The sequence below is a fragment of the Ptychodera flava genome, chromosome 1 (genome assembly GCF_041260155.1).
Source record: "Ptychodera flava strain L36383 chromosome 1, AS_Pfla_20210202, whole genome shotgun sequence".
Lineage (NCBI taxonomy): Eukaryota > Metazoa > Hemichordata > Enteropneusta > Ptychoderidae > Ptychodera > Ptychodera flava.
In genome coordinates, this window is record NC_091928.1 from 28,549,848 (window position 1) to 28,672,487 (window position 122,640).

The 122,640-nt window shown below is 39.7% G+C and overlaps 1 protein-coding gene across 4 annotated transcripts; it reads left to right on the top strand.

Moving 5' to 3' along the window:
• The first annotated feature begins 16,685 nt into the window (after positions 1-16,685).
• On the top strand, positions 16,686-113,168 carry LOC139134538 (ras-related and estrogen-regulated growth inhibitor-like). Of its 4 annotated transcripts, none has more exons than XM_070701420.1 (6): positions 16,686-17,033; positions 54,063-54,302; positions 95,978-96,582; positions 108,699-108,755; positions 110,643-110,716; positions 111,205-113,168. In XM_070701420.1, exons 3-6 carry the CDS (start codon positions 96,444-96,446, stop codon positions 111,622-111,624), a joined length of 690 nt encoding a protein of 229 aa, XP_070557521.1. In that variant the 5' UTR covers positions 16,686-17,033; positions 54,063-54,302; positions 95,978-96,443; the 3' UTR covers positions 111,625-113,168. The 4 variants fall into 4 exon arrangements, with proteins under 4 accessions (XP_070557521.1, XP_070557527.1, XP_070557545.1 ...); XM_070701426.1 differs by lacking the exon at positions 16,686-17,033 and adding an exon at positions 39,890-40,046; XM_070701444.1 differs by lacking the exons at positions 16,686-17,033; positions 54,063-54,302 and adding an exon at positions 92,524-92,734.
• The last annotated feature ends 9,472 nt before the right edge of the window (positions 113,169-122,640 follow it).

Consider the following 122,640-nt stretch of genomic DNA (forward strand, 5'->3'; position numbering starts at 1 on the left):
GCATTTGATTAACTGGTTATTAAACGAAGCAATGGCATGACAACGGCAAAATATGTCTAGCAACTTTGTGGAGTTTGAGGCAGGGGTTCTTTATTTATAGTGGAAACTCCTTAAATATTCAAATTACAGCAAATTTCTTTTGTTCTCGATGGTAGATGTCTAATATTTAGATGGGCATATTTTGATTTCTACCCTATAGTTATCCCTATATACCAAAAATCGGACATCCAGCTCTTTGGCTTGCTCAGAATTAGATATGCTGCTCAGAATTAGATATGCGCATAATTAATGAGTACAATATGTGGTGTCATAAGGTGTCCATCATACCAAATATGAAGGGTGTAGCACTTGTGGTTACTAAGTTGTGGACAATATATATATTTGAGGTCAAAGGTCATTGAGGTCAAGTGACATTTTGTCAAATAATTGTATTGCTAAGTTATTCCTATATACCAAAATCAGACCTCTAGCTCTATTGGCTCGCTCAAATTAGATATGCACATAATTAATGAGGTACAATATTTGGTGTCATAAGGTGTCCTATCATACCAAATATGAAGGGTGTAGCACTTGTGGTTACTGAGTTGTGGACAAATATGTATATTTGAGGTCAAAGGTCACCAAGGTCACATGATATTTTGTCAAAATGTCTGAGATATCTGCGTGAACCGATGGACTCACTGATGGACTCACGGACGGATATGACCCAATCTATAAGCCCCCTGGACTTTATCCGTGGGGACAAAAAACTGTGTCACTGCATCCTTTAGGCAATATGAATACGATGAGAAACTAAATTTCTATTTTTCTTGGCCTTATACATGGGAGTCTATGGAGAACTGCCTTATACATGGGAGTCTATGGAAATGTAAACTAAAAAGTCCTCTAACACGGCCAATTCGATCGCATTGTGTAACAAATCGACGTGTATCTGTATGGGGTTGGGTACTATTCTTGTGCAAAGTTTGAAAGAAATTGACCAGGGCATGTCTGAGATATCTGCGTGAACGGACGGACGGACGGACTGACATGACCAAACTTATAACTCCCCCAGGACTTCGTCCGTGGGCACTAAAAACAACGCAACAGTTATTACAGCTACACCGGCGGTAGGTTTATATCCAGAGCCCCGTACGGTCTGCCGCCGTCGCTTGAAAACAATCTCATAAACCTGGCCATATCTGTGTATGGGCAGCTGGATGCTTGACTTCCCAGAGAAGTCGAACTGTCACGTTCAAGCTCAGGATTATTTGTCGATCAAATTTCAGTAAATTTACCTTACCCTAGATGAAATTTTGTCTATAGGCTGAAATTTCGCCGAAGTTTGACAAAATTGCATCGATTTTTCAGGTTCATATCCGACATTTTTGAGTTTTGAGTGCAGACAGAAATAAGTTTTGAGGCAACATGGCTGCGACCCCATGTTGACCCCTAGCCCTGCGTATATGTGCTACAGCTAACACATAGCATCGTACGCAGGGCTAGCGAGAGAGTTGCCGACATCGACGGTTATTTATGAGAAGTGAATAAAAGACTGTCATTTTTGGAAGCGATCGAGTAGCTGAGGTAGGCTGGGATACGACTTGGGCCCAAGAACGCTGAATTTCGGCAGTAATTTGGCTTTTTACGTCAAGTCCCAAAATGGATTTGAAGTCACCGACCCTACGTACGGGTCTTTGCTGGGCTGTGGTGGAACACACAGCATCGTACGCAGGGCTAGTTGACCCCAAGTGAAAATGTGTTCGCGATCAAATCTTCCTATATTTTTTTCAGAATTTTCGACAAAATCATTGCTTCTTAAATCTTTTTGTAAAATATAAAATGCTAAAATAAAAATGCGATGTGCCATGTCTCCAGATTTCTAAATATCGTTCGTTGACCGTTCGACGGAATACTCATTTCGCAAACTTGTGACGCTGTTGAAATTCAATACTGACCGCCAAATAATCTTAATGAGACGAGATCATTCTAGACATCCTCCAAATTATCCAACCATTCGCGTTAGAGTTCAGCTCGCTTAGAGTATCATAACATTCTTCGGCCTTCGTTTAGATCGACCCTAATCTCTCCCTTTTAGGAAATAAATACACAAGCTACCTTGACAAAGCTTCGTGCACCATCCAGGACCAAACGCACTACAAATCTGTCTTGACGTCATCATCTCCTTACATGGTAATCGGCATACCGTATTTTTTAGCAAAGGAGACACAGAATACGTCGGAGTATTCAGTTTCAAAACGTATTACATTGTGTGATGTTGTCAAAAAAAGGTAATGTTACTGCAGTGGTATAAATTACAAAACACAAAAGTTCAAATCAGTTTATTTTGGACTGGCTTTACCCAACATTTCATATTGTTTCTTATGCCAGATTTGACCACGTGCTTACTGGCGACCCCTTTACATGCAAATTTTGTGTCAAATGGTGTGTTCTCCTGGAAAAACAAACGTACGATTTCTATATGAAGGAGGCGAAATTTGCCCTCAAAACTCGAAACCACCCCTTTTATATGGGGTGTACCTAGCTATTTTGAACGAGCTTCTCGAATCTGCAGCTCTATTTCGAAATGATGGTCTGGTTTTCTCAGCTCAAGGATAAGTGTTCTCCATCGCTGTGGGCATTACTATTCTCAACTGGGGGTACAGTTTCCAGTCGTAATGTTTTTCATTGTGTCCGGGATATAAAACCTTTCCTTTTCACAATTTTACTTTGATTAACACTAGTCCACATCTTGTCAGCGATTAAACATGTTTCAAGTTTAAATGTTAAATTCTGGTCTCGAGCCCTCTTGTTCGACCAAACTGAAATTACCCCTCCCACTTTGGCTCGTCCAGTGGGTGTAGCAAGGGTCGTGCCATCGCCTAGGAAACGGAGGGTGCATTAATTGTTGCATTTCGATGCACATTTTGATTATATTCAGAAGATTTTGTGGCAAAAACTCAGATACAGAAGCATTAATATTCACATCTCACTTATTCAAGACTGGCTGAGAGCAGCACTTCCATTCAGTTAACATCATTACGCCATTTATTATGCCAAGAAAGACGAAGCCAAGACATTTTGCCCTCCCTGGTCTCAGCCAGAAATGGTTATACCTTACAGAATTTTTTCCCACGGAATGAAAACAAATGTACTTGGGCTGAGGCCCAAGTACAATAATAATAGCAGAGCCCTGCGTGAATGTTAAATAAGCGTAAAAGTGGAGGGACGGAAAGAGAGACAGACAGACAGACAGACAGACAGACAGACAGACAGACAGACAGACAGACAGAAGGCAAAGACAAACAGGCAAACAGATAGACGGAGACAAACAAGAGGGACGGAGAGAGATCGACGGACAAACAAAGGGAAAGACAGGAGGGAGCAGCGTAGAAGACGTACATACATACATACATACATACATACATACATACATACATACATACATACATACATACATACATACATACATACATACATACATACATACATACATACATACACACATACATACACATACATACATACATACATACATACATACATACATACATACATACATACATACATACATACATACATACATACGTAAGTACATACGTACGTACATACATACATACATACATACATACATACGTACGTACGTACGTACGTACGTACATACATACATACATACATACATACATACATACATACATACATACATACATACATACATAAATACAAACATACATACATACATACATACATACATACATACATACATACATACATACATACATACATACATACATACATACATACATACATACATACATACATACATACATACATACATACATACAGACAGACAGACAGACAGACAGACAGACAGACAGACAGACAGACAGACAGACAGACAGACAGACAGACAGACAGACAGACAGAAAAAACTAAGAATATAGTGAGAGATCAGAGATAATGAATGTGTTGACAAGGAGGAAAAGATAGGCTGACGAGAGAGAAAAACATGCTGTCATCAAATTACAAACAAAGTGCAAGTACAATTCTTTCGCTTCTGACTGGCATGTTGATAGTACCAGCAGATAGTAAACCCTAGACCTTGCTTTGAGAAGTAATATATGCTTTCTACTCTATCCCGGATGAGTATAATATGTCTCAGTAATCTCTAGAAATTAGAGGGATTAGCCTTGTCAATTTGACAGCTTGTTCTCTTTCCTCAAAGCGAGATGCATAGACTTCCAAATGACCTTTAACTATACAATCTATGTCGATGTACTTTCGCGTTTCGCGAAATGATTCGTGTCCAACTGCAACGGGGAACGCGGATACGAAAATGCACGTAGGGTATTTTAGCGCCGTACCAACGCCATTGTAGAGCCAATAATTTCATAAACTTTAACGTTTTGCTTAGTATTGGCGGGGGCGGGTGCTAAAAATAATCTTTTATTACATATATTTCCTGAAAATTTCCAATCGCACGGGAGCAATGGGATGCCAGATGTTGGAAATGCGTAATAAATGCACAGAGCAAGGGTTATCTTTCTTATTCAACATCACGATACAATTGCGCTTCCTTAACTACCCAATATTCCGTAGCTAGCGTGAAGCGTAAGACTTGTTTATTACTGATGTCGCCGAACATGTTTAGTTTTACTTTTTATAAAAAAAAATCCTTGTCTGACTTGGATTATTGAATCAAAATGCGGTCAGTATTAATGATGGAAATCTAAGAGCTTTTGTATGATTTCAGTGGCTATTTTCCTCAACGCACAGCAGGAGCGTTCTGTTGAATCTCAGAAGTCGGACATTTTTGTATAGGGAAACCGAACATTTTCTTTTCAGGCGGGAAACCGCAACTACCGCTGTCGTCTGCTCACTCGGTTTTCCATGCGTGGGCACGTGGCCTGCCTCAGGGTGTTATACAAGCCTCGGGGTGTATTACTCTGTATTAAGCTTATGAAATTGAGCTGGACTACCGAGCTTTCGTTCCCATTTTCAATCGGAAATTACAATATGGAACATGTTAAGCTTGCTGACGAACCTGCATTGAGGTTATATGTTGATAAAAAGGAAGCGCCCATTCATGCTCACACGGGAGAGTATGTCAACTTTGGAAGTAACTTCTACTTCTATTTTCAATGTTTCTAGGTCGCGACAGTGCTCCTAAATTTTGTGATTACAATTAAAGTCATGTAGCAAAGTGCATGCAAGTGAATGTTGTACCCTATGAAAGGAACAGTTGTTTTTTAGCAATTTGACTATTAATAGAAATTACTGCTTTTGTTCTTGGTATAATTCCCCTCGCTTGCGCACAAGCTATGGGAGCGACCTAAGCTACCCAGATTAAACTTCTAAAGAGATAATGAGTAAAGTAAGCCAACGATTTGGCTTGATATTGACATGGAGAGAACTGGAAAAGTTGCAGTAAATGTTGTATTTGCTGTTGCCCCTGTCAATGCTCCAATACTGGATTTAATGACGTTGGCAAATTTGGCTGTGGGTGATCGTCTAAGACGAGGATGTAAGGAGCAGGAGTTTTATGGCCTCATTCTGGAGTTTCAATCAAGAAATTTTGCTATGTACAGCCCTACACAGTTTCAGGCTTTTCGGTTCAAAGTTCTATTGTATCTTTTACCCCTTTTTTAACGTTTCAACGATTGGCCAAGTCGCGGTGATAGCACATATAGCCCAAGGTTATTTACATAGAAGGGATCCGAGCAAATATAAGAACCGTCCGACTTGCCTCGAGCGCTAGATCTGAAATAGAATGCCCTACGTTGATTTGCCTGTCTGAACAAAGATGAACTTTCGTTGAGAACGATCACGGATTAACTAAAAAGTTGTGTGTGTACGTTTGGAGATCATGGAGAGAGAGAGAGAGAGAGAGAGAGAGAGAGAGAGAGAGAGAGAGAGAGAGAGAGAGAGAGAGAGGGGAGGGAGGGAGGGAGGGAGGGAGGGAGGGTGATTGTCCATTAATTAGATTGATTGAGGCAACACGAAAGTCAACCTGAGGAAGATACATCGGAACGTCGATGGATTGTTGGAGTATGTATGTCTCTATGTCTCTGTCTGTCTGTCTGTCTGTCTGTCTGTCTGTATGTATGTATGTATGTATGTATGTATGTATGTATGTATGTATGTATGTATGTATGTATGTATGTATGTATGTATGTATGTATGTATTTATCTATGTGTCTATGTATGTAGTATGTATCTATATGTTATGTATCTATCTATGTATACCGTATATCGATCGAGCAACATATCTATGCATCTTTCTAAATAATATTATTATAATACTTTCATCCATAGATAGATAGCAAGATAGATAGACAGACAGACAGACAGACAGACAGACATATAGTTAGGCAGATAAACATGAAGATATACCATTGAAAGCAGACACAGATGTAGATAAGCAAAGCCTAATTGATTCAAATGCACTGAAGAAAAAAGTTTCCACCCGCTGGTCCCATTTAATCCCGCTGAAAACACATCCAATATTATGATTGATTACGCCAGAGGTGTTATTCGCATGATGAAATTTAAATGCCACTGGCACTGCACAAATCACGGCGTTCTTTTATTACGCCAAAATGGGAATAAGAAAGAAAATTCCGTAGTTTTGACTGAATTGAAATTCAGCCATGGCATAGATGGGAAATGTGGACCACCTATGGAAGGAATAACAAGCGCCATGAAGCCTTGGATACCACGGTTCCCTAGGCAACGAAATACGCTATCCGGACGAAATTGTACATATTATCGCGCTATCTCAGCGAATTACATAAAAGTGTCCTAGATGTATTTTTTGCGGTCGAGACCAGAATGTGAGTGCTCTGGATCGGCGAAGTGAGACAGTTAATGCGCATGACGATGTGGGCAGCTGACTGTGTTATGCTGGAGAGAGCAAAACATCTCAACAACCATACGCGATTCGATTTATCACTCACCAGAAGCGTCGGCGTTATCGTCGGCGTAAAGCTTGATTTGGTTTTCTCAAAGGGCGTGACCTCGCAATCATGTGACCACGCCAAGGTGTTTAACTTCATCACTGTAATGTCAACCTCGATTTGTTCTCACTTTGCGAAGGGCAGTGACGGCATTTTTTCTCATCCCCATGTGGTTGTGCAAATCTGTGTTTCTGAAGTGATACAACTCTTCTGACATTTCCCATTTCGCGTCTCGAACTATCTGTCTTAAAGGCGGATGATTGACGCAATCTTTCGGATGTATACAAATTTGTAGAATTCTAAATGGGTTAATTGTGTCGCTGACGCTGACAAGTTAATGCAAGGCCAGCCTTAAAGTTCGATAATTTGTACCTTCAAGTGATAACTATATATCTATCTATCTATCTATCTATCTATCTATCTATCTATCTATCTATCTATTATACATTTAGTAGACAGATAGACAGATAAATATATAGATGATAGATTTAAAGCATCGAGCACTGATATTTAAAACAAGGACACACACACACACACGCACACACACGCACACACACACACACACACACACATATATATATATATATATATATATATATATATATATATATATATATATATATATATATATATATATATATATATATATATATATATATATATATATATATATATATATATATATATATAATGGACACACCGCGCGACCCGAGCAAACGGCGGAAGGTGAGATCTTGGAAGGAACGGCCAAATTAAAAACGGAAATGGTATGAGGGACTAAACATTTTTTATATCAAAACATAGCTACTTCATCTGAAGAAAACATTTGAACTGCCGGAGAGTTTGAAAAGTGAGGAAGGGGTACTGGGTCTGAGGATGTCCCTCAGAATGAGTACAGGCTTGTCATATCAAATCGTCTGATGTAAAAATATTATTATATTAACTGGTGACATATATAGCTACAACCTCCGAGAAAGTTCCCCATTTTATTGAATTTCTCCATGTTGATAATAACAAGGGAAATGGACTATCTTTTGATACTTAGTAGAGCACTTTTGGGATAAAAAAGTTTAAAGGCAAATGTAAGACACCTCAGACACTATATCAGCCTATTTGTGATCAAGGTTGCATATAACAACTCTTCCAATTTCATTGTGTTAGACATACTTTGTAGAATAGTTAGGCTTACACAGGCATATGTCTCATGCAGTAGAGGTTTTCAAAGCTGGCGTGGCTATATTTTGTCATGGGCACACGCTAAGCTAGTACATTTGTCCAATTTCATCTAAATTATGTCACAAATGGAAAATTTATGACGTGCATTTTCGGATCCTGAAACGTGCGTTAACGTTAAATAAGCAACCAAATGCATGGACTGAAATAGACAGCAGTAAGGGTGGCAACGCGTTGGACGGTGCAATCGTGTATGAGGTTACCTTGGTAATGGAACTGTCGTGGCGATAATGGAGCCAAATCTGCAGTGCTTTCATACTTCCATTAACGACATTTTCCCGTCCGCATTAAAGACGAACACAGACAGCGAAATGGAGAAAGCGTCAGTATTGTAAAGGAAGAAATCTGAGAGAAAGAGACAGAGAGAGACAGTACACGGAGTGTTTCCTGTCTAGCTATTGACGAGGCCATCTAGCGTGTCACTTGCAGCTTCCTTTTCGGAATGGAAAATGTAAGAAACGGTGAGAGGGGAAAGCTAAGTGTTATGAAAACGGAAACCCTCACCTGACAGCTGTTCAACTCTGTTTAGGATATGTTGTACAACACCCACGTAAAAGACACGCAAAACATTTTGTTTTTAAGACAGTGGCTAAAAACGTAAACAGCAAATAGCAACAAAACTGCAAAACGCATATTTTCCGACCATAGAAGTCTATCGCGACGCCGACTCGTGGTCAATTTTTGCTTCTGGAAATGCAATTTCCTTATAAACTTCACTTCTTACCTTGTCAAAGCCAGCTTAACTAAACAGCACCGCAGCTTAACTTCACAGCAATAAAGCAATTAAGAGATGGGCTTTTCGAACTTTTGGTTACCGCGAGCAGTACGGACAGTAACAGCCAATTTGAGAACCTTACATAAACAAAATACCGTTCCCTGTGTCAGTGAGGCGAAGATCGGTTTACATTTTGTCCATTCTTGAATATTAGAAGTAGTATGCAGTTACACTGGTCCAAATGCCTTTCTCACTGTTTTAATGCTTCTGGGATGGAAATTAGATTATTTTCGACCAGGCATCTTTCGTTCATGAAAACATGGGACACGGAATTAAATCGAAACAAACCATCTCTTCATCCAAGTGATAGATTTGTTTATGAACACTGTCGGCACCAGAGTGATTCTTTCATATTTCCTCAACATTTTATTAAAGTCCTTTTAAAATAACACGAGCAGAGTCTTTATATATATCCATTGAATTTGAAATGCGTGTAAATGATGGGAAAAAGATTTGCACATTAATTTTGGAACAAACTCTTCAAATACATCAAGAAACACCAGGTTTCTCTTTGTTGAGAAGACTTGTCGTTGAAAAAGTACATTTTAAGTATGTTTCTTCTCATTTGAATAATCGTGCGATGTCCGTGAAATAACGGGCGACGCGCTGACCATTAACGTTTATTTGTGAGCAAGGGCGAGAGGAAAGCCAAAAATTAACGGGCGAGGCTTGCCGAGCCCGTTAATTTGGCACTGTCACGCGCGCTGTAAAAAGTTGGCAAATCCGGAGATGTTTTCAGAAAAAAGTATCTCAATTTGACCTACAAGTGCTCCATTTTATTTTGTGATTGATTATGATTTACGTTTGAGGTGTAAAGTTACGATACTTTGAGTTGTTAATCTTATTATTCATATTCACGGGCATGTAAACAAACCATTACTGTGTATTTGTGGTCAGTCACGTGGTTCAGCTCGACCAATCAAAATGCGAAGGGCAGGGCATGGTAATGTATTGTGGAGTAAGGCCCGTTTCAATACAACCAACCCCAGTGACATTTAGAGAGAAATCGTCAAATAATTTGAACTGTAAGTTGGTAAATGGTTAAAACGTTGTAGGAAAAAAAATATAACCAGAAAATATGTCGATATCTAGACTCAGTTCAACGGGTTAAACACTGACAATAGACAGTAGGACTTTGAGAACAATGAAAAAAAAACCAGGAGTGGTTCAAGTCTCCAGTAACCGGTAATTCGTAAAGGTATTTGACTCAAAACAGAGATCACAAGATCCTTTAGTGATTCGCTACTTCTGTTGCGTGGGAGGCAAGACGTTAGCCATTGTCATGAAAGTCGATGTGAAATATCTACAGTGTTGCGTAAAAAAATTCCGAAGAAGAGCGTAGGCTGTCATTTGCCCATGTCCCAATTATTCTGTGTCTGAACAATGATTTTACCTACACAGTTGCTTGTCTAAGGCCTATAACAGTTGCTTGTCTAAGGCAGCGTAACGACAAAGTGTACATACCATAGCGTAGGGCAAAATACAACAAAATGATACAATGAAACCATTGACTGTAGAGTTTCTCTAGGGTCTATGATAAACCCCTGCTCTTGCAACTGCTTAGGATATTGTGTCAGAAAACAGAGTCAAGATTCATCAATCAGATCTCGCCGATGCTGAAATGATGACCTGCACCCTTTAAGGTAGAATGCGCCTCGGGGGGACTATAAAATTTTTACAATGATTATCTGAACTACCGCTTGTATGGGCTCGTTTTGGATCTCTAAGAGTAAATGCAGTTTTCGTCGTCTCATTTTCGTGAATATCTAAAATTTTCTCCATGGACTTAACACATGGATGGCGGTCACTCTGATTTCAAATATCGGTAAATTTAAAAGAATCAAGGTAATTTGTTTCCCTAGAACCTAACTTTGCACTACCAAGATTTTTATTTAAGGTAGAACGAACCTCGGGGACAAATATTTTGACTCTCAAACTTTTCCAATTCTTTTATGATCTACCACTTGTGGGGGCTAATTTTAAAGCTCTTGGTGTAAGAAAAATATTTACCTGCTTAGTTTTCCGAAATTCGCAGGAATGGCGGCCATTTTGAATTTTAAATATCGGTAAATCTTGGGTACTTTGTTTCTCTAGTACTAATATTTGCAAGGCGACTCCCGATTTTTACTCTTGATTTTGAAAGCGAATGGTTGAAAGATTCCTTGAGGAAAGTTTGAGCAAAAGTTTAAGTCTTTCACTTTAGAGGCGCACAGACTTGATTTTGAAAGAGAATGACTGACAGTTTCTATGTTGAAAGTTTGAGTGAAAATTTAAGTCTTTCAATTTCTAGTCACATACTATAAAGTTTATCGGGTCTACCATCTTGTTACTAGCTTGCATTCATGGCAGGCAATAGGCTGTGATTTTACATTTCCTGACATGGCGAACGAGGCTCCAAGATTACAACGTACCTCGCGTAAACACCAACCTTTGGCCCACGGGGAGTAATACCGTCAGGTCAAGGGCACACTATAAGGCGAGGGTCACGGTTACGGCCCAGCGGCGTTTCCTGCCAGCAGTCTGTACCTATGTCAAGCTATTTCCGTCCATGTCGTAGACCTCCCTAGCTGTGAAACGTCAAAACAAAAGCCACGCCTCCCAGACACAGACATCAGCTGCACCAGTGGTCAGATTACACACGTCCGTAGCTTTTTACAGCAGGATTTCATATCAAAATATTTCTACCGTGTAAAAAGCATATTAACAATTTCTCTTTTCGCTCGAGGGTAAACCATAAACTACAATAGAAAAATTATACTCAACTCTTCTTTAAATTCGAAAAATGTCAATTATAATAATAATGACAGTGTTTTTAGGCGAATGGTTACTCTACGAGAAGACGGTGGTGGGGAGTGTGGCGACAACAACTACTACCGAATCAAAAAATCGCGGCAGTAAGTACAGGACGGACACACAGACACAAATAAGGCGGCAATAAAGAAATATATTACATGCCTCGATGTGAGTGAAAATCAGTGCATTGATTTGAATAGGAACATCCGGGATGTTAGCGGGCCGGTGAACGATGTACTGACCGGTTTCCATGGTTACCCGGTCCAGTGAAGCCTTTCGACGTTTTCGACGTCAAAATAGACGCTTAACGCTAGATGTAAAATATCCATGCGCGCACTGCTATTTGACTTTCGTTAAAATCTGTTTGATGCTGGTCGATAATGGTAAAATTGTTTGAAAATGCCCTGCATGTAACTAAATGTCATATAGCATTAACTGTGAAGAGGCATGTAATAAAAATATTATTGCCTGAATACATGGGTTTATGTGCCCTCGCAGCAGGAGACAATTTGCCCTCCTGGCGTCGGGCAAATTGTCACCTGCTCTCGGGCACATAAACCCATGTATTCAGGCAATAATATATAATATTCAAATAGTGAGAAAAAAGTGTATAAGAGTTGACTCTTTTGGACCGTTTCATTTGATGTCATGAAGGTGAGTTAATAGTTGTGAAAATTTGACAAAGAACAACCTACAGGGTGCTTATCGCACAACATGTAGGTCTATAGGGATAAATCAGAATAAAATCAAATACTTACGATAGATTCTCCAGTTTCCTTATCCGAGCGAATATTGTTTAAAAGGACTGCATAGCTAAAATATTTCATGATATTTTCAGCATTCATGTTCTAAAGAAACACTCTTTTCGTTTTCCTCTCCTTTATTACAGGTAGTCAAAATTGAAATACTTAAACTTTCGCTTAAACTTTCAGTGAGAAACTTCAAACCATGATTCACAAGAACGTATAGCAGGGGTAGAAATTTTTACCACAGAAACCACCCGCTTACTCCAAAATGGCCGCCATCGCTGTGTTAACTCCCGGGGGCGGCTAAATCTTCGATTTTCGCAATAAATGAGCCAGTGAAAACTATATTTTGCATGAGCTTCAAAATGAGCCCCCACGAGTGGCAGACCGAAATAGTAGTGTGAACGTTTGATGGTCCGAATATCTGTCTCCGAGGCGCACTTACCGTCCTCAAGTATTCAATCTTGTACTTGTGGATATGTGCGCTATATATAAGAACCCAATATATATAAGTATGCTAATATATGCTAAAATAATAAGCTCTGCTTATACGTTGCACCGCGTACAATATGCACTGCTATTGTTTACACATACAATCCAGTCCGGACCGACAACATTGCATATATACACGCTGTCCTAATAACTGGAACACAAGGATATTGACACGATTTTGGAAGTAGAACAAGAAACTGTCTCTGACGCAGACGACAAGGGTGCTGGAAAACACATCAACAGTTGTAGCTTTTATGGAACCCTCAGGACGTCTATCGGGTCCGACATTGGGGTCAAAGGTCAAGAGAGCGAGTGGAAACATATCGTTAAAGTTAATGCCACTTTATGCGAAGAGGTCGTTCTTCACTGATGTGAATTGAGAAACAAAGAGTTCCGTTGTATTTGCTCTTATTAGATGTGTTAGACGAGTAGCGCGCCACTTGACATCATTTTCTACTTCACGATCAGTGCCTTGGAGATAGTTATGCTAAACCAAATACTGTGAAAAATTACATTGGAATGAAATACAGGCTAGAGATTTCACCTCATCGCATCAACGTTCGTTGAAAAATTTCCTAAACATATCAAATGCTAATTAAATAAAAATTCACGTGAATTCCAGGTATTCTATAAATAGAAACGAGGCTCCATATGGAACTGACGAATCTGATACGAATTTTGAAGTCCGATCTTCCTACAATAACAGCGAATTCACAAACTGCCGCGGGATGGCATTTTGCATCAGTATTCCTGCCTCGAGGAGATAAGCTGCCCTGCCGCTGTCCAGCTCAAATATGTCACCGGCGCGAACTCTGTCTAGCTGTCATCGAATTAAACTGAGAAATGCTCCCTTGAAGCCGATGGTATGTCTGCTTAATGAAAATTGGCAGTCGCGTTGCTAATGTTTACTGCATTTCCACGAGGAAGAGCTAATAGCTTCTGGTATAGCGGCGGCCGCATGGGACGCTTCTCGGCGTATGTGTTTCTCTGGGACACCGGAGTTATTGCCATCTCTCAACACACTCTGCAAATATCTTTGATCCGCTGTCATGATAAGTGGACAGCTAGCAGATTCAATTTAACAGACACAGTTAGACGCTACAGTCAGCGGGTCGATGCAAGCCAGAGTTGAAAGCGCTTTCACCATGAATTTCGAGCAGAAAGGTATTGAGAAATTTCAAGTAGTTCTTGTATAAATCTTTTGAATTGATAAAGAATGTAATCATCACATACCTACGTACTTACCAACATACTTACCAACATACATACATACATACATACATACATACATACATACATACATACATACATACATACATACATACATACATACATACATACATACATACATTGTCGCTATTCGTTGACAGATTTTCTAATCTTCGACTTGGATGAGTCCAACAATGTTGTTTTATGATTTCAATTTCGCTCAACACAATTTCGATTGTCTCGCATCCATTCATTTGTTCATCCATCTATTCATTCATTCATTCATTCATTCATTCATTCATTCATTCATTCATTCGTTCATTCATTCATTCATTCATTCATTCATTCATTCATTCATTCATTCATTCATTCATTCATTCATTCATTCATTCATTCATTCATTGGATCGTTCATTCATTCATTCATTCATTCATTCATTCATTCATTCATTCGTTCGTTAATGGATCGTTCATTCATTCATTCATTCATTCATTCATTCATTCATTCATTCATTCATTCATTCATTCATTCATTCATTCATTCATTCATTCATTCATTCATTCATTCATTCGTTATTGGATCGTTCATTCATTCATTCATTCATTCATTCATTCATTCATTCATTCATTCATTCATTCATTCATTCATTCATTCATTCATTCATTCATTCATTCATTCATTCATTCATTCATTCATTCATTCATATATCAATCCACCCATTTGTCTCTCCTCTTCCATTCCCCAGTCTCTGCCCCCTCTTTCTCCCTTCCTGTTCAAGAAGTTGTCCACACTTCACCTCATCTTGCCTTTTCAGATCATACACTATGTTTTATCTCAGTTCCTGATCCCATTTGTACCGTACAGTGTATGTTCTTTGATATCTTATCGAACTAGCCGTCTTTACTACTTAGCCCGTCGGACTGGCTGCCGCATATGTATTATCTCCAAGTCGTTGTCCATTCCATTCGCAGCCAGTCTTTCACGGATTTTTTTTACTTATATTTTTGTAATACCCTGGCAAGATCCCTGGCTACATCGCCGTACACGTACGATCAAAGGAACCGAATTGATTGCTGATTATCAGTTGGGATCGCCCTGGCAGTGATTCTGTATTCGACTCACCAACTGTTTCAATTTTCTGGAATGAAATGAAACGAAATCAAATAAGAATCGTCGGGAAACCCTCTTGTGGGATATTTAGCCATTACCCAAGTGGTGTCTAAGATGTGTTTGCGAATCAACGCTGTTATTCAACCGTGGTCGACGGTCTGCTCAAAGTGACCGAAATACCTATATGCGAAGTCTTCTGCATGCAAATGTTCATTTTTCGCATCGATATTATTGTTCTACATATCCAAATCCGTCATATCGCGAGGCATTGAGGCTGACATGTGACTTGAAAAACCTGCGACTGATTTTGACTGCACGAATGTAAAATGCTAAGGCAAGCTGGACAATTTAAATTTTATAAAAGATGGTAAGCGTTCAATATATAAAGGGCTGATTCCCCCTGAGGTTTTTTTACAGGGAAAAGAGAACACTGAGGTCAAATTATTCCGTGAAGCCAAAGTAGTTTGCCAGCGAGAGCCTTGATGAAATTCATTGATTGCTTGTGTCCTCAACAAGCGACACGTACACATAGTCTTCACCTCAAGTACACTCTACTGGTGTTGTTGCCCTGCCGCATTCGTTTTGTCAGGTCATCACCGAGTGGGTGGCCGATTTTGGTGGTTTGGGCAACGTGTTTTGATTAGCAACAAACAATAGCTTGCATTGACGGAGATGTCAGTCCAAATCAGGGTCTGGAACTGTCTTGACTTCCGATCATTTTCTGAAAAGTTCCGCATAATATTCAAAATTTCAGGGACGGAAAATATCGTTTGTTTTAACGAGAAGATAGCTATAACGAGGCATTTCAAGCTTGTGTAGTTTCAGCAAATCTTAAAAATATGAAAAAATGTGATATCAAAATTTGATTTTTGATAAACGTCAAAATCTTCCATTATTGCTTTGGTCGTTTTTACCACATTTGCGTGTGTGCGTGTGCATGCACGTGAATTGCGCGTCACGCTGATCATAAGAAACATTACTATTGCAATACCAGTGCGGCGCGCTCTAATCTCAGACCACGCGTGTGGGCCTTGCGGTTGGATAAAGAATAAATAGAGCTATGTTGTCACCGCTATGTTCTTTTTAAAAGTCACGTGGTCGTTTTGAACTGACAGCGTCTTACGCGGTTAGATGTCTTTCGAGACAGTAAAGGCAGTAAGAAATGTTGTCTTTTGGGTGTCATGAAATCGACATGTGACGTCATCACGTGAACCGAGGGATGGATTGTAAAATTTCTTTAATGTTCGGTCAAGGCTTATCAATCACAGATGAAAGCTAGATTTAATTTACTGATTAACGACACCAACTCCCGGGGCAGCCGGCTTTGCGCTGTTGCCATGGTGACAGCGCTCCGCGCCCTTGAGCGATTGGGTCGCCCGCGTGAGTGGATCGCACTTTTAAATCTCATTGTTGCTAATCAGCGACAGTACATTTTGCTCCGGCAAACATACCGAGTCTCGTGTACCGAAGTAATAGTCGGGACCCTCCTGAGTAGAAATCAGCGCGACCTGTGTACACAAGTTCATTCCGAGGGCAGTTTGTATAGACAGTGCGGTGATGTTGAAGCAATTCATTGAGTCTGCGTGCCGCTGAAGAGGACGCATCGACCGAGCATAGTGTGTGTTTGCGTGTTAGCATTGTCAACGCAGGCTAAACGCAATCTGCTTGTCATCTTTTCATCGAGAAAGACCGCGACGACAGAATCTTTTAGTAAGAGCACGAGTTGACTCCATAAGCAAAGTAAGTGAGACGACATTTTTCCATTTCCGTAATTTGCGACAAAATTCTAACCGTCGCACATCAAAAAGTTCGTGTTTTTTCTTTTGTCGCTCGACGATAAAATGGTACAGCAACCGATTTTTCAAAAGTAATTGCCACATCCATGCATTTAGACATACATGAGTGTATTATATACGTTGTTGTGGACTCAAGCACTGAATAAAAATCTCAGAAAGCTTTCAAAAAGGACACTAGCTAATAGGTAGTTTGAAAGCTACAGTACAATGTTGCTGCAAATTTACGAACACAACAAGATCAACGCACGTTCACGAGCAGTCTAAAAGAAACGCTACAGGCGAAAGTTATTTGAGAAATCCCGTTCACGGAACCCATTCTCCTGAACAGATCGGTACAGCCGTGTTGTATGTTGACCTTTCACCGTAATAATTGTAGCCAGTTGTTAGAAGCATTTTTATCGTTTTTTCTTCTTTCCAAACTTGTGCGTATTAATGTTGAAAAAAAACGTGGCTCTTCCGAAACACGTATCACATACGAGTTGCACAGGTTCAACCACGGAGAACGAGTTTACCAGTGGCTGTTGCTAACGGTTTCTTTAAACGTATGTTATTTGCTAGACTGGGCAACTCTACACTAAATCCCAAAAAGATCGCCCCTGGCTTTTTTTCAACGGAGCTTTGACTGTTGGCGTCGGGTTTTGATGAAACGAGAAAGAACAGACACTTTCATCAGCTCCATGACAACTGCCCGGGGATATTTGTTTCCTCCACAGTGTCAATACAACACCTTGTCTGAGTGTATAAAGCAGAATGGAAAAGGTGCGCTCTTCTTGTAGACACGCCTAATAAATTAATAGAAATGAACATGGCTGAACCACGCAGCAATGAGATATCGTCGCGAGTGGATCCTTCCTTGTAAAAACCCGGGCGGCGCCAAAACAGGATGAAAGTGAAAATTTGACAAGCAGTCGCTTAGTTACGGCAAAGACTTGATGGCGCTACGTCTGTAGAGAAATTAAATGATGTTGAATGGAGACATCTTTGTGGAATAGTTCGCAAAGATAGTCAAGAAACGTTATAAAAAAATATTTTGACGAAATAAAAGACCGTACATTAATCCATGGGGGCTTTAATTAAAGAATGCAACTCGAAAGTGAAAGGCTTAAACTTTTGCTCAAACTTTCGAAATCTTGAAAAGATCATGGGTCACCGTGCAGATTTTCTTACCAGAAAAACGATCCGCCTTAAATTTACGGACTATGGAAATTCAAAATGGCCGCTATCTCGGCGTTAACTCCTAGGATGGGGTTAATTTTTTTGATATTCACAACAAATTATACGTTGAATTTCATCCAGGAGCTTCAAAATGAACCCAAGCAAGTGGGCGGCTAATAAAGGACTGTCGAAAATTTGGCGTCCGAATATCTGTCCCCGAGGCGCAGTCTATACCCTTAATTTTGACGTTTTTACATAAAAGAACAGACACGGTCGCACAAATGTACAAACAGAAGTTACGGGGTTTATGATTCGCAAGTATACGGCATTTACCCTTGAAAACCACCTCTCCCTGCCTAGCTTCGCCAGCTGCAACAATAAATTGATCCGCGCCACCTTTGCTTTAGGCGCGTTGACAGACTGATTTCTCTGAAGCGTAAGTTAGCTTGCTTTACAAACTATCTCGTGCAGATGGCGAGCGTGAGCGAATTGCATGTCAGATGTAGATTTGTATGTTTTGGACGGTGCTGCTTGAGTGTCGTGCGATTTTCAATCAATTTTATTGAATAAGTGTTAAATCTGTGTAAAGGTCCGAGGATAAACCTATGATGCGCATGCGAGCGCGCGTTAGAATGAGAGAAAGCGCGGGAAATCGCCGGATGTACGATACAAGTTTTCGGTATTTCACCGATGCGTGCGTATGTATACGTATGTGTGTGGTGCGTCTATGAGAAGAGAAATATTCTTGAAGCTGTAATTCTATAAGGTAACGTCTCCATGACGACCAGTTCGGGGAATACAACTGGAAAAGTTCCATATCCAGCCCTCAGAGTAGAGCCAGTGTGATAAATTCCTCCATGTCCATCACACTCCGTGACTGGTGCCTGGTAACTGCAAAGGTGACACCCAGTTATGCAGGATGCATTTTTGCATTGTCGAAACCTAAGTGAAAACGGATTGCCCATGCATCTCACAGCTTTACCCCTTTGCGATCGCCATGTCGCCAGAAATTTTCCTGTTATAACCTTGTCGAAATTGTCAATACCGCTTCGATAGTAAAAGTAAGCAAAACTAACGAAATTGAAGTGACTATATCGAGATGACGTTGCCACGTTAATGATGCACTGCGACGACACAACGACACGAAATACGCGCGTTGCCAGTGCAGGCTGTTGATTGCATGAAATTCTCGGGTCACGGATACCGCGTGGCCGAGCGGATGTCCCCATTAAGCCACCACGAGAATGTCCCTGTAAATACCTATCGTCAAACAGGTTAATAAACTCCAGATTACTTTATCGATGTGGTTGGAACAAGAGTGATATTTCCGACATTGCAGTCCACCGATCTTCCTGCCCATTTTCGCCGTCGCAAATGAGGGCAGCAGTGATGGCCATTAATCCAAAGTATCTTCCCAGATGATGACGGGCCTACTCAATTTTAATGGCGGGACCTTCGTTTATTTGTATAAATGAGAACGGAAGATATCGTCTGTGTTGGTAATTGCATTTGCGCGCGCTCTGTGACGTCAGGAAAAATTGCTTTGCAGCCATAATAGGTACATAGTCATACAGCAGGGCCATAATCGACTACAACTGACGAGGTCACTCGAAGGCGTATCGTTTTGAAAGAAAATAGCAACTTTCAATATTTCTTGCAGCATTTTCTGCACATTCTGTTGAAGATTTCACATATTTGTATCGAGGCTATTTGATTGCTAAATATAGTATCTAAAATCTTGTCAACAGCGCTTGCGCGTACGTGGTGGAGTTGTGCCAAAACTACTTTCAGCTTAAGTATAATTGTACACTGAGAAACAAGATATTATGTGAAGAAAACATAATTTACGTGGAATGCGTTTAAGCCGTTTTAAAAGTTTACGCAATATCGTTCAGGGATTTCAAAATCAAATTAAAGTGGTACCTATAATGAATAAAAATACTTTCTGTAAATTTTATTGCCTACTAACGTTTTCAGCGATAAAATCACATTTACAACCCTCACAGCTAGCGGCAACTTTTCCGATTTTCCCCATGGCTGCACTCGCTATCTGCCTAACCATCAAATTCGATAATACGCCTGGCTTTGCGAAAATGAGTTTCTAGGCACTGAACATTTTGAATAAAATTTATTCATGACGTATTTTCGCCCACTTCAGATGAGCGAACGATAAAATTTGGCGCCCAGCGTCATTTGGCGGGAAAATAATTTTGCGTGTCGTTTGGGCGAATGGTTCTAATAACTTGTAAGATATTCGAGACGACATACATGTGCCGGGCCTGCTTGAAGGCATCGATAGTTATGGAATAATTTGTATAGAGAGATTGTTTTAAACCCCATTCCGAAAAGAGCAAGCTGTTTCTGGGGAACAATTATGCTTTCCTCAAAATAATCAAAATGTCTCATCGAGATGCGTTTTCTGAAACTCGGACACTTGCTGGGAAAGTAAGGCTGCGACTATATATATACTATACACGGCAGCCACATTTATTTTATTTCAATCAGAAATTACGCAGGCTCTTTCGATATTTTCAAACGTTGGCCGCGTTTATTGGTTCATTCCCGCTCGACGCCAGTCTTTGGCTTAAGGGTTAGTACAGAAAAGTGCACAATATTCTTGCATGAAATTATTCTCCATGTCACTTTAAATTATTATGTCATTTTTTGGAGTCTGTCTGGCCGTCTCTTTTATTCACATCATCATCGTCGCCGAAAACTGGAAATCGGAAATTCATTTTGGATTGGAAACACGCCGTGACTTGCAGAGTGTTTGATTATAGAGAGGCAATTCAAATTCTTTATCGTCCCGTGTTTCAGTGACTAAAGAATGTGAAAACTGTTGAAAGCGATGCAGTCGTTCGCAACGCTGGACATCAAATCAAATATACAATACGACATATTGTATATGTAGTCTGCGTTGAAAAATTGGAATTTTACTGCTTGAATGGATTTTTGCGTAACCATATGCAATACTTTCTAATAGTTTGCATTAAATCCACCGCCGTCTGGTCTTCATATGCTTATGTCATGCGTGCAATGGAGTTGCACCACTGAACACTATAACATAGTTTTCCCAAACTCACTCGTCTCACAAATTGCAAATATTATTGTGGTATTGGGACGCGATGAAATATTTGGCGCGATAAATTTCCCGCTCAATTTCCTACAACACCGTGAAATATGTTTCAGTTCGTCGGAAATGTGTTTTCAGGTCAGGCCCTCAACGTTTGTGTGGACCTCGCGGGCTGTCCGTTGGTCAGTGAGTGGCACGTTCGTGTCGACAATACCAACCCCTGGGAGCGGGAATAGCCAAGCAGGATGAAACCAAGAGATAAAACGATCAACCGCAACATTTCAGTCGATCTCAATATTCCCCTTCAGAACTTTCCAAACGACGCGAAATTTTAAAAGTTTCGAAATATCGAGATATCGAATAACAGTTTAATCTCCCTACCGGGCTGCCATATTATTCACCGACGCACATGCGACTGATTGCATGCTTGGTGCATTTTACGCTTATGAACGCAAAACATTGTTCCGAACAATTGTCAATACACTCGCATAGAGTATAAAAATGTTCAGACATTACTGTCAAAAATACACGGGAAACAACATCTAAACGAATAAAATTTGCCATGTTTTGACGTAATGTTTGTCGCATTTCTTGTAATTTTACAAGTGCTTTGCACTCTATTTCAAATTTCTTACCTGTCGGCCGTCATACGCCTGCTGTAATTTCGCCTGCACTTCTAAGCATAAACGTTCCGGCCGGTGACGTAATTTTTGGTACGCACTAGAAATTACGTCATAGGAATATTTACATACTGATCTTTTTGTAACAGGACGTTAGTAAGCGTGGATTTTTTAACTGTGGCATCTATAACCATTTCTATGAAAAGAATGTCATACAAATAACCTAAAATATAAAAAAGTAAATATTGTGCTAATAACATGATTAGATAGCGAGTCAGTCTTGCAGCTAACGTGCAAATTTAGATAGATGAAATTGATTTTCAGCATTGGATTTGCGAGGGTAACTTTTTTCCGAAATTTGTCTTGACAATGTTTTTAAGACTAATAGCATTACTTCTATTAGTCAGACAGACGAGCAATTTCGAAAATAGTCCGATACGTTTCACACTCAGATGTGACAATTAAAGCAGATTGTGAACTCGTAGCCACGGTAAATAAAGAAGTGATAGTAATAAAACGCAATCTGTTCTCAGTGACGTCAACTCCGTACCTGCAAACAAGCTGCAATCAACGAGAGATCGGCGCTGTACCGATGAGATGGAACGTGTTGCTGCCGAATCGCCTATACCTTGTACATTAAGGGGCAACATCAAAAGTTCAACATAATAAATCTAACTTAATTGCTTAAGTTTGGCCTCAGACCCCCCCCCCAGCCCCCCTTTTTAACTTAACTGACCTAAAATTGAAAAACATTGCGGACTCATACCCTGTACTAATTCTTTCAAACGACGTACCAATGTACCGTTGAATTAAATAAAAATTGAAAACCATTATAAAGTAACAAAAATACGGGTGACTGGATCGGTTTTAGCGTACAAAAAACAGCCTTGAAATCGTAAAATTTGCCAAAATATACGTTAAGTCGTTTTTTGACTGCACAGAAATTATTTGGCCTAAAACCCCCCACCCCCAAACTAAGGCAATTAAGTTTTTTTTCAAACATCGATCTTTTGACGTCACCCCTAAGTCCTTTGGACCTAAGGTCCAATGGACTAAATCCACGGCTTTTTGCATGTCATACGCTGTAAGCGGGGATACCTAAAATGTGTTCGGTAACTTTTGCTTACACTTGGTGTGACGGTAACTCGTCAATTCAATTATCTCCGAACGATTATTTTTCATTTCCTTCATTGAATCGTTTAAAAGTCACTTTTCAAGGATTTTAGTCAATATTTATATTTTCAACTTTGCATCAAATCACTCATTTGATCGCCTTGATGTCACTTGAGTAAAAAAGATGTCAGAATATTGTTCATTTTGTTGCGATGCTTGTCTGTAACATTTTTAATCGTCCATTGTTTTGCAAGTTTAGCACAGTTAGACATAAACAAAAATTGACGTGCTCATGCGTGGCTGAGTTAGGCAAAAATGTGTGAGCAGTTACGCAAATAAACACTTGCCAGATATATGACAAACTACATGTTCTTGGGCATACCAAAGCCACTATAATGTTGATAATATTGGTTAAACAAATGTCCTAAATTTAATTTTCAGCGTTCGAGACGAGGTATACACAAGTAGATTGCCCAGCGCAAGGTCAACTCTCAAAATGCATATGAGACAGAAAAATTTTACTTATTTTGTTTTCTTTACCAGTTTTATTTTGTTCGTTACTAATTCTCTCTATAAAGCTTGTAATCGGGCTGCTATCAACCTTGGACCGCCATGAGACCATAATATGTTACCAAATTTACGAATGACCTTTGACCTTTCCCACATATGCCATCGTGGTTCATATTTGTCTGAACTTTTTATGGGTATGTGGTATATTTGTCTTAGATAGTGATAGGACACTCCAAAGGACTTCGGTGCCCCTGGGCCCCATGTTCAGCTGATCTTGTTTTACGGTCATATTTGTTGAATTCCGTAAAAGTCACAAAGGTAGATTTGAAAATAATATTATGTCTTGCATTCGACATTTCTTCAACTTGTTTATATATTAGCTTAGAATATTTTACAGGACTGGTATTACTATAGAGGTGATGACGTTGCATTGAGTGAAATGTTTTTTTATGCTTTTAGCGAAAATACGCACATCTTTTCTTAAGGTAGTTCGCGCCTCCAAAGTAAAAGACTTAAACTTTTTCTTCAAACTTTCCTTACGGAATCTTTCAACCATTCTCTTTCAAAAGCCAGAATGAAAATCGGGGGTCGACGTGCAAAATTTGGTACTAGAGAAAGAAATAACTAAAGATTTAAAGATATTTAATGTTCAAAATGGACGCCATCCCTTTGTTAACTGTGTGGAGAAAAAATAAAATTTTCGAATTCGAGAAACTAAGCCGATGAAAAGTTTTCATACACCAAGAGCTTTAAATTGAACCCTCATAAGTGGTATATCAGGAAATTTGTGACCCCGTGGCGCGTTCTACCTTCAAGGGGCAGGCGATTTATCATCTATGTCTGAACGCAAATGGATCAACTTGATTAAAACTTCAATGGAAAACAAAAGGCTACAACCATGTAAATACCCAGATGTCAACAAGGACTAATGCGAGAACCGGGGATTGAGGGCTGCTCGTTAAATCATTTGCATGGGCTGAATAATATGACTCGAACCAGATATAGTAATATGCTCGAAAACAACAAATAATAATCGAAGAAAGAAATTCAAACGATTTTGACAAGAATAGGAAGAGATTTGTATATTGTCGTGTCTATGATGACAAAAGCCCGCCGGGAGATGAAAAATAATTATATCAGCCGTCCGAAAGGTCAGTAATGCTATTTTTATTATATTTTTCATTATTTTTATTCAATACGTCATCTGCAACTTCTTATTCTACTCCGAAAAGAATGTTGAAACACCCACTATTTAGCTTGATGACTTAGTGTCTGTATGTGTAGATGCATTATTATAGTTTACATTTGATTTCTAGTCCAGATCAGAATTCACTTTTCAACAATAACAATGCAGTTTACGGGCTAAGTTGACAAGCTGAATACTTAGTATATCAACGTGCCGTGGGGATTAGAACAAGGAATTACGGTTAACATTCAAAGCAAAAATGGTGAAAAATTATCAGAAGTTAGCGTTATTAGCCCTTTAATTAGTGACAAACAAAGTTTTAATCGTGTTGACTGTCCTGCAAAGGATGTTGTTAATTTACTGAGTACGTTTTGATGGATACACGCAGTTCAGGTGTTACATATATTTTCCATTCCCTCAATTAAGTTTTGATCAGACCGGATAGCTCTTGTGGGTCAAATTGACGTTAGGAAGCACTCACCAAGCATTGCAACAATAATATTTTCACAGAAGCCGCCGAACACCTGGTGTCAGTAACCCCCAAGATACGTTCATATCTTCCAGAAGCGATCTCCAATTTCCGTACGAAAATGCCCCTAACACTGTACAAAACAAAATTATTCATCTTCAATTTCCGTGTGGAAAACTCAAACAGAACTGTACAAAACAGAAGCATTAGTCTTGTCTTCGGACATATCTGTCTAAGCCGCGAAAACAGATCATTTATATCAATGTACCGACGTCCCTACGGAAGAGAAAACACAAAAAGCAACGTAATGTGATTTCAAGTTCTCTGATTTGAAAGTACGAGCTGGGCCAGACACAAACAGGCAGACACACAGACAGACTGTCTGGCTGAGGGTGAGATGTAATTTCACCCCCCCCCCCACACACACACACATAAATTGGATATTGCATCACTCAAACGATCTACCTATTAAAATCTGTCCGATGTGGTTGCTTCGAATTCACCAGCTGTCTGGCCAGCTGAATTGGACGAAAACGATCGTACTCTATGGACATCGATGTAAAGCATGCAGGGGTGACACCTTCAGATGTATTGTCGTAAATTATGAAAATGTTTTCATTTTGAAGACTTTATTATTGCTCATGAGGACCAGACAATATGACAGGCGTAGAATTTGACAGAATCATATAGCGACCGGACACAGTTGCACAAACATGGGCTATACATACGTGTATTTGACATAGGTTACACTCACCTTATATAGATAGATAGATAGATAGATAGATAGATAGATAGATAGATAGATAGATAGATACATAGATACATACATACATACATACATACATACATACATACATACATACATACATACATACATACATACATACAGGCCTAAAGTACCATATTTTCAATTCGAAACCAAGAGCAATATTTTATAAGAAAAGTAAGTCAAAAGCGTTACCTTGCAGCTGAACATCTACGATAATAACGGGAAACATACAGCGCTCTTAATACACTACTTAAACTAGAATTCATCTTGAGAAAGTATCAAATCTTTTATCAACAAAAACTGTTTACGACTGTTCTCTTGAAAATGTAGGTTCACGAGAGAGAGAGAGAGAGAGAGAGAGAGAGAGAGAGAGAGAGAGAGAGAGAGAGGAGAGAGAGAGAGAGAGAGAGAGGGGGGAGCTGAGATATGAACAAGAAAGGCGCGGATAGAGAAAATCGGATGGATGGATAAAGATGACAAGATTAAAGAGAATGGAAAGTGTTGACAACCAGCATTAAGTAAGGGGCGACGTCAAAAGTTCAATGTAGGATAAAAAACTTAATTCCCTTAGTTTCTCCCCAAACCCCCCCCCCCCACCCCCTAGAAACTTAATTGACTTATATTGAACCTGTTGCCAGGCTCTTTCTATGTAAAGCAAAGCTAAGGATCAGTCAATTTAGGGGTGAAATAAGTAATGCATCGTTAAAGCTCCACTAGCTGTAACTCTTGAAATTTGTCGACCTCAAATTATCTACCTATTCTCTCCTTTCTGAAATCTACCCTCTGAAGAGATATGAACTTTTACTGCATTAGGAAACCATTCCTTTCAGAAACATTTCACATGTAAATTAAAATTTTAACGATCATTTTGATTTCCTGGCATTTCAAAAATTGGTAATATTAAAAGGAATCAGAACATACAATGTCATAGTTGAAAACATTCACCCTTGTGCATTACAATTTGGACTACTCTGTGCAGTTTATGTGAAGATTTCAGTGCAGATATGCATAGTATCAAGGGTTTTAGCTTTTCTGCATGGGGCTGTGATTTAATGTTTGGGCGAACATTTAATCGCAGTGTAATCTTTATCTTGTTCAAAATTGCATATATAGCCCCGGCAGGTAGTTATAAGTGTGTACACAGACCTAAATGACTACATTGTCACCAACTTATTTTAGTTTGAAAGTAAAATCATAAAATAATGCTAAAAGATAAAGCTAGTGGGGCTTAAGATTGGGACACACTTTGTGTTTCATCAAATGTAAATACAACATACTAACAACAAACTTGAAGTTTATCAATGAATGAACAAGAACAACAACAATAAAGTCCAGGTTTCTCCTTCCAGAGGTATAAAAACTATCTCAACTGTCCTGGTGGTTGTAACAACTCAGTTCACACTACTCCATTCAGGCGGACTACACGTGCACCAGAAATGTAGCAAAATACAATTATAAATTCCGAGTGCAACCATATAGACAGTAGAGAAACTACCGTCTATGGTGCAACAGAGGCCAACAGCCTGCATTGTTTACACTAACTAGGCCAGGTGCAGCTCTGCACCGTGTTAAAACAACTCCCTCCGCTGGCTTCAACACGAAAGTGTGCATTTCTGCTCTATTTTTTCAAAATATTCATTCCCCTGGCAATTTTTACCTTAAATCGATTTGTAGGATAGAAACTTTTTTAGGTCAAACCCCCCCCACCCCCAAACTAAAAGAATTAAGTTTTTTATCCTTCATTGAACTTTTGACGTCGCCCCTAAATAACGTGTCAGCAATAATACTGCAGAGTACCAATTTACAGCTGCGCAGTAGTTGATCGATTCCCTTGGCAAACTTCTAATTAACAAATGTGTTTTCCTTCGATTTCCAAGTCAAGAATAGGTCAGTTCAAGGTCTGGTCGCCGGATCTGACCGCGGGGAAAGTGCGAAGGTCGGGGACCGTTCCCCAGGCGACTCTGTCCTGCCTCCTTTGGAATTTCTAAAATCCAGTTTAGAGACAGAAAGTTCAACACATTTTGTTGTCTTAGGCTACCTCCTTTGGAATTTCTAAAATCCAGTTTAGAGACAGAAAGTTCAACACATTTTGTTGTCTTGCGTGCGTGTGTTGACACCAAAGTCTAAATACCGTTCGGGAGTCACGCGCGGAATACACAAGTGTAAATGGTCACGGGATGTTTTTCGAGGAAGTGCATCAAACGCACTTAGGGTTGAAGTTCAGTGGCAAGGATATAGCTTGAGACAGATTGTCGGGCAAAAACGGTCTTTTTCATCTTCGCCAATCATTCCTATTCATTCATTCATTCATTCATTCATTCATTCATTCATTCATTCACACATTTAATTTATATATTAAATACATGGGCCGCCAAAGAAAACGAGCGGACAACGAACACAGGCGGCGTATTCTCAAGTGTCTTGGTACAATAGGGGATAATTTTATTCAAGAAACTTAAACTACAAAACCAACAGGTTACAACCCACAGTAAGGGACCAAATGCTCCCATTGTAATGCAAATGCGTAATGAATATGCAAAATAAACGGCTTGATTCAGGGAGAACGCTGGAACCCTTCTAACCTACACACTAAAACTATACACTAAATGACTAATAAAATCTATCCCCTGAAACACTACTTATAAAACTAATCACGGCAAACTAAAAGAAATACAAAGTTTAAAGGATTAAATCCTGCAAAAAGTTAAAAATTGTAAAAAGCCAGAACCACACTTTGAGAAACAAACAAAAGGGCGGGTAGGTGAGGAAAACAGGCTGTCTTGCACACGGGCCAGCAGCAGCACACTTAAACATTTTGTAAAAACTCCCCACAAGAAACTTCTGTTCCCATTATGCAAAATTGCAGCGTGACCAAACAGCATATCACATCTGTGGCATACCCATGATCTTTGACATTGAATCCAGCTGCCCTGCATTTAAAATCAGTTAAAAGAATTTAACTTTACCTATATATATATATATATATATATATATATATATATATATATATATATATATATATATATATATATATATATATATATATATATATTATATATATATACCAACTGAGTTGATCAGGATAATCTAAAATATTACATTTCCACTACAAATTTGTTTCGTATAGGCTGCAGAGCGCCTACACTCACAACTCAGTTGTGTGTTTAGCTCTACTCTAGTATTGAGCACTCTACTCCAGCTGATCTTGAACTAAACAAGTATATATATATATATATATATATATATATATATATATATATATATATATATATATATATATATATAATATATATATATACATACACACACAAAATGTATACAATGTGCCCTCCCGGTATCACCATAATGGCTTTATGGCAACCTCTCAACTTGGGCACAGAGAGTACGGTAAGAGTACGGTACGGTGAGCTTTCGGTAAAATTAGTTGTCCATCGAAAGTTAGCATGACAATTCATAACTTTTGTTTTAACCTCATTTTTGTTTTAAATGCTGAAAACACAAGGAAGTTTCGCCAAACAAAGATTTTCATTATTTGGTCAATTCTACGTTCCATACTAAATCTAGATGTATATTGCGGAAGCAGCCCGGGATCCATCGCGTATGCAAATATCTGCAGACCACGATAAAGTGCCGCCATGCTGGTATGGAAACTGTACATCTGCCTCTCTGTCGTTTACACAGCAGTGGAGTTGAGAAATTACAATCAGTAAGTTAACGATCATCTGTACATGCAGATTACAGATAACCAGGTGCTGTAATACAAGCCGACTTGGTTGCACGTCTTGTGATGTTGACCATCTGTGTGTATGCCACTGATATCACACATGGTGACAAAATTGTAACATTCTTGCATCAGAATTAACGCCACAACAACTTATAAATAGAAGTTTGGCCCTAAAGAAATGTGTGACGTCGACTGCCTTTAAGTAGTATGCGCCTCGAAAGTAAAAGACTTAAACTTTCGCTCAAATTTTCCTCAAGGCATCTTTCAACCATTCACTTTGAAAAATCAAGAATAAAGATTTGGGGTCACCGTGCAAATTTTGGAACTAGAGAAACAAATTACCCAAGATTTACTGAAATCTGAAAATCAAAATGGCCGCCATCCCGGTGTTAATTTTATGGAGGAAAATGACATTTTTTGATTTTCGGAAAACTAAGACGGTGACAAGTTTTCTTACACCAAGGGCTTTAGAATGAACCCCCACAAGTGGTAGATCAGAAAAGAATTGCAAAATTTTGAAAGTCCGAATATCTATCCCCGATGTGCATTCTACCCTAAGTTGGCCAAGGTCTCGCCAAAAAGTGGACTGTGAGTTGGCATACAATCGTTACAGCGGGGTTGAGGGATTGACTGTGATTTATTTTAATAATGGAATAACGTCGGTAATAGCGTCTGAAATCTTTTAGAGTTAATAAGAGTAACGAAATGCAATTAAGGAAAGGAGCACAGACTTGTAAATAAGGAGGTCCAGATTAAGAGACACTGCCATACACACACAGCCGGACTCAGTGACAGACATGCATGTCAGACAGACAGGCGGACAGAAGGACGACGGGTAGAAAGCTGCACAGGCGACAGACAGCCAGACAGACTAAATGACAGACGTACTGAAAGAAACCATTCGGTAAAACCTTGCATATCTCGACGAGTCGAGCGGATAATTAACGCCAACTTCCTCCGATATCATTAGAAGTTTGCAGTGTTCAGACTGTCACCGACGATAATTTCCGCAGACGCGATCAGTTAGTTTCAGACCGGAATGACATTTGTATTAATGAGGTTAACACAAGACAAAAACCTCATTGAAATTCTAGAATCCAGATAATTTCTCTCTGGAATAGAGCCACTTCTTAAATTACCCACCACCACTTGTGCGAAACTACGCAGTCTCTCTATCTGACAAGGTGCTGGCTTCACGTCGGAAGTGTAATTGACTCCGATGTCAGTGACCTCGTTGCCACTTCACTCAAATGAAATGAAAGTCTGCCTTTACGGAGTGAATGTATCGCGTGATTAAAAGTGGGGCGAATTGACTGTTAGTGAATTGTTCATAATTGCGCAACCCTTGGGTTTTGATTAATCACGTGATGAACAGTCGGGAGTTTTGGGGGAAACAAAACAACGTGAGCGCCAGTTCGATACTTGCGAAGCGAATGGTATCTGTGAGTGTGTCGACAAGGTTGGACAGTGGACGAAATATCGCTTTGTTGATAAACTCTGGAACTTTTTTATTCAGCAGAGGACAAAAATTACAACGCATCCGCGACATATCGTGAAACAAGTCCGGTCAGCCCGCGTTCGAGTGTGAAATGGGCATGGCAGGAAACGACGCAAACTGGAGATATACGGACAGGGGAATTTTGCATGGACGGCAAAAGTGGAACTGGTCCGAAGAATTAGACAATATAAAGTAGACCGATAGTCAAACTGTGAAAGACAGACCGACAAGCACGCCGGTATACATGCTTGTCTGGAAAGTACGCCTGGAAACAGATTCTGAATAGGTGAAATATTAGCTTTATTATATTCAAGATGCCGAAATCTCCTCAGTCGTATAGATTAAACTTCTAGTAGCGACGGCTTCAATGCGCACTAGGTGCAGAGACCCGTCATTCGGGCCTTTGAAATAAGTAGCGATCGCAAAAAAATAACCCCACGCTCTAATTACACTCGCGGAGCCACCGACTTGCGAAGCAGCCTGATTACCGCCATCTCAATTACCCGCCATGCACCGCTTCGTTGGTTACTCATGTGCGAGATAGTCAGCCGTGCGTGTAGTGGAAAAGATGATGTGCTCCCCCACGGTTCAACCTCGAGTCGGCCAAATAACAAAAAACGCAACAATACATCATCACTCTCGTTGAATTCACCGAGGGAGAAAATGTGCGGTTGTCAGATTTCCATGTACATTTTTGCCCCGCTCTGAGTCTGTTTACATCACGCAATTTGTACACACAATTCAAGTGCGTTGATTGAGATGTGTTCTTAATTAAGATATTGACAGTTGCTGGGGCTCCTGACCATTACTACGTGGAGACATTTTTAATTTGCAATTGCATTACTGGTGACAAATTCAAAGAGTGGTGCACATATGTTTGGTATAAATGACGGTAATACTTTAAGATAACGACGTTTTTAGATTTCAGGGAATGCGTTTGTGATATCGAAATGCGTAATATAATATAATCATTACAATGAAAATAAAATCAGACATAAATGTACATCCCTCCCTCCATCCATTCCTACCTAGATAGATAGATAGATAGATAGATAGATAGATAGATAGATAGATACATACATACATACATACATACATACATACATACATACATACATACATACATACATACATACATACATACATACATACATACATACATACATACATACACGACATTGAGGAAATGGAACAGTCTTACAAACTTTAGAAGGCCGGTAGCGTTAACTTTTGTTATTTTTTTCACAACAACGTCAACTACAGTTTCTTACAGTACTCCCCACAGCATATTGAGATACACAGTATTCAGCTTTTCAGCTTGTGGAAACTGTGTTATTTAAATGTCGACAGGTGAATTCTGGTCCGGACTAGAATTCAAAAGTGCACAATGACAGTGCACTTTGCAGATATAGAGGCTGAGTTGGCCAGCTAAATATTAAGTGTTTCAAATTGTTATGGGAAGTAGGAGAAGAACTTGCAATTGATATACAAAACTATAGTGAGAAAAAATCACCAGAAGGTATCGTAAGAGGTTCTTTAATAAAATGTATATTCTGGGTAATACTTCTACTCGCCGGCTACGTTTTACCTTGAAAACTCATGACAAATATTATCTAGCTAATATACAGTGCCGACATGCTTTGGAAGTAGATGGAATGAAACGCGCCGACTGTACTTTTCATCGCTTTTGACCGCAGCGCCGTTCAAACTGATGAAAGTACCACAAGGCATTATCAATACTTACGACAAAAGGTTTACGAAAGTCGAAACTGAAAGAGCGCATTGGCGTGATGACAAAAACATAGATCTTTGATCTGGATCTTTAATAAATCTCAAAGATGCGTTTTTAAAAAGTGTTCCCTTTGCGCAGGGAGATGAAGGGTTAACGGCTAGCTCCCTGATTTACAAGTCGTTCTCGCATTTAGATGTTTCATGGGATATCGATGCGTTCACCTCTCAATGAATGTTTGATGAACGCTACTTGAGAGTAAAATGCTATCTCCGTAGACCTTTTCACAACGTCTCCCAATCTCCCACTCGGCCGTACTTGCGACTGCACGCAATATATCGTGCAAATTGGTCGACGAGGGAGCGATCGTAAAAAAAATACGAAATATCCTCGTTTTCGCTTTATTGCTGGTTTTTTCGCTTACTGTAAAATGTCAAGTACTAGAAGCTAGGGATAATGAGAATGCACTGAAGTATTTTTTTCGGTCGAGAATGAAGAATTAAAATGCTGAACATATTGTAGATTTGGTGAAATAAAACTGCGAAGTTGGCTATTCTCGAATAGGTCTGGATCTGTGAATAGGTCAGACCGTACCATTCTTGTAATGGGGGTTGAATCGGAGCCTTGACGATCTGAGAGTAAAACCTTTGCCGAAGGGAATGCAACTGTCACCTCGCTCTGCATGATGTCCAGGGATAGAGTGTGCTTTGTGTAACAGATAAAGCCTTCTGGCCAGGCGTAGATTTCAATGTGAAATGAAAAATTGGATATATTGTTGATTATATGCGAGTTTATGATATCCCACAAATGTAGGAATACATTAGTATAATTAAAAGTATAAAATCAGATTCCGCACATGAGATACCGTCGATGAAAATAACCATGAAACGTACATCGGAAAACACAAAATATTTAAGAATTGACAATAAATGATAATATCTCTTGAAATTTCTATATGTACACGAGCGAGTGGGTTAGTAAATTATTTTTTATTTGAAACTTTTATGATGGCTAATTCGTTTGATGATACAGAAGTATCAGAAGCAGTAAGTGGATGCAACAAGGAGTTGGGAAAAAAGCTGATTTAGAAGCTGATTCAGATTCGGATACATTTAGAAATGTATACGACCCAACTTACGATATATGATCCAAAGCAGGGTGGACATTAAAAACAAAAGTACTGGATCACGCAAAATAAAATTTGCATACAATCTTAAAACGACTCCTCTCCTGTATAACCCTATTATTACATTTATGCAAATATTTGTTCCCCGGTGAAGTATGAAATTTACCCTGGCAGAGGTTTCTCTCTTTAGCAGAAGAGCGTCTTCAAGATTGATACAGTGAAAGTACAAAGTTTTCATTAAGTGCAATGCGGCCATTACTTGCAATGTTGATATCGGTTTCACGTGAACTTGAACTTAGATCATGACACCGGATTTAAGTTAATCGAGAAAACGGAGCCTATCGTGGGATCCATTAAGAGAATTCTCTCGAAGGACATTGTGTGGCCTATCAAATATATCAAATTAAGTGCAATTTTACAAAAGCCTAGTTTTATCGACTGGAAAACACGGAATTGAAAACAACAACTGGTACTGTTGCCTCCCACGACGAAGACACTTAATCTGAGTTTCTCACGAATTTCTTCGCGACTAATCTTTTTTTATTGAGGAAGAACACTTTGATTTCTGAGACGAAGGAAATGGGCATGGCACCCACCAATCTCTCCATTCCGTCACCGTGACAGCACTTTTTCCTGTTGTCAATTCTGTATCATATTGGTTTTTTCGCATGCAGAAGCAATGCAGGTAGGTGGTAGGTAGGTAGGTAGGTAGGTAGGTAGGTAGGTAGGTTGGTAGGTAGGTAGGTAGGTAGGTAGGGTAGGTAGGTAGGTAGGTAGGTAGGTAGGTAGGTAGGTAGGTAGGTAGGTAGGTAGGTAGGTAGGTGGGTGGTGAGTGGGTGGATGGGTGGTTGGTTGGGTAGGTGGTTGGATGGGGGTGGGTGGGTGGGTGGGTGGTTATGTAGGTAGGTAAATATGTGGCTAGGTAGGTAGGCATCTGTCTAACTATTACCTATATATCTTGAATTTATCTATGTGAGTAATAGTATATTTATACGTGGCTCCTGTTGTTCTGATATTAATCTTGGGAGATGTTACATTTCAACTCACTCACTAACGATATTCTCACATAATGATAAGACATTTCATTTCAAGGAAGACTTTGAGATGTTTATCGTACTTCATTTTTACAAACTGCAGGAGCGAAATAGGCAAAATTTGCATGTTATATTCTTCGCCGAAAAGGTTTATTCAGAGTTAATAATATATATATATATATATATATATATATATATATATATATATATATTATATATATATATATATATATATATATATATATATATATAAGACACGTGCCTATAGCAAGTTGAAGTATAAGTTGAAGAAACAAAATGTGGGGAGCGTAGGTACAGAACGATTTAGCACATTTGAAAAAATAATCCTGCCGGTCTCCAGCCAGGATCTTATGGAAATTGCAGATTCTGTTTTAGGGAAATATTGATTTTGTTGTAAATTGCAGCTCTCACTTACAGCAAAACATTCATGCTATAACACATCCTTCATCGTGAATTTGTGTCAGCGAACAGCAGAAGAGAGCGAAAATACATATATCACTGCTCTAAAAACACGGTTCAACGGAAGTTCAAGAACAAGACTCGGAAATTGCCAATGGTTCGCGTGTTCCCGGGGGAGCTGTGCTAGCCGAAACAACGTTTTGCATTCCACCGATGGGAATATATTTTTTTCACAAAACGACGGCGGAGCGCGGCATGTAGAGCTTTCTAAGTAATTGAAACGAGGTGTGAGTTACGCTGAACAACCGCACGCGCCGCCAGCATCCTTGGTCATGGATGATCTGCGAACTTGAACTGAAGCTGAGCGGTGCACTTGTGCGTGACTATGAAAAGCAGTCACTGACCGGTCAATGTCGACAGGGCGGCGTTCAGCTGAACACTGTCCCTTTATTTGAAGACGATTTTTTGAATAGAACAGACGAGAATGATGTCCGAATGCACGACTTTTAGCGATCATTGCACGATTTTGACCGATTATTGAACGACTTTTACCGATTATTAAACGACTTTTACCGATTATTGAACAACTTTTACCGATTATTAAACGACTTTTACCGATTATTGAACAACTTTTACCGATTATTGCACGATGCACATATATGTGTAAACCATTGACTGCAAGCTCCAGCCCACAGGTATTCTCAATCTGTACCGATGCCTGCTCCGCTCTAAAGACAACGAGTCGTATCGGACACTCGTGCCCGAGTACGATTGCCTGTGCCCCAAGCCCCGCACTAATACGACATACAGTACAGCGTTGATCAAGGTCACTGTTAACACTGAGAGTTTTCAAGCGATATTTTCGACGAGGCCGCGTGCCAAAAAAAAAGAACAATGTCAGCACACTTTGAGGTTTGACCTTCGGGTATCAAGTACACTACTCGATAAATAAATACAGAAACATTGGCGTATTATCAAACATTGGCGTATTATCAAACGCCTTCGAACTAAACTCAGCGACGGCCTTCAGAAGTGAAGTGATCGCCCATACCACAATGCAACAACCATGGTTTTGTTCACCGTCATGCAAAAAGCTGCGATATGCAAATGCGAATGCAGTCGTTTGACCATCTGTGTGGGTACATTTTGATCTTTCCTGCTAAAGGCAAGGATATCTTCGCTTTTATACCTTCTCAATCGTCTATCGTATTTTCTTTCAATCCGCTGGGTCTTTCTCCTATCCCCCGTCTTTCATTTGAAAACAAAAAATGACTTATTTTTAGGGCCTCGTGATTTTCAATATCCCACCGGGATTCAAACGTTGTATGCCTTAACGGTTATGGCTCCCTGCAGTGTGTAATCGAGCACGTTTGATCGTTGTATAAATTCAATTACCCAATGTCCTCGTGTCGGTTCCGTGATGTTCTGAGAGTCAATCACGTATATCGCATTAAACTTGAGGACGCCCTGCATGATCTCGCTACTTCACACTAAACAGTTATATACACAAGGCGAACATTCTGTCCTCCTCGGTCCTTCTCGCCTCTTTGCGTGGTTTCTGTAACTGGTTTCTTATCTTTACAGCCTCCTTCCGTCACGGCCGTTGGCGGCTCGTCCTTACCAAAGGTCGTGAGTTTGTACACCCATGTGTTGTACGCAAGACACTCGAGTCGCTATGGTGATATGAACGATGAGCTTGTACATCCAAAGGCCTATTTCTTTCAGGGCTCATTTGCGTCTTCGCGCGCAAGTGTTCTGCGATTCTATGTGGTTGAAATGTGGGATGTTTTTCGCTGGCGTCAGGTAGATCGCGCGTCGGGGACAGATATTCGGACTCTCAAACTTTCACAATTCTTTTCTGATATACCACTTGTGGGGGTTCATTTTAAAGCTCTCGGTGTAAGAAAACTTTTTACAGACTTAGTTTTTCGAAAATCGAAAATTTTAATTTTTTTTTCATAAAGTTAACACAGGGATGGCGTTTTTACCGTGACGCTCTGCCAAACTGTCCCCTGAAGTAATGTAAATTGTAAGTTCGATACTTGTGATTTTGTTGACTGCTCGAATTGCGCACTGTTCTGCAGCAATAAGTTGAAAAATCGTCATTTAGCGAATCGGTAGCAGTTCAGCACACCTGTGTACGGCAAGGCAAGGCAAGGCTATTGGCATGACTGCTTCATGCTGAAGTGTGTATCTTGCCTCGCATAAGTAAACAGTGTGTTTCGTCCGTTTTACTTTACTGAAAATAACAAATATATGACGTAATCGTTACGCTCTCCGTTGTCAGTGTCCTGTTTTCTGTGCAGTACCTTGAAGTGCGCCCTCTACATCGCGCAACATTGTGGCAGAGTGGAGCTCCGGGCATATTTTCCCAAGTTCGGGCCTACAATCTTTATACAACAATGTTGCCGGTCTTAAGTTTGTCTCCACTTGTTTTGATAATTTAAAGACAAGTTACTTTCATCGATTTTCCTTATTAACATCGAAAAGTAGTTATTTGTCTAAAATGTCGACATAAATAAACACGGCTATTCTGAATTTCAAATATCTGTAAAATTGGGCCGGGCAATTTTGTGAGGTGACTTTGACATTTATTCTTGAATATAAAGGAATAATTTTCCAAGATTTATGTTGCAAATTAGAATAAAAATTTAAAACTTTCGCTTTTAAGGTGACTGTGTATCATATTTTGTGTGGTGATTGGCTGCGAGCATGGTCAAACGACGTTAGCTATACTTTTTGACTTAGCCTCGGAGCATGCGCATTGAATATCTCAGCTAACCGGCAACACACCTGCTACATGTACGTAACATTTCCATCCCCGTCAGCTGCAGTGTACAGCCATTTCTAGTCAATTAATAGTCGGTAAATTACAAACAAAGTCTATGTTCTCCAGGCCACATCCAATCAGACCAGCGTACCGACTAGAATAGACTTGGGTTCGCAAATACGTGACGTCACGATGACGTCAGTAACATCAGCCAGCATGAGAAATTATAACATTTTGGTTATCAGTTATGCAATGTCATCAAATTAACTATGGACGTAACAACTGTTGTACATGTGGTGTCGTTGAATGCGATGCTCTGACCAGCGTGAAGATCTCACCATATTTCAACAGTTTCTAAACCGCAAGGCTGCCTAAAACTATTCTCTGCGCGCGATACGGAGTGGATCATACCATTGATTGTAATTTAAGGAACCCGGAGACAAGCCATTAGGACGCTTCTAGTCAACAGCTGTGCCCAGAATTAACGGCAGAGTAACAGAGTGCTCTGACTACAGTACCACATTACAGCCCCTTAGACATCCAGAATGATTCAGTTTTGTTAAGTCTGTAATTTATGGGTTAGTTTGTGTGTGTGTGTGGATGACATCAGCAATATATGAATTCTTTATTCTGTCTGATAAAGTCATTACCGCCCAGATGAAGTCCGGCCCTACCAAAAGCATGTGAAAAGAAAAGAAAAAAAATCTCTTCCCGAACACACCCAAAATTGCGATGCTCTTTACAGTCCTTAATAACATGTTCTAATGCACGTAAATTGCTGAGTAGCAACATGTCTTGCGTACTGTGTTCTGACATTGATGATCTCTCGTGCCATCCGATTGTTATATTCCCTATCTCCGTCCAAAATATAAATGTCTACTCCAATTCACACAACGCGCGGCTGTTGGTATCCCATGTCCGTATCAGTTGCACGAGATACGTGTGAAATTTGACATCACAGACAATAGCTCATACTTCACATAATATTTATGAAATGATAAAAATAGTGGTATTTGATCGCGCCATTTTTATGTTAATATTTTCCGGGAGAGTGATACACATTTCTCTTGATTTTGGGGGGAAGAGTGCCCAGGGACGTCGGCACGTGGTTCGGGCTATCGTTTTGTCGTTATCCGTAACGCCCATTCTCAAATAGAGCGCACTAGAAGAACTAGAACGACCTCGCATTGAAAAAAACACAGCTAACAGCCAAGAAAGAACATATCATTAGACTCCGAGCTGAAAGTGAGGACGCTCCACGAGCCTTGAGTCAACTTTTCTGCCTTCGGTCATCGGGGAATGCACAAATTTCTTTCATGTTTTGTTATTCTTCGGACCTGACCGCGAAAAGAACAAAAACAGACCTGGCCTGGCCAAGTTTTGACCGTGAACTGTAAAGAGGACCGTTAAGCGAAAGGAGCTAATTATACTGTCGGAATTTCACTTAGGCTGGATTAAACGAGGTACATTTTGTGTCCGCCCTTGGGGAAACTGTTTGCGCGCAATATGCCGACTTGAAGATCACGTGACGTTGGTCTAAGGAAATCAACACTGTACACGTCACGGCGAATATATGTACCTCGTGACCGGCAACAAAAGATCCTATAAGTTTACCTCGCCAAACGAGAAGTTACACGCTCTTTTTGAACTGCTTGGAATAACACCGAAAAGCTTGTACAGGTGAAATCTACAAACCCATTTCGTTGTGACGCAATCGACATTGACTATTCGCAGCAACCATACGGGACACTCAGTGCAACGGTAAGCAACCATTCATGTACTTTATCATTAACTCAGAATAGACTCGCTCATACATTAATGAACTTCACAGACGCATTCATTCTCGTCGTTAAGCGCGTAACGCAACAGTTCACGGACAATGTCAAATTCAAGCATGAATGTCATACAAAGTGGGTCCAGTTTTCAACTTTTGGTGACTTTATACAATATTCATATTTTACCATGAAAGAAAGTAATAAAGCAGGTGTAGCGCAATTAAGGGATTGTCTCGATCATGAAAGTTGACGCGCAAGAAACGTATTTCCTGAATTTCACTCCAAACATGTCCTTCACGGACACGTTATGCAAAATTTACTCATGGATATAGATATCAGAGTTCAAATTATGTTTTTTGTTGTTTGGGCTGTTGTAGTTTGTGTCCCATTTTTTTTTCCATGAACGCGGAGATGGTACTTCGTCGGAGCCGTGAGTGACTCGGAGTCCACGCGTTTAAATCCACGCAAGGACACGTGTCCCGTGTCTATTGTCATGTTTTCTCTCCTGTCGACTTTCTATCTTCCGTTCTGCTTTCATGTGTGGCACGTAAATACCTATTTATCGACGCGTAGTTTCATGTTCTGAATTCAGTTTGTTTTATATTTTGTTACAGCGGAATCCTTATTGTAATTTTATCGCACGCAAAACGAATTGGGGTCTTACCCCTTCCCCCTAAATTAAGGAAGTACGTTTCTATATTGCGTCAACTTTTGTGATCGACGGCGCGTAAGTATTAATGACTCTCTAAATAGTAGGAAATGTTACTCGGACGAAATTCGATTCGGTCGACAAAAGTAAAGTTTATGAAAGAAAAAAACCCGCTACATCTGATATTAGTTTACAACAAATCGCACAATGACTTCCTGTTCACAAATTTTTGCGATTCCAAATAGTTTATTTTTTGGCATATGTACAGATATGACAGCGATGTTTCACTGTAACACATTATCCGGGCAACCAACACCACAGATTTACGCCGGTATGTCCGATATGTAATTCGCTCCTGAATTGTCCGCACTCATTTATCGGGCTGGAGAAACATTCGCGCTCACTGCAAAATCACTTTACGTCCGCGCTCTTTGCAACTTCACCTCGGTTGCAATTAGCCGATACGAACATGTTAGTGGATGTGGTGAAATCAAAGGTTTCAATTTTAATGGCTTCCGCCGACATGTTTTCGCTACGTTCAATGTAATCTTTTAACCTCGAGTTCAGCCTCCTTCGTTCTGATCAAACTGCCGTTACGACCTCAACCTATTCGTTTTCACATTCACAAATGAATACTTCACACATACATACAAATTAAATACACATGTCCACGCGCAAACACATGCATTTGCGCACACTGGTCCACATAGATAGATAGATAGATAGATAGATAGATAGATAGATAGATAGATAGATACATACATACATACATACATACATACATACATACATACATACATACATACATACATACATACATACATACATACATACATACATACATACATACATACATACATACATACATACATACCTACATACATACATACATGCATACATACATACACAAACACGAGACATATACACACAGCCAAACAGATACACAGTGCACCTTGATTTCTACACTAATTAAATCAATGGCTCTCCCTTAACATCAAATCATTTTATCAGCTGATAATTATCCTCCTGTCAACAGTAGTGGATCACGTGAATCTCACTTAGCAACCTTTCTTTTGTGTGTGCGACTATGGGTCCCCATAGCGAAGGTCAGAAAGCTAACGCAGTGTTTGACCTTTGTGAGTTGAAATTTAAAAGGGAAAGCAGAACATACCTAGTGCGGATGCCGCTGAGTTGTCTGTCTGGCGCTATATGATTACACTGCTTTGTCCTTCTGCCTGTGACTCTACGGCACTTCCAATGTGTTGTCTATTGTCTTTGTTTTACTTGTGAAATACAGAGTCCTTTTTTCCATATTGATTTCCCAAGGCTGTAAGTGTGTTCTATCCGGACCACAAGTCACTTTCATCGGTCGACGAAAACATCGGCGGCGCACCTAGTGCTCTATGCGTATATGTTATACTTTATATTTTAACTTACCTTAGAGGGGAAGAAACATTTAATAGTTTGTACTTTTTATGTAACAAAAATATATAAAGTTCGGTCAAGAATAGTGGTGCCCATCACCAATATCAATGGGACGCTCTTCAGGCAAACGGCGATGTTTGATGTCTTTTGTGCATCTATCCGAGCGAGCGTATTCGGCTTGCAAGCGTTCCAGAAGAAGTCAATAAAGCCTTTTACACTTTTGATTGCAATTATTTGGAGTTCTTTAAATTTGAAAACCAGAAAAGAAAGTAAGACTCCAGGGTTAAGTAATCTGTCGTTTTGCGAAAATCAAACATTACGGGTCAACACAGCATGGCACTGAGCCCGTTCGACTGTCACTCATCTTTTCAGATTTTGATGTAAGCGTTTCAATTACCAAACTAACCGGAATTTTGTCACCAGGGTTAAGCGTTGGATGAAAATGCACAGAGCGGTACATACAAGCATTAAATTATTTTATGTGTACATTACCCGGTGATCGTGTTACTGACTTAAGTTGTGCTGATTATGTTACGGCAATCAACAGATATACACCCCATTTATACTTGAAGTATTTAAACCTTATGATCATAACTCTCTAACTTCGCAATTTCAACGCTAAATACTAGTTTCGTCATATCCCGTGAGTCATATTTCCGATTGTCATAACAATTCGCTTTCAGTCAACAAAAATATAAATTCTTCTTAAGTGCATTTAATACACTGGGTAAATTACAGTCTAAGCATACCAAGGGAATAATGTTAAACGTGAGATAGTTCAACGAACGTTCTTTGCACTGCCCTACTTATCGAAAAGGTCCTTTGACCGACAAATCATTTCAGCGGAATCTCCACGACCTCCCGTACGCCGAGAATAAAATGAAAATAGTAAAGAATGTGAACGCAGGGGAAGGGTTCGGCCTGTTTATAAAAATATCATCGCGTGTATTACTAGATTGCTGCCCCCAGCGTCGTTGTCAATGGCATTTTACCGGTTTCTTTACACGGTATTGAATAGTTCACATAGTCAGTGTGTTTGTGAATTGTAGGTTATGAATGCGATTATGGCTGGCTGAGACTGCAAGATATGGTTTCACAGCGTCATTGAAAACTTCCTTCAGGAGGTATCTACGCCCGTCCACGGTGAGGTGTAAGATGCGTTTGAATTTGTAAACACTTTTTAGGGGTTCTTTTAAGGAAGCGAGAATCTCGGCGATGAGAGGAATTCATAAAGCAACCAACTGTTTACTCGAAGTACGCTGTATCACTCCTAATGCCCTGCTAATGGATACTCAATGATCCAGTACACCGTTTCTCAACCACAGCGACTCCAACAGCGCCCTCTACGACAATCCTGACGGCGTATTTTCCCAATGACTCATGAACCTAATGGGATAGTAGCCGTACCCTTTGATATTTTCATTTCGTTTTGTTCAAGTCTTGGAGAACAAAAACCAATGCGGTAGCCTGACCAAATTGCGGGGGTGGGGGGAGGGCCCAGCTTATCTTCGTTTTGGGTAATTTACATAAATTTACATGTCTACAGTGTGGAAAATTCGGAGGGTACATGCCCCCTGCCCCTCCCCTCCTCGCTGACTAAGTCCCTGAATACGGTTTTATATTTTACTCCCCGAAGCATTTTGAAATACAAAAATGTTTTCCTTTATCAACACAATACATTTTGTACAGCGTGCAATACACAACTGTTAATAATGAATTCTAATACAGACAATAAAAGTCAGTTTTCAAGAGTAATATTATTGGACATCAGACAAGCACAGACGTTGTTGATAAGTTGAATACTCGCTATTCCGGCATCATTGTTTGGGAGTAGAACTCAAGAAACTAAACGGAACTTTGATAACAGAAAGTGCATGCAAAACGGGCAATGGAGCTTCAACGACTCGGACTTAGGTAAATGCAAAATCCCTGCTCGTTGTTACACAAAAATTACTTCATTAACTGAATTACTTCATTAACGAAATGAGGTCGTGCTAAAATCATCTCGGGGCCGATGGCACGATGACGATGTCACGGATGACATGAAGAATGTCCAGTTTGGTTCAATTGCCGCAAAGCAAAGACTTACACCGAAAAGTGACAATACACAAACAGGTAATTTTGTTGATATGATAGTATAGTATGGTCTATGTACATTCAAGTTTTGTGTGGTCTATGTACATTTCAAGTTTTGCTTGTTCTGTTTTTCACAAATGACGACATCCATTTGATCCAGATAATTCGGTTTCCATACCGTGACCTCGTTTCCAGTATCGTCTAACATGGGTGGAGTTCCATCCAAATGTAAACTTTCTTTGAACTAACAAGTGATCAAGTTAATAACCTCGAGTACTTCGGACTACCCACAATACAGTCTGATGCGTACAAAGTTAAACATGGACTGCTCCATAAAACAAAGGGACTCTTCCCTGTGTAATTCGCCGAGGCGCTTTTTAATGCTACATTTTGGCCAACATTTTTTTCAAACTCAAGTTTGAATAAATTTGAAATAGTTTTTTTAAATGGCACAGGAATTTCGAGAATCTTTGAAGTGATGTTGTCGAACGAGGATGAGAGAGCCGGCAGGCTGTTACAGACCAAAGATGAGACGACAAGGATTTCCTACAATCCCCGACAACTATAAAATAGTTCTTGAAGCAGAGTTGTCAAATCTGCAACACACGAGTCCGTTCCACTACAGCGACATCAGACGTCACCGCGCTTGTCGGTGTAAGACGTGTCGTGATTAGTGAGATCAGCAAGCGAACTTCAAACGATGGTAATTTCATCGGACGGCCTTGGAGAATTAGACCCAACCGTGTCGCTTCTCGTCACAAACCTCACCGTGATCGCTGTGATGACGTTGACAACAATAGGTGTGAATCTATTAAACAAGCCGAATTCATGTACAAATCGGGAATTAACTGTTTTAAAGTCAGACAAGAACGACAATTTTTGTTTACTTTCAGTGACAAGAAACATCGATAATAGTAGATAATTTCGCGTTAAATCTATACAAGGCACCAAATCGGTCGAAACATCATGAAAATCATGCGCTTTTGTTTTTTGTGCTTTATAAGACACGGCGGGAATGGCAAAATCAGTTTTTTTTATTGTATGAAATATTTGATGAATCTTAAGTCAGCTCCATCGACAAAAGCTTTTTTTCTGAATATTTAGCCCAATGAAATCAACTCAAAATCAAACCAAATCAAATTATAACATGGTAGAATAGGAGATGAGAACTGTAACCTTGTCTGTGGTCACGGAGCTCTCAAGCCCGTCAGATCTGATGAGGGACAGTGCGCCCGCTAGCGCCAATCTGCCCAACATGCAAGATGTTACACGATATTCCTTGTCGTTGGCTGTGTCTAATCACAGCGGTAACCCAATCTGTTTTTGTCACAAAGTTCAAAGGTCAGTTACGACTTGACGCATTATACCTCAGTTGGGCGCTAAAGTAACGACGCCATATTACATATCATGGTTTGACTGTCTCCAGGCAACGGATCCATGTCAGCCTGGACTTGTTCACAGTCCCTCCATGTGGAGTTACCGTGATCTGTTCAATGCTTGGGGCGACATGAGAACTTGACAAGCATACACACAATGATTTAATCTCCATCATAATGAACGGGTAACTGTTCCTCCTGTGGTTGACACAAAAAACAATTGACCTGTTAATACGACCACGTGGTCACGACGACAACTCTTGCATGTTGTGAACTGATCTGTGTAAAATTGAATTCAAAAATACACCGAGTAAATGACGTTAATTGCGCAAACATGCTCATTAGAGGATCAATTTTCGTAAATTGGCGAATCCCCTAAACAATTGAAATCACTAATTAAGGACTCTTGAGTTTTACATTTTTGACTGTAGCTAATTTACCGTACAAAGCGACGGGAACCCGGAGTTCCGTCCTCGCGAAAGTTTTCGATAGGGTTGCTTCCCTCATTAGCGACAATTCACGCGGAACAACGGGTGTTGGGAGATGGGGGCGGTAGTCTTCTTCACGGAACGATTTCTGTTAGCAGTTCCATGTCAATTAAATACGCCTAGGGACAAATCTTGGAAAAGTCCCAAACCGAGAACATCTCAGATTTCTTACATATTGTTGTTTTTTACGGTAATTTGACGTACACCACACAAACAAATTGTTAATTGTAGCTTGCAGGCGTCAAGAAAATGATCTGTACGATCGTCAAACGCTTCTGCACAGATCAAACTCCGGTTTCATTTGTGATGCTATGTTCTATATGATTATACGACTCTAAGCAGGCGACATGGCTCTCTTTCCCGTCACGGAAATCTAAATTTCGAAACAACTTTTTAACAACATTTTAAAAGTGCGCAAACGAAAGCAGTGTAGAACGCTGTGAGCAGCGTGTACATGCGCACAAACTATATACATCCGCATTGATGCGACCTACATTTTTACTTGAATTTCGCAACATTTTTCACACCCTAAAAAATCCATAAAGCTGCGATTTTTGCCCAAGACTTACGATTTTAAACGCGACAAGAGCCGAACAAGATTTGGTTATCATCGCAAAGACGATCCAAGTACCTCCTGACGCCATTGTCACAACCGTAAGGGGGCGTTCAGTTACAGCCGTTGGTAAGCCAGCAAATTCTTCCCTTGCCGGCGTCAAAAGCGGCAAATCCGCCCACAAACAATCTCCCGAAAAAGAACATTTCACCCTCTGGACACAGAAGAACACAACGCAAGTTTTCAGGACCCCGTTCTTCTTCAGGATCTAGCACATACAGTGTACAGTATCGTGGAAACGTCATCAACTGCACCGCTGCAAAGTTCAATTCTTTCTGTGTCATCATCATCTTCACTGGAGTATGTCTCTCGCTCTGACTTGCGCTCACTTTTAGTAAACACTTCGCTTCATTCGATCAGATGCGCTTGCCACGCGTTTTCTGTTGTTTTTAATCTCGATATGACAACAAACTGCAAAAAATGTAAGGTAAAGTAGGGTTAATGAAAATTTCCATGTTGCGCCCTTGACGCACGACAGCTTTCGTTGACTTTGCTTGTCCATTACGTCGGAGCAGTGGACCCTTGGCCTATGAACTTGGCAATTTTCGTGACCCCTAATTATGCAATTTAAGGTACAATGCGCTCAGGGACAGAGGATCATATTTTCAAACCTAATACAATATTCTTTTTTTGGTCTACCACTTGTGAGGGCTCATTTTGAAGCTTTCTGGAGACAAAGTTTTAATTTCGCCGGCTTGTTTTTGTGAGAATCGAAAATTCGTCTCCCCCATATAGGCTTCACACAGGGACGAACGACGGCCATTTTAAATTTCAAATTTACGTCAATATTGGGTAAGTTGTTTCTCTTGTACCAGATTTTCGCACTGTATTCTTAATTTTGAAATGACATATTTCAAGTTTCCTTACGAAAACTTTGAGCGAAAATCGTTCAACTTCGTGGCGCGTACTACATATGGCTATGCCTTGGATTTTGCCGCGATCTGTGCAGCTGGCCAAAATAGTTGAAAGCTCTCTAATTAGCTCGGTTTTCAAAATCCTGACAAATCCCTGTCACGCATGCGAATTATTTTTGGATTATATTCAACACTGCAGGGTGCAATCTTGAAAGCAATTATGCCACGCTGTTCTTGTCGGTGCGCTTCTCAGAATTTGCTAAATAGAACATGGAAAGTTTGCACCATGAATTTTTTACTCCATCAACAAATAATATGTTATAGTACTGTGGCATGCGTGTAACCTTTGAAGGCACCAGGTACAACAGGATAGCTCTGATTACGTCAAACCAGGCCTTGGTCGTGTCTTCAAGCACAAGAGATGTGTGACCACGGCCTTTGCCGGCTTCCAACCATCGATGTGTTTTGCCGTCAGTCTGCGATCGTGGTACAATGACAGCCGCGAAACAAGCGATGTTTTGAACTACGAGAAGTTTAGCAAGGTCATAAAATTATCCTGTGATGTGTTGACGAGGTAGTCTGCTGAGGGGGGTCGATAGATAATGATAACGATGATGATTAAGTTGATAATGGCGATGGGGAACTACTGAGGAGGGTCGATAGATAATGACATTGACGATTATGATTGAGTTAATAATGGCGATGGGGACTGTGATGATAATGATGACGACAACGACGCAAGGTTGAAGGTTTTGGTGTTTACCGAAAGAATTGGATTGCACACAGTCACGTTGATTGCTCTCTTTTATGAATTGATCAGTGTTCAACCGTTGATGCTTGACAGAATCCCCAATATGCATTGTCAAGATGTGGGCGAGGTGTCGTCGTTAGTGCCGTGGAATTCAATTCTTGTCCTCTTCTTTACAATCATCAGCTGTTGTACAGAAAAGAATAATTAAGGTAGAACGCGCCTCGGGGACAGACATTCTTTCTCGGAAACTTTTACAATTCTCTTCTGATATACCACTTGTGGGGGGTTCATTTTAAAGCTCTTGGTGTAAGAAAACTTTTAACCGTCTTATTTTTTCGAAAATTTTATTTTTAGCCATAGATTTACACAGGGATGGCGGCCATTTTGAATTTAAACTATCGGTAAATCTCATGTAATTTGTATTCTCTAGTACCAAAATTTGCACGGTGATCCCCATTCTTGAGAAAAGTTTGAGCAAAAGTTTGTATATCACTTTGGAGGGCTGGCGCATACTACCTTAAGGGGAGGCAGTCGTCGGAGCTCCGCTCAAAGGTTGTCGGGGACCCCTCCGACAGATGTAAACACTGTATCGAGGGTACAGTGGCGATTGATGAAAGTTAAAACATGTTTGTTAACAATGAATATCGTTAAATTTAAATGCAGCTATTTTGACTTGATGCATATAGATATTATACATGAAATGCATTGTTTGTAAACAAGAAAGTCGCGCACGCGCAGTTCTGACGGCTGTCTCCCTTTAAGGTAGTATGCGCCGTAAAAATGATAGTCATGAACTTTTGACCACCTTTCCTCAACGAAACTTCCGACTTTTTGATAAATAAGACGGTGAAAATGTTTCTGTCTCAAAGAGCTTTAAAATGAGCTCCCGCATACAAGCGTTAGACCAAATCAGCATTGAAAAACTCTGAGAGTTCCAATATCTGTCCCCGAGGTGGATTCCACATGAAGGGGAAATTGAAATTGTAACTCTTATTTCCAGTTAAGCAACCTTGATAAGTGACATCGAAATTCGGCATACGGATTTAATACATAGGTTGCGAGAATCTAGAACAATATGTCTGACACTAAACTGCCTGAACCTAGGCTGCTAACCGGGATGCGCTGGATTCTGTGAACTTCTGGTCATAAATCACTGTGAAAGGGCGTTTGTCTGGAAGGGTAGCTTGACGTGGCTTAGCGCAACACCATCGCAACTGTGAGAGCTTGATGCTGGATGGAACACGTGACCAGAACACCTTTCTCTTTTTGGCGATGTAATGATATGCCTTATCATGGTTTCCGGGCTCCGAAATGTATTCATCAGTGTTCAAGCCGTTGTGACAGACACTACTGATAACCATGAGAGAGAGAGAGAGAGAGAGAGAGAGAGAGAGAGAGAGAGAGAGAGAGAGAGAGAGAGAGAGAGAGAGAGAGAGAGAGATTTGAAGGGTACATATGCCTCCAGCTATGTATGTATCGCTAAAGTCTCTTCCACACCTATTGTCATCGTATGTTTGTTGTTTTTGCTGTATGTTTGTTCGTTTTCGATGCCTCTTATAGCCAGTGGTATCCTATTGTGTGTCACTCAGTAGGTTGTCGTAGCCTCTCTGCTTGGCGATGATTCATACGAATTCGTTTCTCTCTCACATGAGATATAAATATTTGATGAGCAAGCATAATCAAGCAGTGAGTGACAAGATTCAGCTCATTTTGGAACAGCGTACAGAATATTAAGGTAGAATGCGCCTCGGGGACAGATATTCTGACTCTCAAATTCTCTCAATTCTTTTCTGATCTACCACTTGCTGGGGCTCATTTTAAAGCTCTTGGAGTAAGAAAACTTTTCACCGTCTTAGTTTTTCGAAAATCGAAAATTATATTCCCCCCTACAGTACACACAGGGATGGCGGCCATCTTGAATTTCAAATATTGGTAAATGTCAGGTAATTTGTTTCTCCACGACTAAACTTTGTTAAGCAAACTCTGCTTTTTATTGTTGAGTAGGTATGAGTATGGGTGAAAGTTTCATTGAGGAAAAGTTTGAGTAAAAGTTTAAGTCTTTTGCTTTCTAGGTGCGTGCTACCTTAATGTAGATCTTGCTCGCATTCTATCGGGGTCCGTGAAGTTACACAAGACAATGCAATTGTTTCTATGGCCGTTCAAGATCAAACAGCTGCGTTTGTGAACGCGTTTTCTATCATTTGTGCTCCCTTTGCAAACCTCTATTTCCTATAAGAGCACTACCCAACAAAATCACCCCGTGTTCAACTCGTCCACGCAGAATACATGTATGTGATGTCCCATGTTATGGATTCTTGTCACGACTAGCAACAATGATGTTGGGTAATGTGTCTTACTTGGAAGGCTAACACTTTGTGCTTGAACATACTTTGCAGAGACGAGCAAGAAAATGTCCCTTTTGTGAACAATGAAACGATGAAAATATAAGAACTGTTGTACCTTTGAAGCATTGTACACGCGTTGGTGTGCGTGTCCCTGCCTTTCAAACTGTAACAGCAAACGAAACAAAGTGAACTTGTCATCGTCAAAAAGTCAAATTTGAACAAGGTTGACAGTCAGTGGCATGTCGGTACAGTGCAACAAAAATGCGTTTGAAACATGAGACACACGACTTTCTGGGTCACTTTTAGGATCTTTTGTAATTCACAAGGTTGAGTTGCGGTAAATTATCGCCGTAGGCCATAAAATACAGCGAAGCAGATTACACTCACTCATGTCTGTCGTGTATTTGAATACATCCGCGGCAAGGTGATGGGGATCGCTCAAACCGTTCTCCCTCCCACAGGCCCAGAAACACGTCAGTCGGGTTTCGTCTTGACTGCGAGCTTTTGTAAACACCTATCAGTAATTTAAACGCGCCAATTGTTTTCTCGTGTTGCTCTCTGCCTTCGTCCGTGGTTACGTACATGGCGGAGTCTTTAAAACTGTTAAAACAACGAGGTCTCTCTTGAATGTCACCATACAAAGCCACTCACGTGTTACTAATGACAACAAAGACAAGCTGTAACATCATCTCATGGTGTCGCGACACAAAAATAATACTGGTCGGCGAGGAGTGTTAAACTCTGAAGAGATGCCATCTTATGCTTTGCTTTTGTGATCGAAATTGTTAGACTAGTGACTCGGAATACCCCCCCCCCTCTCTCTCTCTCCTTTTCCACACTGTGTTTGGAAACTCAGGAGGCAGACTAATATTTCCGATATTTTGTGTCTTCTGTATTACAGGGCATCATGACTCTATGTCATACACATGCATGCATGTCAATTTGTTTTGCGATAAGCTCCAATACAGCCGCAATATCTCATTTTGAATGCATATAATTTTTCAAGTGAAATTAAATGATGTGCGTGTATAGATGCCCTAGGAATGCTTAATTGGGACCTGGAGTCTGGGAGTAGAAACTTGCATTGAAGCCCTTCCTTCTTAAAGCCCTGATAGCTGCTAATTTTAAGAATTATTATGATGATTTTATTTTCAAACCAAAGTTGGTTCGTGTAAACGTGCTAATTGAAGGACGTGTATAGAAGTATCACTGCTCGCTGATTTGAACCATGCCTTCACGTTTTCACAGGCTGAAAAAGAAACGGGTGCCGCACTCATAAAATGGCGCCCCCACAGGAAAGTGCACAAAAAGGTATTTCCTGCACGTACACATCATGCTCATAAAAGAAACAAGCATGACGCCATTTACTTGAATGCACCTCACACCATGGCCAACATTTTGTTGTTGTAATCTTTATTTTCTCTGTCATATATTGAAGCTTTAACTGGCCAAACCACCTTAAGATTTACGGGCCTTTCCTCAAATTCACCAATGTGTTCAGTGCTCACTGCGGAGAAGAAAGGTGATTTTGACGATGATGGTGAAATAATACCCCGACAACAACAACAACAACAACAACAACAACAACAACAACAACAACAACAACAACATCATCATCATCATCATCATCAACATCATCATCACCATCTGTTTTGACAGGAAAACAAAAGTCCCTTTTCACGAGTAATTAAATTAGGGAAACGGCCAGAGTGGTAAGCTCTACATTCAGACACAGACAGACAGGACTCAAAGATTGACATTCAGACACACACACAGACAGAGCTCACAGATTGACATTCAGACACACAGACAGACAGAGCAAAACGAAAGAGAAAGGGTCAGACATATATGGAATAAACAGAAAGTTCTACAGACATCTGATTTTGTTAGTCTTATTGATGAAGTAGACTGGATCAAAGAAGACAAACGGACGGACATATAGGTCACTTGCTTCGAGCAAACGAATGTCGAAAGACAACAAGAGCATTCGTCGCATTACTGTCGGCTGGTGTAGAATTATTCTGGCACAGCAATACTATGTCACTCCATGACCCTTGGAAAAAATGAGGTCTGTGGTTACACAAGCATTATCGTTAACAAGGCTATAGTTCAAGTTGCAATTAGAAAGCGTCATTATAACGCGGCCATGTCGGGCGCGTATTGTTTTTTAAATCTTGCAGACCTTCCTGACATCCCCTGTCCACATTGAGAATTGTAGGTAACCCTCCTCTTGCCCTTTGAAGAGAATTTTACTGCCCTCCCTCCCCCATGGTTAATGCAAAAAATAATCGAAAACAAAAGATCTACACACTGCAAAAAAATCAATATCAACGAGAACCATTGCAAGAAGCAATTGAGATTGTGCCTCTATTAGTGGATTTGCTGTCCGTTTTACATCGGTAGCATTCGTTACATCTTATTCGTGTTAAAGACGCCAAATCAGAGTATATTTCTCTATTTTAAGGATGTTTGTATTAATGAAACGTGATGATAAACATCGATGTTAAGCCTTACGAGATTCGCGTTCCGTATTATCCTATATTTTTGAGCCCCCTTTCAGCATAGTTTGCCAGCTTTAGTAGTCCCTTTCCTTGTGACTCCCTTCTGACCTGAAATTCCCGTGCTTCCCTTAGACCATGAATAATGACGGTTGCCTAAAGGGGTTTGAGATTTCTAATGGCGACAATGATACCAAACAGGAGTTGTTTCTTCGCACTCTGCCACCTTGGCAACGATGTTAGTCCAGTGATAACCTTGACAGTGGACTTGTGGTTTGTTTTGCTCGATGGCAAAGCAGGCATACATACATGTCTACCAGGCTGTTGATCGTAGCCTAGAATTCTACACATCCTCTTGCCTCCGTACCCCCGACCCACGGAGGTGTAGGATTCTAGGCTAGTTGATCACGATATTGTGAGATTAAACTTTCCTGTTCATGAAGGATTTCAGTTCTCGGTCGGGCAGACGGGGGGGGGGGGGGAGGGGGGTGGGGGGCTTAAAGAAAGCATCAACTATAAGATGTGCCTCTTTCATTCCAATCACACAATAAATCGTATTCGGCCCACCGTTGTTTTCCAACTAGATTGTTGCTCGCCCCTTATAGTGATGGCACATTACAGTCGACAACCGCTTGCAAATACCAATGAGTAGTAATTGTTGCACATGGCCAAAACGTGGTCTATTAAGAACACATGTCTGTCGGCATGTGTAAGAGGAAGATACCATTATTTTGCCTGGAAGGTCACCCACATCAGACATCTCACATCCTGTAAATTTGCCAAACCTGGAGTGCTCTGTTTAAAAGCACTGACAGCGTTTTAGTTACTTTACAAAACCTTACATTGGTGATGGTTGTCTTCCATAACTTTCGTAGAGACCTGATTGGTTGAACTCACGACTGCAATATCTTCAATCCCTCTCGGCAGAATTGAAGAGGCCATCAGAAACTGGAAACCAGAAATTAAGAAGGCCACAGACGGACGGAATCGAGAACCAACAAAAACTTCCTGTCAGCCACCGATCTCCAGTAGCTTCCGGATAAAGTTCGCCGCCCGGCCGGATAAAGCTTGCCATCCAGCCATATTCAACAAGCTCAACAAGCCTTAAGCGGGAAACTCTGCGATCAGGCCAGATCTGTAGCCAAGACGACGCCCGTGTATTTACAGGTATGTAGAAAATCGATCCGCTGTAAACGCACGGCTCAGTGCAGATCCACTCGATAAACAGTTAGTGGCTCTGGGCACATCACAGGGTCACGGTATTTACACTGGGAATACCGATGAGCTATCACCCAGCCCAGGGAAACACCTGCGTTGTCGGTTTAATCAAACACACCGACATAATCGCATCAGAACCAACCGTCCTTATCCGTGGGCGACTGTTATTTATAGACTTGAACGAAATAACTAAAAACAGGTAGACTGCTCCTTACATAACATTTAACTGTCTCGACTCCTTTTATGTGAACTTTGAAACAAATGCCTTCTCTGATGGCATTGCAACAGTATGCATTTATAGTGAGAAATATAGTTGGAGATTAAAATGTCGATTTATGATGGTATAAAAGATAGTACACGTTTGCCCATGGTTAACTGCCCTATTGAGCGCCCTAATTATTTCTGGGTACACATGGCCATAAACTTGTTCAAAGTGTGCGTCGGGTTCGCCAACTGGGCGTTTTAACCCCATAGGTGCAAATCCCATCCTCTTTTAGCGAGTCGTTGTTTTAGAAAAGTGTTTCAAGCGTCTGTCAAGAAATTCAAATTGTGTGCGGTCGTCTTTTTAACTGGGGCCAACTTATAGCTTGGAACCTGGACTTCTATCACGGCAAACCAAAAGAGCGGCAGATGGCGAAATTTCAAACATGAGGCAGAGGTAGGACGACTAATTGTGAGAGAGTTGAGTGGAGCTGTGTTGATCTACAGTACAACAGTCGATCCACAGTGTGCTACCCTACACAGTGTTGGTAATTGTGTGTGCGTGAGAGAGAGAGAGAGAGAGAGAGAGAGAGAGAGAGAGAGAGAGAGAGAGAGAGAGAGGAGAGAGAGAGAGAGAGAGAAGAGAGAGAGAGAGAGAGAGAGAGAGAGACGACAGACAGACAGACAGACAGACAGACAGACAAACAGGCAGATTGGCAGAGAGACAGAGAAAGGCAGATAGACAGAAGGACAGACGGATAGACGGACTGATAGACAGACAGAGACAGAATGTTATATTGAAAATGATGTACGAATATGTTACTAGTTCTTGAGCCGCAGTATAATTTAAGACCAGTAAAATGTCCGGTACTGTAAATCTCTCCCAAGGTCAAGTTGCTCCATCGTAAGATTTTCGGAAGTGATTTTTGAAAGGAACGCTGACCAATTTATAAGAAACCAGACCTGTGTGTAAAGCGATATAAAGCCATTAACGTTGTCGCGTAATCTGCAGTGTTTGCAAAATTGTAAAATAGTTGTCGACTATCTCACGGTTCTCTTTACTTTTGAGATAGTTTCATTGTTTTCGATAACCTTACGCCGTGATAATGACCATGGTATGGTGTGGATGAACTTTGAACTCGAGACAGACCGTCTGCCTGGCTCAGATGAATGTATTCCACTCAATAATGTAAAAGCTAATCGTATTCACAGCAAACAGATGTTATCCTAAAAACCACACCGCAGAAGGTCATTAAAATTACCGGGTTAATTATATCCAGGTTAACAAATTGAGGTAGATTGTCTAAACTTTCCTCGGTGAAACTTTCAAACCACTCTCTTACCAAATCAAGAATAAAAGTCAGGGGTCACCGTGCAAAGTTTGGTACTACAGAAACAAGTGAGCTAACACTTACATGTGAAATTCAAAATGGCCGCCATTCCTGTGTTAACTCTACAGACGAAAAGATGATTTTTCGATTTTGTAAAAATTAAGAAGGTACAAAATTTTCCTTCTCCAAGAGCTTTAAAATGATCTCACATAAGCGGGAGACCAGAAAAATATTTGAAAAGTTTGAGAGTATGAATATCTGTCCCCCCCCTCCCCAGGCAGATTCTAAACCTGCTTTTCTCAGTTTAATAGGCGCGCCCCTCGGTAGATCTGTCGGCTTGCAACTGTTCGAAGAATATGTACGGCTTTCAAGTTGTTAAATGAACAATGTCTTGATATTTTCCTTAGGAAACTGTTAAAATATGCCGTTGTTGGGATGCCTACATTAGAATAGGCAAAACATGCACTTAGGTTTTTGGCTTTTTGTGTGGTTCGCAAATAATTTTTTTCAACTTATTCACTTTTGCGAGAGCGGATTCCTTAACGGTTAGGCCTGCCTGTAGATACAGTTTCTTAAATAGATTTTCCTTTTTCTCAGCGTTGACTTTTTTTACAGAAACGACGACATATGGAAGTAAACCACATCATTCAAAAAGTTTGAAATATACTGACCCTCCAGTTGGCGCAACGTCACGCCGTGTACAGGCCAGAGGGCAAGCGTAAAAAACCGCAGAGCCACTATCATGAAAGTCGACACAAACCTAATTCCGAATAAAACGCCACGAGTCAACCTCTGCACCGAGAATATGAACCAACGAGAAACTTGCTCAGTGTACTATTTTGCACTGAATCATGTCTGAACACGTGGAGTTGTGTGATTGGCTGATAATAATTACCGCTTTAATTTTCAATTAAGTGTCGAGTGAATACCCAAGTAAAAGAAAAAGCAGCCGGCAAGGACATTATCGGGCACATGGGAGATGAAAGTTGATGGGATGTTTTTTCACTGCTTGATTCATAGACACAACAGTTCTTAACAAATCGCCTCCTCTAACAATGCAACTGTTTTGTAATTTGTCGCCCGGTAGCCTTAGTTGCTATGGTATGTTGCTACCACCGGCGGTCAATTTTGAGATGGCCTCTTCTTTCAGAAGTACCTTATTCTTGTCTTATAATCAGGGTAAGCCTGAATAGATAATATGGTTTTTCCAATGTCTGCGAAATTCTCTCAACTTGTTGTCTCACTTCAGATTATTCATTTTGTATGGCGCCCATTATGTCAGCTCTGCCATTGCTGACTTAAGGTAGTATGCGCCTCGAAAGTGAAAGACTTCAATTTTTGCTCAAACTTTCCTCAATGAAACTTTCGAACATTCTCTTACCAAATCAACAATAAAAATCAGGGGTCACCGCACAGAATTTGGTACCAGAGATACAAATTACCAAAAATTTCGGGCTAATGTGCAGCATCTCGGAAGCTGTTGTTTAATTGGTCGGCTGAATCTTACAGTTATGATTGAATGAAACAAATAGACTCCCTAAGTTGCCGTGAATAGTGACAATCGACCAATCAGATATAACCTTCCGAGCATGCTGCACATCAGCAGGGATTTCCCGATGTTTTGAAATTCAAAATGGCCGCCATCCGTGTTAACTCTATTGGGGAAAAATAAAATCTTCTTACTTCAGTAGCTTTAAAAAGAACCCCCACAAGTGATAGATCAGAAAAGAATTTTGAAGCTTTGAGAGTCTGAATATCTGTCCCCGAGGCGCGTTCTACCTTAACATTTCTTTGTGAGCTATCAGTTCACGAAACATCATAATATTGAACAAAAACAAACGTTTTCGTACTGCCAATAAAACTGTCGCGCTGTCATCAACCATAAGACCTGTATTGCAGGACATTGTTGAAATAGGTGCAGATTATAAGTTTATACGTAATTTGAAGTGAATGCGCTTAAGATGATGAAAATACAGATTTCGCCGACTCTGTACCGTAGGCGACAATTTTTCACCGTAATTCTAGACACTCTCTTTCAGTGACACATAAAGTTATAAAATTACATTCATTCATTGAATTTGAATAAGTAGTACGCAGTTGAGTTGAATAACCTAGGGCAATGTAACATAACCTGAGTTTGAAACTGAAATTCCTGAAATCAGTATCGAAACAACCTCCCCACAGACTTGTTTAAGTTGTCGCTTGTCCTTGATATGGCCATTGGAAGCTAGGTTTGTACAGACCCCCTCCCCTCTCTCCGAGGGTAATAACATTCTGTGATAGTTTTAACTATGTGGTATTTTTTTCTCACGCAAATGAAACGAGGTTTATTTGATACACGGTTCATTGACAGCATTATTGCGTACATTGACTTCGACATAGACTTGGTTCAAGTCGGTGAATTTAAAAAAAAAAAATCATTTATAATAGTTTCTCTTGTGTCCCTCCTATTTCGTACAAATTTATTTGGAATGTGGTAGCCCAGGCGAGGTTTTCACGGCGATTGAATACGTTACCTTTGAGTCTGCGCAGTATAGTGAGTTAGTTTCTGCCGGATTCACTTTTATTGAATGGGTTAGGAATCATGAGTGAAGACATTACTGCGCTCTTGTGAATGGCAAATGACGTATGACTGAATTGATAAAGATTTGAAAATTTCTCCGATGTCCTTTCACTTAATAAATATCATTTGGACAGACAATGTTTCCAACAAATTTTTGACACTAGTTTAACAACAAGTATATACACAGTATGTCATTACCTTAGTGTAAAACAAAAGTCAGTCATATTCCTAAGATTGGGCATAAAGCATCGTTCTAATAGCATGTCCCTTTGATGTCGAGGAAGGTCAACGCTCCCTGCAATTTTGAGTTGAAGGCTTAACGCGTGGTGCTGTGAACTCTGCAACCAAATAACCGCCCCTTAATCTCTTCAGAACGTGTTTTTTCACTTTAATTTCCTATTGCACTACTTGAACATGATCAGGTAGCTTCCACGACAAATTACGTTTGACAAGTAAACGATCGATTGAACCACCAAGCAATTTAAGGAAAGGTCACGTTGATAAAAGTTCTGTTGCTTTTCAACAACTGGCGAATACTCCCTGCGTGAGCATCGTATGGTATGGTATGGTATGGTATGGTATGGTATGGTATGGTATGGTATGGTATGGTATGGTATGGTATGGTATGGTATGGTATGGTATGGTATGGTATGCGAGCATCACAGAAAATTTCAATTTTTAGTCCTACAAGTCTTTTGACTGAAATTCACAGGCCATAAAGTTTGTGAATTGTTCAAAGACACGTAGGTGAGTGAGCCCTGAACAAACAAATTGTAAATTCTATGGAATACTTTTAATCATGGATATTTTATACTCATGATCAGGGCTGCTTCGTTTTCAACAAAATTGATGTGCATGTATGAAGCATCACACGCACATGTTAGACCTATATTTTTTACCATAATCCCCTGGGCCCATAGATTTCTCGCGGTCATTAAACTTTTCCTTTCGTGTCCGTCGAAGCGACGCGACGCCTCGTCGGATGCCATTCCCATCGCAGATCGACTTCTATAAACACACCTCATGTAGATGTAACGTAAGAAGTCTTGGTTTCGCAAGAAGAAAGGCCGCATCCTTCAAGGTTTGAATTCGTTTGGTCTCATGATGGTACGCCAACGATTTCAGACAGCGTGGAGAAAAACGTGACTGTATTAAATGATACACCAGGGAGTCGTTTGTCGTGCGTGGTTAACCGCAGCAAAATCATGTAATTCGCAACGGGAATTAGGGAAATTGGTTAGGGGGCTTACCTTTTAAATTTTGTGTTGAACGGACACAAACAGCACTTTTCGTTTTTTTAAAACTATTCATTAAGGAAAGGAGAATAGGAATCGCGCATGTCAGAATTTTTTTTTCTGTTTCCGACCACACTAAATCTTTTAGCACTTTTCCATGATATCTGTCGCACTGGAAACTTTAGACGACTTTCGTAAATTAACCAACGTAATAAGGCTGGTGTGAGCCCGGCGCAAAAATTGCATTAGTGAGATAATGAGCGGCCAGTATATGATATGGCCGCCTCGCTTTGGTTCTCGGTTCAGTTGCCCTCTGTCTTGCTGAAATAAACAAATCCAAGAGACAAGATGAAACATTTAGATGTATAAATTGGTAAATAAATGGACTAGGAGCAGGGGAAAACATGATTAGAACGCGGCACATGTAGTGAACACCACATCAATGCTATGTACGACTGAAATGTATTGTCACTTAGGTTTCAAAAGTTAAAGTCTCCGAAGTTCGAACATTTTAACACATTATAATTTGTTTTCTTTTTGGGTCCGCTATGGTGTTCCTCTAATGTTTTTTAAATTTTTAAGTATCGACCGTGGAGATTCGACCATAGCCAGACCAAGCCACATCTTATTGCTGTACCAGTAGATTTGGCCATACATCTTCCCGTTTGCTGTTTACATCTTGCGTTTTCAAGTTATGCGACAAGAGGAATAATGTTTATCATATTATAATTTTGTGTAGGCTGTGCTTGTCCCGAACAACAAGGTACAGAAAAGGGTGTTTGTTGACGATATTACGATATTGGAAATTGTAATAAGAACTGAAGTAGACGCTGAGCACACACAGGTGAGACATGCATTGGAAATCAGGAAATACTGCAACCCCACAGTCCCACTCACTGGAGTGTGAGGGTGAGGGGACGGTGATGGCGGAGGTGGTGGTGGCGGTGGTGGTGGTGGTGATGATGATGATGATGATGATGATGATGATGATGATGATGATGACGACAACGACGATGATGATGATGATGATGATAATAATGATAGTGACGGTGATGATGGCATGATGGCATGATGGATAACGACGACGACGATGATGATGATGATGATGATGATGATGATGATGATAATGATGATGATAATCGTCCTTGTTACCGTTACTGGCGTAAGCATAGAAACTAAATCAGTGCTTGCAGGAACAACTTAACGCCCTGCCGGCATGGCTGTACATGTCATAAGGACTGACAGGCTGTTTCCTGTGCAATCATCAGTCAAGTCCATCAACAAAAGGTGACGTAATCAATCAGTCACAGAAAAGCCTCCATGACAGCGACTGAGACGCCTAATGTCTGCAGCCTTCGTGTATTTTAGTATCGGTGAACAGATCAAATTTTAGCACCTAACTGAAAGCTATAAAAATCACTAAAGAGTATTTAATGCTGTAAAACAAATCATTATGTCGCTCAACGTACCGTAACATTAACAATGCTTGTGTGGAAGCGTAAGAGAAACGCAAACGGGTTAAATGAGGGAAGCGATTTATTACTGTCGATTTTTTTCGTCAATAAACATGACCTGAATAAAATCTTGAATGGCAGTTTCCCCAGATGGTGAACATCTATGCACTTCGAACAACATTAAACAGAGATGTTTTTCTGCGTTCTTCAACGTTAATTAAATTCTCGGCATACTACGTACTCGGTCGAACAATAGGCGGGAAATTTGGACGATTCGATGCAAGTGATATTACTGCGCCGTAAAGTATATGTCTAACACCGGACTACGGGGAATCCAGTTTGTTTTGACGGCTCACGCTCGTTAAAACTCTGGCTAGGTAATTGGTTGTTGTCGTTTTGTCATTTTCACTTACCCCCTGGGTTGTGCGTCGCTACATTACAGGAAGTTTTAATGGCAGCGGTGAATAGCGCCATCTTTGAACTGCGGGACCCGTGCTGCTCCTGTTGCTTCCGATTCTTTGATTCATATACAAGGGGCTCAGTGTTGTCGTTATCATCATCATCATCATCATCATCATCATCATCATCATCATCATCATCATCGTCATCATCATCATCATCATCATCATCATCATCATCATCATCATCATCATCATCATCTTCATCATCATCATCATAATCATCATCATCATCATCATCATCATCATCATCATCATCATTTTCATTATCGTCGTCGTCGTCATGATAATGATGATGATGACGATGATGACGATGATGATGATGCTGATGCTGATGCTGATGATGATTATTGTTGTTGTTGTTGTTGTTGTTGTTGTTGTTGTTGTCGTCATTGTTTATACCGTCTATGTCGCTAGTTGCTAGCTATTTTTTATTTTTTTTCAAATAACATTAATTTTTGTGTTACTGTCTTTTCAATGAAATCGTTGTCGGTGCAATGAGATGTAAAGGGGTCCGAACACCACAGTCTTTAGGATCTCAACAGCTATAACTCACTGGGGAGATACTTAACTACACGGTCGAACGTTACTCTTCACACTATGTACAACGTGTAACGTTCGGCACTGTAGTTAGTACTCCGGGCCATCCCGGTATTTACAGCTTTGCAAGAAACAGCTATTTCGTGTTGACCATCACCAACAATTCGGATACTTTCAAGGGAATGAATGTGCCTGTGCGATTTTCTTGTTTACAAAGAATTTATTTCGTGCACCATATCTAGGTGCACCTCATCTTCACAGCTACTACATTTAAATTATACGACGTAGATTATGACCGGCATGGTTTAACTTTCCTCAATCGCCATCATAGCTTGGATACAGTGTTTACATTTTCGTATGCGTCCCATATGATCTTTGAGTATTGTTCCGACAACCCCCTCCCCTTATTTTTGTCAGCACATGACAATCTAAAAATAAACAACAAGATCACGAAGTTCGCAATGATAAACAACATATAAGAAACTCCTTGAAGTAACTAGTCAACGAAATCGAATGTAAGTATAGGCTGATCGGGCGTTGTCAATTACCCCAATACTGATGCTCAATATCAGCATCTAGTGTAGTTGTAGAACAGTATTACTTATTTGGAATAAATAAGTCCACTTTGATTGTAGCATTTCGCAATCGATATGTCTCCATGGTTACAATGAATTCCTGAAAGAAAGAATCATCTTACGAATTTCGACATTGTATGAAAATAAATGATGGAGTTGAAGAGAAAGGTTAGAATGGAGGGAAAAATAAAATGAGAGATTATCTAGATATTGAAGACGGAGATATGATTTTGGACACACTCTTACTACAGGAAGTGACGCAAGTCATCCTTTCCCGCCAATCATCGTCGTTCAGATGTCGTTCAGATGAGCTGTCGTCTGTATCAGAACAATTGTGTTTCGTAACTTGTCAATGAACCTTGACTTTCTGCATATCATGTACAGATGTCTGTTAATGTATCGATGACAAATGCGCCTGATCGATAAACCATTAACGTGGTACAGACCTTCGCAATCACGCAATGAAGTGTTGTCCGATAGGGCTAGCATGACACCGCTGTCTGTCCCACAGGCACTCGTAATATTGCTGGTATTAGCGGTTGGAGACGGAAGCCTTCGGCCGAGCCCTAGGGTCGAGGTAATACCATTTACAAGAGAGAAAACATGATATTTCTCTCCAGTCATTAAGTCTTGGTCCTTGTCCTCGCCTACGGGCTGTTGCTCCAAACTGCTTGTACTTAATGTTTGACATTAGGAGAGCGACTGTTACGAGAGCGATTGTAATCTATCCTTGTCCGCAATCGAGCGTTTCCTTCCTCTGAGAATATAGGGGGCCCTTTCTACACGGTGTACGTTAAAACGTTCCTGACTTTCCCCCTGAACACATTCAAATTGAACATCTGCATTTTTTGCTCACGTGTTCACACACGTGAGCATATGTCGCAGCGATGTCTGTCTGTCTGTCTGTCTGTCTGTCTGTCTGTCTGTCTGTCTGTCTGTCTGTCTGTCTGTCTGTCTGTCTGTCTGTCTGTTGGTCCGATATCTCAAAAACGGCTGATCAGATCAGAATCAAATCTGGTAAATAGATTCAGTTAGCAAATGGCAAGAACTGATTAGTTTTTGGTGGGTGTGGCTTGCATACTTTTTGCTCATTTGCATAATTAATGATTTTAGATAAAACGGATATACATTAAAAACGACTGCACACAATTTGACGAGATTTGCTACAAATGTTGATCACACCAAAATATATCAGTAGTGGGAACCATTAAGGGGTGACATGAAAGATAGTTGGTAGTTTGCATATTTAATGAACTTTCCTAATTAGGGATGTATATCTGATTTGACTCGATCAAAATGGACCAAACTTGGTATGTATATTGAAGATACTATAATTTAACATTCTTGAAAGTCATCAAGCATTTTAACTTCACCCAATTCCTAATTTACATATTTAATGAACTTTGCTAATTAGGGATATATATTTGAATTGACTGGAATGAAGTTGATGAAACTTGCTATATGTATTGAAGCTACTGTGATATAACATCCTTGAAAGTTATTAAGCATTTTTACTGCACCCAATTCCGAATTTGCATATTTAATGAACTTTCCTGATTGGGGATATATATCTGAATTAACTTGATTGTAGTTGTTGAAACTTGCTATATACATCAAATATACTTTCATATAACATTATTGAATGTCAAAAAACATTTTACTTCAGCCAATTCCTAATTTGCATATTAAAGTAATTTTCATAATTAGGGATATATATCTGAATTGACTTGACCAAAGTTGACAAAACTTGCTACATATATTGAAGATACTATGAAACAACATTATTGAAAGTCTTTAAGCATTTTCTCTTCAGCCAATTCGTAATTTGCATATTTAATGAACTTTCCTAATTAGGGATATATATCTGAATTGACTTGACCAAAGTTGACAAAACTTGGTACATATATTGAAGATACTATGATACAACATTATTGAAAGTCATTAAGCATTTTTACTTCAGCCAATTCCTAATTTACATATTTAATGAACTTTGCTAATTAGGGATATATCTGAATTGACCGGACCAAAGTTGATGAACCTGGCTATATACATTAAAGATACTATGATACATTATTGAAAGTCATTAAGCATTTTTTCTTCTGCCAATACCCAATTTGCATATTCAATGATCTTTTCTAATTACGGATATATAGTGGGATTTACGTGATCAAAGTTGGCAAAACATGCTATGTACATTGATGACTATACCAGGTTAAAACAATACCGAAAGTCATTTCACATTTTCATGTCGGCTATAAATTAAATTTATAATTTGCATATCTAATGAGTTTTCACAGTTCGGCATATATGGCTTGAAGGACTTGGCCAAAGGTAATTACACTTGCTATATAAAGTGGTAATACAATGAAAGAAGTCAAAGAACTTTAATATATTTATTTCAGCTAATTACATATTTGTATACTTCATGAACTTTTAGAATTAATCGGCGGTGAATATTGTTCATCATACTGATCATATCACTTCCAATGAAGTTGCAAACATGTGGCAAGGTTCACATTTACATGTAATGCAATATATAATAAAAACCCGTGAGCATTTTCAGTTCATATCTGGTTTTTCATGGTCGCCATATTATGACAGATTCCGGAGGCGCCTAGGAATTCTTGTGTGTGCTGGCATGTGAAATTTTTTCTTGTCTTCATTCTTTCGCATTACTGAAGTAACCCGCGACTCTCGGGGAGATTTTCGTGGCAGAGGGCGAGAAATACTTGTTCGTGTCAGGTCGTTTGATCTTTGGGTCACTTTATGCATCATAGAACGAACGAATTTACAGGAGAGATAAGGAAGTTTCCAAGTAAAATTTATTTAAGTAATATGGTTTGGTTATTATGCATGAAGTCATATGTTCGTTCATTCATACGTACATTCTCATTTTAAGCCTGCGCGCAGAACCGAGCTTTTGCCGAGAAGCGCACAGTCAGTCTCAAGGTTTAATAGAGGAATTGTACAGTCGACAGCCACAGATCTAATCTGGCGTCTCTGCCGCGCGAGGCGCACTTCACGGCGTTGACAGGTCGATCAACCAAAAAGGTGCGACCGAAACCATTGTCCAGAATATTCTGCTTTGAAACCGCTTTACGTAACGTCTTCATTGCTTTCAGCTACAGCTCGATCACAGACTTTCTGTTCGTTGGTCAAAACACTCATCCATCACTATAAACCTTAACGTGTTTAGTTTTCTGTTCGATGTCAATCTTTCGACGGTTTCTGTAAAAGTCAAATTCTTAAATGCAATAAGGAAATAATAAAACTGCAGACAAATGGAAGTCATACAAAAGGCGAGAGAAATCTCGGGTAATTTTTTTTCTCTCAATTTTGAGTTTTTATTGGATTATAGTCTTGATGTTTACTCCAGTCTGTCGATCTTCGTATATGTTATCTATTGCGTCAACAAATGCCAACCTACTCTCTACAATAAAATAATTATTTTACCAACAGGAAATCTTTCGGGGTTTCTTGCGATACAAATTAAACATCTTTACGTCACAACGCCCACACCTCTAAATATCACCAACTGAACAGTGAACACAATGTTTAAATGTTGTTGTTGATGAAAACGGACACCCGTTATATTTTGCAATCGGAAATTTCACACGTTTATGACGAAAATGCAGATAACACGAGATGTGCGCATGCCCAGTGCGGACGAAGAGTATTATTACCTTCGATCGACATGGTGCTTTTAAATTGGAATTGTTCAACGGCTCGACCTTTCGAACTCAGTTCGGGTATTGAACTCTGGTATAGACAGTATAGCTTACAAAGTATTTAGACTTCCCGCCCTCTTAATGTGACGTAATCGAATCATCATGAGAGACGGGGGGGGGGGGCGAAAGAAGGGGATGTGGGAGAGGGGGAGGGAGTGAGGAGAGAGAGGAAGAGAGAGGCGGACAGATGAAAAGACGGACAGATATGAGCGACAAACAGATATATGCAGAGGGGGCCTTCTCGGTTGATAAATTAGTTAATAAAAGTGTCAATATTTTTGTGTAATCGTGCTTTGAATAATATAGTGGTACTGTGACCAGAGCGTCAATTGACAAGATACAGAGGTCGCACTGCTTGAGATGTTAAATACCGCCTAAGAAGTTAATATGACAAGTCTTAGAAGTTAAACCTGTGGTGCGTTTCGATAAAATAACCCTCACTCGATACATGTCCGAGTCCTCCGACATGAGAAAGAAAAGGTATGTATTTGATGAAAATATATTTCTGAAATATCACAATATCTCGCCTCTTCTCAGCCACATCTGATCGAGTCGCGGACAATTTGATAAATTGTATAAAGAAGCAGTATTTTTGATGTGGTACAAAGAGACATGTTTTTATTCATGTGCTTGTCTAGTCAAATTGCTTTGATGTTTGGAAATAAATTAGGAGGGGGTACTTTTGTTGTTGTCGTAAATTAAACTGTATTCAGGGACATAAGTTGTCCAATGATTTCAGAAAGATGACCTCCGATTTTGAAATTTGCTCGGACTCAAATGAAGAGGAACTGTAGCCACGACCATGACAAGATATAATCGTTTACTTATTCGCGAATAACTTATCAGCACATGCGATGCATGGAATTAGTCGGAAATTTCCGGTATTCTTCTACGTCAAACACTTACACCATTTTTCATTAGAATTGCGCCTGTGACGCCATTTTGGCTTTGTCAGTGTGTTTTCCAGTAATTCAACATATGGACCGGAATACGGAAAATGGAGAGAACCGCATGAAAGGATCGGGTTAATGACATTTCAATGCGTGACAACTCACTGACTAACGTAATCGTTATCTACAAACAAGGAAGTAATCCCGAATAGAGTCATCAACAAGTGGTTTAGTGGCTTCCCGCGCAAAATGCTTCAATCTTGTTGTGTCCTGCAGTTTGTTTGTCTCAGGTATCTATGGAAAGGCAATTTTAATGAGCTACATGTAACTGACGCCTCGGTGTCGCACGCAGTAGTTTGACAATGTAGACAGTTTGTATCCAGCTCATGACGTCACTGTGGCGCGAACGGTTGCGTCGCGGTCATCACTTTCCGATGCAATCTTTGCTGTATACTTCTCCAACAAGCAAACGATAAATTTCAATGGCGGGAAGTTTCTCCTATAAGCAATATACACGTCTAAAGTTATTCTTTCTAGCAATAAGATGGTCAAACTTTTGACATTACAAGTTACAATGAACAGCAATTTCCTCTTAAATGAATTGAAATGTTTGTCCGACTATAAACGTACCGGAGAAAACGCCAGGAAATAGCTAGAATTTCAACTCCGTGTTCTAATCGACCAAAGTTCCGACAGGGCCGACCTTCGGGGCACATTACATCACTTAGTCATCAGAGCTTGGAATTTTTCTCCTTTTCAAATACTTTAAAAACCTTTAAAAAAACCTTTGTACGTGTCATTTGCTCAGTGACTGACAATACGTCACCAACTTGTGACACCCGATGCTTCCTCGGGAGAAGGTGGTGAAGTGGTGTGACTGTCGCAAATTAACCATAATGCTGACAAGACAGTTTATATGGTGATTGGAGGCAAGAAAAATCTAAGAAAATTCGAAGGTTCACTTTACCTGAAGGGTATTGCCTTAAATGAAGTTGATTGTACATCTTTTGTTGGGGTCAAAATGGACAACCAACTGAGTTGAAAACAGTATGTTATTGATTTGAAAAAAAAAAGATTTTGTAGATTAACTGGTATATTTTATAAATTGAGGTTTATAGTTCCGCAAACAATTTTAGTTATGCTGTATAATGCCTTCCTTTTACCTCACATTTCTTTTGGTCTAGAGGTATGGGGTAGTACGTTCAAATCATATTTTTCAGATATTCTTGTTATTCAAAAAAGAATCGTGCGTATTATATCAGGAAGTAGTTGTGATGCTCATAGTGCCCCTTTATTCAAGAAACTTAAAATTCTTGCTGTATATAAACAATTTAAGCTTCAGGTCGCCATTGTCGTTGATGATGTAGTTCAAGGTAAATCTTCCCACGCACTTCAAATCATATTTTTCCTCAATTGATCATGCCTATAGTACTCGATCAAGAGATAAAAATGTTTTTCATCCACCGTAATGTAGAACCAGTTTAGGGCAAACTTGTATTGAATTCACTGGTACTTCGGTATGGAACAATATTCCAGAGGACATAAAACATATTTCCACGAGACACAGATTTAAAAAAGAATTGAAAATTACCTGTTAGATTTGTAATTTTGCCGTTCGTGGCTATAATTTTCAGCTATTTCTCATTGTATGATGTATTTTTTGTGATATCATGGAATAGTCGCCATTGCATATACTGACTGTAAATTAATATATTTCTGAGTACGAGGCTGAACTCGATTAGTGCCTATTTTAAGACTTTTTCTCACATGAAATTTTGTATGATAATGGCAGTGTATCCTTCGCCATAATTTGTATATAGTTGACACGAGAATAATTGTATATATATATATATATATATATATATATATATATATATTATATATATATATATATATATATATATATATAATATATATATATATGCATATACACCTTACCCTATATATAGGTAGCAACGAGCCCGCCAACATCACTCCTGAAGATTGCCAAGCACATAAAACAGTCTGTAGAGTAACCACGACAAGTTCCACGCCTATATATATATATATATATATATATATATTATATATATATATATATATATATATATATATATATATATATATATATATATATATATATATATATATATATATATATATATATATATATAACTTTCGAGAGTTTGTGGTGATCATAGGATATTAGGATCTAAATAAGATATTTTCAGTCGTGACGAACGTTTAGTCTCGTACGGTTTGTTTGTTTTGTTTGTTTTTGAGGTGTTGGTTCAGATCGAAGCAAGATTTGTATGTTGATCGTTTCAAGTCATTGGTGATCAAAAATGACTCTTTTTACTGTTAATTTTCGATACATTTTTGAGAAAATGTGAAGTTTAAATATTGCAGCAAAGTGATATGGCTGCACATCATCGTAAGCGATGTTTAACGCTACTTGATGAAGCTTGGTGAACCGCCCATGCATTGTGCGGGTGCGCTCAAATCTCTCTGTAGCCATGGCGACGATTCTGTCTATAATACGCCAGCTATGGGTCAAGCATTTCCGCTGTTTTCAACTTCTATGGTGGCTCAAAGGTAACAACAGCGCGGGAATTATCTCCGCAATGAAAGGGACGCTATGTGTTCCACAGACTCATTACGCCCAAGAGATCACGTGATGGCGGTACAACCAAACCCAAGTGTACAAGCGCGTTTGGAAATGCATGTATTTCTGTGTGCGATTGCGTGAGTTTGCTTGTACTACTATCCATTCGAATTTCCGGGTTTGACCTATTGTACGACTGTTTTGTTGCCATAACAATCAGCGCTAGGGGGACTGGAATTGCGAAATTGTCATGATTAGTTGGCCCCATCAATGCCATCTTAAAATAGCCGACGACAAGGCGTTACTTCAAAATGTCAATTTATGTTTTTCGCAAAAAAGAGAGATGTATGACCAGCACGCACAGTCGTGGAAAGATTTACGTAAATAAACAATATGAACGAGGTTTTTTTTCATAACATTTGGCTCAAAAGTAAGATGATGACACAAAGGTATCAAAGAGCGTGGGAACAATCTGTCTTAATTGCATATTGTGCTGTGTTGCCGTCGCGCTCAATACTGGAAGGGTCAGAAAGGCGCGATTATCATGATTCGGTGGCGCGGTAGGCCTACCAATGCCATCTGAAAATTGTCGGCGATCGGGTGACCTTTTCAACTATCAATCCATCGGTTTGGAAAATAGCAACGTGTTTGACATGTACGTAAAACTGTTCTAGAATTTCAGATGCAACAAAACCACGTGAATGAATCAGCTGTTAATATTTTGCCTTCAGGACGGCCTTACTGTTTACCATGTTCACCATTACTTGATTAATGAGAATTGAATTTAAAAATCTCATTTCTCCAAAAAGCCTTACAAATGAATTTCAAAGGAGTTAACGGAGCGCCTGGCAGTTGATTTTAGCCTCGATGACAAACGAATTTAGGTAATGAAGTTCTCCTACCGTTCCTCTCTTCCAACCCTATCTCCTTGAAATTGTCACGAGGACGTCAAATTGTTTTGAACACGATTGGAGCTAATTTGGTATAATTGGATGGTTAAGTAAGGTCAGTATAATCTGCAAATGTAAACTCATCTGCTTTTCTTTTTAAGTTCTTCATTTGTTTTCTGAGTAATTTGTAGTATTGCAATAGTCAGATTTAGGGCACCTGGCACTTTTGAGAAATTAGAAAATTATAAAGATCCAATTGTCCCAAATTAGTTCCAATCGTGTTTTTTGTTTTTAAGGTGGAATGAGCATCTGTTGGCAGACTCTCAAACTTTTCAATGCTTTCTCGGTCTTCCGCTAGAGGGATTCAATTTTAGGTTTGTGGATTGAGAATAGTTTACGCTGGCTTATTTTTGTGAAAATCACAACTTTAATATTATTTTTTCCTCATAGAGTTAACTCAGGTGTGCATGGCTGCCATTTTGAATAATGATCATTTCGACTGTCGTAAGTATTAGGTCGTTGTTTCACAACAACCTGATTTTCCACGTTGTCCTTTCATTTTTTATTCTTTATTTTCGAAGATAAAGGATCAAAATGTCTTTTAAGGGAAGTTTGAGCAAAAGTCTTATATAATGAGATGCGAACTACTTTTACCCACCCAAGTACATGGGCAAGAATCTACAGCTGGTTGAGGGGTGGTTCGCCTTGCCTTACGAAGGTAGCGAACTACTTTCAACCATCCAAGTGCATGGGCAAGAATCTACAGCTGGTTGACGGATGGTTCGCTTTACCTTACGAAGGTAGCACTCCCTCCATGGTCATGACCACAACAACGCTGGAGATTTTAAACTTGTGTTTTAATCATTTTGAATGCATCCACTGAATCCAGACGTGATATCATTAGGATATCTCAGCAGGTTGTGATCGACTAGCAGGAACGATACAAGAACTTGAATTGTGACACCTTTCATGAGTAAGAGCAGAAAAACGTGTCACTTGTATAATCTGCTTTCGTAATAGTTCCCGCCGGAAAAGTAAAAGCTATTTTTGGTTTACCGGTGAAAAACGACGCTAATCAAGGACGGACGTCGCCACCAAAAATAAACGCGAATGAAAGCAGCGGAAGCATACATAAAACAGAACAAAATTATACACGAGTCTAGAAGATACATCAAAAAGCTTTACAGCCAATTGAGATTTGAGAATTCATTCTCCTGAGTATGAATAAGAAAGTCGCACATCCTGGTTCATGATTGTGACAAGATGAGAGAAAATACGGTCCGCGTTCGCGCTTAAGGACTATTGATTCTTCTGTCCCTTAGTCAATTATCGATATGTATCACCATCTGGGCCCAGGGCCGACCTAATCACACACACACACACACAACTTTGGCGCGGTCGCAAATTAGTGACCTCTCTTAGCCCACTACTCAGATCCGGAATAAATAAAGCCGGTCCAAGGTCGACATTGCGTGTGAACGTTTTGTTATTTGTTTCGTTTTTGTCGTCCGATTAAATAAATGTAAAATTATAATACATCGTGGTTTCGGTAGTATACACTTTATAGGCAATATCATAGTCCAATGTATTAAAGTAAACAATAACAACAAGAAACCTGTGCTGAGACCAAGACACCCCTGCCCCCACAACCAACCCTGAGGCGGATATTTTCGCTAGGCCTTATGCTCAAACATTAGACCACAAACAAAATTATTTGTCTGTAAGTAGACAAACAATTCTGTAGTAAGAGTACATTATGACAGTTTTTGGTCTGCGATTTATTTGGCAATACAAGACAAGACTCTATGCAATGATCCTTCTTATCTAAAGAAAGGTGTTCTATAAAATGAGCATTTGTCGTGAATTTGTTGGAATTCCTCCGTCCCGACAAAACTATATGACTTTAACTCCGTCAATTAGACGATAAGTTCATTTTTGAATTCTTTAATTGGGCGATTGTATGTCAAGTTGTTTTTAGGGGAAAATGTAACGATTTTGCAGACCAATTGCTAAGACCATGATTTTTTTTTACTTTTATATCCCACTTTGCTGTATAGAACTTTGCCTGTCGATATGTATATATAGGCTGTTTGATTTGCATTGTCGCAGTGACGTCACGGCGTACAATTTACATCGCACGGAGAACCTTCAGAACTGACGACCAAAGCGAATCGCAGGTGTGTCCATGGTACATATAATAACGTTCATTATCGTTATTGTGCAGAAGCTTAAAATGGCGTTAATGACTACCACTACCGGAGATTAACGACTTCGGCAAAACTTGATTTTAGGATTTTAGGAAAGTTCAAAGGTCGAGAGGGCACTTCCACTTCCTACTTTCCATCGGAAGTCCCTTGTCGCGCAACAGATGGGAAATATTATGAACAGATCTTTTCATATAAGGAGGTGAAAACTGATTTTAAAAAGTTTATCAATCAAGGATGCCTATAGACATGATTTCATCCCATTTAGGTAGTATACGCCTCGAAAGCGAGACTTTATCTTCCGCTCAAACCTTCCTCAGTGTAACTTTCAACCTTTTTTACCGAATCAACAATGAAAATCAGGGACACACCGTGCAAAGTTTGGTACTACAGAAACAAAACACCCAACGCTTACTGATCGATGTCATTCAAAATGGCCGCCATCCCTTTGTTAACTCTATGGGGGAATACAATGTACAATTTTCGATTTTCTAAAAAACCAGGAAGGCGAAAATTTTTCTTACTCCAAGAGTTTCAAGATGAGCCCCCAAAAGTGGTAGATAAGAAAAAAAATTGTGAAAATTTGACAGTCTCAATATCTGTCCCCGAGTAGCATTTTATCTTCAGTTAATTTCCTTCGAAGAAGTCTTAAAGAGTCACTCTACTTTTCAGTCAATTTCCTTCGAAGAAGTCTTAAAGAGTCACTCTACTTCCCACGCCAGCAGTATGCCATAGACATCTCATTGGTGCGGACACGGAAATGCCACGTACGACGACAGGGATCATTGACTAATAATTATTTGCTTTCACTGGCCAACCAAATAAGCCTGGCCCACGTCTTCGTAAAATGTCACAATATTGTCAGTCATACATTAAAGTTCTTCCAGACTCAGCTAAATTTATTCTGTTCGAGGCACTTTGTCCGATTTTACAAATCTATATGCAATCAGAGCATTTTCAAGGGCCCTCCAGACTTAAAACTCTCACATCGAGGAAGCAATCATATGAAAAAAGTGTGATAAATTTGAGAAAGCGAGGGAGTACGCATTTTTACCTCTTGCTCTTTCAAGTTTCGAACACGACTTTGCTTGCAGGCTAAAGTTTATGTTTGACGCTGTCGTTAGTAATCGGATGAATTCCGATTGTATCTGCGTTGACCTGAATACGACCGATCCGAGCTACCCTAGTTATGTACGCGTGGTGCTGATTTGCACCATATAAGAGTGTACTCATCGGCAGAGATGGGAAGGAAATTTCCAATATAATCCTATTTGCTCCTTTTTTACACAAATTTTCGTTTTCCACCGTTTTTATAGTGTAAATATTAATTTAATCTTCCGTTGAGACAGAAAAGAAACTACGTTTAATATACATTTTCTAACTCGATGAAAAGGTCTGAGAGACTGGCAGACAAATAAATGGCGGAGTCAAGTGAAAATATAAATAATGTACTTGTAGGCAATATAGACGGGTATTAAAATTAAAAAGGAAATCTCGGCCTGAGAGTGAAGATATGAAAACGAAACCTCTTGGACTTTCAAACGTGTCTTTATCAGATACACAGCTCGCAAAAATTGACCAAATGTCGCGACAAAGTGTAAACTACTGCCGATGAAAGCGTCGACATGCTGCATTTGATTTCGATTCTGTACATCACACTAAACACCCACCCCCGCGCCCCCGCCCCGCCTTGGCCCGGTATTCAATCTCTGCTCTACTCCACATCCGATACAAGCGTTGGATCGGCGTACACGTGTTTCGCGCGAATCGTGCACCGTTTACTAGTACGCCCACGCCATGTCGTCGACCTCGCGAAGAGGCGTCTACTCGTCTAGGAGGATGACAGTTGTTACAAGTGACATACGAGTTCCAAAACAATGGTTTGATGATGAGCTTCGGGAAGAACAGAGATGTGCATATCGATAACAGTACTCTTATCGAAAATCAAAACTTTGATTTCGACATATCCTTCATAAGCATATGTGAATAATAGCAAAGGCAACGCGGAACACGACTAGCACAGATTGCCACCAGAGGTGTTTTAAAGCACCATTGGCTTATCTTTTTGCATTTTTAATGTGATAGTTTGAAATTAAAGCAACTCGTGTAAAAATTCTGGCCGAGGTGTGAGCACAGACAGTTTTTCAAAGATGAGCGACAAAAGGACAACTCCGATTTCGGCAATTACTAATCATCGATTAGCAAATCAAATATGGCCGCTGAGAGCGAGAAATTGACTGATAAAATCTCTGAACGATCGACGGATCATTATACCAATGATTGAAACAGACACATTTTCAAGACAATGTTGGTTATCTCGCCGGAGATAGGATACATGCATTGAGATGCTGCTAACAGGTTTTAATATTTGCATATATTACAGCTCAAAAATCATCCTTTCCACCCGGCCAAAAGATTTTTTCCATTTTTTGTCTCCGGTAACGCTTTTATGTTACAAGTGAGCTAATAGAGGTTAGCTTTGAACTTGCTGATGTTCAAATGTATATAAAGTTGGTTCCCGAAAAGAACAACATGATATATATATATATATATATATATATATATATATATATATATATATATATATATATATATATATATATATATATACAGGGTAGTTTTTCAATTTGCAGGCATTTAATGTCCCCCTTAATCATTGAGGGCGTGCGGTATCGTTTTTGCTGGGTCACTTTTCGACGATGTATGTCGACTACATTTTATGTACTTTGAAAGTAACCCGCTGTTTATCATGTGTTGTAGTTATGCGAAAAGATACAAGTTATATCGCCTAGACATCGCCTGCATAGACGTTTACGCTTATCCAAAGGTAAAGTCTGTTTACCATTATAGCACACTAATCAGCGTTGTTCCCTCTGGTCTCTTAGCAACACGTCCGCTCACCGGAGACAAAACACCCATCTAACACGGGATATGATGCAAAATGGAATTAATAATTGTTGAGACGATAGTGATTGGTTTTATAATTACGTTCTTCGAAACAACACGCGTGAGTGACAACGTCGTTAACGGCGAACGCGTTGTAATGGGAGGAAAAAAAAACGGCAAAAGACCTCTGCAAGCAGATTACACGGTAATACAAGTTTCTGAAATAACATTAATATGCGCTGTTTTCTTGAACGATTGATTCATGATTAATGATTAATGATGTATCATTCACATCCTTCAAGGTAGCATATGCGCCTCGAAAGTGTAAGACAAACTTTTGCTCGAACTTTCCTCAATGAATCTTCCAACCACACTCTTTTTAAAACAAGAATAAAAATCAGGGGTCACCGTGCAAATTTTGGTACCAGAGAAAGAAATTACCCAAGATTTAACGATATTTGTCATTCAAAACGGCCGCCATCCGTGTGTTAACTCTGTGGAGAAAAATAAAATTTTCGATATTTGAAAAACCAAGACGATGAAATTTTTCCTTATTCAAAGGGCTTTAAAATGAGCCCCCACAAGTGGTAGATCAGAAATAAAAGTTTGAGAGTTCGAATAAATGTCAAGTTTACTCTTATTTCCCTCGCCTAGGTGTGTCACCCCCAGTGTTGTGTCATTAGGAATGAAATCACTGACTCAGAGGAAAAGACCCATGTAAAACTCAGATCAGCGTTAGGTTGGGTTGGGATGGGGGGGATAGAGCAAAAACGTCATAAATCATTCTAATGCCCTGGTTTTGAACATAGATGACGTCAAAACTTATCTTACTTGGTAATAAAAATTGTCCGGGAGCCCTACAGTACATGTATTTTTATCAGTTCTTAGTACTCTTGACTATCAAAGTCAGGCCAATAACACACCGAATGATAGGTCAATAACACATCAAAGGTCGGGTCAATAACACCAATTTGGAATTTTCCCAAATATCGTCTACTCGTACAAAAAACGCGATACCATTTTCGTATCGGCGGTGATATTGACTCCCTAGCATAGTGTTGCCAATGATCTGCACTTGCGTAACCGTGCACCAAACTGAGCATGCAGTCATATCCTCTCGTCAAATGTTAATGAATCGGAAAGTTTGATCTATCTAGTAGCCTGCGAGCAGCCACTATGGTGTAAAATTAGATTATAAAGCCTTATCTATACTTTGAAAACTCTCGAAAGTCACTTTTATCCTTTGGATTTTACCGGCAGCACCTTCCATCGAGCACGTTGCTGCCGGCGATTGAAAATGTCAACTTTCTCATCATGTCCGTCGGTTCGACTGTTCATTCAAATTGTACGTATACTGTCCTGGGTGTATAATCTTTCAGCGTGAATGAAATCTGATCTTGATTCGGAAAAGATCGCCACCGCTAATATTGCAAAAGTACAAATGACGTCACTCGTTGTAACCCGGGACAGAAACTAGGGCGGGAGATCATTCATGGATGCTTCTAATTGGAACTTGAAACAAGGAAAGGGCATCACGGGAAGTGGGTCAACCATGTTGCAATACTCACCGAAGCCTGCACTCTCGAAGGATGCTCACGACGCCGTTAGCCGTTTAACAGCACCCCGGGGTATTCGTACGTGGCACTGAATTAACTCTGTTGAATGTTGTTAGAACTCGTGTCTTTCATTTACACGAAACAATCCATCGGCATTTCAATGTAACAAATCACGTATTTACGGTAGAATGCGCCTCGGGGACAGATATTCGGACTCTCAAACTTTTACAATTCTTTTTGGAGTACCACTTGCGGGGGTTAATTAACATTTTAAATAAAGTTTACACTGTTTTTTTTTGGTGAAAATCTAACATTTAAGCCTCTTAGAGTTAACACAGAAATGTATTCAATCTGAGTGTCGGTAAAAATTGAACTATTTGCTACCCTGACGCCAAATTTTATACGATAACCCCTCGTGTTTCATCTTGATTTCGAAAGGGTGATTTAAGCTTTCCAAGGTTTGCGGATAGTTTGGGCAAAAGTTAAAGTTTTATTTTTCAATTGTACGGCTCGTCCTTCTTTAAGAACTGTCCAATTAGTGCTTTTGTTTTTCTTTGCTTCAATTCTCTCAAGTAGCGCTGTGAATATGAACAATAGAAAAAGAGACATACGTGTTTAACATACCCTGGTTCTTGGTCAGTGTACAGAGAAACGTCACATAGATAAAGCTGGCATCGTTTACTCGGGGAACTTTGAACCACGACGGAGGATATCTCTCGACTAACGCTTCCTATCGCCTTAAAACTTTGTCTGATCTACCCGCTTTAAGGTAGAACGCGCCTCGGGGACAGATATTCGGACTCTCAAACTTTTGCAATTCTTTTCTGATCTACCACTTGTGGGGGTTCGTTTTAAAGCTCTTGGCGTAAGGAAACTTTTCACCGGCTTAGTTTTTCGAAAATCGAAAATTTTATTTTTTTTCTATAGAGTTAACACAGGGATGGCGGCCATTTTGGATTTCAAATATCGGTAAATCTCTAGTAATTTGTTTGTCTTGTTCCAAAATTTGCACGGTGACCCCCCGATTTTTTATTCTTGATTTTGAAAGAGAATGATTGAAATATTCTTTGAGGAAAGTTTGAGCAAAAGTTTAAGTCTTTCACTTTCGAGGTACATACTACCTTAATTTCAATAAGCAGAAAAACATTGTGTGTACTTTCTATAATTTCTGCATGTTTGCAAAATGAATTTTCTCTTTTACACTTAAAATACTTAAAATGCTTGCTGATAAACGTATCAACACAGTTTGCATCTATGCAATTCCAAAGTGATTGCTTTTTATTTTTATAGCTTTGACTTTGATGACGTCATTCTACTATTCACTGTCATCGCAAAAACTATAAAAATGATAGCAATATTGTACCTCTTCGTGGAAACAAGCGACATACAGGGCAATATTGTAAGTCTAGAGCAAGATCAAATATGATGTTGGGGAATACTTTTATGTGTATCGCACGATACCTGAAATGAATGTGATTGACATGACGTCACAGATTTTGTCGAAAAATACGATTACTTGAATGTTTGTCCAAGCTCTTCCTAAAGTAGTTTACGAAAATGTTTCCATGAGATTCTTGACTGCTTTTAATTGTTAGTCAAACGAAAAACATTTGAAAGGGATTGCTCCTGAGTTAACGGGGCATAAGCTGTAACTTGTGCCAAGATTTTCAGGATTCTACTTCTGTATATCAACTACCGTGTCGGACACTAATCCGTTTGTCATGCTGAAATTTCGAGTATTCTTTTTCTCAACACAGCTTGTATTTGTGTAGTGATCATTGTTTATTGTTTACAAATGAATTCTAGTCCGGACTTGAATACAATTTTCAACAATAACAATGGAGATTATACTCATATAGGTTGTGTTGATATGCTAAATACTTGGCATTAAATGACAGTTTAGGGATTCAATGCAGAAAGTGTAGGGAAACCACAAAACCAAAGTTCTGAAAAATTAGCCAAAAGATACAGCTTATGGAGCTTTAAGTCTTAAGGAAACGCATCATCTGAATCATAGACCCATGAGCACTTGAAAGAGAACGCCAGAAGTTAAAAGTATACTGTCACCTGTTCCAATTTTGCCACAGTTACCATGGAAAGAGAAAATCTAACCAATCACATATTTTAGGCGGGGGGCGCTTTTTAAACAGCGCCCTCACATGGGCATTTTGAATACGAAGGAACGCCCCTTTGACCATATATGGCCATATTTAGATTAAAGGTGACTGTATAACTTTAAACATGCAAGTGTAAAAGGGCTGCGATATTCTCTTCCTCTGGCTTACGGGAATCGTTTAACAACCGCCGACCTAGCGTTAGATGTTTTCAACAACACTTGAACTCTTTCCAAATATGAGGCCATCTCACGTAAACTACTCTCCCCCACTTATCAGTACTTCCGTAGCGCTGAGGGTCACTCAACTATCGGTTCACATGTTCCTAATGAGAAGCAAATGAGGAACAAGGTCTTCTCGCTTTGTCAGTCTTCAGTAGTCCGCCTAATTGGACTATCTTTTCCAACAGAACATTTTTTCGTAGCAAATTAAAAGGTGTTGAGAACCATTTTGCTTCCATTTTGGCTTCTGTCTGTCTGTCTGTCTGTCTGTCTGTCTGTATGTATGTATGTATGTATGTAGGTATGTATGTATGTATGTATGTATGTATGTATGTATGTATGTATGTATGTATGTATGTATGTATGTATGTATGTATGTATGTATGTATGTATCTATGTATGTATTGCTGTCCGTCCACTACATCTACTAAAATTGGATATTTAGTGAATAGACACACTGTGTAAATTTCCCACCATTCGCGCGGTATTGCATTATATTTTCTTAGTACTTCTCCAAAATTTCTCTGAAATTCGGGTTTGCTAATCTCTACAGATGTTCTCATATAAACTTATTCAAATTGCCGAGGAGCGACTTGCCTTATTGATTAATTTGAAATTGGTATGAAGGTTCGCTTCATTTGAATGGCATTAATGATTTTTGCAGATTATGGCAAAGTTGGCAACATTGAATACATTAAGAATGTTGAGACTAGTGAATACCAGGGAAGTTTGTCCAATGTCTTGTTTAAAAAAAATCATTATAGATTATGCTGCAGAACCTACTAATAACCGTCACACTACAAGTTTTCAAATTGATAGAATAATACTATTGAATTTCAAGTAGTGTTCTTTTGCTTTGCCAGCCAACTTACTAGCGAGGACCCAGGCTTGTCATCTTTGAAAACTGAAACAAAATCAGTAACATTGTAATTGAGACAATTTTCATAATTTTTAATTTGAAATGCTCTTCTTATAAACTACAGTCGTGCGTCTTTGAACTCGGAGAACAGGTTCCCTTGGGTGCTTTCATTTTTGTTTGTTTTAAATGACAACAAAACTTCCGATAGTTTGACCTCGCCCCAAAGGATATAGAAAGTTGATCTGTAAGTAGAACCACTGAGGGTTCTCGTTACAATAATACTGGCCGATATGAGACTGAGTGTACTTCATGAAGATACGGGTCCTATCTACATCATTTGATTGTGATGAAAATGGGACTCGTACGACTGAAGAACTTGAGGAAGCGCAAGGCATCGGAGCACAATGTAATCGTTGGAAGTACTAGCTTTGCTTTCCAAGTTTGCTAATTCTTTGTTCTGACTGAGCTTTAACTATTGAAGACGACAGAGGGGCTATTCAAAGTCACCCTTGGAGAATGCGACGCATTCGTTCCCTCAGTTGCTGTAGTTAATGCTGCCGGGTGGGTAGCGGTTCGATGCCTTTCGGGTCTCTTTTTGACAACTCTCGGGTCTCGCATAAATACTCGAAAAGAGTACGCCCGCGTGAACTTGGGCTCAATGAATTTGCAGCTTCTGACATGTTTTCACGATTGGGTCGTGCGTGTTTCAGCTTTAATTTCTTTGTCTACTCCTTATAGTGCCTTGAAGTAGCTCACGTTTTGAATGATAATACAACCTGTATCTATCTTATGTGCACCGGCTCAATTGTTGCTAACGGCATAATTTATGTCTGGACTCCAGAACGTCATCAGCCAACATTTTCATATTTTGCATTGCAATTTTGCTTAACCATCTGAATATAAATAGAGGTTCCAATACGATCATATTTCAGAGACTTTACCACAAAGTGACATTTCATATCTGGAACCAAAAAAGTAAAGGAAAAGAAATTCCGAAAAGTTAGACTCAGGGGGGCTTTAAAATTCAACAAGTCAAGTCAAGTGGCTTATCTCACCGCAAATAAAGAACAATTAAGCAGTCATCGCGGCGCTGAATCCGCCTGAGTCTATGCGAATGGTCACGTGATCATGAGAAATCGTGTTTGTTAAAATCAATTCAAGGACTTGTTGGAATTGCTAGCAGCTGTGTATTCCACATGCCTTTGAGCCGATCAACTCTGGGCCTTGTTCCAAATCATGTATTTTTTCCCACGGAATTCTATAGTCACACTTTTTAATTGCTTAGCTTGTGTCCTGTGTACCACACGCTCTGCAAACCACAATCACACTCGAACAAACCGGATCGGTGGTCAGGTTGTACCTTGAAAGGAGGAGGCAATTAAAAGACTTCATGTATAGCCTCGCATGATGCTCACAGACCAGATCATGTATTGTGAGTCGGCTGCGCAAGCATCTGCGTCGACATCTACACGTGTGTCTGTTTGCAGTATATGCGATTATATGTTCTGTGTTTCGGAGGCCACTGAGTGAAAAACCCAGGCAGCCTCGACCAAAAGGGTTCGTTAAGGTAGTATGAGGCTCGAAAGTGAAAGACTTAAACTTTTGCTCCAATTTTCCTCGAGGATTCTTTCAACCGCCCACTTTCAAAATCAAGAATAAAAATCGGGGGTCACCCTGCAAATTTTGGTACTAGAGAAACAAATTACCCCAGATTTAACGATGTTTGAATTTCAAAATGGCCGCCACCCCTGTGTTAACTTTACGGAGGAAACTAAAATTTTCGAGTTTCAAATCCTTAGACGATATTCCTATTCAAAGGGCTTCAAAATGAGCCCCACAAATGGTAGATCAGAAAAGAAGTGGAAAAGTTTTGAGAGTCAAAATGTCTTTCCCCGAGGCGCATTCTACCTTAATCGCAAATTAGTTAAACAAAAATTGTACGCATGTGAAGGCCCGCGCTCAAACAAGAAGCGACTTTCGATAAAGCGACAGGCAGCCTGTATCTTACTTTCGGCGGACAATCACAGTAAAATGCATCCGTATTACACAACGTATCAACCGCTGTGAACATTGCCGCGAGAAAAACGGCACTCATAAAATGAAATGCCAGGTTTTGTTTCTAAAGCGTTTTCAGAGGGGGATTACGGTCCTGAAAGTAAAACCGCTAATTCAATCTTTTGTTTGGTTTGAGGTGTCTTGCCCTGACGCCCTCGAGCCGTTGGCAACTTGATAGTGACCAATGCATTTGTCAGCTGCCCCTGAATATTGCCGATTCGTGTAAAGTGCGCTGACGTCACACTGGTCACGCTGGGTTTCTGTCAATGCAACTGTATCCAAATTGGAGAAAACAAATTCGCACTAAACGAACCATGAGCACATATAGGCATAAATGAGCAGCACTTCTGACCCACTTTAGTGTCCCTGGATTCAAGACGGTCGAACACGTGAATGGAGCTCACATGGACTTGTACCGAAAATGGGCGTGCTAACGATGATCTCTACTCGCGAGCTTTTAAAAGGACTTGGATATTTCACATTCTCGTCTCACGACCTGCAGAAGACGTGCTATAAATATAATTCTTGTCAGACTGAAGTACCGTTTATAGTTGAGCCAACCTGACGACGATTTGTAGTAACATCTTCTAAAAGACTCGGGAAGCAACCAGACGTTACAGGCAGGCGTTCAACACCTCGGAAGGACAGGTAATTGCACAGATAGACTGTTTCGCATACATTTTTTAGACATCTGTCGCGTTTCGTGGCTGATTTTCCTCAACCTTGCCTGCGCCAAAAGCGACAAAACGGCAGGTTATGGCAGTCTTCTCCTTCAGAAGGTACGCGCGATAGCTGCGGCGTTTTTACCGTCAGGTTGTAATGGAAGGCAAAACTTATCGTGCTTGTCCTTTGTTTAAGATAAATTTCTCTACTTTTTTCTTCTCGTCTAGATTGGTAAGTTTTGCATTTTTTTATTCGCCTGTCTCGACAAAAATCCACAAACAGAGAAGGGTCATTCAACTTCGTTTTTCAGCCTGTATTTACCCGCCAACCAATGTTTGCAAAACAGAGACACAGATTTATTTGAAGAAGCGACCAAAAGGTGTAACTGAGATAGGTTTTCAAAATCCAGCCATGGACGCTTCTTCGCCAGAAATCTATACCGGTGCTAGACTGGCCCCCGTCGCTTTGCTTTTCCCTGCAGCAGTATACTGGCTGGCCGAGACACCGCGTTCACCCCGTAATCTAGGCAACAGCCTCCCACGCGAAGGAGACAGTCTGCTGAAGTTTATTCCTTCATTTTACTCTGTTTTTTGATATTTATATGCCCACCGACTTGGAGCAAGTCTACACTTCTGCTCCATTTCTTCACTGCTTGTTTGTACGGACTTTGCAATTGTCTGTAAGTTTCGGGCACGCAATACCAAAGCCATTGGGAGGTTCTGGACTCGACTGTGACATAATTAGAATTTTCGAATATAGGCTACAGTAACACAGCGGCACGGGCTAGCAATTAAGATGAGCTTGAAAAGCGAAGATGAACCCCTTAAAACAAGAAGTTCAAGTGCGTACCGACGATTTGAATCGATCAGTATCGTACAGTATTTGAATTTCCCCCACATCTGAAATCACCGTTCAGTGCACAATTTGATATCTAAACAGCAAAAAATTCCAAACGGTGTAAGGCTGCGTTCACAAATAACGATGGGAGGGTTGGGGGGGATGTAGGGAAGAATCGCGATTGAAATCTTATTTCTTTCAGATCCCCTCAATACCCTAAAATATTTCAAGTCCCCCGTCTATATGATCAAAATGTTTCAAGTCCAACCCCCAAAAATTATCATATAGCCACATATTAAGAATGCACACAAAGATAAGTAGAAATGTAATGGGCAGTTCTGCTCGCACATGTTCGACACTATATCCCAAGGCACTTTCTAAAATTGATTCATTTTAAACGCATCTGAGTGGACGTTTAGGATTTTTCCAGTCTAAGCCAACTTGAGTTAATCTAACTCTGGCCAGGTCAATTGCACCTGCTGAAGAGCACACAAAATTACTAACATGAGAACAATTGGATTACATTAAAATGTTATTCATATTAATTGAATTACCGACCAAACATTGGAATCGCAAATTGTAAAAAGTAAAAGGGAACCAAAAAATTTTCACGCCCCTCCCTTATGGATAGAGCAAAACTTTCAAGTCCCCCTCTACTACCCAAAAAATATTCGACCCCCCTGAATTCCTCAAGACCCCCTTACCAATTTTTTTTTGTGAACACAGCCTAAGAAATGTAAAATTTATATGACAGGCGCCGTTGCTGTCGCCAGATCTCGTGAACTTTGCGTGACAAGAGCATCTTCCCTCGCGTTAGAGAGAAATGTGACTCATGTCGGATTTCACTGTATGCTTCGGATTACCGTAGGCGAGCATTCACAAGCCAGTGATTTGACATAATTTATACTTGAGTTGAACGACCTCAGCAGCCTGTCACGACTAGGCGCCTGCCGCATCCCCACACGTGGAATTAGTAGAAAGTCTACCCCGGGCCCCACACCAGCATGTAGATTTGTAGTACTCTGCGATTTTCTTTTCCGCTCACAGCTTTTACACTAATATTTGCATCAGATTCACTTCAGCCTTAATAGCCCGGCCGGCCTAGCCATACAACACTGATTCAACACGACAACTAACACGGAACAAAGCAAAAAGTAAACACGGTTACTGCACCTGCACATCAATACAGCCTCAGATCGGTCGCTCTTAGAGACACGGGCGCTTGCATTATGGTTAAACAATCGTGAAACTGCAGTTATATAATGGCTTTTTGGCGTTTTTTTGTTTTTGTTTTTGTTTTGCTTTTTTGTACTGTCGGACTACAAGATAATTTTCTGTCAAGCGAGCTGGATTAAACGAAAAACATTGCACTGATGTGACTCTCATACAGCGACCAGTGCAGTCGGTATTCCAAAATTAAGTGATATTTATTTTAATCTTATGGCTTGCATTTACGAGCTTTGATTTCTACTTTCTGGTCGACGTCGTTTACATGTAATTACCGGTCCGAGCTAGATACATCAATGGACATGCATTGGCGACAGACACATTTCCTCCCATGAAAGAAAGACCTCCACTCAGGCGATAACAAAGCAGGTATCAATTTTCGAACCCTCAGTAAAACTTTTCGCGCATGCTTGCCAGTTTACGAGTCTGAACGACAAATGTCTTGCCGAACGCATTTACAGACAGACAATCGGCCAACAGCTGTAAACTACGGCGCCTGTTTTTTTTATCGGCGATTTCATGGTCTGTCTGTCATGGTCAGTCTGGGGAGCGAATGTTTAGTGCCAGTGAACCTGTCCATCACCTAGCCCAATCGAGATCTTATAGCCCCCAAAAGAACAAAAACAAACAAAACTTAACAAGGAAAACAACATTGCTATCAGCAATCACTGCAACGATAACAGTCGACCGAGAGATCTGAAGAGACTTGGAGAATGTGAGATATATGAACTAAGTCCGTCGAATGCACACACCTTTCTTAAGTAGCATAAGGCATGGAGCAAGTCCGTTTCTGGCTCCACGCATAAGAATTGGGCGACATAACACAAGCTCTCCTTCGGCACGCCTTGGCATTCAATTTGCCGTTTAAGCGCAGATAAAGCATTATTTTCAGCGTTGACATGGGTCATCTTGATGACTTATAGGTACGGTGAACTGACGGAGAAAATTCAAGTGTCGATTGCCAATCGCACACCTTGAACGTGTTTTGGTTAAGGTAGAAGACGCCTCGGATGGGGACAAATATTCGGACACTAAACTCTTAGGGTTTTTTCCTGATCTACCACATTTTGGGGCTCACTTTAAAGCTCTTGGAGTAAGAAAACTTTAACAATTCTTTTCTGATTTACCACTTGTAGGGGTTCATTCTAAAGCTCTTGGTGTAAGAACACTTTTAACCGTCTTAGTTTTTCGAAAATCGCAAATTTTATTTTTCTCCATAGAGATATCACGGGGGTGGCGGCCATTTGAATTTCAGATATCGGTAAATCTTGGGTAATTTGTTTCTGTTGTACCGAAATTTGCACGGTGACCCTAATTTTTATTCGATTTTAAATGATGATAGTAAGATTCCTTGAGGAAAGTTTGAGTAAAAGTTTAAGTCTTTCAGTTTCGAGGCACATACTACCTTAAAGGCCACTAACTTCCTATCGCTTTTTTTCACTATTTCTCAATTTAACAAAGTCGTACTAAGACAGCTATGATTTTGCTCTTATTCCGATAGTTTCCACAGCCTTAAATTTATCCAAACAATTTTGTTGCAATAATCCAAAACGAGCACCTACATTTCTCAGTAGGTGAGTATGGCAACGAGGCGTGAGCTGTCGGAAGCAATCGTAGGAAAAACACAGCTACGAGACTTTAGGCTGATGTATTTTAGTCACGCGCTTACATATTGGGCCAAAGGTCATCGCGCAGTAATTGTTGAAACAATGGCCGCTATATTTGCGAACACAAGTAGATTTACATGTTGAAATTTTGAGTAGATTTTTAAACGATTCCTGTCGTTTTGCACGTTATAGCTTAGAATATTGAGAGTGTTTTACCTTGTCCTCGCATAAGCTTGAAAACTATCAATTTCATTAAAACAGCGAAGACGGCAACAGTGAAGGACCGTCGACGGCCACGGCACAACTTTTTAGGCGCAAAGTTTGTGGAGGGACTGTGGCTAAGTGAAAGACATGAGGTGGCCTTTCTCCTACCTGAAAATACGATTTGTCTTAAAGTAGATGTTGCGCAAGAAAGCACAGACCCTGGAGCGAGCAACAGACCTCCCGCATCGTCCTTAACTTGTTCTGTTATCGTAAGCCTGGGATTACACGTCTGTACAACATGACATCTCAGTGAATACCTGATTACAGGTGCCGCTTACCCGTAAGAAAATGTTATTCTTTGTCGCGTGCACGCTATCGGTGGCCTGCGCTCTACTCGGACCAGTGTCAAGCCCGCGTTTGAAATTCAAACTCTTTTTAGTTTGAGTTTGGCCACGGTCCCTCCACAAAAGGGGACCGTGGTTTGGCACAAGGACTTGATACTGCCCCCTAGCAGTATGGTGATGCCAAAACTCCCTCGCTCGACTGAAACATTCGATCGATCCGTTGCTAATCGCCCCCCCCCCCATGGAAGGATGTTTTTCATCAATTTGAACAGAGGCAATGGGGAGCTGTAGCTTGACAACAACTACAAGTTTTGATGATATTATTCCAGCAATTTTCCACCGACGACCGACTGTTTAACGTTTCTTTGCATTGTCATATGACAGTATGTACACGTTAAATATCTAAGGTTCCTTCCCTCTACCATGTTATTGATTATACTTTATGTGCAACGATTGATACGTTATATTGTTCATATTGACAATATCCTGCTGAACATCCTGTATCGATTACAACTCACCTTGGCTGCACGGCCTGTGAAAGACGACACGTCCATCAAGCCTCCCATCCGCCCTTCCGCCCACAAGTCAATAAATTCACCCGTACATACATACGAACAGACAGACAGACAGATAGACAGGCAGGCAGGCAGGCAGGCAGGCATGCATGCATGCATGCATGCATACATAGATACAAACATAGATACATACATACATACATACATACATACATACATACATACATACATACATACATACATACATACATACATACATACATACATACATACATACATACATAGAAACATCCATAGATGCATGCACGCACACATACATACATAGATACATACATAGATACATACATAGATACATACATAGATACATAGATACATACATACATACATACATACATACATACATACATACATACATACATACATACATACATACATACATACATACATACATACATACATACATACATAAGACATCCCTAGTACGAATAGGAAGTTCAGAGTTTTGTCGTAGTGGTCTTTAATGATTACGGTTGTTATGAGGTGTGTCTCATTCTTCAAACTGCTTAAATGACGTCAAATGTTCCTTTGAATTTTTCTTGTTATCTTTCCTTTTGATGGACAATTATCATTACCTTTGATGGACAATTAACAATTAAATAGGCTGGCAATCCATGGCCTTGCATATTTCATGGCTGTGCCTTCATCACCCGGGAAACCAAATAATCAATTTATCAAAGGAAACAAGCACTTAGGAAGTCATCTTTGGAGTCAATGAATATCAAGAGTGATCAATTGATTGATTGATTGAGTGAGTGACTGAGTGAGTGATTGATTGATTGATTGATTGATTGATTGATTGATTGATTGATTGACTGATTGATTGATTGATTGAGTGAGTTATCGAATGAGTGAGTGAGTGAGTGAGAGAGTAAGAAAGTGAGCAAGCAATCAGATGAAAATTGGAATGTAGGCTTGTAGTAAGTAGGTATATTATCATTTGGTAGGTAAGTAAGTGAATCAGTAAGTGTATGAACATTTTTGGTAGGTAGTTACATGTAGCTTGGTATATAGTAGAAAGGTATGTGAATTAATAAATACCATCTGCTAAATATATTATACAGGAGCGCTTCCGCTATTAGTGAGTAGGTAAATTAATAACTAAATTAAAGGTATACAGTCGCCTGTAATCTAAATATGCCCATATATGGTCAAAGGGGCATTCCTTGGTATTCAAAATGCCCATGTGAGGGCGCTATTTTTAAAAAGCGGCCACCCGCTCAAAATCTGTGATTGGTTAGATTTTCCCTTTCCATGGTAACTGTGGCAAAATTGGAACAGGTGACAGTATACCTTTAATAAGGCCTGGTAATTCTGAAGAAAAATGTTAAATTTTTGAAGATTCTGAAAACAGATATGTTCCAAGTTTTCATAAACAATAATTCACAATAACAACATTACCACAGGTTGAATAGAATGTGAATGTATGAAACGAATGGGTCAGTGACTCACGGCAGGTCACCGGTAGCTTGGGCGATATTTAGTTTCGACGCATAGGTGCAGGCTTTGAAACACAAACGCAAACAAAAACCAGAAAACATGTCATGAATCACTGGCAGTGTGTTTTATAGTATTTGGCGCTCATTTGGGAACAGCCGACTTTATGCCCGACGTCAGGTCACGAGACAGTGACTTCACGTGCACGTACATGTAGCATCGGATTGGACGGCCTTGGGATTTACATATATCAGACTCATCGTCGCTTCCCTTCGCGACTTACAATGGTGCATAATTCCGTTCAATATGGCACTCTCTAATATTAATGACTGCGTGGGTGTGGTTGAGCGCATCGCAACACCGGAGATATTATAGGTCAGACAAAATCCCTTATCTCGATATGCCCGAGGACCAATGTGACTTTTATTAAATGTCTCCATGGCAGAAAACATGATTTTTAGAGAGCAAAAAAGGGTAAAATAAGCGAATTTCGTTTTCAAATGAATGCTATAGGATCAGTTGAGCCTGTCGCGTTGTCGTGTGACATTTTATCATCTACCAAATAGTCTGCAGCAACTAACAGGCAGATTGCGAAAATTATGATTGAAGGTATTTATCTTACCTGTATATATATATATTTATATATATATATATATATATATATATATATATATATATATATATATTATGATTGAAGTACTTTATTTTACCTGTAAATATATATATATATATATATATAATATATATATATATATATATATATATATATAATATTGACTGACAGGATAGGTCAAGCAACATCAACTCTAGGACACAGTGTTCTTCACTACAAACTAAATTTTATTGTCCGACGTTTCGTGGGCTTAATCCCACTTCATCAGGGTTAAAAACTGAAATAAACGGATAACAGACTGTAAAATCATGTAAAGGAAAAATAAGGAAAAGCAAATGTATTGAAACGAACTTGAAAAGCCAGAGAGAGAGAGAGAGAGAGAGGAGAGAGAGAGAGAGAGAGAGAGAGAGAGAGAGAAGAGAGAGAGAGAGAGAGAGAGAGAGTTTAAGATTTTGAAGAAAACTGAAATTTGAAACTCCGTCCTAAGCCTCTTCCAATTACACAGTTTCACACCCCTCCCCTGTCACGTGACTTTGGCCCCCCCCTCTCAACCGTATCCCACCCTGCCCGTCAAATACGCTTTTCCCCGCCTTGACCTTGGAGCAGAAGATTAAAATTTCCCACCCAAGTTCTAAGGAGTAAAGTGACCCTTCACCTTTCAACAGACGTGAGAAAGAACTACTGCCCGCCAACCAATTAAGAAATTGATGACAAACACAATTATCCGCCATGACAGCTCTGTAGCATCTCTTACCAATATGATACTCACGTGACAAATTTCGCAAGAGGCAAAGATCGCCTCTTGCGTGTCGCTTTACCTTCCTGAAATCGAGCCTTCTGTTCTCGTTTTCTTTGTCTGCAAATCCGCGCACTCGATACTTCTCACCTCAAACCAAGGACGCGTCCTTCTCGAATATCAGTATTATGAATCGGCGTTATCATTCTGGACTCCCTGTTTGCCTCAGGGAACTTGAAGAATGTAACTTCTGCCACGTTTTTGTCCATCGCCAGAAAGGGTACTAGCGTGATATTTGTTAAATGCTAGATGAAGGTTTTCTGTGTAAGGAGGTATACGTCGCTGTGAACGACCCTGTTAGTATCAGAAGTTGTTATTTCCCGCCATTCAATGATCGTTTGGCCATCCTCAGAAACGTTTGAAATATCACAAGGATGTTGCGATATTTGAGAATCTTGGGTGAAAAATTCAGGTACCAGTCTTCGTATTGTTGCCCTTTTTTCACGGAGATCTGTTTCAAGGAAAAATATTTCATTACAACCTTTTCGTGGCACTTTTGTGTGTGAATTGTGTTTTGTCTGTCATTTCCTGGTGTTGAGAGGCCAGGAGTCATTTCCTGTCGGGCGATCAATTTATGGGTCAATACATGTATGACATCGGTTGTACCTCAGCTCTTCAGACTACAGCTTCTGCACGTCGTCGCTGTCAGTGGTCAATGTCACTAACACCCTGATATTGTGTTCAAGATGGCAAGAAAATTCATCGTTCAGCCCGGACCATAACATAGCAACCATGGTTTATGACGTCCCGGTGCCATGGACAGTCAGGCCTCCCTATTTCTAACACCTCACAATAATGTGTTTTACCCGCGCAGTGACTCAATCACGGCTCATTATCATTTTATTTCCTCCGACGCGGGGGTCACTCTACTGGTGTACACCACATGGGTACTGCTTCACTCTTCGATATTGTATCGCCTTTCTCCCTTTGTTAATTTTGCGACGAAAATTTCGAACGATGTTGACCATACAGAGGCTCTTTCCTCCTTCATTTGGATATTTCAAAAATGTAACACACATGCCGATCTCAAATGGTCTCATTTCTATTGAAAATACTCATTACTTCCACAATCCCGTAATCCGGCCAGTAATCGCAATCATACACACAAATATCCATCCATCCATCCATCCATCCATCCATCCATCCATCCATCCATCCATCCATCCATCCATCATCCATACATACATACATACATACATACCCATCTGTTATACACTTATTTTTATGAGTAATTTGTAATATTGCAACATTAAGCTATAAGGCGTCTAACACTTTTAAATTTGAAAAATATGAAAATTCAATTATCCCAAATTAGTTCCAATCGTGTTACATATGAAATATTGGATACTGTGACATTGTATAATATGGGTATGCATTGAACTCTGTGTAAGTACAAGCTTATACCTAGAACCTTTGATACGAAATCTGTGACGACTTCAACCCAGTGCCAAGGTTTACCGATACTAGGACAGTCTGTACCGGTAGGTGGCAGATCGACGGGATCTCCTTCGAACTGCCGATGACGCATGCTCTCCCTGACAGCCAATAGAATGAATCAAGGAGACCCACGCGTGGTGCATGGTGGAGTCATATAAGTGAGCCCCAACGGATGAGATGCGTTGTATGTTTTGAAACGTTGCTAGGAGGGTTCTTTGTCATTTTGGCGGCATATCGTTTGCAGTTGGACTTTGCGGACACTCAAGTACACTTATGCAAACCCTGAGTCTAGTCTTCAAAGTAAGTTGGCAAATTTGTATAGTCTTTGTGTTTTATGCCAAATTCATCCCCTCCGTGTGTTCGGACATAACTTTTACATCATATGTGCGTATTTCGGCTTTACATGTGGTATTTTCTACTTAATCAAAGTGTTGGTTTGTTTGTCGACGCCAAACTTAGGACTGCCTTTATCAACACAGCCATAAGCTTACGACCGCAAAATATGTTGCCTTCGTCACCAAAAAACAACCATCATTATCATCATCATCATCGTCGTCGTCGTCGTCGTCTTCATTTTTTGTGATATTCTAAAGACTTTCCCGTGTTCTGTTTTTAAGTTCAGTCATATAGCCCATCGCCCTCACGTACCTGGCGTGAGATTGGCGGACAGAGCGTGGAGTATCGCATCTATCTACAGTCAGATACTGAGTACCTGAGAGTGGCGCAGACGACAGGCGTGTCAAACCAAAGGCCTAATTCTTCGCGGAATATTTGTCTCGACTCACGTTGAGCCGGGAAAATCCTTTAATGATTTCCAATCATTTGACTCAGTCGCCAATACCTTTCTGTTCAATGTCAAGCATTATCACCTATTTTCTCGATGCAGGGACTATAATTGAGCGCTTAAAAAGCTTTTTTCAGGTGCAATTTCAGCGTTTGCCACCAGCTTAACAATTATCGCATTTTGCTCTCATAAATTGAAATCTGTGAGGTCATTGCGCTAATTTGTCTTTTGGCTTGCATGGCCTTTGAAGTAATTGGCGGGGAAGTACAAAAAGCAGGGACCACGTACATTGCTTTTAATGACGATTTCTGCTCGAAGCGAAACTAGGCGGGAAACGTGGAAGTGGAGTAATATCGTTGGCACGACAGTAGTCTATACCCGGTACCCATGCACGCAGTCACGAAGACGAACAGCTAATATCTTCAATGTCATTATCTTCGATCCGTGTCGGAGAGAACCGACAGCAAATATTTGAAAGTGGGCGGCAAATGCACACTGCTTCAAATACTGTCTGGCTGGTAGCAAACACGGGGGGACTGGGGCGAAAACAAGATATTTACTGGGACTGTACCTAACGTCAACAAGTGTCACACTTTGAGCTTCGCACGATACACTCGAGCGCCACCAACGCTTTTACGTTGTAATATCCTAAGAGAAACCGTGGAGTTAAAATTTTCATTCGAACACGCTCGCTGTGACTTTGTAAGATTGCAACGGCTATAGCCATCGGCTGTTGAAATTTTATGCAGGTCTTTGTTTTTGCATTGCGTTGTTCTTTTTTTTCATCCAGTAGTGCGTGGTTGTCTTATTTATGTTTGCGCGACACGAGTCAGAAATAGCCAATATCAATTCGTTGTCCTTGAAATGAAAGTGTAAATTTTCATAAAGATGTCAAAATAATATCCAGACTACAAGTCGACGTAGTGGTGCCCGATGGAACGCTAAACACAACCTTGTTTTCATTTCATAGTCAGGGGTTGTATTATTTGGGGCCACACTATCAAATCAGGAAACAGAGAAAAAGCAATTTCTATGATGAGCAAGTTATAGATATACGCCATTATGAAGCCCGCTCTAATCTCCGTAATGTAAAATGTGTTCATATAACTGTGAGACACCGCACGGAATCTAGGGCAGACGACACATAAGTCGTAACTTTGAATATTTTAGCGACGACAGGAAATTTTCTCTTCCAATGATTGGCGGGACACTGCATTTCCCAGTAATAAAGCGGGAAAAATGAATGATTGAACGAAAAATGGAAGACTGCAAATACTAAGTAGACAATGTAAGCATCAGTTATGAAATATGGAGGGATTTATGTTAATGTTGTGCACGTGAGCATATTCCTACGGGCGACAACAGTCATCTGTCGCCATGACAACCCCGGTGTCACAGGGTGTTAGGATGTCGTCGAGGTTTGTCTTGGGTCCGTCGATACTTCCTCGTCGACTCTACACGGTGCCGGCCGCCCTGTTACGGCAAAGGTCATTCGTATCCGTACGTCGGTGGATAAGGTGAAGGAACGCACGGATCGATCACGCTGGGGGCAACGAACGGCCACCAGGCCACGCTCCGTCAGCGGCAGATCGGCAGTTAGACGGACAGGCTGGGATAACTACAGGCACTGAATGAGGCAGCGGCCAAGTGAAAACATATTTCTCGGTCGTTGTAACAGTAGAAGCGGAAAGAAAACGAAGCTAATCTTCCCGAGTTATTCCCATGGTACTTGCCGGTCGACTGATACCGGAAACATTCAAACATATCTGACAGTGATCATATTTCTTCTGCGAAATCAATATCTGCAGTGGGACCACATCAAATTCCATTAACTCGGAAATGTTTTTCCCGTTTTCCTTTTTTTTTGTCGATAGTTTTATGTTATTATCTTTTAAGTGAGTTGTTTACTACAAGTCGAAGTGGACGGCGTTCTGTTTTCAACATTACTTCACTTTCAAACCAACGCAGGGCGATGCAGCCTGAGCGCAGATTACACAGCGCCCTCCTTTCCTGCAAGTAGAAAGGCGCCTGTTTTGTTCAATCTCACCTTTATCGCTGCTGTATGTATTTCAGTAACTCAGGACACGTTAAATTTTGTGAACATGATAAACGGTCAAAAGAGCAGAGGGGTTTGGTGGCGTTCTCTATTTTTTAAATTTGGATTGACACTGGTCGACATGTCCACGTCATTGCAACGAGCCCAGGCAACTCAGAGGTTAAAGTTCACAGTTCTGAACAAAACTTCAGGAAGTCCACACAGAAAGCGCCCGGTTGATTAGCACCGTCGAGTAAATTAATGCAGTATGCATCATGAACGTAGCATGTGAATTGTTCTTATAACGACGCCATGGCAAGGTACACCACTAAACCCGTTACTGAGCATCGAAGAGGCAATATCTAAGCAAATTCACCGTTTTCTCTCCCCGTGTGACATATTGTGGAGAGCGATTTGGGCTCTGCTACTCCAGACAGTCAGTACAAACTGCTTGATGTCCCATTGAATGGCGTCGTCTTTTAGGTGAGACACGACGACAGCGGACGTCGAGATGCCAACTATTTGGAGCGGCTGGCCCGAAAATATATCGACAGAGGGGCATCGCACTGGGAAAATCGTCTGACCTTGCAGATATTTTTAGACTCAATTTTGATTCGTTTAATGAAAAAAAGGCGTCGGTAGGCCCAGTCCCAGCCAAGCAAGTGTTTGAGTGCACTGTCATGAGTTGCAATAACACAAGTTGTTTTCTTCTTATTTTTTGCAGTTGTAACAGTAACACGTGAATCAACGATCCTCATCGTCCAGCCGAGTCATTCCTGTCCTAGTAGCAACACCGCAGGAACTACAACGGCTGCCCCAGGGAAGCTTTCATCGTTGCACACGGACTTTGTGAAAACGAGCGCAAAACAGACAACCAGTCCTACCTCGTGTCGACACAGAGGTCACAAGACGCCCGTCTCCACGCTCTAGTTGCCGGAAGATCATAACAAGTTAACGCACTCGTAAACAAGCCTTCCTCGATTGAATTCGGCGAATCAAAACCGTACCAGTTATAGAAGGCAGCAGCGTTTGCAAAAAAAAACTGTAAAGGCAATTACATCATCCCATTGTCACATTATCCTCAGCCTGACCTGTCTCAAAGGGCCCAGGGGGCTACACTACGGTTGATCCGCTATCTATTGCCCGCCTACTACAGGGCCTTGCAAATTGCCACACACCCAGCTTATCCGATGGGCCGGTTTAGAGAAACCAACAACAACAACGGCAGTTGTGACATGACCAGTCCACCGAAGCCGCCAGCTTTGGCCAGCGGCAAGACCGCCGAGGTCAAGTTAGTGGTGTTTGGTCGAACAGCAGTTGGCAAATCAGGTAAGCTTTTTGTTTTAATGTTATAGCTTCTGGTTTCGTCAAGATAGAAAGAACGCCAGTTATTTTTAAAAGAGTATGGCTTGTGGAAGTTCCGACAGAGACCATTTTGCAGCGCGAAGAACGTTGTTGTCGCCCTCTTACCTCCCCCCAACATTTTCGAAGAATGAGCAAATCTGCCGTTAGTTTTCTTCGAGTCGTTGAGCAGGCCAACTCTCACGACTCGAGTAATCTTGAAGACTGGCTCGTATTTTTTGGAAATTTTGTATATCTTATCCGATACAGAAAGGGTGTTTGTTTACAAGCTTTATCTGTTGTCTGTTGTTGTTGTTGTTGTTGTTAATGATGATGATAATGTTGTTGTTGTTGTTGTTGTTGTTGCCGTCGCTTCTCCGTGTTTTCAATCGCGTTCTTCTCGTGAAAGGGAGCCTATCAACAAGACTTGCCCTGGAGTCATCGCGGCGGAATCGATGTCGCAAAATCCCCCTTGCACAGGAAGCTGCACACGCGACTGTGCATTGTGGCCTTTTAGTGTTTAAACAAGGTCATTTCAAAATAAGTATCATATGTTTGAAAAAAAAAGTGGACACGAGGGATAAATCTCCCCCGCCCTCTGCGATCCCGGCACTTTCACGTAACGAATTATGGTTGAATGTATTAGTCTGTGAACATCTCAGTGCTTTGTATTTTTGAACCTACACTGAGAGTGGTCATTCACCTGATAGGAAGAAGTGCAGTTGACTTAATTCCGTCATTATATACTATCATCAAGCCTTTGAGGGCTTCGAGCACCGAATTCTTGGAAGTAGTGTTGAATTTAAAATATACTTGTTTGGCATTACAAACACATTTTGCTTATCGGTGCGTTAGCATCACATGGCATTAGATCAAAAGTTCACCTGATTTCCGAGTAGTCAGCCGTTCATCACCACATTTGGCTCCATTATGTGGAAGAGCGGCGCTTTGCTTCGCAGAATTTATCGTCTTTAAAACGTCGCAATAGCTCCATATAATTGCTAAGCTTTGGATAAAGATCGTTTTCTTTTTTGTTTGTCTGTGTACCGTCTGTAAACAGTTCGGGTTCGGTATCTTTTTATGTGGTATCGCGAAAACGGCAGATGTAAAAAAATCCGCCATTCAAGTCGCAATAATGGATCTGTTTATTAACTGACTGTATTCAACCGTAGCGTGTTCACACCCTGTCTGTTACCTTCCCAGCAAAAAAAAGTGTTCAAAAACTATTCCAGACGATTTCACGACCTTCCAAATTGTCTGGTTCTCGTTACGTCAAATTACTACCCTTTTACGGTGGTTTAGGTGTAATATGATCGCTCTTTTTGGCTAAAAATTGCGCCACAGACGTGAAAATTACACCATTCTGTACAGGGATATCCTATGTGAAAAAATGCACCTTGAAGTTTAATAGATCACAAACTTCAAAAGAGCGACGTAATTGAAAAACGTAAACTTACAAATAACAAAACAAACGCTCTCAACAACAGTCAATTCAAATTTCCGGATGTTTTTATTCATTTGCCTTGGCGCGAAGTTCTTGCACAATTTTGTTAAGTGTGTCGAGCAACAATGCTGCATATAGCGTTTGGACATTTTGTTCACAAAGCGATTACAATCCCTTGCGATCGACAGCCATGCAGAGGTATAAACGACAAGGGCGCCACGGAAAACGCGTTTCAGTCCGGTCGCCATGATACTATGGGGTGAGAATAGTGCCAAAACAATTGTGTTATCATTATTTTATTATCTTTACATTATTACATTTTGTCATTTTCTTTGCATTTTTATGTTATTATGTTAACATCTTTATTTCGTTTTCTCATTGTGTTTGCATTCTTATTTTGTTATCTTTACATTTTTATTATATTATGTTTGCATTTTTATTTCATTCTTTCATTTTGTTTGCATTTTTATTATATTATGTTTACATTTTTATTTCATTCTTTCATTTTGTTTTCATTTTTATTATATTATGTTTAAATTTTTATTTCATTCTTTCATTTTGTTTGCATTTATTATATTATGTTTACATTTTTATTTCATTCTTTCATTTTGTTTGCATTTTTATTATATTATGTTTGCATTTTTATTATATTATGTTTGCAGTTTTATTTCGTTCTTTCATTTTGTTTGCATTTTTATTATATTATGTTTGCATTTTTATTTCGTTCTTTTATTTTGTTTGCATTTTTATTATATTATGTTTACATTTTTATTTCATTCTTTCATTTTGTTTGCATTATTATTATATTATGTTTTCATCTTTATGTCATTTTTCTTATTTTGTTTGCATTTTTATTATGATATATTTACATTTCATTTCTAGACATAATGAAATAAATATGTAAACAAAATGAAAGAACAACATAAAAATGCTAACATAATGAAATAAAAATGCAAACAAAATTAAAAATGAAAAAAATGTAAACATAATGAAATAAAAATGTAAACAAAATGAGAAAATGTAATAAAAATGCGAACAAAATGAAAGAATGACATAAAAATGCTAACATAATAAAATAAAAATGCAAACAAAATTAAAAATGACAAAAAATGCAAACATAGTACAACAAAAATGCAAACTAAATGAAAAACGAAATAAAAATGTTAACATAATGAAAAAAGAATGTCATTTTTTAAACATTATTTTTCTTTTACCCATTTTGCTTGAATTTCTACTTAATAATGTTTGCATTTCTATTTCGTGCGCACATTTTGCTTTCATTTTTTTTTATATTGTGTTGGCATTTTTATTTCGTTCACGCATTTGTAAAGCTTTTTATAGCGTTTTCTCGGTGTTAAAATTTTTATTTGATTGTGTTCACATGTTTATCTATCTCATTATCATAATTTATGTATCTCCCTAGCCTAGCGCCGAAAGTTCACTTTCCTGTTTGTGTGAAATACTGTTATATGCGTTCGCTATCATTTCAGTTTGTAAGGCAGATTGTGAAATTTGCAGTACTATATGTACTTAAAAGCAAGTCCCTTGATCTCATTTCACGTTTTTGTCATCCGAAGTTTAACCATGGACGTATCACAGCATGAAAATGTACTAAGTTAAAGGGCAAAACACTAGTCGCCGTCATAGCCGCCAGCTGTTCATGCGCTGGTACTGGGAGAACGCTACTCTCAACAGTACCACGACATCTGTGGCGTTAGTAAGGCCAGCAGCAGATTGCTTTAGACAAGTCAGTCCTTTCGGTAGAAGGAACGACGCTAGTAGCAGCAATAATAGTAACCAACAGGCCGTGCTTCGGCTTTTTCTGATATGTTTGCTGTGTACATGTGGCGCAGGGCTGAAAAAACGCGGACATTTTGCTGTGAAGAGAAAGGGTCGCACGGGCGGCGATTTTTCTCTTGTCACATGGAGATGGATACGATGCTATCTACGCTAAGGAAATGGTCGACGGTGTGTATTTTCGACTGAAAAACGACAGTTCATAGACAGTAGTCTGCCGTCCCCATGTCTGTGGTCACATTGGGCGAGATCATCATGGTAACGTGCTAGCCCTGCGTACGATGCTGTGTGTTCCGCTACAGCTACGGGCTATTAGCTGTAGCGGAACACACAGCATCGTACGCAGGGCTAGGTAACGTGCAAGATATGGCGGCGCGGCGGTAGCCCTGCGTACGATGCTGTGGGTCCGTTACAGCTAATCGTGAGCGGGGCGATTAGCTGTAGCGGAACACACAGCATCGTACGCAGGGCTAGCGCGGCGGGTATGAAGGAAAGCTTCGTTCAGCTTTATTAACCGTTGTTTTTCAGTTTTAAGTAGCCTATACATGTACAGTTGTACACTGTTGACAATGTCGTTAGCATAGATGGCATCGCTGATGACCAGGCAGCTAGACTATGGTGACATTTCCATGAGGTAAAGGAAGACTCGGCGATCGTTTCTGGGCACAGTCGATCTGTGCAAAATTTCCGCGTTTTCTACGGATGGAATTGTAGTCCTACTGGCCACCGCTACAACACAACCAACGCCGTGACGACATAAAACTGGCGCACGGTCCGTGGGCTGCAATTATTGCAACTACATCTAATCTAAACCAACAACAATAATGCGGCTGTTGAGGACACAAGTAACCAGGGACGAACTGAGTAGGTATTTTCGCTCAGAGTCGTACTCATCATCAAGTGCGAGACAAACTGTCATCACATCATGCCTACGGAGTCGTCTAACTTGACATAACATTCTTATACGGCTCCTAAAAGTTCTACTCACGAGAGCAATGCCTCGGTGAGAAAAGATACACATGCCGGTAAATGAAATGGCTTTTAGGATGTTGAGTTTTTGAACATTGCATATCCCACAATCGAAAGAGCAGGAGGTGTAGAAATTTGCCGAACATTTCGTTAGTCTCGAAGCTGGTTCAATTTAGGGAGCCTTCAGTAATAACAGGGGGCGGGGGAAGCGGGCGAGGGTCACTTTTTAGAAAACAGTTCAAGGGGAGGGTCACTTTTTATAAACCTATCTTGGGGGGAGGGTCACTTTTGACAGAAGCTGATTTTATGGCCAAAACTTTGATTGTCTGTTCGATATTAAATCCTGAATGGGAAATCACCAACAAAATACGTACACATTATCCACAAGTTTCACAAGCAAAGAAGATGCGGTGGTATCCTACATTAAACAACTTGAACAGTTAAAACTGATAAAAGACAACAAAAACACATGCAAAAGGTGGAAAAGTGTATATCAATTATCAAATGTACATAAATACAAAGATATTGCCTGTTTTATATTGGAAAAAATTGTGCATAGTTCTCTCATAGACTACCCATATACAGTAAATCAACTTTTCAGTGAAATTCCAAAATCAAATTTCTTGCACAACCATGGACGCATAACCACTCTGGTTTAATCAAAAACATTAATATAAATAATCAAGCGCACATACATGCACAGATGTACCTAGTTTTGTATTGGAAAAAAATTAATCATAGTTTCATCATAGACCGCCATGCAAAGTGAATCAACATTTTGGTGAAATTCTAAAATCAAATTTTTACACAACCATAGACTTGTAACCACTCTAGTCTTATCAAGATTATTAATATCAGTAATCAAGAGTACAAAAATACAAAGATTTACCTATTTTTGTATTGGAAAAAACTATTCATAGTTTCATCATAGACACCATGGATAGTGAACTAACTTTTTAGATGAAATTCAGAAATTAATTTCTTGTACACGAATGCACATTTTACTTCCCAATTCAAGTACAGTACATTTAAATACGTTATCAAACATATATAATATACAGATATAGCATGTTTTGTGGGGGTAAATTGTCAATAGTTTGCCTGATAGACTCCATGTATTATGATTTGATATTTTTTAGTGAAGCACTAAATCAGCCACATCTTGTCTTCTTATAGTTGCACAAAAATTGTGACCCTCCCGCAAATGTATGAAATAAAATATCTCTTCAAAATTCTTGCGTGATAAATTGCGACTGTCCCTCCAAAACCACAAGCCCTCCCCTCTGTAATTTGTCCCTAACATAACAATTGAACCAACTGTTATGTAAATTAGCTGATACTGTTTGAGTTATTCCGGGGAGATTACCGCAGCAGTTGGGGGGAGGGTCAAGTTTTAGAATGTCGGACAAGGGGGAGGGTCACATTTTAGACAGGAGGATAGGGGGTCACATTTTATGGTACAGGTGTGTGCGAAATTCCCCCAGACCACCCCCCTGTAATTACTGAAGGCTCCCTTAGCTGACACTAAGGAAAAGGCAATTCCAGTTGGAGTACAATAAGTTCATTTTGACAAGCACCTTAGCTATCATACATATATTCCACTAACAAACTTAGGATGCTGATTGAAGGAAATCAGCAATTTCTAGTACTAGTTCATAAGCCGATGTCAAACTATTGGAACCAGCCTTTTGTTAAAAGGATTGTGGGATAGTTCTATGAATTAAAAATGTTAACATAATGAAATAAATAAAACTGCAAACATAATATAATAAAAATGCAAACAAAATGAAAGAATGAAATAAAAATGCAAACATAATATAAAAAAATGCAAACAAAATGAAAGAATGAAATAAAAATGCAAACATAATATAATAAAAATGCAAACATAATATAATAAAAATGCAAACATAATATAATAAAAATGCAAACAAAATGAAAGAATGAAATAAAAATGCAAACATAATATAATAAAAATGCAAACAAATGAAAGAATGAAATAAAATGCAAACATAATATAATAAAAATGCAAACAAAATGAAAGAATGAAATAAAAATGCAAACATAATATAATAAAAATGCAAACAAAATGAAAGAATGAAATAAAAATGCAAACATAATATAATAAAAATGCAAACAAAATGAAAGAATGAAATAAAAATGCAAACATAATATAATAAAAATGCAAACAAATGAAAGAATGAAATAAAAATGCAAACATAATATAATAAAAATGCAAACAAAATGAAAGAATGAAATAAAAATGCAAACATAATATAATAAAATGCAAACAAAATGAAAGAATGAAATAAAAATGCAAACATAATATAATAAAAATGCAAACAAAATGAAAGAATGAAATAAAAATGCAAAAATAATATAATAAAAATGCAAACAAAATGAAAGAATGAAATAAAAATGCAAACATAATATAATAAAAATGCAAACAAAATGAAGAATGAATAAAATGCAAACATAATATAATAAAAATGCAAACAAAATGAAAGAATGAAATAAAAATGCAAACATAATATAATAAAAATGCAAACAAAATGAAAGAATGAAATAAAAATGCAAACATAATATAATAAAAATGCAAACATAATATAATAAAATGCAAACAAAATGAAAGAATGAAATAAAAATGCAAACATAATATAATAAAAATGCAAACAAAATATAATAAAAATGCAAACATAATATAATAAAAATGCAAACATAATATAATAAAAATGCAAACATAATATAATAAAAATGCAAACAAAATGAAAGAATGAAATAAAATGCAAACATAATAATTAAAATGCAAACAAAATGAAAGAATGAAATAAAAATGCAAACATAATATAATAAAAATGCAAACAAAATGAAAGAATGAAATAAAAATGCAAACATAATATAATAAAAATGCAAACAAAATGAAAGAATGAAATAAAATGTACACATAATTAAATAACAATGCAAACATATTAAACTTGAAATGCAAACAATGAGAAAACGAAATAATGTAAACCTAGTAAAATAATGATAACACAATTGTTTTGGCACTAATCTCACCCCATATGATACATGTAATTCCCAATCGTGTACGTGCTACAAAATACATAAATAACTTGATCATTTTAAATATTTTGACATCAGAGGAGCCTACGTTGCCCACTTCCGTAACTGTATCAAAATATGAACAAATACCACAAGCTAAGTATTTTACGGAACCCGGTAATCTGGCGACATCCTAACGGACTATTTACCCATTGGTCGGTGTTTTCATACTCACTATTGGCCGAAACCAAAGGGGGCTGTTCACCCATTGGCTGGTATCAAAGCAGATAATCAGCCCATAGGCTAGCATCAAAGCGGAAAGTTCGCCCATTGGCTGGTAGCAAAGCAGACTCTAAGCCCAACGGCTGCTATCAAACCAGGCTATCTGTCTCAGTGTTAGTAAAGATTATACCAAGAAATGTGGTCTCCGGGAAAAACATGCCAGTTTCCTGTTAACCTTTATATTGGTTCCTTTCCCGGAACAAGTCAACGACTGGACAATTCACGGTGTCGTGGAACTCCATCAGCGAGCAAGGTCGTAGATGTCGTAACCCAGTGACCACATTTCTTGCGCGAAGAGGCATGGGAATCTCTTTTAAATTCCTCGCCGCGAGAAGATGTTTTAACAATTGAAGCCAGAAATGTTGTAAATTCTCTGTAGACGTCTGAGAGTCAGTGCCCTGCATTTACAAATCACTCCGATCAGACGGCAAAGAAAGACCATAATTTTCATTTTTTTGACGTTTAGCAGGCTAGAATGGCAAATTTTAGCGAACGTCTGTGAATATTTCAAACCGCGGTTTTTGCGTTTCGGATCAGGCCGGTGTTATCTTTGATAAATGACCAGCTGTCCTGGTTATCTGTTAACCATCACTTCCAGTGTCCCGTGATTCCCTGTCGGTTACAACCAAAACGGACCAATGCGAAACAGATGACATCTCTAGTCTTTTCCTCTGAAGGCGTTTAAAACTTTCCCAGTTTGATGTTTTGCAATGATATGCAGAAATCGAGTATCGAGTATTGTAGTTGTAAATGAAGCGTAATACATAAAGTATTCTTTGATCGTTCTGTCGCGAATGTTATAATATTACTATTACTTTGATTGCATTTGCCAATCGTTCGTTGAATGTACGGGGTGCAAAAGCCATGACCATGAACATCAGTTAATCATGTACAATCGTGACATGAATCGTATTCGCTGGAGCAAAGCCAAAGTGAGGTGTTTTATGAGCGCTAATAGTAAGCCCTTCTATGGGTCAATGTACATGTACTGTTCAAACTTAGGTGTCACCCTAGGCTTAGACTACAGCAAAGCCAAAGTGAAGTTTTAGGTAATACAGGAATTTCACACTAGAAATGCCTGAAAAGATGAAAAGATGCATAAGTTTAGCTAGTTTCACGACCAAGCAGAACTTTTCAGCTGTTATATCAGTGTTTAAAGTATTTAAGGTAGAACGCACCTCGGGGACAGACGTTCGGACTCTCAAACTTTTACAATTCTCTTCTGATATACCACATGTGGGGGTTCATTCTAAAGCTCTTTGGGAAAGAAAACTTTTCACCGGCTTACTTTTTCGAAATTAGAAAAGTTTTATTTTTTCCATAGAGTTCACACAGGGATGGCGGCCATTTTGAATTCTAATATCGGTAAATCTTGGGTAATTTGTTTCTCTAGTACCAAAATTTGCATCGCGACCCCCTATTTTTATTCTTGATTTTGAAAGAGAATGATTAAAAGATTCCTTGAGGAAAGTTAGAGCAAAAGTTTAAGTCTTTCACTTTCGAGGTGCATACTATTTTAAAAGATCACTATTTCAAAGTCTTGCTGTGGTGAGAAGTCAACTTTTTTACCCATAATGAATTGCAATATCCAGTTTGACCCTTTAGCATAAGACAAAAGCCATGCTGGCGAGAATTGTGCCTGTTCCTCGTGGTGTACACAACAAGTAGTCTCTTCCTGTAGCGACCATCGTTTCTGATAGATCTGGTTTAGTTGTCAGGCGAACCTAAACAACGATGGATCTGGTAATTGCTCGCTCCAACGACCGTACTTGCTCTGCAATCCGAGTAATTTGTTTTATCCTGACCTGTGACCCACCGCTACTTAATCTATCGGGTTGCGCGAACGTCCTTGTCTTGAATTTTTCTTCGCCCGCAACTTTAAAAAAGAATTGGAAAAAATATGAGAAATGTGGGAAAGAAATGAGTGTTGAGGAGAAGGGAAAAAGAGAGTTATGGGAACAACCTGAGAGGGTGGGTCGACAGAATATTTGTTCCAAAAAACGACATCAGTTGCTGAGTATGTCGTCTGTCTCTTAGCCGAGTTGCATATTCCTGTGTATGCTAAGTCACATTTCTGAAACTACCCCACATCCTTCTACGTTTAAAAACTTGCAGAGTTATTGCATTCATACAGTAGGATATAACTTTTCAAGGCTTTAGGCAACGCGCGCGTTGGGGGCGAAAGTCCAGGAGCGTGCATCCGATAACAAAAGTTATGACTTGTAAATAAAGAAGATCAAACAGCAATTGAAATTTTGTTCAAGTTGCACATTTTCTAAATTTTAATTGAAATCAAATAAATGCTGCAAATAGTCTGAAATGTCACAGTCCTACAGTCATATCCAGGGCAAAGTGGATCCAAAAATACCGATCTGAGCAGCGATCAATAACCTCGCTATTTTTAGTGATTAAGTTATGGCATTTATTGCTATCACTGGCGTTTGCTCTATAAGTGTTGTAAGTGATTTGTCATGGCGGTAATGTTGGAAAATCAATCACCGTTACTGAGATTGAAAGACCACTTGCAGACACCGTCTGCGTGGATCGTTTGTCGACACTCGGCGATCTGGCACCCTGAAATTAGTTTGAGGTCAAAGGCCGAGCAACAGCTCCCAGTGAAGCTCGGAACCGTCGGGAAAAGTCATCAAAATCCAGCTCTTTTTGTCCGGCGCTTTCTTTCCTATACCTTGGGATTCTTAACTTCATATCCGGCCCCTAGCAAAAATTACCGACCGGTGCGACAGAACACATTTTCTTTCATAAAACAGCTGCAAAGATGATAGGAGTAATCCGTAGCGTTTGTCAGGCATGCCAAGGTATTTTGAAAACGCGTTTATTGCTACAAACGGTGGCCCGGGGAAAACCGTCCGTTGTGACTAACAAGTCAAGATATTTGTCTAAAATTGTGTTTGAAGTTTGTTTTTGCATGGCAAAGACTCGAAAATTTATTTATTTATTTATTTATTTTAGCTATGAATAATTTTGGGAAAGTAGTTTCATTGAACCATGGAAGTGCGTCGGTGAGTTCGTCCTTGCCCGCGAATACCGCTCTCAGACGACAAGCTCATTGACGACAAGAAATACGGGGTATTTCAGTCGTGAGGAGATAGTGAGAAACTGGGAATCGCTGACATGGGGAAATCAGGGTAGAGGCATTCGGAGGACATGATAAAGTGAACATGGAACGCAGGAATTACTGATAAAGTCAAAACAGGGCCTTGAATTACGATGTGTTTGATGGTATCACAGCTGTAAGGCTATGAAGGCTAGCTGGAGTACATGTATATTGAGTGGCCGCTCGTGAGAGTTTGGCATCGCACTTCCCAGGGTGTAAAACAAGATTTATGTTCATAAGGTTGACTGAACAGAGACAACTCATTTTGTCGAACAGCAGAGAGATCTAAACACTGAGACACAAGGACGCGTCAGCGTTGTCGGTCGTCGAAGCAATAGGGTAACATCGCTTGATCGTGATTCGCGCCAAAATTTGGTAACAACTTTCCCGCTTTCACCGCATGTTATCTTTGTCATGCTCAATATGCACATTGTTGAGGACTCTGAAATATGCTGTGCTGGGAGGATGTAATGTCAGTAAAGCATCAAATGTGACATGTTGATCAGAGAGAAAGTCATACCGAGAGAAAAGTCATGACTGTTTACACCGGACAGGGCCAAAAGAGACATTTTTCATTTGCGCGCTTCCGTTGTCGTTCGTAAAAAGTGGCCGCCAAAATATCTATATCTCAGTAGAAAGATATTGTCAACGGGGGCGCCATTGAAACCACTCAATTTACAAGCTGGTCAGGCTGTCTCGACATTCTCATAAATCAAAGAAACTCTACAATACTGAAACACGAGCTAGAGTTCGTATAGACTATGTTAGTATCGTAGAAGGCAAATTTACAGCGAGTGACCGATAGTTGTTGATCAAAAAGGGCACTGTGTCTTCAATGAAGCCCAGTCCCAAACGTCTCTCTATTACCGCGTACCCTGTTCGCCATCACCGGACATATCATCGACCCTTCAACGTGTGTGGATAATCCGTTGGTCTGTTTGTCTGTTCGTCCCATTGTCTTGTCGGTAATTGAATTTTTCAGTTCACTGCTCCGGTTGCAAAGAGGAGAAAATTGGCATGCCGCCTGTTTCTGTCATCACCCTTGCGGTACAATTTAAGCCTGCGGGCAGAGAAAACTGTCTTTTCACAAAAAAATTATATTAATTAAGTATATACTAAATAGAATCCCGCGCACAAAAGAAAGATACTGTTATTTTCAGCAAATTTCTGAAACAATCATTAATGGCTGCGAGCCTTCTTGTTTGTCATATAAATTTAAATGAGGTGTTTGCTGTAACTAATAAGAACAGTAATGATACAGTTTAACTTTCTGAACTAGAACTAAAAGTTTTAGGGAGTCCGAAACGGCGGTGTTTATTGTATGTTTATGTTTGCAATATGTCTGCATTCATATGTACATGTAAGTCCACTTTCGGCCTCAAAACCACAAGGGGGTCCTAGATGAACCGATTTGCCGATGAAAATCCTTAATGTCTCTTGTTTTTTTGATATTTACAGCAACCGTTGTTCGGTTTCTTACGAGACGCTTTATCTGGGAGTACGATCCAACGTTGGGTAAGTAACATATTTATTGTGTCTGGGGCACTGCACGTGAAATAACGTCAATACCTGTTCTTTGAAAAAAAACGCCTTTACATCCGCGTAGTCGTCGATGTTGAAGTTTATAGGTGACGTCGAAATATCGCGATATCGATGTCTTGGTCTACAGCACTCCGTATATTTGAGTGAGAGTAGATGTGTTGTCGATCACTTCTCTTCTTTGTCAACAGTTAGTTTTGGAAAAACTCGTGCTAGATAATGAATAACCTCATGCAGTGAGGTTAGACGCTGGACATTAGCCTCCCCCCTGAGAGACGTCTCTCAAGGGACCAATCGTGTCCGATGGCTACTGTGATACGTCCCACCCAATGCACCCACAATGATGCCACAGTAGGGTGTTGATCACAGGATCGACATGAGGTCAGGTTAGGGGCACCTGCTATTCACAGCGCCGGAGGTGCAATCTTTTCATTCAGCTGGCGACGTTCGCAAATTGGTCAGGAAGCAATCAATAAAGAAAAAGTGAATGGGCCGCGTGACATTTCGAAGTGTTATTTGCCAAGCAGTAACCTGATATCATAATTCTACGGTGTCTTGCGAAGTATGATCAATCTCCTCTCAACTTCGTTACAATCCTCGGGTTTGTCGGCAAGCGGTCATGCCTGGAGCTTTCGCAAATGATTGTCCGCTCGTGATTTTTTGACGGCAAACCTAAAGTTTGTCGTTTGTTTTAAGCTGAACACATGATTCTGTAGGGCAAATTGGTGTCAATACATGTTGTCGACAGTTTCAAAGTGGTTTTTAGCCTTTATTAGCTGTTAACAGACGATAAAAGGGTGAGACGCTTCGAAGTTCTTGTCACATTTTATATCGGTGTAGTGAAAGCTTCGGGCGTAGCTGAATGAACAGAATGGTGCCAACGGAAAGTGGACTCATATTGAGTTTTTTGACGGAACGTAAGATGTCATAAATTGCGTATATATCAATACTACATGCCAGTGCAAATCTGTTTTCTAAAATATTATTTCGTGTTTGCCTTCGTCCGGAAATAATCTCAGTGCATTTGCAAAACACCACAAATGATATCCATTTTCATATCTCAAGAATGCACGCATATGTTCGAAACCAAGGTTGCCTGCTGGTCGAAAATATTTCCCGATCGCGCTATCGTTTTGTAATGGTGATACACAGTGTGCCCAAAGCCACTTAAGGTAGATCGCGCCTCGGGGACAGATATTCGTGCTCTCAAACTTTTTCAATTCTTTTCTGATCTACCTCTTGTTGGGATTCATTTTAAAGGCTATTGGTGTAAGAATAAATTTCTCCGCCTTAGTTTTTTTTGAAAATCCAAAATGTTATTCTTCTCCATGACACAGAGGGATGGCGGCCATTTTGAATTTCAATTATCGGTAAATCTTGGGTAATTTGTTTCTCTTGGACCAAAATTTGCACCTTGACCCCTATTTTTATTCTTAATTTGAAAAAGAATGGTTGAAAGATTCCTTGAGGAAAGCTTGAGCAAAATTTTAAATCTTTCACTTTCGAGGCGCCTAGTACCTCAAGTGGATTTTTTATGATGAAATATGATGATAGTATTTCATGGACGTGTCTATGCTCGCCAGGTTATATATTGACGACTTATTGATATATGACATACCTCACAGTATAGCATACACGATGACTCGAACTATTTCATGTCACTTTACTTGAAACCGGGGCATCGACCTTTGCAGGAACTACTAACCGCATTACCAGATGAACGTAACAAACAAGATACGTGTCCTCTCCTACTTGAAAACACGTTTACTGTTTCCAGGCTTTGTGTAAACTGATTAGTCTTTCCAAATCATGTACTCATGGGATCCGGTGGAAATAACTGTTTTGTTACTCCTTTCATTGCAGAGTTTACATACAGACATCAGGCTGTTATTGACGACGAACAAGTTTCCATGGAAATCCTAGACACAGCCGGCCAGGTGAGCAATTTTCCACGCCGTGTGTGGGCGTCACAGCATTTCAAATAAATGTTGATTCGTCAACTTGTTTTGAGCGAGACATAGCAGCGACGGACCCACGTCTGTGGATTATTGCAAATTTCAGTAGATGTTGTCGAATGGTGGCGCTATAATAAGTTCAAAGAACGTCTACGACGCCATTGCCCTGTGCGGACAATTATCAAATAATCACTTTCCGGCAAATTTTCGCTCATTGGCTACCGGTTTAATTTAAATTCAGAGTCGAATGCACTATCGTTTTAAAATAAAGTTCGCCACCGGTTGAAAATGTAAAATATTGTTTGATATTTCATATTTATAGTGTCAGAACCATGTTTGATAAGTGGTGTTGCCAAATATAGTTCCAGCATGCTTTTCCACCCTGAATTTCCGAATTAAAGCTATCTCTGCGATGATCTGTCACCCAAGACTCCATTTCAGCATTTTTGTTTTACGTTTTGTCCACACAGGAGAATAATATTCACCGTGAGGGTCACGTGAGATGGGGTGACGGATTTCTGGTTGTGTACAGCATAACCGACAGACAGAGTTTTGAAGACATCGTTCACATGAAGCATTACCTTGACGACCTGAAGAAAGCCAGGAACGTTTCCATGGTGATTCTTGCCAATAAAGCGGACTTAGAGCACGAGCGGGTCGTCAGCACGGAGGAAGGCGAAAAACTTGCCACAGAACTTGCCTGTGCTTTCTACGAGGGCTCCGCCTGCGACGGGGGCGATATACCAAAGGAGGCTTTCCATGAACTGTACAGGGAGGTGCGCAGGCGCAGAGCCCTTGAAGGGAAACAAAGACGGAGAAGCTCGTCGCAACAAGTGAAACAAGTCATCAATAAAATGCTGAATAAGATCAACAGCAACCACAAAATGTAATCTGCCGAGGAAATGAACTCTTGACCTCTAATGCAGCTCCGTCAATGTGAAACAGGATGCTCTCACCGCGACTGTTTCTCAGGACCGTTATTTTCTGCAAATTCAGAAGTACGCCCTCTTCCGCCAGACTTCTGAATTTGCAGTTTCGAGTGTGACCTGCTGCCGAAGCAGTATTTACGAAAATGTTGACGACGCGATGTGCTGTAGTACCGTGGACACTGATCGCAGTACAGATTTTGCAGATTACAGAGACAGTGGAAGTGCAAAAATGCCTGAAAACAAAAAAATATCAACCGTTGAATGTACAATCTCCTTTCACTTCTCAACTTTTTCAGCATTTTAATCGCGGCCTTGTCAGTCAATAACAACTAAGTGACTAAAGCAATGACTCTGGCGAAACTCGCGCTTGTATCAGGTTAGCGACATAGTTATATTGGCTTTGACGTTAGAACATTAAAAACTACCTGCACTCCTTCACCACCCAACGTCGATTTCGAGACATCCAGAGTTTTAGCATTCAGAAAGATTAGTCTGAAACATCCTCGTGGTTTCAATGTTTCCTAGATTAAAATTGGCACAGAATCAATTAAGATTTGGTAAAAATTGGGTAAGAATGATTTTGCTCAGGAACTCCTAAATTACATCACGGTCCCTTGGACCATAGCAACATTGAAGCCATAGTACTACGTTAATGTTGTTTGTTTGTTGTTTGTTGACACCAATACATTATCCAGGCAAGACTGACGAATACTAGGGCCATATGGGCTGTTATACAATCAAACATTACCTCTGCTGATATGTTTGTCTTTCTTCACCATCAAAGTCACCCACAGACAAGATGTTAATAGGAGCACAGGATCCAGTGTTTTTTTGATGCGCCCTCTCTGTTCCAAGATTTTCCCGCCAGTGATTTTATGTAAGAGCCCAAAACAATGAATTTTCAATGTGTGACAGTTGTGTATTCGTCTGAGTGCTTCGTTATGAACTTTCGGCGCCAATCTGTATTGTGTAGGGTACAAGATTGCAACAAGTTGATGTGTTAAATATCCAAATTCCGTTTTGTTGTGTCACGTGATCTCCCAATCCTCATGAAATCTGTCAACATGTATTGTGGAGGCGTTTTCGCTAACAATAATTACACGGAAAGTCGCTGCCAGCATAGCGAGTTCCGTTAATCTTGAACTTCAATAAGGTCAACGACAAATTATTTATTTATGACTTTGTGAAGTATGGGACAAAAAGTCTGCAAAAAAAGCTTTTATATCCGAACGCTCTATGTACCTATGAATTTTATGTTTATCGTAGGAAAAAGCCAAGAGCTCTTGAAATATTTGTAATGTACATAATGTAACACGCGATAATGTCCTTTTCGGCCAAAGAAATGAGTTTCAAAGTTCTTTATAAGAGTCGATCGCTCTTCAAACTCAACGTAAAATGGCACAGTTCAGGCCAACATCGCCGAAATGTATTTATTCCTTTGGGTTTTGATGTCATATCCGTTCGCTGATTTTCTATAAAAAGTAATAAAGCGTGTACGCAAGCAATATACTCATTTCCTTGTTTGTTACTAAACACACTGATCGTACACACACACACGCACACACACAGATTGATAGATGGATAGATAGATATTAGTACATACATTTATTAATAACATAGATATTACAAATGTTACGGGTGTGTTGTGATTCAAGTCAGTTCAATTTCATGGTAAGATACCCTTTAGAGTATCAAGCATACTTTATTTACAGTAATAAGCTAAAAATGCCAAATATATTGCAAATGACGTCATCAAAGACAGAAGCCTACAAGATACAAACATCTGAACAGAATAATGCCCCACAACTGAAAATGTGAGTACGAGGTACCAAGAGCAAAAACTGAGCGTCGCTCTTGTCAGATTGGACTTAGTTCAAGTCTGTGATTTGTGAATGTTTGAGTGGGGTGAACGCAATAATTTGTGTTCTACTTTCATGTGAAACGCGTGAGTGGGGTGAACGCTATACAAGGTAGTTTCTCCCAGAAATTTCTCCCGACAGAAACTAACTCACTGCTGCACAGACTGAAGGGTAACGCGTTCAAATAATCTCAACGAAAATCTGGCCTTATACCTGGTTTTCCTAAATTCCAAATAGATTTCTATGAAATAGGAGAGACACAAGGGAAACTATTACTAAAGTTTTTTAATATAAATTCACCGATTTGAACCATGTCTATTATCAGATCAAACACCGGTTATTTAGCTGTATAACAGCTGAAAATATTGCAATAACGCAATATTAGGTATGGCAAAAATGTATACACTGCACCAGACTGCCATACTCTAAACTGCTTTACAAAACAATGTAATGCAGTTTGATATGATATAATCCAATATGATAAGCTACAATACAATACAATACAGAACGAATACAATACAATACAAAACGAATACAATACAATACAATACAATACAATACAATACAATACAATACAATACAATACAATACAATACAACACAACACAACACAACACAACACAATTCAATACAATACAGTACAACACACACAACACAACATTATACAATACAATACAATACAATACAATACAATACAATACAATACATTACAATACAATACAATACAATACAATACAATACAATACAATACAATACAATACAATACATACAATACAAACAATACAATACAATGCAATACAATACAATACAATACAATACATTACAATGCAATACAATACAATACAATACAATACAATACAATACAATACAATACAATACAATACAATAGCATATTATACTATACAATAGCAGTATTATACTATACAATGCAACGGAATTCAAGACATACAAGATACATAACCAAAAAAAAGCAAAACAACGCGATCCAATCAAGGACGCGATGCTATTGCATGCTACACACAATTCAACATTAGATTAGGCTAGAATAGACTAGGCTACTCTGCACTAGGCTCGACCAGACTGCAGGACAAGACATGACTTTACATGACGTGACACTACCTTACACACAATGCTTGGGATACATGACGACGTGGTGTAGTGCAATGCAATACAATATGAGACTATGGTCAGCATTTAATTTTTTATCTGGAATGCTTACAGAATCAAGTTCTTTCCAATTTAAAATAGTCAGACTCATAAACCTCATAAACTCGTAAACTTGTCAAAAATAGTAAAAGAACTTACATAGTGACTATTAGAACAAGTATGACACTGTCATTGCCGAATGGGAAAATGTCAAACACAAACAACAATCTGCCTAGAACACGATTGGAACTAATTTTGGATAATTGGACCTTCATATTTTTCAAATTTCTCAAAAGTGTTAGGTGCCTATAGCAGTATGTTGCAATATAACCATTGACTCATTAAAACAAGTGTATAATTTAAAAAGCAGATAAGCTTACATTTGCAGATTAACCGGACATTACTTCACCATCCATTTATCCCAATAGTTCCAATAGTGTCCTAGAAGCCTCAAGCAATAGATATGTACATGATAATCAGATGATTTTTAAAAACTTCAAATTCAAATTGGCAATCTATCTGACGTGTGATTCCTGATAAGAAGACGTTTGACCATAATGGAAAAACATTCTGAAATACATATATGCCAATTTAATAGTAATCTGAGTACATATCGCATACGTTGTCCCTACAAACATATTAAAGAAATTTCCCTCCTCTTAAGGTAGAACCATGAAATATATAAAAAAATCACATCTTTTTCTCATTATACAACCCAAATCCACAATATTCCATTTTGCTCGGATAACCTTTGAAGCATTTTCCATATCATACCTGGTTACCTCTCGTCGTGCGGTAACATTTTGGTTCTGAGCTCCACAAACGTAGCCCACGAATAGCTGGTGGACGGACAGACAGACAGACTGACACACATACAGACTAACATAGTGATGGCAGAGGCTCTCAAGTGTGTCTTAGCACATGGAGAATGACACAAAATTCATCACAATGATTGGTAGATGTATGAAAGAGCCAAATTTAATAATAAGATAGTCATGACAAGTACACAGGCACTCAGGAGACTCCACACAGTGTGTCGATACTCCACACAGTACCTCCACACGGTGAGGGGAGGGACTGTTGTTACATCAATTTGTCCCCATGCCACTTCTGTAATAATGTTAAGACGGTCACCAGGTAGTATATAGTTTATGTGTTCACAAATATGTTATACTTTTCAGGCACACAGCTAAACTTTTCTGAGTTTTCGTCAACAGTAGATATCATTGATTGAAATACATGAGACTGGCCCGGTGTTTACATTTTGCCAATGCACCAAATGCTTGGAAAGACTTAAAAATACAACCAGCAACTCAGAAACCCTACAGAGCAAAGTCAACATTGTTTTTGTTCTGTGTTTCTGTACATCTTGCACAACCACGTTTTAAACAACTGACAAAACCAACTGCATCAGGGTAATGGAATTGAGACCAAATTGAGCATTGTCACTGTGGTTAAAATGGCCTTATCCTTTCCAGTCTTGACGCAGCTAGGCTCCTCTAAATGAGATGCATTGTTAATCGTGTGCACAAAGACATTGGTATTGACCATGGGTGTAAAGGTATACAAAGGCCAGATGGCAGGAAATTTACAACATGCGAACTCTTTGCGACCTTGATACTGCTTAACATTGATAAAATTATGGAATGCATTTGATTGGAGACCAAACCTGTTAAAGTCATCAACAGATTTTTAATAGTAAATTTGTACTGCATTTTGACACCAAACACAATTGACAATATAAATGCTTATCAAACTACCATGTTATGTACTAAAAATTCATATACGTAATGTATTTAAGTATTTTGTTCATTTAAACCTTATGAGAATAAGTTATATACAACCCCACAAAACTTCTTTATGCCAAATGTCAAACCCGCATTGAAAGGGGTTCTTGTAGAGAGATTTTGTTTACCAAAAGTGACAAAGAACCCGGTATGAACTGAAAATGCTCCCGTGTTTCAGTATATGTTGCAGTTATCTGTAAACTGAAACGTTTTCCCCAAGTTTGCAACTTCATTGACGTTTTTACGATCGACACCACGAACAATGTCCAGCATAGATTAATTTCGAAAATCATTAAGTATGCAGATATCTAATGAGTGAAATGAAATTCCTGTGACTGTTTTCACTTTACATAGAAAGTGTAGCTACCTTGGGTCAACTTTTTCAAGCTTTATATGCCAAAATGCTAAAGCTATTTGAATATGCAAATTATAAATTAGCTGTCTCTGAGCTAATCGACCCCGATATATCTCCCTAATTGGGAATGTTCGTTAAATGTATGCAAAAAAGTAATAACCTGACCTCAAGGTGCCAAATGATCATCATCAATGTTATTTCACAGTATCTTCAATGTAAAGAGAAAGTTTTATCAACTTTGATCAGATCAATCTAGATATATCCCTTATAAGGGTCATTTGTAAGATATGCAAATTAGTAATTAGCTGAAGCAAAAATGCTAAATAGATTACCAACGAGATTATATCATTGACAAAAGAAGAAAAGCCGTCCACAAAAATCCTGACCTTATTTTCAGTGAAGATTTTGTTGATTAAAACAGGGAAATTGCCCCAAAATTACAATATGAAAATTTCGCCGTAATTCGTACAAACCGAACTGAGGTTACTACGAGAACAATGTGTCACAAGTTTCAAAGCAATCGAACAAGCAGCTTAAGAGAAGTTTTTTGAGCAAAACTGGGAAAAATTGCCTCCAAAAACAAACATGCGAATTCCACCAGAATTTAATCTAATTAAGGTTACATGAAGCAACCTGCGTACCACGTTTAACCTACTTATGTATGCTCTCTTTGGTATGAATACATATACCCAGGGTGAGCTAATAACATAAACGAAACAAAATGGTATCGCGAAAAATTCAAGTTCATATCCTCGTACCAAGTTTGACACGAATAGATCAATTCATATGTCCTTGTTACACCTGGAGATATGAAACAAAATTGCAGAACAGCTCACAGCTCACAGCAGTATAGATTGTACCATGAACAAATCAACTTGCATATGTATGGCATATATTAGGCAATGTCCTTGTACCAACTTCGATACAAGTCCTATTCTACGTACCTGACATACACAATGCCCGCCTATTAAATGGAGCCCAGATTTCTAAAAGGAAGAAGAAAGTGGTGAAACACATTATTTTCATTTGACTCTTGTTTTGCAGAACGATTGTCTCACTGCGTTTAATTAAGGTAGAACGCGCCTTGAGGTATAAGTCGGGTTTTCAAATTTTATTAATTCTAATCTGATCTACCTCTTGGGGGCTCATTTTAAAGCTTTAGGTGTTAGAAAAGTTTTCACCGTCTTAGTTTTTTTCGAATTTCTTTTTTCCATAGAATTAACACAGGAGGGGCTGACATTTCGAATTTCAAACATCTGGAAATCTTAGTTAATTTGTCTCATGCCAAATCTTGCACGGTGACCCCGAACTTTTTATTCTTGATTTGGTGAAAGAATAATGCTTGGTTTTATTTAGGGAAGTTTGAGCAAAATTTAAGTCTTTCACTTTCGAGGCACATACTACCTTAAGATGGGTTGGACTGTGTATTAGTTGCGCATAGACACTTTTTGAACAACGACTCCAAGATAAAACCAAAGAATATGAACGTTCCCTGGAGAGCATTGACTGTGTTGAAAACAACACTGAGGACTTCATTTTCAACGAAAACTTCTGCAAGAGCAAGGATCCAAGTACACCCAGCAACGGTGAATATTTTCCCACACATTCTAAAATGACGCCTCCATCCATACCGTGGTCTCAGATTCTTCTTAGTTGTCGAGGAACTATTGATGTAGTACACGGTCAATATCAAACAAACAATATTAAACACAATGATCCAAATAACAGGGCCAATAAAGAATACCAATAATGCCGATCGTTTCCTAATCCAGCAGACACCGTCCTCGCCATATCCAATGGGAAAGTTACCCACTTCGGTGAGATCCAGAAAAATGCAAATAGCCACAATTAGGGCGGGTATAAACCAACCACAAAGAGCGTAACAGACAAGGCGTTTTGTACTGTTGGCAACAAAGAGAGTTTTGTTTATTGATCGAAATGTTCGACAGATGTCGAAGCAAACGATCGCCATCCAGACGAAATTGGCCAACCACGAGTAGTGTAACAAAACTGCCAATGGGAAACAAATTACTGGCAGTTCGTTTAAACCCATGCTCGCCAAAAACATGACCTGTGCACAAAGCATGGAAATCACCATATTTACCATCAATTTACCGGGAAATGTGTGCATAGAAGCACGTCTGCAATACACGAATACATACCCTATCAGGCAACATATCGACAATGAACTACATGACATTGTTAGCCAAGTTAGATAGCTGGTATTCGAGTCAAGTAGGTGCCAGCAAACAAATGCCGATCCTTCTGCGATTATTTCGAATATTCGAGTCCTGAACGTAGTCCCTTTGACTTCAAACACTATTGTGTCTCCAACTACATCGAATTCGGTCTTGTTTAACACTAACACGTCAGCAAACTTCGGACATTTTAGATGGAACGGAGTCTCATCTCCAACAGTTACCGTTGCATTAGTATCTTGGGTTTTAGTGAGTGACACTGTTACAGTTGACTGAATACAGCTTTGTGAGTTGGGGTCAAACAACTCGTCCTCTGCACACAAAAAGTCGTGCGTGAAGTCCATTGCATCGACGAAACCAAAAGCACTTCGCAAGCCTAATCTTGCATAACCATTGAAATTAAACTTGAAGAAAAAGCTGATCACATAAACATGTCTATTTGATGAAAAATATTCCGCTAACAATCCGCACTTCGCTATCTCGCTTGCGATACTTTTCCCGTTGCATATCGCACAGTCAGTATTCCTATATGAGGCGCTAGGAGACGAAGTAAATGTGGGGAAGTCAACAATCGAATGGTATGAGTTGCACACCCGTCGAGCTTCGTCCAAACCGGATGTGGTGTTGTATAGTGATGGCCGGCATGAATCGATGACGTCAGGTAGACAGGCACGCAGAAATATCCCGGTCGTCTCCTCCATAAACAACGGTGCACCCGACGCGACTTTAAGAAGCATCACCATAGTTTCGTTACTGTCCAGTGCAACCTTGATGTCGTAAATCCTAGCAGACGTATCCACATGCACATCCCAGGCAACCACTTCTGAATGCTTAACACCGTTGCATTGTGCACAATAGATGTTGGAAAAGACGTCACTTCCTGCCGGCCATGTCACAGGGATGCTCGTTAAAGAGAAGCCTACAGCGTAACGACAAAGTGATAAATGTTACACATCAGGTCATCCAGTCGTTGCACCCAGGAACAAAAATTCGTACCATTATATGGATATATAGTATACAGGCGTTCTGTCTACATACGGGCGATTGCGTTCATTTTTGAACTACTTTCATTCCACTCACTACACCCGTTGCCATTTTATATAGCAGATGTCCCATTCATTGACAAACCAGCGCGAGTTTTGAAAACTATCTCCTTGTTCTTGTCGTAGGGGCGGCAGTTACACTAGTGACATCATCGTTTGATATCCATATTGAAATTCATTGAAAAAACGAAGCCATATATTGATGCCCCTGATATTTAAAGTTAACGAAAAGTATATAACCAGATTGAGTGCGACCATGCACTGCTCATGCGCCAAACCGTACATTGCTTTGTGAGTCCTGCGGTAATCAAATGACGTCATTATGGATATCAATCCGCCCGGGATGCGGCCATCGCTTTTTCCGAAAAATCAACATAAATTACGATACATATTTTAATATCACATTCATTTTCATCTCTTTCACTTTGCCAAATATTATAAAAACTGCAGTAATACATCATTTCATAAGAGATAGGAAAATCTTTACAGCCCTGACACGGTTTTTTTTGGCATTCAGCCGTATGGCAGGCCCTGGCATGCCAACCTTAGTCCCAAATGGGCCACGCTATTACAGCAAATATTAAACCAGTTCACAGCAATTTGTTTTGCGCAGAGATCACACGCAGTGAGCCGAAATGTGGTAGCGAGCGGTATCACTGAAAATGACGGGACTATATCTCTAAAGTTTTGTCATGTGAAATTTTTTTTCGGTATCACAAGGGTGATTCTCGGCCAATCACAATCGCTGGTTGAGACATTAGGAATAATAATAGCTAATCATCGATTGATACTGGAGGTGTAATAATAGACGATAAACCTACCGAACATTGTGATATTCTCACATCTTTCACGGATGACGTCATCCTGCCACCATGTTGGGCATTTCCGTATCATCCAAGCACCGCCATTGTGTGAGGTGGCGGTTCTGGTACACACATGAACAAATTTATCGACAGTTTCATCCCTGTGGCTGTCTTCCTCAAGGGACTCTGGGGACGTCGTGTTTTGGCAAACCGCTTTGTAGTCATGGCAACAGTCACTAAACCACTCACACTTTGTGTCACAATTACAACTCCAGCGTTCAGGTTTGAATGCTGCTAAATCATTAAGATTAAAAGTGGTATTGCAGACAGTGGCTTCGTCAGACGAGAGAGCAAGGCACGAATCCACTCTGTTAGAAGATTCTCCTCCTGGCGTACAGTCACCAAGACCATCCAAAAAACAGTTGCACCCCTGAGCCAGTAGAAGCAATAGAAATCCACCAATCATGATCTTTTTCCTTAGGATTCTGCAGATGAAGGTATTAAATATGGCATGAGGCATGTGTGTTTTAGCAACCGTCGATGGTAACGATAGATGGCATATTGAATGAATGCACAAGTGAATTAGTGATGCAAAACCAATGAAAAATCTTGGTGGTACAGAAACGCGCGACTAATGCTGCGAAATGAATGTCATGTAATAATGCTTTGGCGCAATTTTACGATTGGTACAGCCAACAATAAGTGATGATGTCAAAATCACCGTACCCATAACACAGATGTCAGGTAGTTGCGGCACTGACTAGTTTATAAAGTTAAAATAAACTGAATTTCCACTTTCTTGAATAGTTTTCACAACGTCCGACACTGCATAGTTTTCGTGTCGGAATGGAAAGAGCATAAGCGAGAAAAGCTCTGACGATGGAGGGTAGTTCCGACAATTTGGTCAGCTTACCCCGATTTCTGGCTACTGCTGTGCCTTGCCAGCACAAAATCAAGCAAATGAAGACCAATACACATATTTTAAGGCAGTGGTGCGGAATATCAAGAAATTATAAAAATAATTTAACTCTCCTGGTATACAAACAGTTCTTTCTGCACAAACATAGGGATGGCTGAAGAGGACGCAGTGAGAGTTCGGATGAGACGATAAGCGGGAACGAAGTGAAAACGTGACACCCTTCTTTTCTGTCATTTCCCCCAAGTGTCCAAGCCCCATTCCTTACTCCTACCCTCCCCCCAAATAATGTATCCCTCTTTTCAGAACGTAACCTTTGACCTTATTTCCATAAGTTCACACATATCTTTGACGTTATCAACTATTGACTGTGTCACTTGTAAAACGCCAATGATGTTGTTAACAGTCACCTGAGTAATTTCAAAGTTCTTCTTTTGATGTGGTTTTCTCATCTTTTCATAGGAAATATACTGAAAAATGTATTTAACTATTTAGATTTTTTATCTTAAAAGAGAATCCGGACTACTTGTTTCGTTAGCACGAGAAAAATTTAAGGAGGCACCGTTGACCAGTGGTTAGGGTAAGTTCGAGTGAGTTCGAGACCCGGTTCAAGTCCCGGTAGATCCAGAGTAGCGGATTCACTGTCGGAGGACGGTGAATTCGAGACACTAGCTCGGTGTTGTGCCCTTGAGCAAGGCACTTTACTCCTCAGTGCTCCATTGGGGTAGTGGGTTATGGGTACCTCATCCTGTAAATGGGCTAGCACCCGTTGGACGATGGACCTAATAAAAAAAATAGACAACAAGCCAGTGAAGATTTACTGGACCGTAACCATTGACAACGAGCAGATGAATGCTCCCTGGACCAGCCA

What these genes read in the sequence shown, in the direction of transcription:
- LOC139134538 (XM_070701420.1), top strand. Translation starts at nt 96,444, where the DNA reads ATGGGCCGGTTTAGAGAAACCAACAACAACAACGGCAGTTGTGACATG. An exon ending in AACAGCAGTTGGCAAATCAG is followed by an intron (nt 96,583 to 108,698) that starts GTAAGCTTTTTG and finishes TGATATTTACAG; the next exon opens with CAACCGTTGTTCGGTTTCTT. An exon ending in GGAGTACGATCCAACGTTGG is followed by an intron (nt 108,756 to 110,642) that starts GTAAGTAACATA and finishes CTTTCATTGCAG; the next exon opens with AGTTTACATACAGACATCAG.